The sequence below is a fragment of the Macaca mulatta genome, chromosome 11 (genome assembly GCF_049350105.2).
Source record: "Macaca mulatta isolate MMU2019108-1 chromosome 11, T2T-MMU8v2.0, whole genome shotgun sequence".
Classification (NCBI taxonomy): Eukaryota; Metazoa; Chordata; class Mammalia; order Primates; family Cercopithecidae; genus Macaca; species Macaca mulatta.
This window is the reverse complement of record NC_133416.1, coordinates 4,377,378-4,502,134: the sequence shown is the minus strand read 5'-3', so window position 1 is coordinate 4,502,134 and position 124,757 is coordinate 4,377,378. Positions and strand designations below refer to the sequence as shown.

The following is a 124,757-nucleotide window of genomic DNA, read 5'->3' as shown; positions in this document are numbered from 1 at the left end:
TCTGCAAGCCTGTCACCTGAAGTGCTGCCCCAAACCCTGGGCTGCTGCTGCCCTCGGCTCTGACCGCAGTGCCTGCTGCCCTCAGGGCCTTTGCAGATGCATGGGGTTCCACTCGGTCAACTAAATGTGCCTCTCAAGAGCAGAATTGCAATCCAGAGCAGAACGGCTATTGAAGCAGCAGTTATCACTAGAATCTCATTGTGCTTTGCATTTCTCAAACACATTTTATATTCATTTCGTTCTGAGTTGTCTCCTTTTCAGCAGAAGAAGCTATTGAGTCTCATAGTGACTTGCCCAAGGTCACATCGTTAGTAAGCAGCTGTGCTGGGAGGTGACTAGGTTCCTTGGCTCTAAAACTCCTGTCATGCGGCAGAGCTGTGCGGCAGCTGATGGCTGCCTTTGGAAATGGGGACAGCAGGGGCCTGGGTCTGGTGACCCGCATGCTATGGCTTTCTCTGCCCCGTTTGGTCCAGCTTCTCTCCAGCCTTAGGTGTCAGCTAATGGTTGGCACACTCCCTTTGGCACTTCTATTGTGAGAAATGACCTACTGCCAGCTTTAAAAAGGGCCCTGGGCCTCCCGGAGCACTGTCATTCTCTGAACATGACAGGCTGCCCCCCACCCCACCATGGAATTCACAGACAGCAGGAAATTCAAGCATGTTCTCTTTCTGTTTCTAGGGCTTAGTGACTGAGATAAGCCAACCAGCAACATAGCTCACCACCTACTCTGACAGAGGTTGTGTTGCAGAGCTGGGCTAAGAACGGTGGCTGGCCCTCGGGGTGAGATGGGTAGAGCTGGAGCTGGTAGGGCAATAGCAGAGGGACCTTATTTTCTTGAGATCTGGGCAAGAGCAGGCCCAGCCTAGCTAGACACTAACAATCACCGAGTTCCATTATGCCTGCTGTCTGCTATATTGCTGCTTCCTAGGTCAGTGCCTGGAGCCTCTTAAGTATCCAGTACTGGAATATGTTGTGTCTGAGCCTTTGCTGAATATGAACTAATTGCTTCCAATGGGACGGGGACATTGGAGGCTCCAGACCTGGAGCTCAGCACATCCACTGTGGTTAGACACGTGCTGAGGAGACAGATCACCTGTCTTCGGGAAGTCAGACTTAGGTTGGAAGTCACCAGACAACAAAATAAAGGTCTGGGTATAATATGCCACAGCCTAGGGTTCTAAGGAAATCTAGATGCCCCTAGGTAGGGCTGTGCTCAGAAACAAGGTATCCAGAGAGATGCTAGTCAGAACCCCAGGCAGGTAGCAGGGATCCTGAAAAATGTTTCTTCAGGAAGAGGGCTCCAAAAACAGGGCTGGGCCCCTCGATGTGGTAGGGAGGGGGATTTGCAAGAACAAGACAGAGTCCTCATACTATGTGAGACCAAGGAGATCAAGGCAGGGCACATGCCGGGTAATCAGAACTGCCACTAGGCCGGGGACAGACTCCAGGCCAGGTGAACACGGTGCAGAGACGGGCCAAGATGTCTGGCTTAATTTCATGCCACTACTGAGGTCTGGAGTGAGGTGGCGTCTGTAGGTGGGATTGCAGGTATGACGTCAAGGGGAGACGGAGGCTTCAGAGTTGGGTTCAGGGAGGGCCTGGCTAAGACCTCATTTCCGCCCATAGAGTTTACAGAGGCTTGTGTCTGTCTAGGGCAGATGGCCTCCATGGGGTGGTTTTTATGAAGTAAAAAAAATATTGGCATCTCCCAAGGAGCACAAATAGAAGAGGCCGGAGCCTGCAGGTCCTGGGTGGGGGGCAGGGGCTCATGGGCACATATCCGTGGGAGTCAAGCAAGTGCTGGGTCAGCTGCCAGTCTCTTCCCAGCCACCTTCACTCTGCTCTCTTCAGGCAGGTCCCCGCCCTTGGAGCTTGTGGTTTAGGAAGGGAGAGAAACTATGCCTCCATGGACTTCAGAACAAGCACAGAGTGGCCTCTGTACAGACAAGCCCAGATGCAGTCACAAAAGAGGACCACGTTTTGGGAGAAGCGAGTGGGAATGGAAGGGCAAAGTTCCCCAGAGCAGGAGAAGAGTGACAGGCGAGAAAGTCTCTAAAGGGTTTTGTACAATCTCAAAAACGAAAAAGAGGCAAAGAGTCAGGGGAAAAACAGGTTTCATCAGTGAAGTCATCTTCATAGCATCTCTGTTGTCGTCCGAGATCTCATCTGAAGCACTGACTTCCATTCAGAGGCTGTGGGAAGCAGAGATTGCTTATTTCCCACTGAATCGGAGGGAGATAAATGACAATTCCCACTGGAGCATTCCCCTGAGCCGGCAGGAGGAGGCTGCTGTGAAATTGATCCCTTATGCATTGCAGGCTTCCCTTCTGCAGCCCAGGGGCAGGGAGGGGTGACGGTGCGGCAGCCCAGGGGTTGCACCGCTCCAGAAAGCTAAAGATGGGGGTGGGTGCAGCATAGGCCCCTGGGATGACCCTCTTCTCCTCTGATGGCCAGAGAGGCCCAAAAGATTGCTGGGCCTTTGCTCAGTCTGGTCCTCCCCCAAGCCTCTTGCCCCAGCAGCCTCCCCAGGTCCTGGGGTGTCAGGGATGCCTGCAGACCCCAAATGCCTGGAGCACCCAGAAGGCCATCATTCTGACTGCTCCACTGGGCTCCTGACAGTGTGGGATTTTGCTGGTTGACCATGGATGGGATCCTGCACCAGGCTGAATGGGCTTCCTGCCCAAGGCTAGACCAGGTCAGTAGGCAGAATCCAGGGGACCCCAACTCTCACCACAATGGAAACCTACTCCTGAGCTCTCCTCAAAGGCCCCCCGAGGGAACCCCCACTCCAATGTCCTCCTTCAATCTCCTCTCTCCTCTAGCACACTTGCTTCTGTCCCCTCTTAAGTTTCTCTATTTTTCTTGCCCGATACATCTACACAAAAAGCATTAAATAATTTTCACTGTGTTTTTCTCTAAGCATAAAAAAGACAGTCTTAGCCTCTGGGCCCGAGGCTCGGAAGAATCAGTGCAGGGCAGGGGAGGGCACGTTAACTGGGACTTGAGACCTTGGCCCAGCTCACCTCAGCTACCAAATGGCTGGGGTAAGGCCTCTGTGTGTAACTCCCAAGGCTTCACGGAATTGACAAAGTCCATGGACATCAGAAGGTTATGGAAGTGCAGAGGCCATTGCCATTGGGTTCAGTTGTCATTATCCAGGGGCCCTGCCATCACCAGCACTCCCCACCCATGCAAAGCCAGGCCCGAGGTCTCCCCTGCACCTTCCCCATTCCTGGATCCCATCAACTCCACCCATCATCTCTAAATGGCCTCTCTTCCTTCCCCCACCTGGAATGTCTCTTTCCAGGGAGGTGACATAGATGAGACTCATGGTCTTGGAAGCTAAAGCATAACTCCAGACCAGACCAAACCAAAACACTCCACCACACCCTGCAAAGTACATTGTATTTCCAATCTTCATAGATTCCACTGTTACCTCCCCTGAACCAAGGCTGGACGTTTTCCTAACAGGTCTCCAGGCTATGCATAGCCGTCCATTCTGGTGCACTCTTGGTTAGCTCCTGTCCCCAGTCCCAGCTCCATGACCTTCTTCTCACCCTCTAAGGCAGGACCCCTCAGAGATCATGGGAGAGATGCTCTTAGGCCAGCCCTGACCTCTCTGCTGAGGAGCAAACGTGAACCCACATAGGTGCTGCTGCCCTTGAGTCTCTACACCATGGTGGCCTCTGGCTTTCCCCCAGCCCTCCCACTTCACAGCACAAGGAACCAGCCATCCCACGGTTTTGTTCTCATGTGTATTTATTGAGCGCCCACGGAGTCCGTGGTATATGCTCAGGGTTCAGAGCCACAGTCCAGTCAAAAGGAGACCAGAGCTAGTACAGAGAATGTTTCATAGCTGCTTAACATCTGGTAAGGGGTGGAGAAGGGGCGAACTAATCACAAAACAAATTCCTATTCAAAAGCAACAGAATCTCCTCTGAGAGTAATATATATTCTAGGCACACGCGCACGCACACACGCACACACCCTTCTGAGTGAACACCTAGGTCTACCCACTTGGTTGTATATGCATGCATATACAGGTATCTGTGGGTAAATATCAGCTCTGCTGCTCGCATTCACACGTGCACGCACACACACGCCACCGCACACAGATAGTCTGGCTTATGCTATCAAAGATGCTATGTCTCCAGGTTCTAGTAGAAGCAGTCTGTCCTAGACACCCGCAGCATGCAAAACTCGGAAGACCCGGAGAGTCACAGTTAAGGAGGAGACGGGGAGACGCGAATACGTTTCCACCCTCGGGGCCCAGCCACAGCACGCGAGGTCGCTCTTTGTTGGCAACACAAAGCCTTCGTGAAGGGCTCCCAGGGCAGAGCGGAGGGGCTGGAGGCCTTCTGTCCAGTGGCGGAGTCCGCGGGAGCCCTGGGGAGTTCACCAGTCTTCAAGGCAGAGTTGAAAACTCTGGTTTTCAGGTGTGTAGTCCTGCAAACGGTATTCTTTGGGACGGCACGGCAGATCGAGGCGAGAGTTCCTTTTCTCCTTGCTCTCTGCAGCTTCCCACGTGTGCTAACGCATTTTGTAGTCATTAGATACAGATGTTTCACACAGCTGTCCCTTAAAATCCAAGTCTACTGTGAAATCGAGGTCTCGCTGCAAGGCAAAGAGAGAGCGAAGGGTCAGGCAGCCGTCTGGGTACGAGGCCACAGCCCAACTCTCTGGCACCGCCTGCCCCTGGCACCACAGGGATGGGTAGCACCGGCGTCTTAAAGCTTTCTGGCTAAGAGGTTCCCCTGAACAGCCCACAGGAATTCATTCTGCTCCCTCCTTGTCTTCACAGGAAGTTCTTCCATTTCTCCCTAAATCCTTCCTGCTCTGATAAAAAAAAAATGTTCCGAGTTCATCCTGGAAGTAAACTGATTGGGGTGGTTGAGTGTTCTGTGAGGTGACCTTCCCAGCATTTTGCAGATACTTTTAGCGCACGTGCCCACACCTGGGGCTGCCCAGAAAGCGCCAGCCAGTCTCCCTCGCACTAGGCCAGCTGAAGAGATGCACGCCAAACATCCTCCAGCCACCAGGAGCTTAACTCCTGGCCCAGCTCATGCTAAATGAGGTAGGACCCATTTATTTGAAAGCCTCTCACAGAAAGAGCTGGAAGCTGTCTTCAAAGCCGAGACAGTCCGGAATTGGACCCAGGGAAAACCTCTATTTGCAGAGTTTGAGGGATCAAGCATGAGTCCCTCAATGAGGCCCAGTCACGTCCACATGTGGCTACCAACTGCCTCCCTCAGTAAGTTTCTGATTGTTCACGAGACACTTAAGAACCTGGGCAAGTGGGTCCTGAGTGAGCCAGCTCCGTGGGGCCCTTCTCCCCTATGTCCCTGGCCCCACTCTGTGACACAGGTGGCCTCGGCACTTACCACATTTTTGGCATTTGGCTTCATGGATATGGTCCCGTAGATCTCCTCCCCCCTCCGGACAGTGAGGTAATCTTCCAAGTAGAAGACGGTCTGCTTCCAGTGGGTGTAAGGAGCATCGGGGGCTGAGGGGTCCAAGAACAGGGGAGGTGGGAAGAAAGAGTCAAAGATGATGTCTCCAAAGGGATGAGGCTGGGACCCTGCATAGAAGTTACTGGGCTTCCCCCGGGACTCACTGAAACCACCCGCCCCAGCACTCTTGTTGGGTCAGGTGCATAGTCCTTATAGCCCGCCTCCAAGCCCCATCAGAACTCCCACTCAGCCCCAGTGGCCTCTCCTCCCATCACATCTCCATCCCCTCAGTGCTGATCTTAGCTGGGGATCAGAAGACAGACAACCTGATACTACAAGTTCATAGCAAGGGATGGATGACGAATGCCTTGTCACCCACTCAATGCATCGACATACATGTGTCTGAACATGCTGCTGTTTTTAATTAGTTCAACAGAATGAAGATGTTCAGACAGCGTGGGGAAGGGATTTGTAGAGTAGGCCCTCCTATCTCCCCTTAAATGTCATCGTTCATGCAAACCCCTCAGCTAAACCAGTTTCCCCAGATCCACTGATAATGGCAGGTACTTGGTCCTCAGTCTTACAAATAGCTTTCCCTGCTGGGCACACATAGTGGCCCATAGCTGTAATTCCAGCTACTTAGGAAGCTGAGGCAGGAGGACTGGTTGAGCCTGGGAGTTCAAGACCAGCCTGGGCAACATAATGAGAAAACTAGCCGAGCGTGGTAGCTCACATCTGTGGTCCCAGCTACTCAGGAGGCTGAGGCAGGAGGATCCATTGAGCCTGGGAGTTCAAGGTTGCAGTGAGCTATGACTGTACCACCGCACTCTAGCCTGGGTGACAGAGTGAGACCCTGTCTCAAAAAAAAAAAAAAAGCTTTCCCTGCCTGCTTCTCTATGCATGGGGAGCTAAACCTAGCACCTTGGCCCAGGGTTTCAAATGTATCTTCCTAACTGGATCAGAAAGAAATGAGGGATGGTTCTTGTCCCACAGCCCTAATGCTGGCCCACAGCTCATTCATCCTGCATGACCCAAAGCCATAGTGGTACTTGCACCTCCCCCATGTCTGCCATTAAGTCTCTTCCCTTCCCTCTCAACACACGACATATTCTCCCATTAAATGTGAGGGATCCTGCCTCACAGGCCATCATCCTCGCCAGCAGCTGTCTCTGAAATTCTTCCTCTCCCTCCTTTCCAGCCTCTCACTTCCTCATACTTTCTCTGGGAAGCCTTGCCTGACCCGCAAAACCTGGATTGAGAGCTCCCAAGGCACCCTGACCTTCTGTTATTGCAGTGTGTATCACACAAGATAAATGTCTTTCCCCCACCCCCATTTGTCTGCATCCTCCATGGACTGCAAGCTCCATGAGGGCAGGGACGGAGTCAGCCTTGCTTCCTCGTGCCTGCCTCTGTGCGTGGTAGATCTATGAGTATTGAATACACGAATGATGGTAGGAACCCAAAGAGCAAGTGTCTATGGTGTTTCAATGTACTCGTACGTGTCCGGTTACACTGGGGCCCTTTGGAATCTAGACTGTAGAAGAACCCATCTTATTACAGGAAGTTCCTCTTGGTTTGGGCTGTTGCGTTCCTCTACCAGAATTTCCCTTTTTTTTTTTTTTAGGACCAATGATAAAGATGAGAAGACTTGGGGATAAGATAAGGGTCTCCAAAATACTTCAAAAGCTGTCACATGGAAAGACTTACATGTGGCCTTATCACGGCTTTGGGGGCAGAACAAAGGCTAGTCACTAGGAATCATTAGAAGGCAGATTTTTAATTTACCAAGAAGAATTAGAGCTGTCCCACAATCGTATGAGCCACCTGAGGTCCATCCTGGCAGGTGTTCACACAGCACCGACTGGGGCTTTATCATGCACTGACTCAGACCTGGTGACCTCTAAGAGCTTTCAAAACCCCAAGGCCTATTTTAGCAGCACTGAAGAGTCTGTGTTTCTCTGCCTTTCACAATGAACTGGCTTGATCAAATGTCAGTGGTTTGGAGAGAGACTCAAGTAGCCCTCCATGTGTGCATTTGGGAAATCGATGCAAACTCAAGGTCATGGGGAGAAAGTGCAGCCTGCACATTTGGAAGGGGAAGGAGGATCATGAAGGTGCAGTCTGTCCCTTTCAGACCCTGCCTGGGTTCCTGAACACATCGAGCCTTTCTGGCCTCCAGGGCATACTGCTGTCTGCAGACAAAGTCCACCTGCTCCCGACAACCTTCTCTGCCAGCTACCTCTAAATAGTCAAAAGATAGTTTCTGGTTATGTGTGGAGACCGTCAGTGTATGACTGACAGCACTCTCGCCCCCACTTCCACCTACACCAGCTCAGACAGGTGTCTCTCTCCTGTTCCTAAAGAACTTCAGGCAAGGGAATTCAAGCAGCCTCCTTCTGTCACCTAATCCGACGCCTTATGAGACCCCCAGAGACTTCCTGGCCCAGATTTGCCAGCCACTGGGTCCGCCTCTGATGGTAGTCCCCAAAACATGCCGGCTTTGAGCTGGAGGAAGATGATTATTTTCCTTGATATCAACATCGAAGGGTTAAGAACATCCATAAACATCTCATTTCCATGATGGGTCCATTAGCCATGGAGTAATTGTCTAAACCAGTTTTCCCAATCCTGGTTCTCCATCAAAGTGTCCAGGAGAAACTTAGTAAAAGTCAGTATTTTGATTCTACTCCAAGAGATTTGAAGTCAGTAATTCTGGGGGGCGTGGAGGGGCAGGTGATGTAGACACACAGCCATGGCTGAATCCCAGTGCATCTCCTGACCTCCTTTGGGAAGGTAGAGTGGGAAAGACATTTAATTAGGTGACAATAGCCCAGTGTCCAGTCTCCGCTTTGCCACTGACTAGTGGTGTGACCTGGGGCTCCTTTTCTGCATCTGCAGAATATGGGTCATGATATTTATCTCCTGAGGCATTGTGAGGATGAGATGAGATGAGAAGGGGAAAGGATTATAGACTAAGGATGACCCAACCTCCTGCTGTGCCCAGGACAGTTCCAGTTCTCATCTGTTTTCCTGGCATAATGATTAACAGCTCTTCCCTTCACCTGCAAACGTGTCCTTAATGGAAAGAAGAGTTACACAGCCACCCTACCTAAAACATATTAGGCCCATGTTAGCGACATACCAAGCCATTGCATCAGGCAAGTCTTTGGTCATTACAGTGGTATATGATTTTATTAGTTCATCAACTATGGCTCTGGCCTGCAAAGGTATGCCGCCTCTCTCTAGTGGTGGAGAATGTACTGAAAAAGATCCAGAATGTCACCATGCACAAGGGTGGGCACTCAACAAAGGGTTGTGGGCAACATCTAGAGTTCTCCTTGTCAGGGAGGAAGGCTTTCCCTTCCTCCACCCCACGCCCACCTGTGACCATCCAGATTGTACAACCGGCTCTCAGCTTTCCCTGTTCTGAAGATGCCTCCGAGCTCTTAGCACTCCGGCCCCACATACCCCTTTTCTCCCCCCCCACAAGTCCCTTCCCCATCACAATCTCTCTGATTCTAGGCTTTAGGCAGCTTTCCTTTACATTTTGAAGTGAGCATGACCAGTACCGCCTGCGGCATTCCCAGTGCCGTGCATCCATTCACCATGCCACAGACTTCCACTTAGGATGCCTGCCACAGGCCAAGTATGGCTCTAGAATTGGGGAACAGCAAATGCGATGAACACCACGTTGTCCCCTCCTCCCCCGATCATACAGCCTCAGTGAGAAGACATTCAGGCAAATAGTGAGAAGTAGGGTGGGTGCTATGACCAAGGATGGGGCTTGGGGATACAGGGAGCTGAGGGTGCAAATGGCAGGGCCTGGCCTCTCACCAGAGTTTTCCTGGTGCTTTTGGGAAGGGAATGGAATCCTGCGTCCCACCTCACTGATCAATGGCTAAGTGCCTGGTCATCCTTTCTGGGATATAATTTTTCTAGCTGTAAGTTTGGAATTATATTCCTTAGAGAATTCACAAGCCTTTTGTAGAATGGAGGACTATGCACCAAGAAGCTTCTTTAATGTGGGAAAATGACTCAATGTCATGGGATGTCAATGGCAGAAAGGGGCTGCCTGAGCCCAAGGCCCAGAAAGTAACTTGCTCAAACTCCTCTCCAATGTCTGATCTGCCTACCTTGCTGATACCTGAAAAAACTAGGGCTTGCACCCAGGCCTGCGTCTGCTGGGGCTCCTGCCCTTCTACCGGCTACCTGACTTTCCTGGATTACACAGCAGCCCCAGAGGCCCCAGTTCCCACTTCTACTCCCACCCCACTGAGGATGTGTTGTGGTCGGGGGGCACTGTGCCCATGGGCTGCCACGGCCTGGAACCCTGGGTGTCTGTGCCTATTTGTGACAGATTCTGCCTGGAGCTGCAGAGATGTCGGAGTCATTAGAAGGGATCATTTTTCAGGTTGTGTGGTATGGAATGTGCTTCTAACTGGCCCGCAGAGCGTGCTACTGCTGGGCTGAGACAGAAAACTCAGTTGGGGGTTGATGTGGAGGGACCACACACAGCAGGCTACACTTTGCATCAAGTTCAAAAACAGCTGAGACCAAACAATACCTTGGTTAGGCACACACATCCATGTGATCAAACTTTTCATAAATAGCAAGGGAATAAGGGACACAAAATTCAGGATAATGCTCATCTCTACGGGAGGTGGGATGGGGTGGGGCATCCAGGAAGATGCAGAGGTGTAGCAGCATTTCAGTCATTGAGTCAGGGCATGGCTCGAATTAATAAGTGTAAGCAAATTAATGTGAATATGCATTAATTTATTTATACTTAATTATTATAATCATTACAGTTATTACCATGGTCTTTCTAGTTAATATTTATATTTTAGTGAAAAACTATTTATTTTTAATATTAACTGATGTATTTACCTTCTAATAGTAATACTAATACCTTTATTTTATTTATTAGTTTTTATTAATTTATTTTGTTAGTATTTATTAATTTACTCTAGTTACTATTTTATGTTCTAGTTAATAGTAATTAATTTATAATCTGGTTGCTGAGTTACATGGTGAGTTCATAGATATTCATTGTATTAATATATAAATTAGCAAAACGTGAACCATGAATGGTCCAATAATGACATATGGCATGAGCCAAGAATTAGATTAAGTCTGTGCATCTGAGATCCACAAAAACAGAAAGCGTTACTCAGTCGGTTGTCAGAGTCTACATGGTCTGAGTATACCCCGCTGCTAACCCACATTAACTGGGAAAGAAGTTGGCTACCTGCTAGAAACAGAGCCCCCATGCTGATATAGGAAGGTGGCTGAGAAAGCAACTCAACACATTATTCTCCCACCCCTATTGCTACCCATATAGGCATGTGCCAAGAAGAGGGATCTACATCAGCCAGAAAGCAAAGAGTCTTGGTGAGGCCTGAGGGTATACCTGAGTGAGGAGGTGGAATAGCCTTTCCGGAAGAAAGTCAACATTGGTCAAATTCTCAGCCCTCTGGTTCAGGACGGCCTTGCACAGAGGCAGTGGGGCCTCAAGCTGGAACATGCATCGCCATCACCTGGAGGTCTTGTTAAGACACAGACTGTCGGCCCCCACCCTCAGAGTTTCTGATTCAGGAGGTCCAGGGTGAGGCTTGAGAATCTGCAACCCTAACAATTTCCCAGGTGATACTGATGATGTTACCCGTCCAGCGACCACACTTTGAAAACCACTTCCCTAAGGCATGACAAACTGGAGACTGGAGGACCTCCAAATGTCTTCAGAACCTAAGCATGTGGAATTCTGTGCAAAAGGGAGGAGGCATAACACCATAACTGCAGAAAGACAGAGGAGCATGCTCACAGCTGGGTTTAGATCCGTGGTCTTTGAGCTACGTGGGACTGTGGTGGGAGTGTGACCAAAGACTAGGAAGGAAAGCCACTGGGTTAGAGCCTTCAGCACTCAGGGCAAATCCTCACCATCTTTCAGGCAGCCTAGAGCTGATGTCTTGATTCTGGATGTGAGCTTAATCCAGGCTCCTCCACATGGGACCATGAAGAATGTCATCCCTGACACTACAGAGCCAGGGAGCCATCTCTAGACAGTGTCCAGCAGCTGTTTGCTTGATTTTGGGGCTAGAAATATTAATAGATCATCTCAAGGAAAATAAAACTCTGGCTGAGAGCTGCAGGGATGGAGCCTGGGCTTTGGAAACTTAGAACTTTTTCCAGAGTATCCTTGCCCACTGACTTTCTCATCACCTACAGCAGGGCAGGCCCTGGGTTAGACATCATCCTGGTGATTGAATAGGCAGAGCCAGCTCCTGTGATTTCACCCCTAGCTTCCAATCACAGCCACTGTCCCCAAGAAGGCTTCTCCCCAGCTCCCTCACTACCCCCACTCTCACCATTGCTAGGCACAGTCCTCTCAATCCTTCAAGATCAAAGTGAAACCCGCCTTCCGCCTCCTGCCTGCTCCTGCCCACTGGGAAGACATGTACTGCCCCTGTGAGGAGGGCAGCAGCGGATAATGACCCAGATCAGGGCAGGAAAGCACCAGCACTGCCTGGCTGACAGAAACCAGAAAATCCAATCTCAGTAGTCAAGAGGCACTGGTTCTGGGAAAAGCCTTTCTGTGAAGAGATTAATCTGTCTCTTGCTTCTCTTTCCATAGGTAAAAGGGAATCATTGAGACCAGCCTGGGCAATGAGGCAAGACCCCATCTCTACAAAGAAAAAGAAAATTAAAAATTATCCAGGCATGGTGACATGTGCCTGTAGTCCCAGCTACTTGGGTGGCTAAGGCAGGAGGATCACTTGAGCCCAGGAGGTGAAGGCTGCAGTGAGCTATGATTGCACCACTGCACTCCAGCCTGGGAGACAGAGTGAGACCTCGTCTCTGAAAAAAAAATTTAAAAAAGCATCATTGTCATCATGGCTTCTGGAAGTAAAGAATCATGTCCTCGATTTCTGGTAGAACTCACCTCCCCACTCCCACTGCTAGACATGCAACTACTCACCTCCTCACCCCCTGATGACATGCTCCCAATTCCCAGGAAGACTCAATAGGAACACATTCTCAAGGGCAGGGTTCGTATCATCATACACGTCTTAGAGCCATTTGTTAAGAACTGTGCTTTAGAAGCCTAGAATGCAGAGATCACTGAGATCTGATCCCTACTCATGCAGGAGACTGACGGTTGCAAGAAAGAGTGAAAATGCTGAATAAACAGTGGCATAGGCCCTGTGTTGGAATCCTGTGTGGTTGTTTAAAAAAAGAAGCTAGGTATCTCTGTGAGGCTATGAGAATATCACCAAGATAACATTGTTAAATAAAGAAAAGGTAGCCGAGGGCAGTGCGGAGGGTAGGATCCAATCTAAGTTTTAAAAAATCGTGTAGTTTTGATACTGTACTACGCTTACATAAGACACCATCAATGGGGCAGCTGGGCAAAGGGTTCACACAACTCTGTGTACTATTTTTACAACTTCCTGTGAATCTATAATTATTTCAAAATAAAAAGCCAAAAAAAGAGGCGTCTATGGATATGCATGTGCTTGTGCACCCACTGAAATCTGGTGGAATGATACAAAAGAAATCATTAATAACAATATTTGCCTCTGAAGAGTGGGAGTGGGATGGGTTGGGAGTGAGAATGTTTTCTTTGACTTTTTATGCCCTTTTGTCCTGATTTCTTCTTGCTGTTGTGCATGTGTCTCACTTGAAACATCACCATGACAGGCACATGCACGGGATGTCAGGGAGCCCTGAGGACATCGAACCTTGACCCAAAGGGAAGGTGGGGATCAGGTAACCCCTGAGCTGAGACAGGAAACCAGGTGAAGAGATGGGGCAGGGGTGGTGTTACCACCTGAATTGTAACCCCCTTCCAAATTCATGTTGAAGTCCTAATCCCCAGTACCTGAGAATGTGACTGTATTTGGAAAAAGGGCTTTAAAAAAGGTGACTACTTTCATCCAGTCTGACTGGTGTTCTTAGAAGAGGCAATTAGGACACACATGGAGCCACCAAGTGTTCATGAGCCTAGAGGAAAGACTACGTGAGGACACAGCAAGAAGGTGGCCAACTACAAGGCAAGAGGAGATCCCTCACCAGAAATCCACCCTGCTGACACCTTGCCCTTGGACTTCCAGCCTCCAGAACTGCATGTGTGGTTAAGCCCCCAAACCTGGGTAATTTGTTATGGCTGCCCTCACAGACTGACCCAGGAGAAGAGGGGATGATGAGAGCCTCTGACAAAGGCCCCTCCCACCTCCAGGACACACCTGGATGGACAAGGACTGGTGTGTGCAGAAGCCATGGCCCAGAGAATGAAGAGGCCTCACTGAGTTGAGAAGTCAGCAAGGAGCTCAGTGAAGCTGGGCCATCTGTGGGGTAGATGGGACAGGGCTTGGCCAAGAGGGGTGGTGAGGAATGAGGCTGGAGAGTGGACCAGGGCCAGGCCATGGGATCCCCATTTGCCGGGCTTATCTACTGCAGGCAGCGAGGCACCTCGGAAGTGGGGCTGGGATTTGGGAGTGGGGTGATCTTGGGGGAACACCATCAGAGATTTAATGAAGGATGGGTTGGTGTGAAAGTAAGGGAGAAGGGAAGGAGACATAGAGGCCAGTGTGCAGGCTGCTGCAAGACAGGCTGTGTCCTGCACAGAGGCATGGCAGTGCAGACTAGGCTTATTCAACTCTATCCACACCCACCACACAGAATGTGCTCAGAAAATGCTACCTGAACAAATATGCATTTGAAGGGTCTCAGGACCCCTTCATGAGCCCTACCTCCTGCCTCTCCCTCATCCAACACACTCTCAACTTGGGCTGTAACAACCACGACATTATTTACCTTCCCCTCGGACAGCACAAGTGTAAGGATGCACAGTTCCTCCATGGTAGGAGAGGTTGATGGGTGTCACCCAGCTAACACCCAGCTCCTTCTCCCCAAGTCAAGGCCAGCTCTGGTCACCCCACAAAGACTTGAGGAAGCATGGGAGAGGGAGGAGGCTCTGGGAAGCAACAAACAGCTCACCTGTGGAAAACCCCATTTTCTTGTGGCACTTGGTAAATTCAATATTAAAATAGGTGACCAGGGCGTGGACGTAGTCGTTGCGCTGTATCTGCAGGCAGAATGCAGATGTGAACGAGAGCTCTTCCGTCTTCACTGTGTAAATGTCCACCTCCTGCAGCCCAGAGAAGAGAGAATGCCGGGAACTTATCGCCTCCACCAAGTCTGCGTCCTGGTCAGCAGCCTCGTTCTATGAGAGACTGTGGTCTGTCGGCTCTCTGAGGGATCTTGGGGTAATTTCTCAGGCTCCCCACCACCCTCCCAATCACCTCCTCCATCCTTTCTAGGGTAGAGTATGCTCAAGCAATGATGCAAATGGATTTGAATCAAAACCTGAGGGGAGCAGGATTCAGAAGGTAAATCTGCGGGGGTTTGGGGCGACAGGGGGATGATGGGGAAGGGAGAGAACAGGAGGATTAATTAGACAATGCATCCCTTCACCTGTCAGAGCAGCCTCGAGTGGTCCACCCAGGCACTGCTCCATCCATCATTCTTAAAATGTGGTCCCTGAAAGATCAGCACCAACAGTACCTGGGGGAAAATTCTGAGGGGGTCAGACCTGCTGGATCAAAATGGCAATCTGTGTTTTATCAGGCCCTCCAGTGATGTGGATGAACCAGACTACCCCTTCCCCAATTTTTTGATACTCAAGTTCCCAGCAATAGGAGGTCTCAAGGATGACGTTAGGAGTAAGGACCTGAGCCTACAAAGTCACAGACTGAGCTTAGGAAAGTTCTGCTGGCCATTTTTCACAAGGCTGGACTGTTTTCAAAAATAAATAAAAGGGGAAAATAAGAAGTGAGAATTTTCAGTTCTGACCGGGGAACGTGGAACATGAAGAACTAATAACTCTAAGAATTTCAACTGGAAAATGGCTGAAAATCAATCTCGCATGGGGAGCAGGTGGAATTGAAAGACGTCCGCATTGTGCTGTTCTTTTCTATAGAAGAATGCTGACCTGCTGCTTGCTGGCCCCGTGAGGCAGGGCAAACCTACCAGAGCCCAAGATGCATCCCGACAGATTCTAGGGAGGCGCAAGGAAGAACTTCCCATTAGTCAAGGTTGCGTGGCAAGGACCTCTGTCCTGAAAACTCTGTAAGAGCCAGAAGGCCATCTGTGTGCCTGGATGGTTCCACAGGGACCTCCTGAGGCCCAGAAGATGGAATTGTTAGCAGGAATTAGGAGAGAGGGACCAGAGGGTAGGAAAACAAGACCAACAAAGTGATTAAAAGGCTTTTGTCTCGATGTATTTCTAAGATAAATAAAGGAAAAACAGATGCAAAGTATCCTGGGGCCTTCAAAGAGAAGTCCTAACTCCACCAGGGTGGACAGAGAAAAAGTGGTTAAGGGAACCAATCAGATGAGAGTCCTGCTGGGATCTGGGGTGTGCAGCCATGACATCCTCTGTGGAAGCTGAAGCTCTCTGACTGTTGATTGGGAAGGAGGTGAGATTACAGGTTTAGGGGAATGTGGGAGGCCCTTGGTGAGGTCACATTCAAATGCCAATTACACTGTGTGTCTAGAGCCCAAAGATGGGGAACAAGAAGTAATTGAATGGTAAGCCCTTGGTCAAGCATGCAGAATTTGATGGGATTATAAAGCCCATCTTCTTAAGCTAAGCCTTTTATCCAAGGCAAGAACCTCCTCTCTAGTGGCCATCTAGAGCTTGCTGAGCACCCATCTAGAGCTTGCTGAGCACCCATCTAGAGCTTGCTGAACACTCATCTAGTGCTTGCTGAACACTCATCTAGTGCTTGCTGAACACCCTTCTAGTGCTTGCTGAACACCCGTCTAGTGCTTGCTGAACACTCATCTAGTGCTTGCTGAACACCCATCTAGTGCTTGCTGAACACCCTTCTAGTGCTTGCTGAACACCCATCTAGTGATTGCTGAACACCCGTCTAGTGATTGCTGAACACCCGTCTAGTGATTGCTGAACACTCATCTAGTGATTGCTGAACACCTATCTAGTGCTTGCTAAACACCCTTCTAGTGCTTGCTGAACACCTATCTAGTGCTTGCTGAACACCCGTCTAGTGATTGCTGAACACCCATCTAGTGATTGCTGAACACCCGTCTAGTGATTGCTGAACACCCTTCTAGTGCTTGCTGAGCACCTATCTAGTGCTTGCTGAACACCCGTCTAGTGCTTGCTGAGCACCTATCTAGTGCTTGCTGAACACCCGTCTAGTGCTTGCTGAACACCTATCTAGTGCTTGCTGAACACCTATCTAGTGCTTGCTGAACACCTTTAGGGATGGAGAATTCACTATCTGCCAGGCAGATCAGTCCATGTCCTGGCATCTCTAGTCATTAGATCCTTCTTCAAAACTAATGAAGAAAGTTCACACTCATCCCTCTGTAACTTCCACCCACAGAAGAAGCCAAATATCCGTTCCAACTCACACAGTTCCCTTAAACCTTTTCTTCTCCAATACGAGCTTTCTCTGGCTTTTTATTCATTCCTCATAAGTCATGACGTCTGACCCCTCATCACCCGGGCCTTTCTCCTCCAGGTGGGTCCTGCTACTTGCAAAACTGAGATTTACACTGACCACACCAGGTCCTCCATTTCCCTCCATTGGCACATACTTATAGCAGCCTGTATTCCCAAAGAGCACACTGCTGGCTCAGCCTGCATTTAGGTCTGCCAAGCCCCTTCCTCCACCACAGCCCTCAAGGGTAGGGGTCCTTCATTACATGTCATCTATTAGTGTGGGCCATTGCTCAAATCTAGGAAACTTTTATACTGAGTATCTGTCAGCCTTCATAATGCTCATTATCCTTCCCAGCCACATGGCCACATGGTGTCCACAGGTTTCCTCCAGCTCAAAAACTCTTAGGACAAGCCTTGGTTGCCTGTATTGTTGTTAATGGCATCACAGTGTCTTACCCTTACTGACTTTTCCATCACCTTCTCAGGGCCAATCAGCCAGGCTCCAGGCCCTTTCCAAGATCCCTGGTATCTTTCTTTCTTGGTTCCCTTGGTCACCAGTGTAGCACAGCCTTCCGCTCTCACTGCTGGCTCATCTCAGCAGCCTCACTACCTTCAAGCTTGCCCTGGCCGGTGCACTGGAGCCCTTCAGTGGCAGAAGCTACACCTCATTGGCTTGTATCCTCAGTGCACAGCAACACCTGATACACAGCAATATGTGTTGACTCATCAATCATCTTCTCAGAACAGGTCTTCCTGCTTGAAGACTTCCTTCTTTGCTCAGGCCCCTCCTTCATAACTAAGGTTCATCCAGACGGTGTCACTCTCTGGATCTACAACCTTCAATGACTCCTTATGGCTTACAATCTAGACGTGGTTACTTTCTCCTTCTATCACATGTGTGCGCGCACACACACACACACACACACACACACACACACACACCCCTCACCCCATCGGGCAGGAATTCCACCTCTAAAGGATCTTGCTGTCAGATGTCCATCAACCAAATGTCAGCTATCAACTCTTATAGCTGACAGCATTCAATAGATCTCTGAGACATTTGCATCTTAATAGAGGCCTCTGATGGAACAAAAGCCTTTAGGACCAAAAGTATTGAAGCCGCACATTATAATGGCAACAATAAAGGCAGGTGGTCTTTTGGAGCGGGGATCCAGGCCATCTGTGAGGAGGGGATCAGCTGTAGCTAGGCTTCAAAGACAAAAAGGTCCTCTGGGCTTAGGTCTCCCAACCCCCAACCAAAGTCTACATATCAGCTCCAGTTACCCTGACTCCCCAGAGCCCAGCCCCTCGACTAGGAGGCTTCCTCTTTTCTGCAGCAGAAACAGCAGCTCTGAGACCCAGGGAGACCCACTGACTTGGCCTCAGGTGACCCGCTTGAAACAGAGGGCTCTGCCAGCATAAATTACTCAGAAATACCCCTGGCCGCTGCGATCCCCACCACTAAATAATGTTACAAATGGATGTCTCAGAGCAGAAGTCTGGTCAAAATAGAGTCTTAATTATAATAAAGTGTCACACTCTGCAATGTTAATAGCGATGAAAATAGCAATTAAGTGTTTGAAGAAGGGCAAGTGTTTTCCCAACAGACTCGGCAAGACGTAGCTTAGCACATTAGCAGGAGAGAGCTGGTGGAAGGGCTCTCCTGGAAGCAGAAGCAAACACAGACAATCGTTCTCCTTCTCAGGAACACGGAGGAAGAAAGGGACCAGCGTGGGACAGGAAATCATTACAGGTCGCGAGTCCTGAGACAGAACCAGAGCCCCGGGAATTTTCATAAGGAGTGTACAGAACACGCACCCCTCCAGACACTCCTTGGCTGCTTTGTCCCTGGATACACTCAGGTCTAACCAAGTGAAAGGCCCTGCTAGTTCTTGCCTGGGGAGTGGAGAGCCAGGATGGTGGCTGACGTGTCCGGCAATGCAAACAGAAATGCAGTGGCCACCCCTGCCAGTGGGGGCTGGGTCGGGGCAGAGAGCAACCTGGGTCCAAGAACATTGAAGGAATTTTATCCCCAAGCTGAAGCCATTACATGCAGATGCCTACTGGTAAATGTCACTGCCACATGTCATTTCGGCAAATTCAGTTGCTCCAGTAGACTTCTATCTATTCTACATTTACAGAAGTGCCTTGCACTATGGGTGAACTTCTTGTTGGGGGCATACTTTCCTTGTTCTTGTTTAGGATGACAAAGAGGAAGAGGCTTCAGGGACAGAGGGACTGGTACGGAGAAACAAAAGGACACATTTGCTCACAATTAATCCTGCCTGGACCCAGAAAAAAGGCTGAATGAAATAGTGAGAACCCTGTGAATGGAGAGTCTGAGGCTTAGACTCAAAGCCAAACCTCTCAGGCAGGATGTTACTAAAGAGAGGGGGCATCTGATGGGGTCTGATGAGGTTCATTCTAGGTTTATTTGCCCTGTGAGGTCCTTACTGAAGGCCACAGTGACACTCCATCCCAACGGGTGCAGTTCTTCCTAGCAAGGCTTGTGTCCAGGACAAAGGACAGTTTCCATGTGGGCAAAGCAGCAGTTGTACCAGTCTTTCAGAAACCTCCCCACATCCTTAGAGGCCCCGAACTCCAATCCCTTTATCCTACTCTAAATATTCCAGCTCAGTACCCTGCCCCGACACTTTCAGCAAAAGAATGATGCGTGCAGGAGCATAGTAGGCCAGCATGTTAGCAAATGAGACTCAGGTGGGCTGATTTTTAAATTTAAAAACTAACCTGGGCTGGGCGTGGTGGCACATGCCTGTCATCCCAGCACTTGGGAAGCTGAGATGGGTGGATCACTTTAGCTCAGGAGTTTGAGACCAGCCTGGGCAACATGGCCAAACCCCATCACTACAAAAACAAAACAAAACAAAAAACAAAAACAAAGCAAAACAAAAAACCATGCCTGGTGGCACGTAGCTATATCTTCAGCTACTCAGGAGTTTAAGACAGGAAGATCACCTGAGCCTCAGTGAGGCTGCAGTGAGCCATTATCACACCACTGCGCTTCAACCTGGGTGACAGGGAGAGGCCCTGTCTCAAAAAAAAAAAAAAATAGCTTGAGCTACATGAAACTGTTCAGTTAGTCGAGACTGCAGCGAGCTGTGATTGTGCCACTGCACTCCGGTCTGGGTGACAGAATGAGATTCTGTCTCAAAAAAATTTTTTTGGCTTGAATTATATGAAATTGATGTCTCTCTTTATTTTAAAAAAACTGTCAAATATCAATAGTTTTATATATTGTTCAACATAATATATTAGCATATATAATGCAAATGCATACAAAAAGGACTGGCAGAGGCAACCCAGCCCGTGAGCAGTGGTTACCTCTGGAGGAGGATGGGGCTGGAGGGGCAGAGGGCACCTTTCACCTTTACTCTATCTAACTGGACATGTTTGAATTTTTAATAAAAAGCATGTACTAGGGATTGGTGTGGCAAAGATGCTGACCAGCTCTTCTTCATCTGCACTGAAGGAAGCCTTGGGAAAAGGTGTTTAGAGCAGGGATGTCTAGTCTTTTGGCTACCCTGGGTCACACTGGAAGAACTGTCTTGGGCCACACATAAAATACACTAATACTAACACTAACAATAGCTAATGAGCTAAAAAAAAAATCCCACAAAAAAGTCTCATAATATTTTAAGTTTACAAATTTGTGTTGGGTTGCATTCAAAGCCATCCTGGACCACATGTGGCCCGGAGGACACAGGTCGGACACACTTGGTTTAGAGCTTGTGCAAACAGGGACGCTCAGGAAGGGGCAGCTGGAAGCTCTATCTGGCAGGCCACCAGGGCAGAGGTGTGCTTGGAGGCGGGAGCATGATGATGACTACACAGCATATTGAGGTCCTGGATTTCTTTCCTAAGAGAGACGTCTGCCTCTGAATGGGCCAACTGCCCCAAACCTGAGCACGCTCTCCTCTTCCAGGTGTCCTCTCCTCCATGCCCCTCCCCTCCCTACACCCCCACCCTCCTGCACGCCACCGGGGCCCCTGTGCTGGGGCCCTCCCTCATCCGTGCCACCATGGAGCCACTCTCTCAGTGGCTGTGTCCAGGCGGACTGCCAGCTTTTGACTTGTGCTTATGGAGCACCACAGGCTCTGGCCAAGGCGGCCTTGCCTCACCAGGTGGGGGCTGTGCAGGAGCCGACATTGCCTGGACTCCAGGGTGGCACAGCGGGGCTCCCAGCACACCCAGGTCCACCCCGGATGAGTGTCCAGACCTTTATTAAACAGGCATTGGTCACCACTTGCTTTGGATCCACGATGTCCACTAGAGGCTCCTTCATGGCCACGTCCCGGATGCAGGTCATGTCAAAGCCATAGACATTCTCCCACCCTGTGGGAGCAGAGCAAGACGTGAAGGCAGGCGCAGGACCCCCAGAAGCTCACCCAACCCCCCTGAGTCCTAGAGCACAGCGTGCCTGAGGGCTGAGTGGCAGCTCGAGTTCCCTTGCATCAAAATTGAGGCAGAACTGCTCAGCGGGGGGCACTTTGCAATGTGCCAAATGCTCACCCCCATTTCCCATTTCGACCATGGGAAAACGTAAGTCCCACTTTGTTGTTAGGTAAACTAGAGCTCAGAGAGGCTGGGAAACTGCTCCAAGCTCCTACAGCTAGAGTGCAGCAGGGCAAAGACTAGAACCCAGGCTAGCTGACTCTTCCTTGTCCTGTCCCCTCCCCAAGCCTGCAGCGTCTCCTATGAACTCCCTTATCTGTCTTCTACGTTCTTATTCCTATGCTGGCTCCAGCTGTTCTCCACACCTAGAAGACCTAGAAGGCCCATCTCTCTCCCTTTTCCTGTCCCCGTCCACTGAACCTTTAAGGCAGCACAGAGAATCATGGGCTCTTACAGTGAAATCAACTACATTTGAAATTCCAGCACCACCACTTACTGGTCAGCCTTTGTACAAACGACCTAACCTCTTTGAACCTCAGTTTTCTCACCTGGGTGGGTCCAGGAGCATCTCTGCCTTCCTCATATGCCAAGATCCACCCCATGAGAAACTATCCCCAAGTGGAACACAAACCCTCTCAGCCGTGCTCCTTGTCCTCTTTGGGCTACTCATAAGATACTTTGTTGGGGAGGGAGAAAGATTTAGGAGTTGGTGAGAAATTAATTCAAGTCTGATGACCCAGGATCACCCTTAATATGGTAATAATTGCTCTTTTATTTATTTATTTATTTTGAGACTAGTCTGGCTCCATCGCCCAGGCTGGAGTGCAGTGGCCCAATCTGGGCTCACTGCAACCTCCACCTCCCGGGTTCAAATGATTCTCCTGCCTCAGCCTCCCAAGTAGCTGGGATTACTGGCACCCACCACCACGCCCGGCTAATTTTTATATTTTTAGTAGAGACCAGGTTTCACCACGTTGGCCAGGCTGGTCTTGAACTCCTGACCTCAGGTGATCTGCCCGCCTCGGCCTCCCAAAGTGCTGGGATTACAGGCATGAGTCACCGTGCCTGGCCAATAATTGCAATCATTGATTGATCATTCAGTCCAGGTTAGGTTTTTCATTTAATCTACCCGGCAACCACATGAGGCTATTGCTATGCTACAGATAAGAAAACTGTGGCTGGGAGAAGTTGGCATCTGGCTCACATATAATATCTGGCCCATGATCACACATCAGGGAAACAGAGGGGCAAGGGCTCAAGCCCAGCATATCCCCTAAATCCTTCACCTGCCATGGCCCATCCGTGACAGCAACCAGGAATGCAAGATTTCTCCCCCTATAGTGCAGAGAGGATGCCCTAGCAGACTCTTTAGTTTCTGGGCACCTGAATCTCATTCATCTGTTTTCTCAACGGGTTTCAAAATACCTTGAAGTAGAAATGCTTTTCCCTAAAATCTTACAGGATTAAATTGTATTTTAAAACATTCATCAAACAAACAGGACCTTAGGGAACGTATGTTCCTGTGTGTGTTTAGGAGAGTGGGTGCGTGCGGCAGGAGGTGTGGATGGTCAGTGACAGCTTGCTCCTTTGACTCTGATTCTTTTATACAGCACACAAAGAGCTTCTTTCTTGGGAAAAGAAGGCAGAGAAAGTAATCCCAGAGGATGAGTGCTTGTGAAATTCCGGTTTGAGGAAAAGATGCCCATCGAATCCCATTAAATCACCCGAGGCTGGTGCCAAACTCCCAATTAAAACCTACTTTGTGGGGAGGAGGCTGCTTAGTTGGCAACAGGGCAGGTTTCAGAGAAGACTTCCCTCTAGAATGTGGAAATAGCTATCCACCCTCTGTGTATGTGTATAGCTATCCACACACATAGTGTGTATGTGTATCCACACACACACTGAAACACATTGCCTTCTGTGTCTTTCTCAAGAGACTTGCAGCTATGCACCTGCTCTTTCCTCCCTGGACTCTGCCTGGAGTTTGAGTTCACTGCTAGTGCTAAGCAAAAGCCTGAGAGTCAATGTGTGTAATGGTTAAATGCCTAGGCTTTGGAGTTCAAATCTGAGCTCTGCCACTTCTTTGCTGTATAATCTTAGGCACAAATGTAACCTTTCTAAGCCTTGGTTTCTAAGGATTCTTTAAAGTGGAAATGATGATAATGATGGTGATCCCATAAGATTGTTATGAGGATTAAATGTGATAATATATGTAAAGTGCATAAGACAGTGCCTGGCACACAGAAAGCACTTGATACATAATAGTGGTTATCATTATGTGGTTTGAGCTCTGGCTTTGCTGCCATGCAAGCTGTGTGGCCATGTGCAAATCAATCCTTTTTTCTGGGCTTACTTATAAAATAAGGACTTGGGTTCGGTGGTTCTGTGTTCTAGAATCACCTGGAGCAGTTTTTAAAATGCAGACTCCAGGGCCCACGCCAGACCTACTAAATCAGAATTTCCAGATTTGAGAGCCAGGGAGCTGGAGTTTTACAAATCTATACAGACAATTCCAGCCAGTTTGGAATCCTGTGAGGTACATGATCTTTAGTGTCTTCAAGTCCCAAAATGTGATCTTAATGTCTCATAGCCTTTGTGAGACCTTCTCTAAACGCTCCTGACCGTACAACCTTTCCTGTACCCTCAACACCCATAGTACAGCATTTGGCACAGAATAGGCCCACAGATAATGCTCTTTGAATTGAGAGTCATTCCCAGACATTTAATGCCTGCACTGTTTTGCAATGCCTGGTGTCTTAGTTACCTTTATATGGGTTAATTTGGGTCTCATCTCCTCAGCTGGACTGCCCCACCTTCAATCATTCAGAACACAGATCACCCAAGGCATTAGATTTTTTTCCTCCTTTCTGCTATAGCCATTTATTTCCCAGTAGCCCTTTTTACCAGAAGTGGAGCAGAGATGGAGTAGGATATAAATCAATCACATTAATTATTTGTTGCAATTGTATACCGTATGCCAAGTAAGTGTATGTGGGGTAAGAGCCATTGGTCAGCCGGGCGCGGTGGCTCAAGCCTGTAATCCCAGCACTTTGGGAGGCCGAGACGGGCGGATCACGAGGTCAGGAGATCGAGACCATCCTGGTTAACACGGTGAAACCCCGTCTCTACTAAAAAATACAAAAAACTAGCCGGCCGAGGTGGCGGACGCCTGTAGTCCCAGCTACTCGGGAGGCGGAGGCAGGAGAATGGCATGAACCCGGGAGGCGGAGCTTGCAGTGAGCTGAGATCCGGCCACTGCACTCCAGCCTGGGTGACAGCGCGAGACTCCGTCTCAAAAAAAAAAAAAAAAAAAAAAAAAAAAAAAAAAAAAAAAAAAGAGCCATTGGTCATCAAGAAATATAATGATTATCTAGAAATTTAAAAAATTCTATCAGAGAGACCTGTGAAGCTTTTGTTATTGGATGAAAACAGACTCCTGAAAGGGACTATACTATGGCATAATGTGTATAATTAAAGCAACAACAAAGCCCAAATCTGCTATTGCTACAGACTGGATTGACTCACACCCTCATTCTAATAGCCTGGCAGAGGCCATGCTCTCTTCTGGGCATAGATGTGATTCACCTGTCTCTGCTGGTCCTTTGACTCACAATGTCCAGCATTAATGAAAAATTATAAGACACAGGAAAAAGGGAAAAATATGACCTATTATCGTAAGAAAAAAGTCACAGAACAAATTTAGAGATGCTCAGATGTTAGAATTATCCAACAAGATTTTAAAGTATCTATACTAAGTATGTTAAAGAATCTAGTGGAAAAGGTGGACAGTGTGTGTAAATGACTGGAGAATTTCATTAATGAGATGGAAACTTTTTCAAAAAGCCAATGGAGATGCTAGAAATCAAAATAACAATGTAAGAAAAGAAGACTTTTTAAAATGAACTTATTAGCAGAATGAATATATCAGGAAATAACCAATGAAGTTGAAAACAGGGCAATAAAAATGATCCAAACTTAAACACAAAGAGAAAAAAAAGAGTGAAAAAAATAGAGGATCCAAGCTTCATGGGATAATATCAAACAATATTTCATATAATGGGAGTTCCTGAAGAAACACAGAAGGATAAACAGGCAGAAAAAAAAATTGTAGAAATACCGGCTGAAATTTTTCTAAACTAACGAAACAATCAATCCACAGATGGAAGAATTCCATGTAACCCCAAGCAGGATAAATAAAAAGAAAAACACACCTAGACACATCAGAATCAAACTGCAGAAAATCAATAAAGAGAGAAATCTGAAAAACAGCCTGAGGAAAAAAAATTAAGTACCAGGGGAGAAATGTGATTTCTGATTGGAGAGAACTGTAGTTGCATCCTCCCTCACCACCCCAGCCCCAACCATCTGAGTTTCTCTGATGAGGCTAATGGGACTGCCTCACAATGAGGTCAGGGAAAAATAGAACAAGTGCCACCAGATGCTACTTACAGATTCTTCTCTGGGCAGAAGGGAAAGTGTTTACAATAGATTGACACATTTTAGGCTCTCAGGAACAAAGTGGAATCCTTGCATAAAATGGGCTGGAGCCAGAGGAAACTCTGGATGTCATGAGGGGAAGTGAAGCCCACAGACAGCGGCTGAGCCATCCAAGAGGGCTGCCCTTCAACCATCAAGCTGTAAGCACTGCCACCTCTGCATGAGCTCTTTCTTCCAGTCTTCTCATCAGCCAAGAAACTGGTGGCCATCTCTCTCATTCTCTACAGGGTGTAGATTCATGCACTGGGTGCAATTCATGTATTGTGCATGAAATTGAATAGAATATCCACCAAGTTGCCTTCCATTTTTGAAATTCTGTGTATCTCCTTTATAGTAGAAAATGTTCGTAAAATGATTGCTCCTCTCTAAGAGTTAAATACTACACCTTGCACATCCCTCTGCTGGTTCTCCTTCCTCCTTCCCTCCCTCCCTCCCTCCCTCCCCCCTCCCTCCCTCCCTCCCTTCCTTCCTTCCTTCCTTCCATCCTTCCTTACTTCCTCCCTCCCTCCCTCCCTTCTTTCCTTCCATCCTTCCTCCCTCCCTACTTCCTTCCCTCCCTCCCTCCTTCCATCCTTCCTTCCTCCCTCCCTCCTTCCCTCCCTCCCTCCTTCCATCCCTTCCTTCCTTCCTTCCATCCTTCCTTCCTTCCTTCCTTCCTTCATTCCTCCCTCCCTCGCTCCCTCTCTCCCTTCCTTCCTTCCTTCCTTCCTTCCTCCCTCCCTCCCTCCCTCCCTTCTTTCAACAATATTATGTATTGTGAGCCTAGTATACACCAGACATGCATCTCTCTCTCCATGTGGTCTCTATTCATTGGTGAGCAAATGGAGGGCGGGTTCTGCATTGTGCTCATTCTTACACTTCCATGTTGCTGTGTATGGTTGAGAAAGAAGAAGAAAGGAGGAGAGGGAAGGGAGGCGGGAAGGAAGGAAATAAAAGAAAAGGAAAGGAGAGGAAAGGAAAGAAAGCTCTCCCTCTAACAATTTACTTTCTGAAAGGGGCTGAATGTGTCTCACTCTCCTGCCTCATTTCAAAATGTTTCCTTCTTAGCTGGTTCTTGAGCCAATAGAAAATTGCTTACAATTGTTGCCTTAGCAACCAGCAACCTTTGTGCTTTACTTCTGATTTAGAACTCATAGTAACCAAAATCTCCATGTATTTGAAATGAATTTGTAAGTGGGTTTGCTTCCTTTACAAAAAAAAAAAAAAAAAGATTGTTTTTAAAAATGTAAATAGAAAACAGTATTTTAAATACATTTTAAGTGTCTGTTTCTTAGTGTTCTTTTGGGGTGGGGAGAAGGTTGGTATTTTTCAGAGACTCTAGAATAGGCACAAGAAAAGATGGTGCTAACTTTCAGATTTTTTTCCTTTTCCAGACGGTATGAACACCGCAATGAGAATCAAAGAAATAAATCACATGATCTCTAGTCTGGGGCCAGTGCCTTAGGAGCCCCTCCCGGCCCCAGGCTGGCTCATTGCAATGTGCAAACCTGCAGAGGTTCCCGACACAGATATCTTTGTTGTGGAAATCATGAGAAAGTTTGTTAAAGAGGTGTGCCTCAGGTTGGAGCTCAATAAATATTTAAGTGAACGTGAGAATGAAGAATGTACCTAGAACTTTTCCTCCTCAAAACACTGTTCAGTACAATTGCACAGCAAGAACTCCAAAATGCAGCTCCAGGGCAAAATATGTCCTATTTATACATGCATTTGATCAACACTCACTGTTGAGTTGTGTCTGCAATCTTCCATGAGAGTACATCTGTCCTAGATTCTGAGCCACCAGGGGCTTGGCAGTCAGGCTCACTTGCCAGAGCCCGTGGCAGAAAGGGGCTTAGATACACAGTCAGAGACTAGATCCCATCTAGTCCCATTATAGGACCAAGAACTGTCATGTCCTTTAATATACGTCATCTCACTTAATCCTCATGACAAGTCTGTGGGATTGAGAAGATTATCCCTTAACTGAGGCTCAAAGATATTAGATAATTTGCTCAAGGTTACCCAGTTAGGAAATGGCAAAGCCAAGATTTAAACTCAGGGCTGGCGGTGTGCAAAGCATTTAACCTGGGCCCCCCTACCTCTCACTGTCCTCATTTGGTATTTTGCCTCCTTCCCCCAGGAGGTCAAATAGTAGAAATCACACCAGATTGGCTGGAGGCAGACAGCAACCAGAGAGGGTTTCCAGGGCACAGAGCTTCAAACAGCCGTCCCACTTTTGTCTTCTTCTGAACCTGGCTCTGAACTTCGCACTTCGATTTTGTATTTCCAGAAAGGGATGAACCCAGACAAATACACACAACCATAGCAGGGTCCAGCTGAGTTTTCATCAGTGCCACTAACAACGATCAGATGGCAATTGTTTAAATCCACGGAGCCTCAATTTGTTGAACTGTGGATGGAGTCTTAGCCTCTTGGAGGCATTTATTCTTCTGTTGTATCTGTGAGCCCCTCCACAGTAATCTGCCAAATAGGAATGGACCGCCCTGTTGGGGCAGGAACCCCAGATGTGCCCAGTCTGATGGACAGGTTGGAGCTGCTGCCTCTTGCTTTAATTTGGAGTTTTGGGGGTTTGCCTGTTTGAGGGGCGCTTTTCTCCTTTGTTGTATTTGGTTCTGGTTGAGGAGACACAGCCATGTCCAACTTTACAAAAACATGTTTGGTTTAATCTCATTAAGGATCAGGCCTGTGTCACAGAGAAGTGTAACACTTTATGAGAAATAGGAAAACAGCCCTTTTCAGACCAGGTTTTTTGGCTTTATTGTTCTCGGAGAACCACACGCTCCTAGCTGATAAGGCATTAAGAATACACATTTAGGTATGAGCCCCTGCCTTGTGCACACATGCACATGCACACTCGCCTTTTGTCTGACTGTTCAAAGCAAAATCTCCACTCTTTCCCACCCCCTATGCTACCTATTCCTCAAAAGAACCTCACATGATATGTATTTGAATATGAAGGAGAATCAGTATTATTTTGATAAGTTGGAGTGGAATGAAGGCAGGATTCGAAACAATTGGCCTGGTAAGGGACCTGCCACTCCTGACCTCTGCAGTGGACTTCTGGGCTAACGGAATCTTCCCAGGTTTCAAGCCACTTGCCCTGCTGATCTCTGCAAAAACTCAGCTTCTGCTGCCTCAGTCCAATTTTTTTTTTTTTTTTTTTTTGGAGTCTCGCTCTGTCACCCAGGCTGGAGTGCAGTGGTGCGATCTCAGCTCACTGCAAGCTCCGCCTCCCGGGTTTACGCCATTCTCCTGCCTCAGCCTCCCGAGGAGCTGGGACTACAGGCGCCCGCCACCACACCCGGCTAGTTTTTTGTATTTTTTAGTAGAGACGGGGTTTCACTGGGTTAGCCAGGATGGTCTCGATTTCCTGACCTCGTGATCCGCCCGTCTTGGCCTCCCAAAGTGCTGGGATTATAGGCTTGAGCCACCGCGCCCGGCACTCAGTCCAATTTTTAATTCACATTGCATTCATGCTTTCACCCCAGGACATTTCTCTCATCCTAGCCATATGGCTTATTTTCTCTCGGTAAACCTCGCACCCTTGGGACTAGATAGAAACATTTGGAGAGCAGACTCCAGAAACGGTCCCAGGTAAGCTCCTCCTCAGGGACAGCAATGGTGTTCATGCCACTGCCTGCTCATCTTGGGCCCACTGGAGTGCCTCCCACCCCAACCGTGCGGTGGAAATCCACAGGAGAAGCAAGAGGGGACTTACAGTGGATTTTGAAGTCCTTGTACTGTCTGTCTTCAATCGCTACCACGTACAAAGCTGCCCGGTCTGGAAACATAAGCCCTCCAGGTTTCTGTTGATGAATTGTGGGGAAATGGGTCTCGTAATCTATTCACCTGACAAAGACATCACATTTTGAACCGCACATAGAGTCACCAGACAAGCACCCCCTTGCCAGCATCTCTCATGCAGTGGACTGCCACCTTGTCTGGGGCGAGGGCTGGGACAGCAATGCTCAATTTTTATTTTGGAGCAAGGAGAATTTAAGGGACCTAAGTGGAGTCAATGGGACAAGTGAGGTGGGGTGAAGGTAAACCCAGTGAGGAGCAGTGAGAGATGTTATGACTTTGGCCTTGAGAAATCCAGATGACTAGCACACCTGGTTCTGGCAGCCATGCAAGTCCTAAGTACTTCTTGACCAAAACGGACCTTTAACTTGGGAGAATGAATGTCTATTATTGCAAAAGAGGCCGAAGTGAGACCCACAGAAGTCCACTCTGATGGTTACACATGCTGGACCTAAGACGACCATTCTAGTCCCTGATACAGATCTGCTCTAAAGAGAGGGGCCTGGGGCAGTGACCTCCTAGCCTTAGTCTTCTCTGAAGTCCTTGTATGCCCCCTAGGCTGCAGGCCTTGGGTAGAGCAGCAGGACAGCCAGCCGACCAATGCAGGGACAGCATGCAGGACACTTACCAGCCACTTGTCCCTGGCAAAGATCACCGTGTTGAGCATGGACTCATAGAACAGACAGTAGCCCATCCACTCGCTGATGATGATGTCCACCTTCTCCACAGGCAGCTCCACCTCTTCCACTTTACCCTTAAATATGGTGATGACTGGAAAATAAGAACCCCAGGGCCATGCTTTGCAAGGACCCCACCCAGGAACCACAGGCACCTCACTTCAGGGCCAGAGCTCCAGATTTCAGCCCTATTCCGATTCTACTTTTAGGATGTGACATAGCTCACCCTTCACCAAGCTAGTTTATACCAACATAATTGAAAACTACCTGCACGTTTTCCCTGTAAAATAAATCAAGCCATTACTATGTGCCTGGCATAGCGCTAAGCCTGTTACATGCACAGTATTACATCATCCTTCCAACAGCCCTGTGAGGTAAGCACATTACAGTTGACCCTTAACAACTCGGGTTTGAACTGCACAGGTTCACTCATACACAGATTTTTTTTTTTTTTTAATTTACACCAAGTGTGCCTACCTCCCCTTCCACCTCTTCCACCTTGGTCACCTCTGTCACTCCTGAGACAGCAAGGCCAGCCCTTCCTCTCCCTCCTCCTCAGCCTATTCCATGTGAAGGCAATGAGGACAGAGACCTTCATGCTGATCCACCTCCACTCAATGAGTAGTAAATATATTTCCTCTTCCTTAGGATTTTCCTAACAATTTTCTTTTCTCTGGCTTACTTTATGATAAGAATACAGTCTATAATACATATACCAGATATATGTTAATTTTTTTTTTTTTTTTTTGAGACGGAGTTTCACTCTTGTTTCCCAGGCTGGAGTATAATGGCAAGATCTTGACTCACCGCAACCTCTGCCTCCCAGGTTCAAGCGATTCTCCTGCCTCAGCCTCCCAAGTAGCTGGGATTATAGGCATGTGCCACCATGCCCGGCTAATTTTGTATTTTTAGTAGAGATGGGGTTTCATCATGTTGGCCAGGGTGGTCTCAAACTCCTGACCTCAGGTGATCCACCTGCCTTGGCCTCCCAAAGTGCTGGGATTACAGGGATGAGCCACCACACCCAGCCAATATGTGTTAACTGACTATGTTATCAGCAAGACTGCTGGTCAACACTAGGCTGATAGTAGCTTAGTTTTGTGGGAGTCAAAAATTACGCTTGGATTTTCAACTGTGTGGGGGATTGGCACCCCTAACCCCTGTGGTGTTCAGGGTCAACTGTTACTTTTGTTTACAATTAAGGAAACTGAGGCTTAGAGAGGTTGAGTAGCAGTAGTGGAAACAGAGCCCAGATCTGATAAGACATGACTCTAAAACTCTTCTCAAGGCCCCCACCCTATGTTAGGTTACTGTGACCATTCAAACCCAAAGAAAGCATAGATGCCTCCTCTATTGCTTTTGCATCTGTTCACAGCCAGGCTCAGTACCAAATGGGTGCCCTTCTAGTGTTTGTGAGGGAGACAATTGATATTTTGATGAGAGCATGGGTTCTGCAGTCAGGGAAACCTAGGTTTAAGAGCCAGACCTTCTCACCATTAGCTGTATGACTTTAGACAAGTTACTTGACCTAACTAAACTCCAATTCCCAAGTGAAGAACCAGGAAAGGCAATATCTATTAGAGAGTGATTGTATTGATTAAATGAAATAACACATGTGGAGTGCCAGGCCCATAGCTGAAGCTCAGCAGAAGGTGGAGATCATCTGACATATTCCTGCTTGTTGATCCACAGATGGAGAGGGGAAGCAGATAGGGTCAGGGTCAAAGCCCTTGTCCCCGTGGCTTCTGCTTATGAATTATCTCCAAGAGCTTCAGTTTCCTCTGTGGGAGGAGACACTTTTAGTTGAGTTTTTGATCAACTGACATAAACATATACAAAATTTTGAGGTCCCTTTTTATATTTGTTGCTGTAAAGATCTGAGCAAGCTAGTTTCGAGACCATGGTGAAATTGGCGGGCCGATGTACTGGTCAGCTTGTTCTTCCTGAACTTTTCCTTTGACAGGTTACATATATTCATGCTCTGAAACTCTCATTCTGCAATATTCTCTGAAAAAAAACCTCATGCCATGCCCGAGCTTTGCTGGGAAAAATGAACAATGGCCTGTACTTAGGAGTAGAAATCAAAAGAACCACATCTGCCTAGAATCTGAGTTTCATGAAAATTAATTTGGACTGCAGGCTCCTGGATGGCAAAGGACACACCGTTTGCTGGCTTTACTTAGTGTCTTCACAGTGAATAATGCAGGTGATGGAGTGTCCATTAGCAGCTTCTGATGACAGTTTACTCTCCACTATGTGGTATTTAATCAAGCTTTAATCAGATACAGCCTGTTCTACAAGGAGTAAGGTACTTTGTACACGTGCATTGACCCTGATCACTCTACAGTGAGGCTCAGGCTTGTGTGGCCCTCCTGATGGTTACTACTCATCAGCCCCTACCATTAAAAAGTAGGAGCAGGAAGATCTATTCTCCAAAAGGTCTGGAGGGACTGGGAGGGGTAGGTGTCGAAGTTTCTCTGGGCCTCAGAGACCCCAGAGCAGGAGCTCACCTGAGAGCAGGGCCCAGGTTGCACTAAGAAAATTCAGAGGGGGGCAAAGTAAAGGATTTTTAAACATGCAAACATTGTGCCTAATTTACTTCCTATTTTGAAAGAGAACTGACAAATATATGCATGACTCACCTGCCGAATCCTTTGCACGCAAAGCCTGGCTTGTCTTAGTTTTGTAAACTTAAAAATTGTCTTTAATGGCCTCCCTTATTTTTTTTTTCTTTGTACATTTCTTGAAGGTTCCTCCCTAATGTCTGCCTGTGTCTGTGTGGCTATGGGTCAGGTCCTCCTCCTGCATTTATATCATGACCTCCCTGCAGCCCCGGAAGATGTTTTCTCCTGCCTCTGGGGCCTCATGACCTCCACCCTGAGTGTTTAGAACAAGGCTCCACCCTTGACAGGTTTTTAGGACAGGACTCCATTAGGAGCTGCAGGAAACAGACAGGCAGTAATCCATTATCTAGTCTAACAACAGGTACGTGTGAAATATTCCTCGGGTGTCCCCCAAAGACAGTTACTGCTGCTCCTGTTCTCTGTGTTAGCCCTCTTATCCATTAGTTGCTGTATCCTCATCAATATGGATTACAAGAGATTATTGATAGATGGACAGATGATATACATAGATGATATAGAAGACAGATGGATGATAGATAGATACAGTGGTCACAGAATAGCAAAAATCACAATCTCTGCTTGCAAAAAGGAAGAATCAGTTAACCCTATAAAATGCTCAACAGTCTGGACTTCTGTTCTCTTAGCATCACCCTTCTACATCTATTCAAGTGCAAACATTTCTCAGTGTCGACATGGCCCCACAGTTGCCTTGGTGAGGAGATGAGCCCTTTGTCAAAGGAAAAGGAGACATCTCCCTTCAATCCAGTGCTGGACTGGCTTTCAGACTCCAATTATTCACTTTCGCCGGTGCTTTTGTGCTCAACCTGCACAACTTTATCCTGGAATCCTAAAAGACAGCAACTTATGCTCTTGTTCCAGCTGACAGCTAATCTCGATCAACTATCTCCTCTCTTTTATTTTCCTCGTTAGGAAAATAAAAAAGAAGGGAGGTTGAATCTGAAATTCTTTGCAGTGTCAGAAAGCTGTGGTTCTTCAAATATGTACTGAACACTTGCTCTGTGTCAGGCATTCTGCAAGATTCAGTGGTGGAGACAGCTGGCATCAATAAAAAGATGGTGCCCGCGAGTTCCAGTGTGACTGTCATTTTCAACACTTCCTGGGTCCTTTTATTTTTATTTTTAAGAGGTCACATTGTTTCTGTGCAGCCAAATACAACTGTCCAGCTGAATCACCATGGATATTCTTCCTGTAGTCTGTAGTCACCACCAGCAACCACTTAAACTTCCAGATGCAATTTCCAAATCTACAAAATGCTACCTCTCATGTTGGGGCTTATGCCAGCTCACTAGGGGCTATTGGCCAACATAGGGCATTAGGCTGGCTCAAGGAACTGTGTGGGCACACACAGCAGCAGTCCTCCCTTCTCCTCCATGCAAAGGATGTTCAAGGGAGTCTAAGCTATTGATATTAAGATTCTGAGCAGCCATAGGCTGCAGAGCTCCATGCCCAATCTGGACCCCACGTCACTCAAACTGCCTCAGCTCAAGGTTGCATTGCTGTCACTGTCCGGATCCATGTTTTTATTCCATAAAGATGATGGAAAGTTCGTTCAACGAACTGTGACAGGACCCTGGCTGGTAAATTTTAGAATGATTAATCATAACTAAATGCACAACGGGGAGCAATCGACTCTAAATTGGGAAAATTTCCCCTGGAGCTTCAAGTTTGTAAATTAGACATCCAGGATTTTAAAAAATGGTTTTGAGTGGAATTTTTTTTTCTTTGTGGTGTGAGTGGTTCTTACAGAAATCTAGTTATTCTCATTAATGGTCATTTTTGTTTTTAAACAAATCAGGCCAGCTCAACCTCATTTGAGCCTCCAGCGCGTCCATCAGGGTCAGCTGGTGCCCGTAGGATCTGCAGTGAGTGATCATTTTTAGGGTCCTCACAGATCCTGTCCCACAGAAGGGGAGGAAAGAGGGTCATATGCGTGGGAACAGGGAACACATTATGAGCCTGTGAAGCCCCCTGAACCCTCCGCCAGCCCCACTGCAGCAAAGCCCCTTGCTCACCCTCCCCACTCCCTTGGTCCTAGCTCACACACCTATTTTGGTGACACCCACGCTGGCTGCCTTGCACCTGCGGAGGGCCCGGCTCACCTCCAGCGTATGCACTCCTTCTCTTCGTTGTCTATTTTAGCTTCCTATTTCCAGGATATAGTGGAGCACTTGACTCCTCACAAACAGTCAAAGTCATTACTGAATGAACGGATGGATGAATGAGCAATTAAAAAAAAAAAAAGGGCATCGGGTTAAGAGACAAAAGATATTCAAACTAGTCCTAATTGTGACAGTAAAAAATTACTAGCATTTGAATAGCAGCTTGCAGAGTGATTTTCCGTGTGTTACTTCAGTAATCCTCCTAGGAACTTGTGTGTTTGGTTTCGTTATTCTTTGAGCCTAAGGAGAGAACTGGAGTTTAGAGAAGTCAGGTTGAACCTAGGCCTGTTGCGCACGTTTGTGCCTCCCCGTGGTTCCTTTCCTCACCCGGCGAATGGGTGACCATCTGACCTCCCTACCGCCTGGGATTCTTATGGACACGGTGCAACTCCTTGGGATGTTGAGAGAAAAGAAGTCAGAGAAGGCAAAGGACTGACCTACCCTTCTCCTGCAGCTGGTCATGTTCGTTGGCAGGCTGAGGGGAGATCCAGCCATGGAGAGCAGCCACGGTGGGGCCAGATCCCATCAATCTCCCTTGATGTCAGCCCCTGCCTTGCCCCACTGCCCTCTCCTTCTCCGGGACCCAGGTGCATGGATAAGCCTCTCTCATGAGGTCAGAACCTGCCCATTCTGGAGCCCATGGTGATGGGAAAAAGGATGTCCGTATCTCTACTCTCAATGTCTGGTGGGATTGGGACTATGTCCCACAGCAAACTGACCCTGTTGCCAGAGTGGCGTAAGGGAGCCTTGGGTGTCATGGAGCCTCGGGTGTCATGGAGCCTTGGGTGTCATGGAGCCTCAATGTGGTCGCTTCCACAATATAGTACTCCTCTCCTTGCCCAAATCCCCCATTCACCCACGAACATGGGACTCGAGGATCTGCCTTGTGCCCACTGTGTCATCTGCCTGGCTTCATGTTCTAGCCTGCTCTGGCTCCCTCGAGGTCTCAGGGCTCAGTGTGCTTGGCTGGAGCTCCAAAGCCATGCTAGCTTTGCCAGAGCCATTCCCTAGCCAGAGACCCTGCCTGGTTTCTCTCCTCTCTTAGGCAGTGGCTGGAGTACTCAGTTAATCAGAACAATACCAGGACTCCTCCCACCCCAAATCATCGCCCACCACTTAGAACAACACCTGTGGTCCAGCCTGGCAGATACCCGACACCGTGGCCACAGGCAGATGATCATGTGGGCTTGGCCGAAGGGAAGCAGGGGTTATCAAGAATGCACTGGTACTAGGTGAAGTGGGTGACGTCCACGGGAATGTAAAGGGCAACCAAAGCTTCCCCAGGGCTCAGGTATCACTCTCTCCCTGCAGGAGAAGCTTCCATGGGACAGAAAGTATCTCCCACCTGAGGGAATGTGTACAGGTGGGTAAAACACTCTTCCTACTGCTCTCAGCATGGCCCTGTCTTCACCTTTAGGTCTCCAGAAGGGAAAACAAAACAGCTCTGGTTTGTAGCACCTGCCCATGTCCGTGGTGTAAATACTTCCACTACAGCCGATTTTAAGCTAACGCCACCAATGATGCCATTCAAGGCAGAGTTGAGAAGAGATGAGTGCATGCACTCGGCTCTTGGCAGGCAGCACGTGACAGTAGCATGCCCCTGCGACCACCCAACTGGAAAAAGCACATCCCCATTTTCTCAATTACTCCATACTGTTTTTTTCTAAGCACTTTCACAATTTGTGATTATGTCGTGATTTTGTTTGTTGGCTTGCCTTCACGTCTGTCTTCTCCCTGAGACTGTAAGCTTTATGAGAGCAAAGATTTTGTCTGTGCTAGTCACATCACAAACACAGGACCCAGTACGTGGCTCAATAATACTCAAAGGGATGAATACATGAAACTCACTTTGAAGATTAGTAATGGGTTGTTTCTTGAGCAGTTAGGGAAGGAAGTAGCAGTTGCCAGCCGTCACTAGTACAGGCTCATTAAAAATAATTATGTATGATTGGTCTCATTTCTTTTTTTGACATGGTTATTAGTCAAGTTAATAAACGGAATAATCGTAACAACCACTAACATTTATCTGTTACTTAGTGCCTACCGGATGCTGTTGTGCTTTATACAGTGGTGTGCTGGTGATACTTAACAACTGGCTCTCCAGGAGGCAGAAGCCTGGTTTGTCGCCTTTGCTGACTTCTGTGGTATAAATACTTCCACCATGGCCAATGACTGCATCCATTCTGCAGATTTACTGAAACTTTCACAATCAGCTCTCAGGATCCCGTCAGGGGCTGGCTCCAGAGTGCCACAGTTTTACAAACAGCAACTAGGTAATCCCTACAGTGGCCCTGGGAGGTATGAACCACTATTCCCATCTCAGAGATGAGGAAACTAAGGCACATAAACTAAGTCATCCAAGAGCACAGTCTACTTCCGGCAGAGCTGGGTGTGAGTCAGAAAGTTTGACTCCAGAGCCCGTGCTTGCAGGATGTCACGTGGGACTTCACCAAGGACGTTAACAAGGCCCCACCACCATGGCATCCTAAGAGAGAAGATGACAAAGTACTGTGTGGATTCATGAGTTGGCCGCATGACTCTATTCCAAAGAGCTGGTTAAGAGCCTAGTGTAGAGCAGCCTACAGGAGCTTCCACCCTCACCACAGGACACCCATCACAAAGCCAACAGCAATGACTCCCGGGAGAGTGATCATCTGTAGGGCGTCTTAGTCATTTGTGATAGAAGACCAACTCTAACAACATGGTGTTGAATACGAATAAAAACATGTGACTCTCAGTGTGGATTGATTCAAAACATCCACCAACCAGATATAGGTTAGGAGGTATCACTTGGCAGCAGTATGTGGATAGACAACAGATTGTAGTTGATCTCCAGCTAGGAACAGTGTGACATGGTGTTTTCCACAACTGCTGGCAGGCAGAAACTGGAGCTGCATTGCCACAAGTGCAGCATCTGGGCCCCTCCCATGGACTGGCTGTGTTTATTTCTTAGCACAACCCTCTGCTGGTGAAAGAGATGCTAAAACATGGCCAGAGGAGAATGCTCCAACCACAGCCCTCCTGAGCAAGAGGGGAAGGAACTGGGGATGTGTAGCAGTTGTGGAAATCCCACCAGGAGAATCATCCCAGGACTGGGTGGCTGCAAAGCACAGAGGATTACTGTCAGAGCACCGAACTTATTGTCACCTATATAAGGCTGGGAGTGTGTGGCCAAGAATCATCAAGGTGTAGGGCATTACACCTGAAATGACCTGTAGCTGACATTTGAGCACCTACTGTATATGAGGCCCTATATCAGGCACTTGACCTCCACAATCCCTAAGGCCCTCATAACCCTACAAGCTGTGCACTGATCTATCTCCTCTAAAGGGGCAAAAAGAGGCTCAGAAAGGGGAAGTGATTTGATAAAGTCCTCTCTACCATTAAGTTGCGGAGGCCCAGCTGTCCCTTGCCACTGCCTCGTGTCAGGCTACCTTAAAGTCTCTTCTAGCTAGGACACTGATGCTTTAGGTCATGCAAAAGTAGGAGAAGGACAAGGAAAAGGGCACGCTTTTTTCCTTGAATTTTCTAGGAAGTAAACGGGTTATACATTTTTTGTTTCTAGAGTTATACCGATGCAATCAACCTCTGAGCTCCTATGTCAACCTTCGCAATGGATCTACCTTTTTCGGCATCTCGGCAGCCCACTGGTTTCCTCATCAGATGGAGAGGAAATAATAGTCGTTAGTGCTGAAGTCAAAGAGGAGTCACTGAAGCGTGCGTGTGGGCCACACGTGTGGAAGAAGCCATGTGAAGGCTGCGTGCCTGCTGCAGGTGGCTTCCTGTGGGTGTGTGTCTACATGTGAATAACTTCATCACGGGAGCCGTACGGAGGTGGAGAGGGAGAGAGGCTGATTGCTTCTGGGAAGCAGGTATTCTATGCCCCGTGTTGTTATTTATGTCTCTACACCTACGCTCCTGAGACCCACATGGCTGGCTGTTGCAGCATTTCAAAAGCATTTCCATGGAAGCATCCGTGCAGCCAAGCTGTCCTCCTCTGAGTACACACCCGCTGCTGCGAGCGGGTGCAGCAGCCAGGGCTCTGGGTGGCCTCGCTGGCTCCACCCACCTGTTGCAAACCCTGGGAGGAAGAAGTAAAGACCACTTGGCTCTCTGGAGGCCCCTGGACCTGGAGTTCCCTCCTCCCTGGAACAGGTGTGTTAAGGGAGGAATGGGCACGAGGGCAGCTATTCCCTTGGGGACAATGGTTTGCCCTCTTCAAGCCTTTGCCTCGGTAGCATAGAATCAAGTCTGAGCCATCAAAACCCAGAGGACGAACGATTCCATGCTAAAGCCATGAGGTGGGGCTGAGCAAACCCAGGAAATGGTGGGGGTGTGGATGCCACCACGGGTCAGCATGGACCATGGCAGTCCGGCTCCCCAAGCAGAGGAGGGTGCCCAGGTGGGACGCTGCCCAGCAAGGGTGTCAGATCCCAGCACGGGGTGACAGACATCTGCCTGGGGCAGGAGGTGGTGACAATGGGAGATTGGTTACATTCAGGGGTATGTAAACATATTATAAATGAGTAGTAAGCCAACATATTACCAATAATGAGAGTCTGGTTTTTCTGCCAGAGAAAGGAGTTAGAAATGTGGAAAGGGAGGATATGAGAGGAAACTCCATGGTACTGGTTAACACTGGGGTGAGTTAATCATGCGAGTTCCTACTTGATTGACAATACGTATAAATAGATACAGTAATCCAGACCATCCTGGCTCACACAGTGAAACCCCGTCTCTACTAAAAATACAAAAAATTAGCTGGGCATGGTGGCGGGCGCCTGTAGTGCCAGCTACTCGGGAGGCTGAGGCAGGAGAATGGCGTAAGCCCAGGAGGCGGAGCTTGCAGTGAGCCGAGATCGTGCCACTGCACTCCAGGCTGGGTGACAGAGCGAGACTCCGTCTATAAAAAAAAAAAAAGAAAAAAAATAGATACAGTAATAAAGATTGTGTAAATGTGTCCACTCACACAGAGACACACACTCCCCAGCTTTCACCAGTGAAACAGCCTGAGAGCATCAACATTCTAAAATCAATGAGCATCTAGCCCCCACCTTAGTTTCTAAATGCTGTGGTCCACTAATTGGAATCAGGCAGAAATGACTGATTCTAGAACAGAGGCGTGGAGGCACAAGACAAGCCTGGAATGTCTTGTGCTGGAAAGTAAGGAGGCTTGGGAAAAGGGAAAGAGGCATTTCAAAGGGACACAGAAGCCAGCTGGAAGGGCATCAGTGACGAAATCAGGGACAATTTGAGTATCGAAGCCAGTAGTGATAACAGCTGTAACCTATTAAATAAAATAGGAATCTATAGTGAAATGAATGGACAGATCAGTAGATGGATGAACGCTAGCTGGCTGGTTGGATGGATGGACAGAAAGATAGCTAGATTAGATAGATCAGATAGGATGGATAGATAGATAGATAGATAGATAGATAGATAGATAGATAGATAGATAGATTAGATAGACAAGATACAGAGAGAGAGAGAGAGAGAGCTGGATTAGTTAGGTAGGTAAGTAGATAGGTAGGTAGATAGATAGATAGATAGATAGATAGATAGATAGATAGATAGGCAGACAGACAGATAGATAGATAAGGTAGGTAGGCAGGCAGACAGACCAACAGACAGATGGATGGGCTGACGGACAGATGGATAGATAGATAGACAGACAGATAGATAGATAGATAGATAGATAGATAGATAGATAGATAGATAGATAGATTAGATAGACAAGATAGAGAGAGAGAGATGGATTAGTTAGGTAGGTAAGTAGGTAAGTAGATAGATAGATAGATAGATAGATAGATAGATAGATAGATAGATAGATAGATAGATAGACAGATAGATAGATAAGGTAGGTAGGCAGGCAGACAGACCAACAGACAGATGGATGGACTGACGGAGAGATGGACGGATAGATAGATAGATAGATAGATAGATAGATAGATAGATAGATAGATAGATTAGATAGACAAGATAGAGAGAGAGAGAGATGGATTAGTTAGGTAAGTAGGTAGGTAGATAGATAGATAGATAGATAGATAGATAGATAGGCAGACAGACAGATAGATAGATAGGTAAGGTAGGTAGGCAGGCAGACAGACCAACAGACAGATGGATGGACACTGACGGACAGATGGACGGACGGATAGATAGATAGATAGATAGATAGATAGATAGATAGATAGATAGATGATAGATAGATAGATAGATAGATAGATAGATAGATGTTAGTTTGATGAGGAATGAAATATTTACATGGTGTCAAAGTACCTCCCCCAGAAAATCTTACTAATTACAAAGGGAAAAGAGCAGCTTTCCCATGCTGCCGCTGGCAGCAGACACTGCCTTCCCCCAGTGGTCTAAGTGATGCTATCTGTAACGAGACAAGCCGAAATTGCATGCAATGAGAACACAGCATCCTGTCTGTGATATTTCTACCCAAGATGCAGAACCTGAATTCAATCGTGAGGAAGCATCGCACAATCTCAAACTGGGGAACATCCTAAAAACACTGGCCTGTAGATCTTCCAGTGTGTCAAGACCATGAAAGTCAAGGAAAGTCTGAGTCGGCCAGCGTGAAGGGAACCAGTCACGACAACCAAATGCAACGTGTCATTCTGAATGAAATCCTCGTGCTACAGATGATGTCGCTGAGACAATTGACAAAACATGAAAAGGATCTGGGCATCAGGTAATGATGACGTGTTAATTTCCTGACGTTGATGGTTGCATGTGGCTGGTAGAAAATGTCCTCGATGGTTTGAAATGCACATTAATGTATTCAGGGATGACGGAGCATCACATCAACCACTCACTCTCAAAGGATTCCATAAAAAACCCAGCTGTATGTGCGCTTTTTCTGTACGTTGAGTATTTCAAAAGTTAAAATGAAGAAGGGAAAAGGGAGGAGAAGGGGAGGAGAAGGAAGGGGAGGAAAGGGAGAGCCCTATGGTGTGAGGCAGAGCAGGATGATGAGGGGGCTGTGTGGTTCCTTTCCCGGCAAGCAGGTCGGAGATGCCTTAGCTGGAGTTAGCCACCTCCCCTGCCGGCCCGCCCCACACTCTGCTATGAATGGCTGCAGGACAGTAGCCCCTGCAAGCCTGGGGAGGAGGGACACCAGGGAGGCTGTGTTTCCAGAGCCCCAGACACTTACTGGGGGTGGGCTGGCACTGAGAAGATGAAGAGTCAGAGGCTGGGTCAGAGGTTAGGAATTATGGCGCAGATGAAACCTGTGCAGAGGGAGGGGAATGGTCGAGGTGTTGTTTGGAAGCCCCTCAGGGTTCAGGGATGAGACTCAGGACCACTGAGAGGACATCTGATCCTGCTGTGCCCGCACACAGCCTCCCCTCCCAACACACTTTCAGGCTCAGCAGCACTCCTGGTACTTCTGCATCCACACAAACACACCTTAGCAAAGGGCACCGGAACAAAGCCCAGGCTCAGTCAGCCACCTCTCCTAGCCTCAGTTTCCACACCCGTTAGTGGGGAAAACCATTTGCCCTATTTCACAGGCTGGGGAGAAGGATGCCAGGCTGTGTCACCCTCACAGAGAAAGAATCGACCAGTTTTCTTTATCCATCTTTAGTAAGCAGATAGGGAGCCCAGGTCAAGCACTTCTCTGAGGAGGGTGCAGAATAGACTCAGCTCTGCTTGGTGAGCCAAGAGAGGCTGGACACCAAGCCAGAAGTTCAAGGGGTCTGAGCAGCATTCCCCTACTTGGGCCTCAGGATCGCAGCTCCACTTGTGGCCACTACAGATGCTGCCCACCCATTGCCCCAGCCTTTGTCACAACCACCACTGCCCTTCCCTGCTTCCTTCCTGGCCCAGGTTAGATCCCACGGTCCATCACTGTTGTCAACTTCTGGCTCCCCCTCCCTCCGCTGCATGCTCCCAGCAAAGCCCTGATCCAGGCAACCTTCCTCTCCAACCGCACCCAAGCTCCTGAGAGTGGTAAGACAAAGATCACACAACAGGGAGGATGGGACACACTGCGCCTCTATGGTCATGCATCTCTACAGGCATCAGACGGCGTCGCAGCAGTCCTCACTCCCCCAGCCTGTCTGCTGCCCTCCCTCCTTCCCTCCCATTCCAGGACTCACTTCCCTTCACCTTCTGTCTTTTTGACATGCAACTGCCTCATTCTTCACTGTGCAAATGAAAGCAGCAAAACTGAGGCTTCCCGCCACCGGCACCTCCATCTGGACCCACACTCCCCACTTTCCCCCACTTCTACGGCTAAACTATCCCTACCGTAAGGCAAAGCCTGCCACTCCACCTCTGCAAGGCAAAGAACGCCCCACCACCTGTGCAAGGCAAAGACCACCCATCCACCTAGGCAGGGCAAAGACCACCCCTCCACCTGTGCTCTGGAACCCACCCCTGACACACACACCTTTGCTGCTGAATTTACTTATTCCTGCATCTGCAATTTTTCTGTCCCTCTACTACACCAGTGAATCACATACACATTTTCATATCTCCTATTCTTAAAAAACAAACAAACAAACAAAAAAACTTCTTCCCTTGATGCCACCTTCCTTTACAGCTACTATTCCATTTTTCTATTCCCATCGTTTCTGGTCCTTGCCTCACAGTCTCTCCTGAACCTACTCTGAATAGATTTCTCTGCCAGCCCCACATTGAGCCTGTGCTTGTTAAGAACACTGGTAACCTCCATGTGGCCAAAGTCAATGGTGGTCACTTCTCTGTTCTTACCAGAGCTGATCCCTCCACATTCCCTATAGTTGAGCTTGCCGCCTCCCTGGGCTTCATGGTCCTCCTCTCTCCTGAATGCCCTTCAACCTCACCAACTGCATCTTCTCTGCTTCTTTGCTGCCCTTCTCCCCTGCTTGACCTCTGAATGTTGCATTGCAGTGCCCTAGAGCCCCATCTTTGGTCCATTTCTTTCTTCTAGCTACACACCATCCCTAAGTGACCACATCCTGTGGCTTCAAATACTACCTATAGGTTGATGACGCCCAAGTGGAGGTCTCCTGGTCTGGCTCTTCCTGAAATTCTAGACTCACATATCCAAATCTGACTCAACGCATCTACCTGGATGTCCGATGGGCATCTCAGACCTAACGCATGCAAAAAGGAGCTCTTGATTTCCTTCTCACTCCTGCCACCCCTATGAGTACTTTGCCTCCATCCACCCACCATCCACCCAGTTGCCCAAGTCAAAAACAATCCTTGCTTCTCTCTTTTTTCTCATCCCCACACTCAATCCATCTTCAGGTCCTGTGCCTCCATCTCCCAGCATATTCCACAGGGGTCACTTCTCTTCATCTCCACTGCCGCCCCAGTCCCTGCTGCAGCCCCTCTCACTGGAGCACTGCAATAGCTTCTTCCCTTCTGTCTGCTCACACTCTTCCTGCTTGCAACGTATTCCAATCCACCCTCCATAGAGAAGCCACCTCCCTTGCTTGAAATCCTCCAACAGACTGCAGCACCTGGAGCATAAAATCTAACCTTGTTTTCCTGGTTACAAATCCTATGTGATCTGGTCCCCTCCTCCCTCTCTGATCCCTGTGTTTCCATGCTCTGGTCACGTGGCATGATCTTCTTTGTGTTTCTGGGGCATGCCAAGCTCAGTCCATGCCGGAGGCCTTTGTACTGGCTGTAACTTCTGTCAGAGATTCTCTTCCCCTCACCTTTGTCAGCCTGGCTCCTGCCTGTCATTCAGATCTGAGCTTCACTGTGACCTGCTCAGAGAGCAGCTAACCTAACGCAACCATGGGGTCTCTCTCCATTCTGTCAGCTGACTTTGTGATCTGCAAAGCACTTATCACCACCTGATATTTTTCTTTGAGTGTCTGCTTCTTTATTTTTTATCTGTAACCCCTGCCCCTAAATGGAATGTGGATTCCATGAGGTCAGGAACTTTACCTGTCTGGTTCCCTGCTCTGTCCCCACAACCTGGTTCATGGTGGTTTGCAGAGAAGTTTGTTGAGTCAGTAAGGCTCCTGCCTTTGCAAAGAGTCTGCAGCAAGTGGGTCAAGCACCAGACAGGACAGGTGGCAGGGCTGAAGCCACACGGACACAGGTTTGTAGTGGTGTGTGCAGGCAGGTACCACCTGGGCCTGGGGACTCAGGTCAGACCCAGAGGGGTGACAGGGCAGCAGGCACCCTCTAGGAGGGCAGAGGAATTCTGGCAGATCAGCAGGGAGCATGGCAAGGGCTGCATCCATAGGGCAGAGGGTCACACAGCACAGACAGGGGAGGCTGAGCTGACTCCTCAGTGCCTGGGATTTGACAAAGCCCACCTGCCGGACCTCCCTGCCCAGGCTCCCTCAGGAGGGACACTGAAATCAGATTCCTTCTCAACCTCGCCTCTTTTTCCCCTGCCCCAGACCCCTCAAGGGAACGTCCTTCCCTCCCAGCTCCAGCCTTCCCACCTTTCGGAACTCTGCAGTGAGCTCTGTCTTTTGGAGCTGACCCTTTGCAAGTCCTCTGCTGCAGGCGGCCTCTGTCCCACTGCTCCTGCCAGCCCTGTCTGGCTCCAGCTGTCTCTCTGTATTGCAACTTTCTGTCTACCAGTTCCTCTCCCGGCCTCACTGCAGCCCCAGCGCAGTAGGACAGGATGCCCACACAGAGCTGGTACCCTGTCTGCCTTTCCGATGCTCTCCCCAGCACTGAGTACAGTGCCGGGGACTGCTTCTAATCCTGCTGTCAGATGCAAGCTCCAAGGACGTCTCCTGATCAGGGACCCTTGCGGGTCTGTTTCCAAGATGGGCTCCAGAGAGGAGGGGCTGGGAAATGTCGCTGTCCATGGGAAAGGTGGGAGGGGAGGAAGGGAAGGGACACCCCTCTGTATAATCAGACTCCAGCTGAAGAAGGGCCTACTCCCAAAAGCAGCCTCATTCCCAAAAAAGCCCGGCAGTAACAGGGCTTGTGGGCAGTGGAGGACCACATCCTGGGGTCTGCCAGGATGCCCCTGGGCAGATGGCAGGGAAAGATTGGGCTGGGGCTCATGGAGAGGGAAGAGGAGGAAGAGGAGGAGGAGGAGGAGGAGGAATGTGGCCATTTTGCAGAACGCAATAGGTTGCCCACAGCTGGGGACAAGCAAAGAGTATGGCAACTCAGGATTTAGCCACAAGCAGGACTTGCCAAAAACTGTGAGGAGACGGCTACGATCCTTAACTTGCCTGGTGGGGGTGGGAACATCAGCACCCATGGCCACAATCCTGCTGGCAGGGGCCTCAGCTGGGTGCACCACCTCCCCAAGTCCAAGTGCTCTGTGCTCCTCCCGCTGTGCCATCCCAACAAGCAAGTGTGAGCCTCCCGTCCCCTCCACCCAGGAGAAAATACTCAGAGGTAGGTCTTACTGTTGTCCAGGTGGTTGGCCTTAATGATCTTCTCTGAGTAGTCAGAAATACTGGAGCATTCGATCTGGAAAGGGCACAGGACAAAGGAGCAAGGCGTCAAAAAAAAAAAAAAAAAAATCACAGCAACACCGATGCAATGGATAGAGACACTGAGTCCCAGACAGGGGTGGTGACTTGCCCACGGCTGCATCACAACTTTGCGGCAGATTGAAAACCGAAATGCAGCCCTCCCACCTCCAGGCCAGCGACTTTCCATGAAATTGGGCTGCCTTTGCGAAAAGCCTGAGATCCAGCCGCCCCCTGTGATGGAGGGATTGATCTCTGTGCTGGAGACACAGAAGGGGCTGGCAGACCTCATGCTCCTGGCCAGCAGAGAATGGCAGGAGGCAGCACGTCCTCACTCTGTGGGGGACCTAGGTAGGCAGATCCAAGCCAGAGTGGCGACCCTCCCTCGACATGATCCTCCCCACCACAGCCCAGCCCTTCCAGGGTAAACGAGCCGCGTGCCAGGACGGGACCATCTGGAAAAAGCCAGGTCAGGACCTCACGGCTGGTTTAAGATCTTTCTCTTCCCCTCCCACCCCCCACATTAGCTCTCGCCGCTTCATCTTTGAAAGAAATTATTCCTTTTAATCCAGACGTCTTTCCAGGCTCTCCAGACCTCCTAAGCAAAGGGCCAAGGTACTTGAGAGATGAGTGGACCTTCCCTGAGAGCAGGCCCTCGTGGGAATGGTTGGAAGCCAAGCTCCAGCCCAGCGTTAGCATCTCAGGCACACTGCCAGGGGTTCTGGACACGGAGGGGCAGCTGCCGAGAGCCGTCCTCACCTCCGGAGCTGGCCCTCTTACGGAGGCTGGCCTGTGCTGAGGTCCTGGGCTCTACTCACCTCCACACCTGGGGGCCCCTCAGACTACCCCCGGGCCTCGGGCAGGGACCATTCCCTTGAGAAGTACTCGCAAAGGGGCACTGAGGGAGTTTCTGACGCCTCTGGCCACGCCTTGAGGAAGGGTGAGGGCACCTACGGGGTCAGAAGGGGTCACTTGGTTAGAGCTGCATCCAAGGAGCCGACTCCGGCCAAGCTGCAGGACCCAGGAGAACCAGCCCTTTCCCGGGCTGCCAGGTCCCGGGCCTTCAGGCCGCACTGTCTGTGGGGGTGGGATTCCCTCCTCTTCTTCTCCCCCTCTGGCCATGTCATCATCTGATTTGCAAGAGGTGACCGCATTGAGTGATGAGGAGCATGAGACCTGGAGCCGGCAGCCCGGATTTATGCCTGGCCTCTGCCCTTCCTAACTTCGCCTCAGTGTCCTCCCAAGAGAAGCCGAAGCCCCCGACGCATACGAGTGTGTGAGGGTGAACGCAGCCGAAGCTTGCTCAACCCTCAGAGTGCGGGGCGGAGTCCTTCCCGCCTTGTTTTCCTTTCTTCCATCTTCTCCTCTTCCATTTCTTCCCTCTTCTGTCTTTACCACCTCTCTTCACTTTCCTGATTTTTTTTTTTTTTTTTTTTGAGACAAAGTCTCACTTTGCTGCCCAGGCTGGAGTGCAATGATGCGATCTGGACTCACTGTAACCTCCGCCTCCTGGGTTCAAGCAATTCTCCAGTCTCAGTCTCCCAAGTAGCTGGGATTACAGGCGCCTGCCACCACGCCCGGCTAATTTTTGTATTTTTAGTAGAGACAGGGTTTCGCCATGTTGGCCAGGCTGGTCTTGAACTCCTGACCTCAGGTGATCTGCCCGCCTCTGCTGATTCTTTTCTTTTGTGCTTTCTACTTTGTCTTCTTTCTGCTTTTCCAGGCCCCTCTCCCATTTCTCTAGCTTTTCTCTGCACCTTTCTCTCTCTCTCTCTCTCTCTCCTCTCCATTGCTCTTGTCACATCTGTCTCTTTCTCTGTGCCCGTCTCCACTCTGCGACGATGGTCTTCCTCCCTCCCTCTCTCTCTGTCTCTCTCTCCCGCCATCTCATCTCCCCACTGGAGGACAGCAGTGGGTGGAAGGGGGTCTGGAACAGGAGAAACTGCGAAATGAGCCATCCGGAAAGGAGCCCAGCTAAATGTGGTGGAGCCATTTATAAAAGAGCTGTTAGAGAAAAGGGCGGGAGGCAGACAGATCGCGCCAAGTCACCGCAGCTGGAAGGCGCCAAGTGGGAGCCTCCTTCTGACAGCTCCTTGGCTGGAGCCCCCGGATGACTCAGGCGCCAGGGACACCATGCTCAGCCCTGTCCCCCACCAAGGCCGGCGCTGAGACGGGGCCTCCGTGCTGGGAAAGAAAGCACGTGGGGGTCACCAGAGGCCTCAAGTCCAGCTCTGATGCCCTGTGACCTCACTAAGACCCTTCCCCGAGGTCTCCATCCTGGAGAACCAGCAATTATACCAGTGTTGATGACATGACCTGCGGCATCTGGGTGGGCCCCTGCCCTCAGCAAGCACCTTGGCTGAGAACATCACAGCTTTTCCTGGTCAAAGTTGCACCGGAGGCAGCTTGAGGGAGGCCCAAGCTTCCAGAAGACCCTGGGCAGTCGTGGCCCAAGGGTTTTCCAAGTCAGGCTTGGAGGAGGAATGCTGCCCTGCTGGGCGACTTAGGAGCAGGCCCCTGGAGGCAGCAGGTGGCCGGGGGGATCTAGCCAACCTGGGAGTCAGTGGGTGGGGGAGTCCCCAGGGCTGGCTATGGGATGTCTCAACCAAATGCATGGGAGCAAAGACCCACTGAATGCTGCTCAGGTCGCTGCGGCCTCTGCAAATGGGCCAGCTCACATGCAGGCTGGGAATCTCATTGTGGTTTGCCTTTCATTTTGACCAAGATGAATGCTTGTGCTCCAGCCCTGGGCCCACTGCATTTTTCAAATGTCAGCCAGCATCTCGCAGCTCTTCTTTTTTAGTTTCTTTCCAACTCTGGACCCTCCCAGGCCCTCTGTCATCAGGCTGTGCAAAGCTGCCTTGGGAGGGCTGGGGGATAGGTAGGACGCTTCCCAGAGGGTCAGCCTCCACATCTAGCCTGGAAATGCTGCCACAGCCAAAGCAACAGAATTTAAGTTGACCGACCGATTTGCCTTTTAAAGAAAACAAGAAGGAGATTTTCCCATTATCTTAAGGGCCCCATCTCAACTATAATAATAAACGCCCAGCATTTGCCATATGCTGGGCACTGTTTTAAGCAGTTCACATGTGTATTAAACTCGTTTAATCCTCACAAGCACCCTATGGGCAAGGGACTGCTATTATGCTCATTTTATAGATGGAGAAAAAGTGAGGTACAGGGAAGTGAATAGTCCAAGGTCACACGTCTAGTGAATGGAAATGCAGAGATTCAAACCAGAGCTCCCCCACGTAACCACCTGCACTGCCTCTGAAGCTGACCTTGGGGTTAAGCACTGAAAGGTCATGATGACATTGGAATGGCCTCAGGAAAGCCACAATTCCTCCGCAAATGTCAGTGGTCACAAGGATCCAGGAGCCATGTGCAGGGGACAGGCAGCCTGCCCTCCTTCCTGAGAGTCACACCTGATTTCTTCTATTCCTCGAAGGTGTGACCCAGCAAAAGAGATGGACCAAATTTTGTACTTCTAGGAGGGCAGGTGGAGGCAGACAGCAAGGGGCTGGCTCTGTGGAAGCCAGTGTGTGGGAGGAAGTGGCGTGCTCACCCCAAACACCTTCTTGGCCCCTGCCTTGGCAGCGAACATGGAAAGGATCCCAGTACCACTCCCCACGTCCAGTACCACTTTGTCCTTGAACACGTGCTTGTTGTGGTACATGGAGTTCCGGTAAGTGAGCGTCCGCACCTCATCCTTCAGCATTTCCTGTGGTGGAAGGAAAAGAAACATCAGTGAACTCAAGATACCTGGGAGTACACCATGGCTATGGGCCGCTGGACCACCCCTGGTGACCCTTCAGGAGACCCAATAATATTATCAGGCAGAGCCACAGAGGACAACAGTGGGGCAGCTGGGCCAAGTGCTACCAGCATCATTCCAAACTTCCCCTGCCTTAAAACTCTACTCAGAAAGATAGCTATGCACCATTAGAAGAGAAACTCATGTCCAGACCTGGGAAAGCCCCAATTTACTAAAGGACCAAAGGAAAGATCAGTACAACACACCATAAGAGATTTAAGTTAAACCCAAAGCAGAACTTTCTGTCATGGTGAGAGAATTGTCATTGAACAAGTCATTCGAAGAGGTTTTTGTGAGTGTATATTTTGTTTTGTTTGCTTTTTTTTTTTAAGACTAGAAAATGTGTTTCTCTGTCCAGCATAAGGGATTTTTAGTGAGAGAGAAACAAGGTTACTTGTTACAATGGACTCTGACCCAAGGAGAAGATGCTAATTCTGTGTATGGTAGTGAGGTAGGGATCTTTGGCCATTCAACGTATCAGCAAACGCTTTTAACTAATTTATCATCAAAAGTATTGGGGTGATTTTTTTTTTAGAAATCAACACTATTAAAGTATAATTTGCACACAACAAAAAGCCCAGGTTTTAAGCTTCTGGATCAGTAAAAGGGCTTTGACAAATGTACACCTGTGTAAGCACCACCATAACCAAAGTCTAGAACATTTCTATAACCCCAGAAAGTCCTTCGTGCCCTTTTGTAGTCAAATTTCAGCTTCTCCCAAGATGACAAATGATCTGATTTCTGTCACCAAAGCTTCCTTCTGCCTATTTTAGAACTTTATATAAATTGTGCAACAAAAAGTTTTCGAGATTCATGTATGCTATTACACAGATCCGAGGTTTGTTCTTTTGTTATTGTTGTTGTATGGTATTCCATTGTATGACCATATCACAATGTATTTTTCCATTCACTTGTTTGTGGGATATCAGTATTGCTTCCAGTTGTTTGCTATTTATTCATAATAGCAAAGGATATGTTTTCATTTCCCTTGAGTAGACACCTAGAAGTAAGTTTGCTGGGTCTTAGGGTAGGTACACATTTAACTTCGTAAGAAATTGCCAGAGAGTTTTCCAAACTAGTTGTACCATTTTACACTCCAACCAACAATGTGAGAGAGTTCAAGGGGCTTCACAGCCAGGCAACTTAGTGTTATCCATCTTTTAATTTAGCCATTCTAGTGGATGCAAACTGATGTCTCATTGCAATTTTAATTGCATTTCCCTGATGATTACTGAAGTAGATAATTTTTTTCATGTGCTTATTGGCTATTCATATATATCATCTTTTGTAAAGTGCTTATTCAAGTCCTCTGTTCATTTTTGTCTTGAGCTGTTTGTCTTGTTCTTACTGAATTGCAGGAGTTTATACATTCTGGAAGCCAGTCCTTCATCAGACATACTGCATATATATTGTGAATGTCTTCTCCCAATCTGAGATTTGCCTTTTCATTTTCTTTTTTTTCTTTTTTTTTAAAGCAGTTTTAAAGTTAGATAAAGACCAGTTTTTCCATTTTTTCATTTATGATTGGTGCTTTCTGTGCCGTGTCTGATCTTTGTCTACCCAAGTCACAAAGGCACTCTCCTTTGTTTCTTACCAGAGGCTTTATGGCTGTGGCTTTTACACATCAAATTAATTTTTGTGTATACTGTAAGTTAGGGGTGTGAGCTCATTTTTTCTTGCAAATAAATGGTCCAAGCACCATTTCCTCCATTGATTACCTTGTCACCTTTACCAAAAATCAATTGACTCCACATGTGCGGCCTCTCTGATCTATTCCGCTGATATACAAAGTCAACACTGACTTGACTGCTGCACCTTCTTATTAACTTTGAAATAAAATAGTGAGAGTCTGCCAGTGTAGTTCTTTAACAAGATTATTTTTTGTTTTTGTAGGCCTTTTGCATTTCCGTATAAATTTTAGAATCAACTTATTAATTCATACAGAATAGCCTCCTGGCATCTATCAGAATTGCATTAAATCTATAGATCAATTTGGGGAGATCTGACATCTTAGCAATTTTGAGTTTTATAATCCAAGAACATATTGCAGCTCTCCATTTATGTAGATCTTTCATTTATCTCTGGAATGTTGTATAGATTTTGGTATAAAGGTCTTACATTTCCATTAAATTGTTTTATTTGGTTTTTCAAAAAAATTGTATCTTTTTATTTATTTTGAGACCGGGTTATGAGACTGACTGATTTTTATATTTTGGGGGTAGAGATGTTGTTTTACCATGTTGCTCAGGCCAGTCTTGAACTCCTGGGCTCAAGCAATCTGCCCACCTTGGCCTCCCAAAGTGCTGGGATTACAGGTGTGAGCCACCATGCCTGGCCCCATTCAACGACTTTATTTTGTGATGCTGTATATGGTCTTTAAAATTTTTTGTTTTGCAATGGGTTGGTGTATACATGACCTTGTATTTTGCAGCCTTGCTCCCTTCACATATTAATTCCAGTAGGGTTTTTTTTTTTGTTTTTTGTTTTAGATTTCTTTATTTTTCTATGTAAGAAATCTTGTCACTTGTGAATAAAGACAATTTCACTTCTTTTTTCCTATCTGTATGCCTTTTATTTTTTGGTTCTTTCCTCTTGTTTTATTGCCCTGGCAAAGACTGCCAGTAAAATGTTGAATAGAATTACAGAGGACAGACATCCTTCCTTTGTTCCAATAATATATCCATTAAGTATAATTTAGACTTTCTATAAATGTCTTTTATCAGACTGAAGAAGTTCCCTTCTATTTTTAACTTGGTGAGAGATTTTACCATGAATTGGTATTTAATTTTGTCACATGCTTTTTCATTTATTTAGATGGTATATGACTTTTCTCCTTTATTTTGTTAATGAGGTGAACTTCACAGATCGGTTTTTAATGTTAAATGAATAGTTTGTCATGATGTATTACCCTTTTAAAATATTACTGGGTTATTTTTTGCTAATATTTTGTTGCATATTCATAATTATGAGAAACATAGATCTGTAACTTTGTCTTACCTTTTCTTTCATAATCAAAGTTATACTGGGCTCATCACATAAGTTAGGAAGTGTTCTCTGCTCATATATTTTCTGCAAAAGTTTGTTAAGTTTATTTCTTCTTTAAATGTTTACTATAATTCACCAGTAAAACCATATATGCCTGGAGTTCTCTTATAGGAAGTTTTATATGAATTCAATTTCCCTAATTAGTAAAGGGCTATTTTAGTTTTCAATGCATTTTATGTTGGTTTTGACAAGGTATTTTTTCAAGGCATGTATCCATTTTATGTAAAATGTCAAATTTATCAGCATGACATTGTCATAATATTCTCCCATTGCCTGTTGAGTATCTGCATGATCGTCATGAGGTCCTTGCTTCCATTTATGGTATTACAATTTGTGTTTTCTCTTTTTTTCTTGATTAGTCTAGCTAGATATTATCAATTTAATTAGCCTTTTCAAAAGGCAACTTTTGGCTTTGTTGATTTTCTCCACTGTTTGGTTACTATTTCATTGACTTCTGCTTTCAAGTTAATTATTTCCTTTCTTCAACTTACTTGAGTTTGACTTATTCTTTCTCTAGCTTCATAAGGTAGAACCTTTGATCATTGACTTTATGCCTTTTTTTTTCCAACATAAGCATTTGAAGCTATAATTTTCCCTCTAAATATTGCTTGAATTTCCGCCCCCAAATTTTAATATGTTGTATTTTCACTATCATTTCGTTTGGGATAGTTTCTCTTTCCTTCTGTGACCTCTTCTCTAACCCATGGGCTATTTAGCAGAGTGCTGCCTACTTTCCAGTTATTTGGAGATTTTCTGGATAGTTGATTGTTTTCAGTTTCTAATTCAAATCATTGTGATCAAAAAACATACTCTGCATGATTTAATCTTTGTTTTGTGACCCAGCAGAGGACCTATCTAGTGAATGTTCCCACGTGCACTTGAAAAGAACATGTCTTCTGTAGTTTGGGGATGAAATGTTCTAAAAATGTCAATTAGCTCATGTTGTTTGATTGCATTATTCAAATTTTCTACATTCTTACTGGTTTTTTTTTTGTGTGTGTGCATTTGTGTGATCACTTACCAAGAGGGAAGTGTTAAAAATATTCAACTATGAGTGGGGATTTGCCTTTTTCTTCCTTTTTGTTCTGTAGGTTTGGCTTCATGGTTTCTAGAGTTTCTGTGTACCACCTTGGGAGGCCTTGTAACGTGTCACCTTGGCCAGGTGTTGCTACATTTCCCAAATTCGCTTTCTCTTATGTTTCCAGTTAGGGCGTCACAGAGGAGATTCAGGTGAGACACGGACGGTGAAAAGGAGGCAAGAACCATTCTGAAGCCCAGCCATCGCTTCCTGTGCTGCCCCGGGGCTGATGTCTTTGATCTTATTAGAAGTTGAATAAGGTGAGGGTTTGGCTGGATTGAGTTCAATTCTGGCTTTACATACTTTGAAGGTGAGCCGAAGCCTTTCCCTTTAGGAGATCTCGGACCAAAGACGACAAGACAGATGGTATATCCAGAACCAGGCATGGGGCATGGCACATAACAGGTGCTCAGTAAGCCAGAAAACCATACAGCACGGTGGTTAAACACACGGACTCTAGAGCATTCAAGTCCCAGATTCCCGCATTCAGATCACACCTCCACTGTTTGTGAGCTCTCTGACCCAGACCCGCTTTCAGCTGTCTGTGCCTCAGTTCCCTCATCTGGAAACTGGTAATAACATCACCTGCTTCCTAGGGGTTGTTATGATGATTACACAAATGTAGTAAGTTTCCCAAAAATGCGAGTTCTGGCTCTTTGTGATAACTACAACCCTTTTCTTCATCCATGCAAGGAAATAGCTGAAGTGAGCAGGGAATGGAGGCAAAATAACGACAAAGGCTGCAGAGATGTTTCAATCACAACCACGATTACAAGTCTGAACTGCCTTTAGTGGATGGAACTGGATTGGCTGAGTGCCTGTTCGTCCAAACTGCACCATTTTGTAAGCTCCCAGCTATTTTGCACACCTTGGTCAAAGTGAAACATTTCACGGGGGTTCGGGCCACGAGAGACGTCCTGCCTAACCACTTGACTGCAAGGCAGACAAAGGCCCAACTAAAGAAACATCCCTATCGTATCTTGCTGGACAAAGGTCCAAGGAACATTACGACGACATTCTGCCAGAACAAGGGCCAGGACCTCCTCATCACGGGAACACTTTAATATCCTGCCGGGCAGAGAGCCAAACTGCCCAGACCCCTCCCGCCCATACCTGTAAGTACCCCCAGCCTGTAAGTAGCGGGGAGCTCTGACATTAGGCCGGTTCCCCACTTCTGTAGATTTTAGGCTGTACATAAAGCCTGTATTTGCTGTCGAACTGCACTCTTTCTGTGGGTGTGTCTTTCTTTAACCCTTGCCTTCCCTTCAAAACCTAACAGAGCCTATGTTTGCTAATGGGAAGGCCCCCCAGTGGCCACCCTTTAGTTGATTGCCTTTGTCGCTTTTTTGGCCGATTCTCCTTTCCTGAAGGTCCCAGACCCCAGGAGTTAGGTTGGAAGGTACAAGTTCTGGGAGAACAGAAGTTGTGACTTAGCAAGGCTTCCCCTACCTGACTTGCCAAAAGAAGAGATCCTCTCTCCCCTTCCTGGGAGAATAATCCAAAGAACTCCCAAGACACTTCAGACAGGAACATGCCACCCTGTTGCAGACAGTTCCCAGCCTCTAGCTGTGGATTCATGTGTGTCCCAGCTTTCCTACCTATTGAATACATGATGGCCCCTTGACGAATTGTTGGGAAATGAGGCCCGGAAGAGTCTGTTTCAACAGAACCTGCAGCAAGAGCATCAAAGGAAGGGAGCCGGCCGGGAGTGAGACTGGCACCCAGAGCTCAGGGTGCTGCAGGGACAGCCGCATTGGCACCTTCTTCTCGTGGCTGAGGCACCAAGCCCAGCGCCGACTGTTAGAGAGGCTGAGATTTCAGAACTGGGATCTAGGGGGTCATGGAGCCTACCACCTCCTCTCTAGGTGGTGACCTCAGGAAGCACACATCTTCCACTTCAGCTCCTTTTCAAGATTCCATTCTTCTCAGAGAGGCCTAAATTGGAAGGCCAGGGTCTTCCTCTCGCTGGCCCCTGCCCTCTGGAGGCTGGGAACATGTTGGAGCCATGAATGGAGCCATGGGATGAGAACAGAAATGTCCAGAGTCACCCCCTGCTGTCTCTCCAGCCCCAACAGTCCCCTGTACTCAGCACTTCTTGTTTGTATTTACAGACTAATCAAACCCAATCCATCCGCACCGTGTTTCCTCAACACTCACTGATGGCTATTAATCAGCAGGCCAGTGGTGCTGCTCCCCACTGTGTTAGCGTCTTGTTAATGATGGGGAGAAGACTGCCAAATGACCAGCATGGCTCCAGATGGACAGAGAAATATGGGTCTTGCCCAGACCAAGGAGGCAAGGGCATCACCACCATCCGTCTGGCATGGAACAGAGATCCCTGGTGCTTGATAACAAGAACTGGGCGGACTTCTCTCTGCAAAGAACAGTGTTGAAAGTTCTTCCACGTAGGCCGGGCGCGGTGGCTCAAGCCTGTAATCCCAGCACTTTGGGAGGCCGAGGCGGGCGGATCACAAGGTCAGGAGATCGAGACCACAGTGAAACCCTGTCTCTACTAAAAATGCAAAAAATTAGCCGGGCGCGGTGGCGGGCGCCTGTAGTCCTAGCTACTCAGGAGGCTGAGGCAGGAGAATGGCGTGAACCCAGGAGGCGGAGCTTGCAGTGAGCCGAGATCGCGCCACTGCACTCCAGCCTGGGCAACAGCGTGAGACTCCGTCTCAAAAAAAAAAAAAAAAAAAAAAAAAAAAAAAAAAAAAAGTTCTTCCACGTGCCCCCTACCTCCCTTCGTGCAGATGATCTGGAAAACTGAAAACAGGGTAAAAGGAGACCTCGGTGGGGAGGGAAGGTTACCTAGCTGTTCCTGCATTAAAGGACCTATGAGATGGTCTATAGCAGCGGCAGGAGGGATTTAAGCTAGATGTCCAGAAGTATTTCCCGATGAGAAGGCTGCTAGGCACTCTCCCAGGACAGGAATGTGATCTATGACTCATAGATCTTCTACTCTAAGTCTCCAGCTCAACTTGCTCTATGTTTATATACATGCATGCACAAGCTTGACTTTTCCATCAGTACACACCATTAAGGGAACCTGGTCTAGTATTTATTTGGTGAAACTTGGTGTCCCCTCCCCTGGGTGCTGGGTCATGCTGCTGACCGGGCATCGCCTGAATTAGCTGGATTAGCACACATGTCAACAAGCCTTTGCTATCCAGACAACGTGCCAAGCTGTAGGTAACAGGCTGGGGACGCCAAGTCCCAAAGGAATTATCGGGATCAGTAATAGCTTAGTGGAGCACACTCTAAATGCCAAAGGTGTGGCTCAGCAGGAACCTAGCAACTCAAAGGGAGGTGTCCAAGAAGCCGATCGCGGAGGCTCCGAGTGAGGAGGGAGCTTGCAGACCCGGCTTGAGGTGCACTTCATAGTTGTTTGGTTTCTAATGGAGGAGTTTTGGGCAGGCCCAAGAGGAGGCATTTTGGGGTCCCTGGAACTGCTCTCTTGTCCCCAGAATCTGTCCTGAAATGGGTACCCAGAGCCACAGGTTTGTTAGAACTTGTCACATGGAGAACATGTAGGGACAAGGTCTTGAGGAAGGGGCGTTCGCAGAGTCTCTTTTGCCCCCCAGAGCCTCTCACAGGCCAAGGACAGGGCTCCGGGGATCCCTACCCCAGTGGAAAGCACGTTCAAGGAAGGTATAAGAGTTCACCCATCGGCCCTGAGATGGCATTTTATCTCCCAAGAGCTGCAGGCTCCGCTGCCCAGGCCCTCCTAGGCCAGGACCTTCTGGACTGAACACAGGCCCCAGTCCTCCTCCCCTGCAGGCCCAGGCTTAAGGGTTTTACATAGTGAGCAGTTCTCAGGGACCCAAACCTTGAGCCTCCCTGGATTAAATGAGGCTGAGTCCCTGAGTCTAGAAGTCACTGAGGGGCCTCCTTCCACCCTCTACCTCCATGTGGGGCTGCGGAAAAACCAGCAGGAACAAACACGGCAATTTAATTTTTATGGTTTCCAGATGGAAAGAAAGGAAATTTGTTTTAAGGGCTGTGTGGCATGATGGTTAGGAACAATAGGTGAAGGTTTGATTGCTAGCTCAACCATCTACTAGCCTGTGGCCTTTCACAAAAAAAAAAAAAAGAAAAAGAAAAAGAAAAGAAAGAAAAACAACAACAGGGATGAATGAGGGTTGATTTGATTCTTTAGGGCCTAAATCATCTGGAGAATGGGGACAAGCAATAACACCAACCTCACAGGGTTGACCTGAAGAATAAACGAACCAATAATATAAAATGCTTGGAATAACACCAGCGTGTAGTAAGCGCTACGACGAAACAAACAAACAAAAGAGCTGGCTATTATTACTCAACACCCTTCCGGCAATGGCAGGGTCATCATTTCCACATAGGAAGAGATTACAGCAGTGCGTACGTGGAAGGAAGATCTTCAAGACTTGTTTTGAAAACAGATTTGCATAGCAGGCAAACTTTTGTTCCTTTTTCAATTTTTTTTTTACACTGTAAGAGGATCAGGGACATATTTTCTTCATAGAGTTTACATGAAATGATATGTATAATGTGCTTAGAACTGTGCCTGGCACTTAGCAAGCACTCAGTAAATGCTACTTGTTTATTTGGGGTGGCTGGAGAGAGTGCTGGAGATTATAATGAAAGATATACAGTAGGGGCACCATTAAGCCCCCACTATAGACAGGATGCCTCTTCTTAGGAGGCTCTGTTCTGTTCCATAGGCAACATTAGTCTTCCCTGCTATGGTGTAAGACTGGCATTTAGACATAAGAATTTCCAGACAATCAATCAGGGTGTCAGACCTGGGCCAAGATCCCAAGAAAGCTTCCTGCAGCTCTTCCTCCAGAGGTGCTCATTGGTCTAAAGAATGCACATCGTGACCTCTGAAAGGTCCTTGCTGCCTCAGGACTCTGACTGCAAGCATTTGAGCTCCTGGTCCAAAGACCAGCGCTATCCAGCCCACACTGGATGAGCTGGGTTTATGGCTGGGGAGAGACACGGGAGCTGGAATGTAAAACAAACGGACCGTAAGCACCTCATGTGCTGTCTCTGGCCGTGGAGCATACAGACACACACTTTCGCCTGCTCCCCTGCTCCAGGCCTGGCCCGGCCTCCCCAGGATTGGAGAAAGGGTCAGAGGACTCAGGGACACTGGGAGCACTCACTTTACCATGGTAAGGAGTTGAACGCACTATGCTGCCTCTGAAAACAATGTAACAGCAGAGTCAAACTCGCCCCATTAACCACCCACTCGGGACACTTTACCTCGTGGATCCCAAAGTGGGCGTAGGAATCGAAGTAATAATCTCTCGAGGTCATCTCCTCCGGGTTCAGCAGCTTGGACATCTTGCCCCGTCCCGGGCAACTGGGTTGAGTGGACACATGATGGACGCATTGCACTGGCTTAGCAGGGATGACGGGCTGAGGGGGCTGGGAGGGGGGGCTGTTCACCTGAGGGGAAGAGAAGGGGGTCTGGTGTTAGGAAAGACAATGAGGTCCTGCCCTTGGGGCTCGTGATCCTCTTTCCTTCCCCCTCCCTGAGCCCGGCCTCAAGCAACCTCAGCAGCCCTTCCTGAAAGACAGGCAGGTGAGCCCTTCCAGCTCCCGGCTGCCGGGCTCATGGCTGTGATCTGCCCAGAGCTGGCAGGCCACTGAGGAGCCACGCAGATCCAGATTTCACCCACTTTCAGCTCTTATGAGCTACTTGACCTGAGCAAATGCAGGCCTCAGTTTCCGTATCTGTGAAATGGGGAAAACAGTACCTTCCTTTGGAGGCAAATAGGAAACATTCAGTAAAGGGAAATGCACAGCACAGCATGGTGCCTGAGAGTGTAGATCCCGGAGCTGAATCCCAGCTCTGCCATTTCCTAGCTATACAACTTTGGCCAAACTTATGCATTGCTCAGTGCCTCAGTTTCCTTGTCTCTAAAATGGGAATAAAATAGTCCCTGCCTCCTAGAGTTGTCCTGAGGATTAGACAAGTTTGTATTTCAAAGTGCTTAGGAAAGGGCCAGGTATATAGTAAGAGTTTGTTAGAGGAAACGAAATCCCACCTGCGTCCTCAGGAATGTGAACCCATGGGCTTCTCTTCACTCAGCAGGCAGCATCAAGCTACAAGAGGATATGGCTCCCAAAATGCAGATGACTTAGGCTCTGGTGTCTCCTACCTGTTGTCTTGCCCCCTAGTTTCTGATTCACAGTTCTACCCTGAATTCAGCACTGTAGACACCCACACTGATGGCCTCCACATGACCAATTCTTGCTATTTGTGGGTGCCCCAATCCTGAGGCCCAGCCCAGCTCTATACCCACTGCTGCTGCCCATCACTGTCGGTTCCCTGGTCCTCCACAGGCTAGGAGGAGCAGGGAGAAGGAGATGGGGATCCACAGAGCTTCTGGAGCCCAGAGACAGCAATTGGAGCCCAGAAGCTCAAACGCTGCAACAGAAGCAGTTAGGCCAGGAGACCTCCTCTGCCTGGAGTGCAGAAGACCCAGATGTGCAAGGCACAGTGAAGGCCTCAAAGCTGGGTAGAATTAGAAAAATCAGAAAAGGAGTATTATCTAGTAGTCAGTCCTCTAGGACTGAGAATCTGGGCTCCTGGGTCCTATCCTGGCTCTAGGAACATTGAAAATAGGTACTAGGAGGCAGATAGCAAAGTGGCTGAAAGTACAAACCTGGAGCCACTGCCTGACTCTGAAACCCAGCACTTGTTGGCTGTGTGACCTTGGGCAATCAGTTGTCATCACTGTGCCTCAGCTTTTCCTCCTCTAGAGAACGCAAATCATAATAAAACCTACCTGGAAAATGTGTCCACACGTTTGGAGGAGTTAATATATGGAAAGACGTTAGAACAGGCTGGCACGTAGTAACTGCTTATTATTATTACATAAATCATGTCCTTATTCTACATCTCGATTTTCTTGTCCGTGAGCTGGGTCAGCTCAGACTTACTGTCTCCTTTCTAGCAAGGGAAACAGGGGGATCCTAGGACACAGCGAGATCAAAAAAGTCAAGTGATTTCATCCCCTCCGTGAAATAATTCAGCACAGCCCCCAGACTGTCCTGTGTCCAGGGCTGCAGGGGGGTGAGCTGGGGGCAGTGGGATGGTCCCATTTTCCCAGTGTATCTAGGCTACCGCCCTTGAGAAATAAACACACTTCCCAGTTTAGCAACATCAGATTTCAGGTCGGTGAGATCCCGGGCGGGCTGGCAGAGGCGAGTGGGGCTGCCTCATTAGAATGCAGCAGGTGTGCCCACCCTCAGCTTGGGATGTTGGTCACGGTCTCTGAGAGGCTATAAATAGACTGTGTCAATTGCACACTCCTGTGCAGGCTGCAGAATCACCTCTAAAGCCGACGAAGGCTCTGTGTGTGAAGCTGACCCCAATATTGACTCCATTTAAATATGTTAAGGAGAGGATAAAGTCCTAGCTGGTCTGGGCATTGTGCACGGTCAAGGTCACAGGGGCCTCCCGCACCCCTTAGCTGTCACTCCACTCTGGTTCCAAGGCTCCCTTTTCCATGTGCTTCCTGAGACTCCACAGGCTAAGACTCCCAGGAGGCTGGGAATGGGTGGGAAGCAGCCGTGGCCTGTGATCCCTGAACATTCAGCTACATGGGGTGATGCTTTTAATTCCACAACTGCCTACTGAGAGTCTGTAACAGCAAGGCACCGTGCAGGTCCTGTGGAAGAAACAGACGTATGGGAACTGCCCTCCCAGGACCCTGTTTTCTAGATTCTAAGACCCTTATTGTCTCTGATAGATGCTGGAATAAGGTTTGTTCTACCAGGGAAGTTCAAGCAAATTGTTCTGGAGGTTCACAGGAAAGAGAATTCACTTTAATGCAGAGAGTCAGGAAGCCCTCGGATGGCAGGAGGTGGGGTGAGGTGGGAGCTTTTTGAACAGATTTTGGCAGGTGGAGGAAGGGACGGCTTGAGCAACAGAGGCGGGAGAGCAGTGAGTTTGTTTGGGAGCAGCTTGGCTGAGATAGTGAGAGAGTCAGTTGAAAGGAAATTATGGCCAGGCTAAGAGGTTGTAATTAAATACAAAAGACAACGGGGAGCTATTGCCAGTTTGTAAGCAGGGAACCAGCGACTTCTGTGTTTGGGCTCTTCTTTAGGAAGATAAATGTGGTAGCAGCACACAGGAGGGGCCAAAGAAAATAAGGGAACGGAGGAGAAACAAGGTATGAACGTTGGAGGCTATTTTCAAAGTCCGGTCAAGAAATAACGAGAGCCTGAACTACTGGGGTGTCCGAGGGGCTGCCTGACAGAGAAAGTGCAGAAATAGACTTTACAGGCTTTGGCAACTGACAAAATGTAGGGGAAGAGAGAGGAGCTGGAATCAAAGATGACTTCAACATTTCAAGCCTGGGTGACTAGGGAAATGGTGGTGACATTAACAAAAATAAGCCAGTCAGCAGGCAGAGCAGGTTGGGGTGGGGGGAAATAATGAATTTCAATTTGGATATGCAGAGTTTGAAATGTCGTTGAGTCATATAAGAAAAGATGTCTAGCAAGAAGACATTAATGCAGTTCCAGACAATAAATATCATAAACAAAATTAAAAGGCAAATGATAAACCGAGAAGTACATTTTAACATATATGGCAGACAAAGGTTAATACCCTTCATACGTAGAGAGCTCTTACAAGCCAATACAAAAATAGATGAACACCCACAATGTAATATTGGGGAAAGGATTTGAGAGTCTGTTCACATGAGGCAAGTACATGTGAAATACAAATGGCAAGTTAATGTGCAGGAACAATGTTTCACCTCCCTCGAAATCAGGTAAATTCAAATTAAAATAAAAAACTTACAGCTTTTAAATACCAGATAAGCTCTTCTCCCACCAAAACTACCAAAGCTCTGCATATGTAAGAGCTGCAGTGAAACTGATTCTTTCGCACGTTTCTAGCGGGAATGAAAATAGGTCAAGACTTTTAGAAAGGCCGTGTGGTAAAATGTACTTAAAGCGTTAAAGAGCACAAACCCATTCACCCAGCAATTAAAGTTTCGTGGACTTTATCATAAGGAGACAATCATGGATGATCATGATGATGTACCTGTTAAGAATTTCATGACAGTGCTGTCCTCAGTGACAAAAGATAGGAGTCAACTTAAATGTTCCACAACGTGAAACACTAAACTGTGGTGTAGCCACATGACGGAATACTATGCAGCCATTAAAGGTATTATGGGAAGAGTGTTTGATAACACAAAAATATGATCGTGACAAATTGCTCCGCCACTTCCAGGCTGCCCTTCCTCCGAGGATGTGTGGCCCGAGCGTCACACTCCAGTGTCCAAGCAAGGGCTCTGGAACAAAGTCAACCTCCATCCAGCCTGGCTGGGGCCCTCTGAACTTCAGCCACCGGGGAGGACACTGCTCGAGAAGCTGTGCAGATCACCTCACTGCTGGGGCTGAAGAAGGCTCGGTGCGTGAAGCTGACCCCAGTATTGACTCCATTTAAATATATTAAGGAGAGCAAAAAGTCCTAGCTGGCTTGGGCATTGTGCATGGTCAAGGTCCCAGGGGTCTCCAGGACCCGTAAGCTGTCATTCAACTCTGATTCCAAGGTTCCCTTTTCCATGGGGCTCCCTCAGACTTTCCCCAACAGCCAACTTATGAAGCGTCTGCCGCGTGCCACGCAGGAGGCAAAAGGATGCATGGATTTGGGGGCATTCATTTCAACAGCCACAGGTCATGGGGACAAATAAATGACTGGCCCAGACGCTGGTCCACAGCCTGGCACTCTGCCCATTGACTGACAGGCGTGCCATCTCCCTGAAGGCTGGGAGTGGGTGGGAAGCAGGCGTGGCCTGTGATCCCTGAACATTCAGCTACATGGGGTGATGCTTTTAAATTCTACAACTACCTACTGACTTCTACAACAGCGGGGCACTGTGCCAGCCCTGTGAAAGAAACAAGAGACATATGGGCATTCTATGGATCCCATGCAGGCAAATTGGAACCCTTATAGGAATCTAGATGCATCTCCGAGAGATACAGATGATTGTTCAGCTGCAACTGAAGGCTCTTGAGACTTGAGGAGCACAGGGGATGGATCTTGGGAGATGGCAGTGGTCTCCTCCATAAAGTCAGAAGGCTCAACTCCTACCTAAGCCACACTGGGCAAGCAGAGTCTCTGAGCAAAGGTAACTTGCAAACTCCAATCTTGTACACATAGGCTGAGAAGTCAGCAAAAGGATTTGGAATTACACTCAGATGGGCAGCTGGACTCTCAACGTCAGCACCTTGGTCTGCCCATGGCTGCGGCTATCTCAGCTCCAATTTGCTCCCTGTGCCCAAGTCCCTCCCCACTGGACATTCCAGTGCCCCCAGTCACCTCCAGGGTGACTGTGCCCACATCACCCTGGAGGTCTGGCCCTGCCTGCTCTGCCCTGGAGTCGGTTCTGGTACCTGTTTCTGCACCATTGCCTCCAACCTTGTCCTGCCGGGTTCTTGGGCCCCAGGACAGAGAAAGTGCCCTGCCTTGCTGTTTCCCCACCTCCACCCAAGGGCCCAGGCCCAGGGCCCTGCTACTTGCTGGAGGTCTCCTGATGTCTGCCTCCCTGAGATGCTGAGAATCACCCTCCACTGTCAATACTTGTGATTTGCCTTCCACTCTCCACGCCAGCAGCTGATCAGGACTCCCCCAACACAGTGTTCTACCTCCGGACTGGCCTTACCCAGGGCAGCTTCAGCAGCTTTTCTCCCTAATAAATAAAGTGCGATCGTCTTAATCTACCCACTCTACTAGGGTGAACAGGCCCTGGCCCCACTAAATGCAGAGATGGAAGGTTGTGGAAGCAGCAGAGCTGGAGACAGGAGGAACCTGGCTTCCTGACGAAGGGGCATGTGAGCTTGCGAGCTGGTCCTTAAAGGGCGGGTCGGATTTCCACAAGCAGGGGTGGGGATTCGGGGGAGCATGTGTGACCTAACCCACATCCCTTGAAAATGCAGGTAGATGGCAGATGGTGATGATGGTGATGAGACCTAACATTGACTAAGGGCCCACTGCACCCCAGGCACTGCTCCAAGCACTTCACAGATAGACACCATCTCATGACATCCTCGTAGTAACTGACATTTACAGATAAGGAAACTAAAGCTCACAACGTCCAGTCATTTGCCAGGGCCCAGAGATAGCAAGCAGCACAGCCAAGATGTCAACCAGTATCTGTTTTATGCCAAAACCTGTGCTCTTGAAACTGATGCCATGGTTAGCTCAGTTCAGCCCAACCAAGCTTAACTGAGCTACTGCCAGGAGCCAGGCCCTGTGCTCAGAAAAGGGTAACACAGCTGGCCCAGGCAGAAAACCCAGTCTTGAGGGCAGAAAGACAGTCAACAGGCAACAACTAGACAGAGGAGAGCGCTTCTGTGGAGGTAGGCACAGGCAGGCACCTCTGCAAGGTGACAGAGTTTAAAGAGAGCAGATAATAGGTGTCAGGGTGCAGATGGAGAGACTGAGGCCCACAGAAGGAAAGGAATTTGTTTAGGCTTACCTAGGGGAATCTAGGTCCAGAGGTGGATCTGGAACTGGAACCTCCAAGAGAATAGGAAAGAGGTGGTGGAGGAGAGGAGAAAGAAGCTTTAAGGGAGGAGAGTGAAGGTGCTGGACATCTAAAGCAAGGAGGCAGCCTGCAGAGGGCAGAGGGAAGCCAGCGCTCTCCGCACCAGGCAGCCAAAGCGAACCTAAGCCCTTTGGGCTATAAATGGCTCCTGCTGGCACCAGCCCAAGCTTTAAAATGATTTTCCTGAGAACAAGCGGCTCCACTAGAGGAGCCAGATCCTGCTCTGTTCTCCAAATGTCAAGAGAGCTTTTTCTAACCTGAGTCGTCTGTCCTCAGCAGCCACCTGCCTGGCCTGGAGGGCTCATGGAGGGAAAAAAGAGGATCACAGTGGGAGGGGACACAGTAGGGGTGGCTGGAGGAGGCTTCCAGCCTGGGCCTCACCCCACTCTTTTGCCCACCGCCTTCACCTTCTTCCCTCCTTGCCCATCTTCGCGCCAGCCCCTCGGCCCAGTGTCGCCCTTAGGTACTCACCACACCTCTCTTCAACCTGTGTTTACTCACCAGGCTGTGATCTAAGCTGTGGCTCCTGTTGAGGATAATCACACAAAGGGTTAGCTCTTCTAGCACCATCTGCCTGCCTTTAGATAGGGGCCAGAGGTTTGCAGAAAAAAAGAACATTCTTATGTGAAATGTCGGGCAGCAGCAAGACAAGCAAGGGCTCTGCTGGGCATTGGGACCTCTCCTATCGCCTAAGAAAGCAAAAGTACAGCTTTATTGTCTGCCTTTGGCCAGGATGGCCCTACGTCCCCCCTCTCTCTACTCTCCTGCACCCCTGTGTCTTACAGTCGGGGCTGGAAGATGAAGTCAGCCCCCTCAGAGGGGTGTGCTGTGCTAGGGTAGCTAGCTCTAGCTTGCTGCTTCTTACCCTGGGGGCTGGAAGCCCAGAGTCTGGGGGCAAAGGGGAGGAGTGCCAGGGTGGTCCAGGCTTCCCTGGACCACCCTGGAAGAAGAAGAATTGTCTCGGGCCACCCAAAAATACACTAATAATTGCTGATGAACTGAAAAATAAAAATCAAAACAAAATCTCATACTATTTTAGGAAAGTTTGTGGGTTTGTGTTGGGCCACGTTCAAAGCCACCCTGGGCTGTGTGCAGGCCGCGGGTTGGACAGACTTGGTCTAGGTGTTGCCAGTCCTGTGAGATGGTGTTGCCTTCTGCACGTGGACTTCCGGGCTCCCCGGCTGGCTCCGGTTTATTCTTCAGTAGTCTGCCTCACGCCCTTCACAAGACTTGGTTTCTTAGGCACAGACACTCTTCAGATCTGCCTTTTCCAGGCCTGGATGTTGGGGGCAAGCCACTGATGCCTGTCACAGAGGGTCGGCTGTCCCCTATTTGGAACGCCCTGTTTTATAGTATCTCTGACTCTAACTCTGGGATCTTGGCAGAGCTCATCCTCACACAGGGTTTTCTTACCTTAAAGTCAAGCCCCCTCAAGGCTGTGTTTCCTGGAAACCCTTTCTCTTAGCTCCTGCTGCCCACTGCTCTCAGTCTCCACCCTCCCACTCTGGGAGGCCTCCCAGGACCCTCAGCTGAGCCAGGGCTTACAGAGGGGTCTAGGGCAGTGGTTCTTGAAGTGTGGTCTCCAGACCACCAGCATCACCAGGGGGCTTGTAAGAAACGCAAATTCCCAGACCTTGCAGGACAGAAACCCATGAATCAGAAATTTTGGGATGGGACCCAGCAGGTGATTCTGATGCACCATAAAGCTTGAAAACCACTGGTCTAGAGTAGCACTTTCCCACACCGTATACCACAGAATTGGTACTCCTAGCAAAGGGTTCCATGGCAAATAGGTTTGGGCAGATAAGCTAAAGAGAGAGCTCTTTTTCTTTTTAGACGGAGTCTCACTCTGTTGCCCAGGCTGGAGTGCAGTGGTGTGATCTCGGCTCACTGCAAGCTCCACCTCCTGAGTTGACGCCATCCTCTTGCCTCAGCCTCCCAAGTAGCTAGGACTACAGGTTCCCACCACCACGTCCAGCTAATTTTTTTGTATTTTTTAGTAGAGATGGAGTTTCACCATATTGGTCAGGCTGGTTTCAAACTCCTGACCTCAGGTGATCCACCTGCCTCGGCCTCCCAAAGCGCTGGGATTACATAAAGAGAGTTCTTAATTGCAATACTTTTAAGCCTTTACAATGCTAAAACAAATGATTTTATTATAGTATACATATTAAATATATTATATAAATATTATATAGCATACATCTTCTAAAAGGAATTAGGACATCTCCTACTATCACATTTATGGCTGTGACACACTTTTTTTCTGAGATCTATAAACATCTCTAGAAATTAACGTTCTGAGAGAAACAAGCTGGGCTCCGATTTCAAACAGTATTTCTGTTTTATATCCATGTCGGCCATTGCTGGTGGATCTCCAGTCCACCGCAGACCGATGAAATCAGGGTGGGGCTGAGACCCAATGCTGTGCATGTTAACAAGCTCTCCAGCTGGTGCCTAGGAACCCTGTCCTGACAGTGCTGAGGACAGCTTCAGGCCTTCTCTCTTCCTCTCTGAAGCCCGGAGCTCTGTCGTAGCTCTCAGATGGTGCTGCTTCAGAGCCAACCGAGATTCCCAGAGCCAGGCCAAGGACATCTGGAAGACAGGCACCCAAGGCCACAGAGAGCACTTTAGCTCTAACAGTAGAGGGACTGGGATTGGGTGTGGGTACTGCCACCTTCAGGCTTTGTGACCTTGGGCCAGTCACTGGTAGGGACTTGCAGTCCTGACCAGGGTCACTGAGAGGCTCCGCGTGAAGGCCGCCTTCAGCAGCTGCACACTGTGCACGGGCGCCTCCTGCCAGCCCTGGCTGTCTCTCTGTGGTACAACAGCAATGTCTGCTTCAAATCAAAATGGCATTGCACCCACACAGCACTCCCTCTGTCTCCTGGATCTGTAAGTGCTGAGAGGGAATCTATCGGATTTGTTGGGCCTGACCTATTTTTTAAATAAACTAGGGCTGTTTTCCACTATTAGTCACTTGCCTCCCAAGCCTCCACATACTAAATTCACTTCTTGTATCCTCAGATATTTTGGCTGCAAGAGATGTCAGGTTAATTGGATGCTTGGTTCTTCCTCTTTAATGGGCTTAAAAGCAGACTTCCCTGTGCAGTCCCCTCCTCTTCCTCCCTCTTCCCTCCCCAAGACAAGGGAGCCTCCGCCCCTCCTTTGACTTGAAGAGAGTTACGGAGCCCTGGCTTCCCTCTCCACTCTCTTTTCCAGGCAGATGTGCAGAAAGACACAGCCAGTGTCCTCTCTTACCCTCACCTTGCCTGCAGTTAGACTACACTTTTAGTCCCAGATTTGGGTCAAATCATCCCTGTGGGACCTGTGCTACGTTCATGACTCTCTTCACCCCAGGCAGGAGTCCTCAGAGGAGTTTTTCCTGTACCTGCTTCATAGGCACACAGCCAGAGACAGCACCGGTGGGTTCTGGACTTACTTCTCTCCTTCCCTGTTCATGTCACTGTGCAAAGGCCATTGAGCCTTCCCTATCCTCAGTTTCCTCTTCTACAAATGGCAAAGATTTTCTGACCCGCCTCTTTTGTGGGGCTTTGGTGATGACTGGAAGATGCTGAGTGTGTAAATATTCAGAGGAAATTCTAGCGTGTGGTACAGGAGTACGAGGCTTCCCGCTCTCGCCGGTCTGATTCTATGCCAGGGTGCTATCTTTAGATGCTCTTTGGGCCCTTTCCTGGCATAGGACACGGTGGCTTTGGCTGCCCGTAGAGCCCTGTTCTGTTGGCTGCTTGGCCCTGGCCCCTGTCCTTACACATTGTGCACTCTCAAGCCTTTGGTTCTGCCCTTTCTCTTCTGAGCTTTCTGGGCATTATGTGATTGTTATCTTTAGGAAGGTAGCCATCATGGAAAATCAGTCATTTTCTCCAGCCCCTGATGCTTGGGTCTCTCCTGCTCCTATTTTGACCTCCTGTGGCATCTGCTTCTCTGAAACTATGGGCTATGTTCCCATTTATTTTGTTGGCAAATTGTCTCCTGAAGATTACCTCACAATTGTAGGTGTTACTTCTACAACAAGAAGTAAATTCCTTAAGCCTAGTAACCAGATTTTATATGTCTGCGCTTCTCGCTTAATACTTAGTATAAAGCTAGATAATAAAGATGTGATAATGGCACCCTTACACTTCAACTGGGTCAATGTTGCCCTTCGTACATTTATTATGGAAGTCGAGTGATGGAGGCCCTTTCCCACCATATGAGCAGAGAACATTCACTTCCCTTGAGAGGGCAGAGAGGTGGCAGGAAGAAAGACAAAATTGGGAAGAATAATCTTCAGAATCCCAATAATACTCAATACTCTTTGGAGGGTTCAATGGTACTCTAAATGTCTTTACCAAGAAGTGCCTTTTCTCCTGGGAGATAAGGAGACTTCTAGGAGAAGAAAATATCTTGCAAACATAGAATGCAATTATTAAGCACCCACAATCCCACACACTACCAGTGGCTTCAAATACAGATCTAGGTGTATTTGTTAGACATTTTCCAACCATCTCTTTGCACCAGTGTAGTACAAGTGCTCTCTGCAGGTAATGATGCCATGGTTCAGAGAAGCTGACTGACCGATCCAGCCCATATAGCACAACTGGTGAGGAGCCAGGAGCTGACTCCTCATAGAGTCTCAGGCCTCATGATCTGGCCATTGAGCTGATGGTGGAGAAAAATGAACTATAAAATCGTGTTATAAGACAGAAAGAAAATCACAAGTTGCTAGCCAACATCATAGCCATGGCAACTTAATCTAGATTCTCACCTGGTTTCCGCAGACTCTTTCTAGACAACTTTCACCTAATTCTAGCAAACCCATCTACTCCAAATAAATATATTTCCACTCATATTTTTAGAAGAAGTGACTGACTACTTTAACCAGAAATTCCAATGTACATACTCGCTGAAAATATTGGCATTCCAGCTAGAGAGGGAATAACGTCAGCCACTGGGTAATATGCAGGTCTGCTCCAAAGGTGGCCTCATATTAACCAATACAGATTCCAAGAAACTGGATTTTTTAAAGCACTCCCAAGCAATCCAACAATGAGTTAAAAAGTCAGATAAAAGATAAGAAATAATAGGTTTTGAGATACTGAACATCAGGCAATAGAAAACCATGATCCCTGAGAGATAGCAAATAAATGAGGTAAACCCTAAGATTACCCCAGCTTACTGCTTAGAAGGATTATCCGGGCTACCATACAGAGAATAGGAACCCAGGCAGAACCAGTAATCTCTCTCAGTTGAAGGTGGGAATCTGCGAACAGCAAGACAGATAAAGTTTGCAATGCAGAGTTTTGTAGATTAAAATATTATACAGAGAAGAGCCTTCAGAGATCTGTAAAGAGTTCCCTGCAAGTCTTCAGCTGAGACTGATCAAACCATGGATGTGAAAAAACTACCAGAGCCTGGGAAAAGAACTACTGAAAAGACAGAGGGACTTCTCTGTGGGGCTCACAGAACCAGAAATAGTTCTTGTCCTCCCCAGCCAGAGTAAAAACTTCATAATTCGTGAATACTCAGAAGAGGTATTTTGTTGTTGTTCTCCTCAATAGTGGAAAATTAGCTCCAAAGATAGCTCTAATCCCACCAAAGCTTAAAAGTAAGATCTAAAAGGATTGAACTGTCTAAATTAACTGCATCTCAAAACAAAGCTTAGAAGCATAAAATATCTAAAAATATCCATTACCAAATGAGGTAAAATTTAAAATGTCTGGCATCTAGTCAAAAATCACTAGGCTTGCAAAGAAGCAAGAAAATACTACCTATAAAGAAGAAAAAAAATCAATCATACAAAACTGAACCCAGAAATGATACAAATGATGAAATTAGTATATAAAGACATTAAAGTACTTATTATAACTGTATTTTATGTATCCAGGAAACTGGAGGAAAGATTGAGCATGTTAAGTAGAGATATGGAAGATATTTAAGTGACCCAAATTGAACTTCTAGAGATAAAAACTATATGAAACAAAAAGGAAACACACTGAATGAGGTTAATAGCAGATTAGATATTACAGAAGAAAATATTAGTGAACTTGACAGAAGGCAATAAAGATCATCCAAAAAACACACAGAGAAAAAGTACTGAACAAAAGTTAAACAGAGTATCATTGAGCTGAGGGACAACTTCAAATAGCCTAATATGCATGTAATTGTAGTATCTGAGGGAAGAGGAGACACAAAAATATTTAAAGAAATATGGCTTTAGAGTTTCATCTTCCAAATTGATGAAAATAATAAACCCACAGATCTGAAAACCCCAACAAACCCTGAACACAAGAAGAAGCATGAGGTAAGGGAGGAGACCACCCCTCATATTGTCTTATGCCCAATTTCTGCCTCCAAAGAAAGAAGAAGTAAAAACTAAAAGTTAGAAATGAAATCCACAGGCAGTCAGCCCAGCGCCACACCCTGGGCCTGGTAGTTAAAGATCAACCCCAGACCTAATTGGTTCTGTTGTCTATAGATTACAGACATTGTATAGAAATGCACTGTGAAAATCCCTATCTTGTTTTGTTCCGATCTAATTACCGGTGCATGCAGCCCCCAGTCACGTACCCCCTGCTTGCTCAATCAACACGACCCTCTCACATGCACCCCCTTAGAGTTGTGAGCCCTTAAAAGGGACAGGAATTGCTCACTAAGGGAGCTCGGCTCTTGAGACAGAAGTCTTGCTGATGCCCCCAGCCAAATAAACCCCTTCCTTCTTTAACTTGGTGTCTGAGGAGTTTTGTCTGCCACTCGTCCTGCTACGGAGGGAGTAAAAATACTATACCAAGGTACATAATCAAATTGCTCTAAAGCACTGATAAATGGAAAATCTTAAAAGTGGCAGGGGTAGAGGGGGATGGGGAAGATATTTTACAAAGGAACTTAGATAAGAATGACAGTCAGCTTCCCATAAGAAACAACACAAGCTAGAAGACAAGGTAGCAACATCTTCAAAGGATCGAAAAGATAAAAGAATAAACTGTCAACTTAGAATTCTATAACCAGTGAAAATATCTTTCAGAAGTGAAGGCAAAGTAAAGTATTTTAGAGACATACAAAAACTGAAAGATTTTATCATTCACAGGCACATACTACAGAAGGAAAACAACACCACGTGGAAATCTGGGTATGCACTAAGAATGAAGTGCTCTGGAAATGGTAACTATATGTGTAAATATAGAAAGTTTTTTTTTATTATTTAAATCCTTTTAGAAGATCATTAACTATTTAAATTTTTTAAAATCTTGTAAGAATTATAAATATGTAGGAATAAAATCAATGACAGCAATAGCACAAAAGCCAAAAGGGGAGGAATGGGGATATAACATTGAAGGTTTCTATACAGTAGTCTCCCTTTATCTATGGCTTTGCTTTCCATGGTTTCAGTTACCAGATATCAATCATGGTCTGAAAATATTAAATGGAAAATTCCAGAAATCAACAATTCATAAGTTTTAAATTACACACTATTTATTCTCAGTAGTAAGATGAAATCTTGCATCATCTCACTTTCCACCTACTGAGGAAATGAATCATCCCTTTGTCCAGCATATTCATGCTGTATATACTACCCGCCCATTAGTCACTTAATAGCTTAGCTGTCTTGGTTATCAGATAAAAAAAAAATAGTACCTATCTGGTTCAGTGCTATCTCTGATTTCAGGGATCCACTAGAGGTCTTAGATTGTATCCCCTGCAGCTAAGAGGGATTACTATATAAAAGGTGCTGTAATATTACTTGAAGGTAGATGATGATGGTAAGTTCAATACACATACCATAAGCCCTAACATGGCCACTTTGTAAAAGTGCAAAAGGTTATAGATTGCCCCCAAAATGCAGAAAAAGAAGATAGATATAACAAAGAACAGATAAGTAATAGAGAAACAAAGAGCAAGACGGTAGGTTTGAACCCAACTGCATCAATAATTACATTAAATGTAAATGGTCTATACGCTTCAATTAAAAGGCAGGGGTTAGAGGTTATCACTTTAGATTTTACAAACAGCCATATGCCACTCTATTTAAAACTTACTTTAACATAATAAAAGCTTAAAAGTAAAAAGATGACAAAAGATATATACCATGTTAATTCTGATGAAAGGAAAGCTAGAATAGCTATATTAATATCAAACAATGTATATTTCAGAACAAATAATATTACTAGGAAAAAGATCATTTCATAATAATAAAGGAGTCAATCAAGAGGATATAACAATTCCAATTGTTATGTTTCACATTATGTTTATTCATCTAATGAAAGAGCTGCAAAATATATGAAACAAAAACAGAACGAATAATTAGGAAAATGCAAATCCAAACTTCAGTGAGATACCACTTCACACCCAGAAGGTGGTTAATATATATTTTTTAAAAGAAAGACAATAACAAGTGTTTGTAAGACAGTGGAGAAATTGGAACTCTTGTGTACTGTTGGTGAGAATGTAAAATGGCACAGCTGCTGTGGAAAACAGTATAATCGTTCCTCAAAAAATTAAGGATAGTATTACCATGTGATCCCATAATTCCATTTCTAGATATATACTCAAAATAATTGAAAGCACATTCTTAAAGAGATGTTTGTACACCCACGTTCACAGTAGCATTTTTCACAATAGCTAAAACGTGAAAGCAAACCAAGTGTCCATTGATAGGTGAAAAGATAAAACATGGTATATACACACACTTTAATATTATTCTTTCTTAAAAAGGAAGAAAAACCTGACATATGCTACAAATGAATGAGCCTTGAGGACATATGCTAAGTGAAATAAGCCAGACATGAAAAGACAAAGACTGTAATACTTTACCTATAAAAGGTAGCATAGTCAGTATCATACAGATAGAAAGCAGAACAGTAGTTGCCAGGGACTGGGAGGAAGAGGGAATGGAGATTGGTTGTGTTTAATGGATAGAATTTCAGTTTTGCAAGATGAAAAGAGTTCTGGAGATGGGTGGTGGTGATGGTTGCACTGCAATGTGAATGCACTTAACACCACTGAATGGTGTATCTAAAAATGGTTAAGATGGAAAATTTATGTTATGTGTATTTTATCAAAATAAAACAATTGGAGAAAAAATCTGATAGAATCACAAGGAGAAATAGACAAATTCATTTATTTTGGTGGTTTTAAACCACTGAAATCAGCAATCCTTAGACTTAAGGCCTACGAAATCTAGACACAGCATTTCCCTTTCCATTCTTTCTATCACTTCCCAAACTCTCAGATCAAAGACTTTTAAGCATTTACTTGTCATATAAACACTTTTAATGATGGTTTTGCAAGACTGGGTGTTCAATAGGCAGGCACACCCAGCACAGTTTTAACAAGCAATTTATCCCCTGGTGTGCAGGTCTCTCCCCCGTTTCCTTATAGACTGAATACATGGGGTCACAATTTTCCCGGATGTCACCTATTGATTGTTGAGTAGGGGCTTTAGGTGTTTTTTTGTTTGTTTTGTTTTGTTTTAGGGTTGTCTTGCTGCATTTTGTTGCAGCCCACAATGCATTGCAATCCTAGTTAGCTCAGGGGCTCTTCAAGGATTTGATTTATGACCTAAGTAGCTGGGCAGGCTGGTAAGAACAGACAAAACAAGCTATTTTGTAGGCTAGTAAACTCGTCTTAGACTAAACTTCTTTGGTTCCAGTGAGGGCAAATAAGGGGCGGGGAAGAGGGGGAAGGTTGGGAGGCTGACAAGCAAGCATAGGCTATCGAAGCAGGTGCCTAGTATATCCTGTTTCTTCTGTAGTTTGTTGACCTAAGCCAATTTAAGGCACTTTGTCTTGGAAACGGACCACTGTATACATTATTTCCTTTAATTCCCTCTTCTTTTTCTTTTTACTCCTATTGTTTCCATTTCCACATTTATTTTTGTATTATTTGGTTTTTAAATTTATTAGGTACTCCTTTAGGAACTCCTATTGAGTTAATATAAATGTTGGGATTAAAAGAATTTGTTAGATTTTTCCAACTTTGGTGGCCATGTGGATTCTTGGGGATTTTATGGAATACCAAGGTGAATGGAACGGCCAATTCAACTAAGGCACAAGTTCTAGTCCAATTGGACAGTAACAGGTTACAGACATTTCTCTTCTCACAGCACCACCAGACATTAACCCAGGGTATGTGAAGAGCCAAGTAGTTGCCTTTGTTTGACTCATCAGTAACGTTTAGGATGTGTGTACAAGTTGGGAGTTTTCTCATTGGCTTATTGAACTTTGCCCCTGCCTAGAGAGGCAGGAGGAGCAGTTTGTATTCCCTGTGGAGAACGAGGGGATTGCTCTAGAATTTGACCTGCGAAGGCGGGAAAGAGCAATGATAGACATTTGTAAGTCTTATTTCCCATGCATTTCTGTTTTAGTATGGAGCCAACATGCAATGCATTCCTTTGGGATTGGCATTCCATTTTAGGGGAAACAGAACTACCCCGTGCCTGAGGCCGCCCAGCAGACCATGCGTAACAACTGCTCTTATTAAAAGCTAGTATTGAAAATTTGACCCATTTAACCCAAGCATTTACACCCCCATATTCAGTCTTAACTTAAAATTTGCCTTAAGTTAGTTATTTTAATTATTTTTACTCTCTTAGGGTTACTGTCTGGTGGGTTAAAGGGACTAGTGGGATGGGGAGTTATAGTAATCCTGGGTGGGCTTGCGGGGGAGTTAGTGACTTGCCTAAAAGCTAACTGTCCTACAGGATCCCTTCCTGAGAAAGGGATTTATTTCTAATCCATACCTCCCAGGTTCCTGGTTTAGAGTAGCTAGGTTGTTTATGGTAATTAATATAGGATTGCATTCTAAATTTTTACAGTTAGGTGGCGTAGAGCCCTTATACAAATGTATTTTATTTTTTAAGGGTTAGTTTTTGGAAGAGTGACTCACCCAGCCTTGAAATTGGGTGGTTTACCAGACTTCATTTCAGCTAGCACAGGGCTTTTCCCAATAGCGACCTGTGTTAGGTCGCTAACACAGGTTGTGACAGCTGTGTTATAGGTATTTGTTTGCTTGTGACAGCTGCCTTTGGTTTTCTAAGTTTTCACAATGTAAGACTTGGCGGCATTAAACTTTATGGTTTTGGGGGGTGGAGGTTCTAATTATGCTATTAGTTTGATTGGATATTTCTTTTTCTATCAGGCTCCATTTAATAATTGTGAACTCCCTTACCCCTAGTAGTAGAATGAACTCTAACCACATCCACCCCCAGTGATGGAGCCTGCTTATAGCTTCCTTTTAGGTTTTCCTTTGAGTCAGCTTTAAGGGTTTCTTAGGTGATGTGTACACTTCCCACTTACCCTTTTCCCTTTCTTTCGTTTTGTTTGTTTGTTTGTTTTTTCCAGTTTTTTGACCTGAGTGTAATGTATTTACCCTTGTTTAGCTATTTGCACGGTGTCCTGGTGGTTAGGAGCACTTGATGGGGACCTTCCCAGTTTGGGTGGAGCTTGTCTTTTTTTCCCCTGAAACCGAGTCTCACTCTGTAGCCCAGGCTGGAGTGCAGAGGTGCAATCTCTGCTCACTGCAAGCTCCGCCTCCCAGGTTCCAGCAATTCTCTGCCTCAGCCTCCCGAGTTGCTGGGATGACAGGCGCCCACCACCACGCCCGGCTAATTTTTGTATTTTCAGTAGAAACAGGGTTTCACCATCTTGGCCAGGCTGGTCTCGAGCTCCTGACCTTGTGATCCACCCGCCTCCGCCTCCCGAAGAGCTGGGATTACAGACATGAGCCACCGCACCGGCTGGAGCTTGTTTTTTTTTTTTTTTAAGTTGTAATTAGCACTGAGCTGCCAGGCTGGAAGTGGTGAACCCTGAACTTAAGAGGCAGCGTTTGAGTTATAAGTTGTTTTAACTTAAGGAATGACAGGGTGGAGGATGTGGCCAGTATATCATTTTTTTAAATTGGTTTTTGGGTTTTATAGTAGGAAAGTTAGTAGTCCTACATAACTACGGGAGTCCATATAACAACTTGTAAGGGGACAATTTCAAGTTTTTGGGGAGGGCTGTCTTAATCCCAAGGAGTGTTATTGGGAGACATTTGGTCTAAGGCATTTTAGTTTCTAAGATTAGTTTAGTAAAATACGCTTTTTGAGAGTTTGATTTATTCTTTTAACTTTTTCAGAGGAAGGGGGATGCCAAGGGGTGTGGTAATCCCATTTAATGTGTAAACTTTCCATAATTTCCCTTAGTACCCTGGAGGTAAAGTCGCTCCCATTGTTTGAATTAATATTTTCTACCAGGCCAAATTTAGGTATAATTTGTTTTAAGACTATTTTGACCACATTCAGGGCGGTGGCAGTTGGGAGGGGGAAGACTACCCAGCTGAAGAGGTTGCCCACCATTACCAGTAGATACTTTAGTCTCCCTATTTTGAGCATTTTTGTAAAATTAACTTGAACGATTTGAAATGGCCTTAACTCAGGGGGTCTTTCTCCGGTAGTTTGTTTTCTAACCACCTTTATTTTTTGGCAGGTTACACAATTTTCACACACTCGTTTAGCAAGGGTATAAATTCCTCTACCCCCATAATACTTGTTTTTGTTTTTTTGAGACGGAGTTTCGCTTTTGTTGCCCAGGCTGGAGTGCAATGGTACGATCTCAGCTGACTGCAGCCTCCACCTCCCGGGTTCAAGTGATTCTCCTGCCTCAGCCTCCTGAGTAGCTGGGATTACAGTTACCCGCCACCGGGCCTGGCTACTTTTTTCTATTTTTGGTAGAGACGGGGTTTCACCATGTTGGCCAGGCTGGTCTTGAACTCCTGACCTCAAGTGATCCGCCTGCCTCGGCCTCCCAAAGTGCTGGGATTACAAGCATGAGTCACCATGCCTGGCCCAGCCATAATTCTTGAGTATTGCCTCACACGTGTCCTGGCGACCCCAGTGACTTCCCTTATGCAGTGTGGATGTTAGTTCTCTTAATATGGGTTTGCTTACTAGTTCTGTCCCATCAGGGAGCACCCACATCCCATCCTCAGTTTGAGTGGCCCCTATTTTGCCCAGCTTTTCCTTTTCCTCTTTAGAAAATTGGGGTTTTAACACCACTTTAGGGATATGTGGGATTAGGCTAAACAGTTTAACTTCTTCCTCCAGGGAGGCTTGCTTAGCAACTTTATCTGCAAGCCTGTTCCAGTGTTTCCTTTTTGATGGCCGTTTACATGAACTATGGCTATCTTTGCTGGGAGCAGGAGGCTTTCTAGAACTTGTTTGACCAGTTTCCCGTATACCAATCTTTTCCCCCTGCTATTTATTAGGCCTTGCTTTGTCCAGATTTTTCCAAAGGTGTGTACTACTCCACAGGCATATTTGGGATTAATACATATAGTGTCATTGTGGCCTTATAGGAGCTTCAGGGCCTGGCTAAGAGCATATAGTTTACAGATTTGGGCTGACCAGTTACTAATTTACCTTTTTTACATAAGGATTGTTTGTTTTCACTGATGACAGCATAGCCATTGTGTTTTTCACCATCTATTACTTGGGATGACCCGTTTACAAACAGCCTTATTCTGTTATGCAGTCAAGTTTTTTAAGGTTTAGTTTAACTTTCGTTTGATATTTTATGATATTTAAACAGTTACAGTTTGATGCCTTTTTATTCTCCTCTCCTTTTTATAAGAAACTGGCTGGAGTTAGGTTAGGCACCTTCCCAGGGCCCACTGGGAAACGTGGGGAGGCAAGGGACTGACCAACTGGGCTCCCAGGGTGCCTTTGGCTGAGTCCTGCTACGTCTGGCTTTGGGCCAAGAGCTGCTGGTTTGAAGAGCTGTCAGCCTGTGGCTCCTTCCCTGATGGGCAGTCTCATCAGCAAAGGCATCCCTGGCTTCGCTCTCCCTTCCCCATTCTTTGCTTCAAAGGCACCGTTGGTTTTCCTGGCAGGCCAAGAGATGCACTGTTTATGTTTTACGTCGCCCCTTCTGGTGACCTAGCAACTGCAAAGGGTCTCCGGTTTGTCCCCACTCTGGGAGGGGACTCAGTGGCTTTTCCTCCTCCTCAGCTGCAAGGATCCTCCCCTGGCCCAGCCTGGCCCACCTCAAAGCGTCTTGGCAGACTTTTCCCCAGCATGGGCTCTCTCTCATGGGCTTTCAGAGATTGCAAAGTGGCATCCTCTTTTGCCTGTATTGGCTTTTTAAGTTTTTTGAACTGTTGACCCGCATTTAAAAATTATATCTTACATTAAAAATTAGATTTTTTGTCAAATTTTGTTGACAATTTGGCAACACAGGGCTGCACGGAGAGAGCAGCCGAGCAGCCATGGCCCCTGTGACAGGGTGTGCCCTCTTCAGTTGGTCAGTCCCCAGCCAGCCCTGCAGCCCTCTTTCTCACCATTTGCTGGCCCTGTAGTCCTTGGAGTTTACAACCCTAATTTGGATCTTCCTTATGCAGCCCGCAAGCCTGTCTGCAGCCTTACTGACAGCTGCGCCTGGTGGACTCACAGCTTCTCAGTAAAACAACAAAACCTTGGAATGGTCATCTCATCCATTTCCACATCCTGAGTCCTTTCTACCCGCTCCTGACAAACAGCCGTAGGCAACCCACTACTCCTCAAGCAGCCTGATCCTAAATTCTCCTCCACATCCCTTTCTCACTTGCATCCCCCAGTTCCCGGGCCCTGTCCCTCCTCAGTGGCCGCACTGCACCCTTTCCCGGCACCTCCTTGTTGCTTGAGCCTCTAGAACCTTCCCCCAGCCCCGCCAACCTCTTCGCATCCTCTCACTTCCTCTTGTACTCTTTCTTCCTTTTGCATTATTTTTCTCCCCATTCTCACCTTCAGTGCCTCTCTTTGATCTGTCTTTTCCAGTCTCTATCTTGCTCATTTTCTTTTTCTATCTCTCTCTGTCATTCCCTGTTTCCTTTTTCCCTTAATGCTTAGTTTTTTCCTCTTTCTCTGGCCACGGGCTGAGCTCTGCTGGGCCCTGGCTCCTCTCTGTCCCTCTGCAAAGATGAATAGTTCTGCCAAAATGACAAAGATTTAGCAGTAACTTTTATTAACAGCTTTTTAACAGCCAGCTTCCACATACAGCTGTGTGGCCGGCTCTCCCCTGTCTTCAGGGTCTGCAGCTAAACTCTTTTTTTCTCTTCTTATAAAAACCTTTTGAGCTTCTTTTAGTAATTTTTAATTTTTTTAACTTTATTTGTTCATTTTTTTTGGAGTTCCTCAGTAACATCAGGCCAGCTTTTAGTCACAAGGCCTTTAAAAGGCCTTGCCCTACTGGGTTTTCTGGATTTAATCCTGAATATTTTCTTATTTGATCCCCGAGCCTTTGCAGAAACACAGAGGGAGTCTCCTCTTTTTCTTGTTGGAGTTTGAAAGTTTTTGAGACATTCTGTGTTTTAGGAGAGGACTCTTTAATCCCTTTATTTATTATGAGCTTTCTAGGGTCCTGCATTTGGGCCCAGTCTCTGAGGTTATTGTTATCCCATCTGGGATTTGCATTTGGGAATTTCTGCTCAGCTGGCAGGACTCCTTGCCTGGGAGGACGCCATTTTTCCCAAATGGTTATGGCTGCCCTTTTCATTATTCCCCTCTCTTCCCCAGCAAACAAAATATTCATAATTGACATTACCTTAGCGCAGGTATAAAAATTGGGTCCTAAAAATTGATTTCGCTGCTTTGTTAAACTGAGGGGATTATCCAAGAGTGGCCTTTTATTTATTTATTTATTTTTTAATTCCTAACCCTAGTACTTGTTAAAGGCACACTCACAAATTTAACTTTTCCCTGTCCCATAGAGACTTCTCTAAGAGGGCACACATTAGATGCCTGCTGTTTAGAAGGAATAGGGAAATTCTTAATGTCCTTCTTGCATTGTTCTAATTCTTGCATCAAGTTTAGATAAGGATTTAAGGGAGCATTGGGTTTAGCTTCTTCATGTCCCCTAGATTCCTCTTCCTCTGACCTTCCTGTTGCCCCCGATCCCCCTGTCCTCTACTTTGTGAGATGTGTGGCGAGGGGGCAAGCGTGTTAGGGAATCCCAGGGCTTTTCACAGGACAAGGGCTTTTTACTATGCTTTTTTTTCTCTCTTTAAGGGGGAAACATGAGGGTTAGTTCACTAATCCAACAAAGAGCATAACCCGTCTCCTCCTGTGAGGATGCGATTTTCTTATTCACATAGAAAATTAAAGCTGGGCACACACAACCCTGATCTGAGCCGAACTTAGGCCAAAAGACTGAAGGCTGACAAATAGGCTCTTTGGGCCAGATAAAACAGCCATACTTTATTTTTTTGCTTTTCCTTGTCCCTGGTTTGAGGATTATCCCTTTAAATCTGCAACATTCTCCCCAGCAGACTATCTGGGAGAATGTTAGAAGGCGTTTTTTAGTTCCCTCTTTCCCTTGTTCCCTAGGCCTAGAATTTCAATTTCTCATTTTCAGCTGGTTTCTGTGTTTGAGCTTTTCCCTGTGTACTCAGCCTCCCTAACTGGAGGTTTCTTGCACAGCCCTGTGTACTCAACCCCCCTTACTGGAGGTTTCTTGCACCCCCAAGACCTCCAATGATGCCCAACTGCCAAGGCAGTACTTATAGTTCAATTTTCCTACCTTAGCTCATGCATGAGGTTGCCTGGTTGCCGCGGTGCCTGCTTTTCTTCCTGTGTCACTTTCGCTGTCTCCTGAATAACAGTGTTGGGTTTGTCTATGGCTTCTGCAGGGAACCAGGACACCTGGACAGAGTGGGCCACGTAAATCAAGTGGGACGTGTCTCCCCTCTTGGCCAGAGACTCACTCCATGCGGGCACAGAGATCCCTGTACAGGCCACCAGGTTGTGAGAAACAAACTCACCCATCCAAACCCAAAGAATGGACTCAGAGACCCGGAGAACAGCGAAAGTGAGACTTTTAATGACGATTTTACAAGATCAAGTGTCTGATGAGCAGGCACACCCAAAACAGTTTCAACAAGCAATTGATTCCCTAGTGCACAGGTCCTCATAAGCTGAGTACTATGGGGTTACAATCTTCCCGGATGATGCCTATCGATTGTTGGGTAGGGGTGTTAGGTGTTTTTTTGTTTTGTTTTGTTTTGTTTTGTTGTTGTTGTTTAGGTTGTCTTGCTGCATTTTGTTGCAGCCCACAATGCATTGCAATCCTAGTTAGCTCAGGGGCTCTTAAAGGATTTGACTTATGATCTAAGTAGCTGGGCAGGCTGATAAGAACAGACAGAAGTGAGCTGTTTTGCAGACTGGTAAATTTTTATTTTGGACGAAATTTTTTTGGTTTAGGTGAGGGCAACTGAGGGGCGAGGGGGAAGGTGGGGAGGGGTAGGCTAACAAACAAGCATCGGCTATTGAAGCGGGGGCCCTAGTATATCCTCTTTCTTCTGTGGTTTGCTGACCTAGGCCACATCAAGGCCTTTTGTCTTGGAAATGGACCACGGTATACATTATTTCCTTTAACCTCACTCAAGTCTTTATTCAAATGTCACCTTTTAGGAACGCCCTCTCCAGACTACCCTCTCTGCCAACGCCGCCCCCTCTATCACATTCTATTTTCTTACTTGCTTTAGTTTGCTTCAGAACTCTCTTCAGCATCTGACACCATTTCATATATTTGCTTATTGTCTGTTTCCCCCATAAAATGAAAGCTCTGTAAATGCTGGTAGCATCAGGCTCCTCAGTACTATAATCCCAGTTTCTAGAACTGTCTCTTACACCGAGTGAATGTTCATTACATATTTGTTGAATGCAGTGCATGAGTAAATGAACAAATGAATGAATGGGTGAATGAACCCCTTAACAAATCACTGAGAGGGGACAGGCCAAGAAAACAGCAGAGAAGCACAGTGACAGAGCAGCCGACGTCAATCCTGGAGACCCGGTCTGCCACATGCCAGGCAGCTCCACACCAGAGAGGCCTAGGGCCCATGGTAAAGGGAGGTGTTTCCTCAACTGCCCAAGCATGGCCCTGGCCCCATTCAATGCTGCGCTGAGATGCTCCCCCACGCGAACGGCCCACCCTGACTTGCTTTATCTCAGAAGGAGGTTGGGCACTCCAGAGTCCAAGAAAGCTGGGTCAGCTGTTGGCGGATACTTTATCCACGAGGCCAAAATATAAGCTGGACTCCCAGAGACCTTACAGGTAAAGTTCAGTTCATCAGGGAGAGACCAGTGAATGGCAGAGCCAGGACAAACAGGTGCACAGACCTGAGAAGCCAACCACCGGGAGAGTCCGGGCTTCTGGCTGGCCGCAGTCACCAGAAGATGGGAAATAGGAACCGCCACAGCCAAGGGCAATGCATGGGTGCCGAGGCAGCCTGTTTCCCAGAGCCAGCTAGAGAATGGGGCCCGTCCTGCTAGTTCAACCACACCAGGCTCAGAGTGCAGAGACCGTGAATGCCCCTGCGGGAAAGCATGTGCTTCTACTCATAGGGCACGTGGGTGGGTTCTGTGCAGTGTGGTGGCTGTCAAGCCCGCATGTCCACAATCACCTGGACAACAGATTGCCGCCGCGCCCCCCCCCCAAGAGGTTCTGATTCAGCAGGTCTGGGATGGGGAGACAGTTTGCATTTCTAACAAGTTCCCAGGTGACGCTGATGCTACTGGCCCAGGGACCACACCAGTGAGCAGGTGGAGGGTGGACCTAACTTTGCCAACCAGGCCTGCTTTTCTGAATTCATGCAAAACATGTGAGCAGATAACAACCCTAATGAGCAGTCGCCACCACAATCGAAACAGCAGCCACTATGTGTTGACCAGACCCTGTGCTGAGTGCCCTCTGGAATAGGACTGCTTTTGTTTGAAACCTTGTTATCCTGGGAAATTTACTGAACCCGTCTGTGTCTTGGTTTCCGCATTATAAATTGCAGATATTAGTATATCCTTAGGGGATTTTTTTTTAGGACTTAAATGGGAGAATTCATGTAGAAAGCTCTGAAAAATGCCTGGCACATACCAAGTGCTTGATGAATGGCATCCATAATTTTTGACAACATAGCTTAGAGGAAGCAAACCGGCAGTCGCCTGGGATTGGTAAGAGAGGAGCTCCGGGATGAGCCCTAGGTGTAGGAGGCAAGAGGGGAGAAGTTACTGGAACTCAGAGGCCATGAGGGAGTATGGGGGCTGCTACACGAAAGTTTCAGGTCAGGGAAAGAGCAGGTCGACAGTGACCCCCCCCCCATAGGGAGGGGCTGAGGGAATCAATGCCCCTCCCTTCCCCACCCTCCCACTGGTGCTCCTGTTGTAGCTGCCCACAGGCAGAACCCAGCCGGAAGGGACAGCTTTGCAAGGAAAGCTCTCCAGAGTGCAGGGTGCAGACAGGTGCAGAGTGAACAGAAGGGCAAATGTGGGATGCCAGCATGCTCAGAAAAAAGTCTCCACGTGTTATTTATTTACACTCCACTTGGAGGCAGAGTGACCCTGACCCGCTTATACTGGACATCTTCAGTGGAAGTACGGATGGATTTGGAGAGGCTCTGCAGGCCTGGGTGAGCAACCCCTCTCTAAACCACATCTTGGAGCCTGAATGCCAGCCACACCCCAACAGCAGTCTGGTGCTGGCAACCCCCACAAGGTGAGCCAGAGGGTCCTGGTGCCAGCCCAGCCAGGGCTCTGACACTGAGCCAACTGGATACCAACCTCAGAGGAACCAGTACTGCTCAGTGTTCTGTGGTGAACAAAAGAGCACCTTAGGGGTAACAGAAAAAGGAAAGGCAGGAAGAATTCAGAAAGACCAGAAAATCTGCACAGCGGCCTGACACATGGAACAGTCAGGGCTCACAGGCTGACTTTGGCCCTGCGGCCAACTCTCGGACCCTGACAAAGTCCCCTCCTTGGAGCTTCCCTCTCCAAAGGACAGTCACAATCACTCCTGCCCCTGCCCCCTGCCTCTGCCCAGATCTGCCTGATCCTTCAGTATCCGGGGGCTCAAGAAGGATTCCAAGATGTGCTAAGTCACTGTAGGCTCCTAGGAGGAAGTCACTAGAGCGTACCTGGTATAATTTTTATTACTCATTATCTAAACTCGAACAGGATAAAGTACCACAAAATAACATACTGTAGGGAATGGATCTGCTGAGGCAATGAACTGAACTAAAATGGTTGTTATTAAACATTTTTCCATGACTGGTAACTTCTGATGCTCTCTATCCCCACATTCTGGCTCCCATCTCCAGAACTCTTGAAAGAGGCTGAGGACGGGAAAAGTGACATGAAAGAGCCACATAGCTGGCTTTCCAGAAAGATCCAGATACAATGAAGTAGAGAAGATTTGGCAGGGAACTCACCACGGACAGAGAAGACTGCACTCTCCCTTCACTCACTTTAGGGAGCGCACACATTCCCTAAAAACTACAATCGGAAGAGTAGAAGTAACAGAAGGAAGCCCAGAAAGGAACACATTCCAAGATGTGCTAGAATCTTGGGCCCCAGCCCCTGTCTTTGGGTAAGATGTCATTACGCAAGCTCGAAGGATCTAAGGGACTTACTGGAGGCCACACAGTCAGCTACTCAAACTAGACATAAAATCCCTGTTCAAGCCAAAATATAAGGGAAACTGAAATAGGAGTTATCTGTTCAGCAGGTACCTCCTATATTTGGTTTAGGTGTCCGGGCTCTGCAAAGAGGCTTCCAGAATCCCCAAGACCAAGCCCTCTTTGTCCTGAGGAAAAGAGGAACAGAGAACTTTCTGAGAGGACTGGGTGACGCTGGGGGATTGAACAATGTGGTGCGTTAAGAAACTAGCAAGATACCGCCTTACAGATTCCGCCGCTTCTCCAGCTTCACTCTCTCTCTCTCTCTCTCTCTCTCTCTCTCTGTCCTTCTTCCTTTCCAAGGAGAGTGCTGCATGGTAGACACAGAGCCACTGAGACACTCAAACCCTTTGATCCCTGGTGTTGCAGTTCTCTCGGGGACAAAAATAGTCTCAAAAAGGACCTGCCACATGATGAGCGAGTTACAGAGCCTGGACAACAGCTTCGGTCTCCTGAATCCCACAAACCTTGTTCTAAAGTGGATTCATTCACAAGCAACTCACTGAGGGTAAATGAGATGAAGAACGGTGACCCCTGAGGGTAACTCACAAAGCCAAGCAGCTGCGGAACGACCACCCTGCATTACTCCCTGGAGCAGGCAATTGCTACCCATAGTTCATTTGCTTATTCATTTATTCATTCCACCAACATCCACTAAGTCGTCCTGTTGCCCAGGCATTGTGCTGCAGTGCAGGGAAGAGACAGGCACGGAGCAAGAGCTGGGAAGAAGTTAATGAGTGCTGATCTAGGGCAACGGGGATAGAGAGAAGGAGATGGACGTAAACAGTGTTAAGAAAGTAGAATTAGCAGGATTTTGTCATAAATCATCTGAGATTGGGGCAAGGGAGGTGAGAGTAAGGGAGTCCTCTGGTCTGATTCCTGACTTCTGGCTGGGGTGAAGGGGAGAATGGCAGTGCCCTTCGTGAGACAGGCAGACAAGGAGAGAAGCAGATGAGCAAATCGGAAGGAAAGGTGAGGAACTCAGTTTGGGTCATGCTGAATTTAAAGTGCCTGCAAAACACAAAGGAAGAGAAATCCAGCCAGAAGTGCAGAGCTGGATGTCCCAAGATGCAGAAGAGGATGAGATCACCCAGGGACAGTAGGCTGGAGGCAACATCCCTGGGTGAGAAAGAAGAATCCACATGAAAACTTGAGAGAGAACAGTCAGGGAGGTGGGAGAGGCAGGAGAAAGCAGAGCTTAGAAGCCCGAAGAGCAGTGGGTATCAAGTCAAATACAACAAGCAACAGTGTCTATTGTAGCTGGCTGACTGGCCAGGTGAGATGAGACCAAGGAGAGTCCACTGCAGTGGATCGCAAGGGGGTCTCCAAGGCCACTGTCAAGAGCCACATCAAAGGAGAGTGACTGCAGGGATGGCCATGGCATCACTTCCCACTGCCCCCGCCCCCCACACTCCCAAGGCCCCAGTGTGAAGCTCAGCTGCTGGCACCAGCCATGGTACCCAAAGGAACACAGCATCCTGGCTCAGGCCTATGTCCTGGGAGATAAGCCAGGCCCCAGCACTTCAGCAATAGTGGCCCAGCACTACACACTTAGGAAGCCAAAGAAGGATGGCTTTAATTGATTTGAAACTCAAATCTTCCCTCCTCCTTTTTTCCCCCTTTAGCCCTTTTCATATTCAGAACAGGCTAGATCCTTGACACCTATGTAAGGTTGCCCAGTCAAGCAGGCACCAATGGAACAGCTGCCTGCGACTGGATTCTCTCCAACACCCAGGCTCACACAGCCCAGAGCCGAGAAGCTGGGGCTGCCACTTGGATAGTGAGCCCCTCACAGTTTCTCCTGCTTGGAAAATGAAGAGCTCTTGCTCTTAGATGCATAGAAACCCAGGCTTGGGCAGGGAAGAGAAAAAGAAGACTGAGCCAGCAGGTGAGAAACAAAAATGAAGGCAGAGGTTTCTGGAGCAAGGTTTCTTCCCCAGACAAGCAATTGCCAGCAGGCTGCCTGCAGTGAGTCATGTCCTTTGTCCAAGTCACAGACCCAGAAAGTTCAGCTTTGTCCAAGTCCTTTGTCCAAGTCACAGCCCGTTACGTTCTTTGTCCAAGTCTTCCTGCTGTTCCCCAAACCTCCACCTTCTATGCTATTTGCTGCCTAACGGGAAACCATCTCTCCATTTTCAACAGCACAGACTCGGCACCCATGGGCATGTCTGGAAGGGGCAGCCATGTGGAGCTGGCATCCAGCTCCATCAACGGCACGATAAGGGAAGACAGGCATGGAGCTGCCTGGAGGCCCCTGAGAGAGCAGGGTTATAACAAGCAAAGTGTAAGGTTATAAGAGCAAAGTGTAAGACCTGCACACAACCTCCTACCTCTTAAAGTCCTCATGCCCATTGTCTCCGTGTATTTATGGGGGCAAGCCTACAGACTGAGATAGAGGGGGATCATTTCATCCACTTTTCAACTCTCTGCAGCAGGGTCAGGATCCCGGGTTCTGGCTCTTGATTCTTGACTTTTTCTATGGTACTTGGTATCAGCCGAGGGCCCGAGGAACGGGAGCGAATGTGTCAGGAAAGTTGAGGCAGCTGCTCGTTGGGGCTCAGGATAGGTCCCTGCTGCCTTGACTGGATTACGTGGAGTGCGTTCCCGAGGTGGGGGTGGACCTGAAGAGCTCTGAAAACTCTGATTTCTGCCGCTGAGGCAAAGCTGTAAGAAGAAAGTGGGGTGGGGTACAGGCTTGCAGCCCTTCAGTGAAGCCTCCAAGGAAAGCCACCAGAGCTGACCTTGCGGACGCTGCAGTACTGGCAGTCCAAGCCATTGGTTTGGTTTTCTTTACATCGTGGAGTAGGGAGCAACTTATTTTTATCTATTTTTAAAATTCAATTTATTTTTTTCATTGACAAATCGTAACTGTACATATTCATAGTGAATATAGTAATATTTCAGTACATAGGATGTATAGTGATCAGGTCAGGGGAATTAGTACATCCATCATCTCAAACAGTTGTCGTTGCTTTGTGCTGGGAACATTCAGTATCTTCCATCTAGTTATTTGAAACTATATAGTATATTGTTGCTCACTGTAGTCATCCTACAGTGCTATATATAGAACCCTAAACCTTATTATAAATAGAAGAGTGCATGGCTGTGTTGGACCCACAGTACACATGAGACAAGGCCCCTGGACCACGCTGGGAGCAGGGGTCATGTCCACTCTGCAGAGCCGCCCCACCCCCGAGCAGGACCCCGGGTCCCTGAGTGCTCACAATTAGGAGCCTTGGCCTCAGGACGGTTCAGATCTCTGGTCTGAGAACATCCCCCACTGCATCTTCTGCTCAGAGCAGCCAGTGATGGTGGATCAGGGAAAATATATTGGCTGCTCCAAACCCAAAAACACTCCTGCCTCAAGCAAGGTTTTTCAGGCTCTCTGCTGCCACTGCCTAAGCATAAGGCATTCTTGATTGTCTCAGGCAAAGCCCTCCCTCCCCTAGCCCTTTCGGAGACTTATGTCGTGCCGGTTACACTTGTCTATGCGAAAATCTCCTCTTACTCAGTTTGCATTGATTATAAACCTCTGCAACTCTGACTTTGCCTGACTTTGCTCTTCAGCAGTGAACATCTAACTGGGACAGCTTAACTGCGGACTTGCTTTCGGTCAGGTGGACAGTGGCTTTGACCTCAGAGGTATACTCTTCTAATGGGATCCTCTGTGACTGACAGAGCCTCAATCGGTGAATCAGGAAGGGAACCAACAAATATTCATTTAATTGCTAGCATCCATAGAACATTTTTTTCATACAGGAAAGGTACATGTGGCCAATGATAGTTCACTGAACAAACAGTTTTAAGTCACTAGCAGGCACCAGCTATCGTGGTAGATGCTGGGGTTCAGTGGTGAAGAGCACAAACAGTGTCTACTCTCACAAAGTTGATGGTTGACTTCTAGATGAGGAAATAGGGAAGTAAAGCACAGGGTGATACGTGCTGAGATAGCAGGCATTGGTGCTATAGGATAACATAGGAGGAGACTTGGATCTGCAGGTGGTGGCAGGAAAGCCTTCTTGGAAGAAATGACATCCACACTGAGACCTGAAGACAGAGTAGGAGCAATGAATTGAGGAGGGGAGGCAGGCAGCTGAGTGTGGCTGGAGCAGAGGGAAGGGCTTGTAAGAAATGAGGATGGAAGAGGGCTCAGGGGCATGATTACACAGGGGCTCCTGAGCCTGGGTGAGGAGTGGGTCATGATCCTAAGAATAATGGAAAAGCCACTGATGGGGTTTAAGGAAGGGAGAAGCATTATCGGGTTTCTATTCTAGAATGCGCACTCACGCTGCTGTGAGAGGGGAACCAAGCAAGTAAAGGGAGGGTGCACAGAGAACATCCAGAAGATCACTGCAGAGATCCAGCTCAGGGGTGAAGAGACACGAACAGGGACGGCCACAGTGGGCCTGGAATGTGGAGGACAGATTCAGCACAAAGAGGAGAAACATTTCAGATGTAGAATCTCCAGGTCTTGTTGTGGAGAAAGGAGACAGCAGAGTCCAGGCTTGTGATTTTGGTGACTTATTACTAAGAAAAGTGAGAACGGCAGGAGCTGGGAAGAGGGCAGGACTCCGGAGGCAACCCAGTGAACCTGAGGTGCCTATGACATCTCAGTGAAGACGTCCTGCAGGCAGGCGGATACGCCACGCCAATCTCAGAAGAGAGATGTGGGCTGCAGTCTGAGGATGGAAACTGGTCATGATGCTGAGAGAGCGGATGGGGTCACCTGGAGACAGCACGCAGAGAAGGCGACCACAACCCTGCCCGGAACAAGCCCACAGCACCACAAGTCACAGAATCAACGAAGCACATCAGCTGCAAAGTCAAGGCTGCGTAACGTCTCTGACCCTAAAACTCGGATCTGTCTTTACAAGACTCTCCCTCAACTATTCCCACGCCCGGCCTCACCTTAACATGTTTCTCACAGGAAACACACTCTCCCGCATTGACATGTCAGACCCTGCGTGTAGCTCAGAAGCTCCAGGCCAGTAATTAAATTTGTACCTCATGTCTCACATATTATGAACTACAAATCACACAGGACATGTGTGTTTGTGGATGAGCGTGTTCTCCTGCATGACGGACCTACTGACTCAGAAGCGTGTACACATCCTCACATAGAAACATCGCGACACCCTGCAGTCTGTCTGGAATAGGTCATTTGTATCTACTTTCAGCAAACATCAGAGTTGACTATTCCCATTTTGAACCATAAATTTTCTCCTAAAAGTGAAACAACAACTGGGCAGAAAAAAAAATCTTAAAAGTTGTAACAGTAGGAAAAGAAGAAGACATCTGCCAGCTTTATGTCGTATCCCATTATCAAATTTAATCCTCATGGCCAGCCTATGAAATGGGTTTTACAATCCCACAGGGATGAAAGTGAGATCCAAAATCAGATCTGACTACCAAACTCCCCCCTACACCATTCTGGGTCAACAACTTTAATTTGGGAAAAAAGGGGAAAGAATACAAAAATTAGCAGGGCGTGGTGGCACACGCCTATAATCCCAGCCACTCAGCAGGCTGAGGCGGGCGAATCGCATGAACCCAGGAGGCGGAGGTTGCAGTGATCCGAGATCGCGCCGCTGCACTCCAGCCTGGGCCACAGGGCAAGACTCTATCTCAAAAAAAAAAAAAAAAAAAAAAAAAGGCCGGGCGCGGTGGCTCACGCCTATAATCCCAGCACTTTGGGAGGCCGAGGCAGGCGGATCACGAGGTCAGGAGATCGAGACCATCCTGGCTAACACGGTGAAACCCCGTCTCTACCAAAAATACAAAAAATTAGCCGGGCGAGGTGCCAGCGCCTGTAGTCCCAGCTACTCCGGAGGCTGAGGCGGGAGAAGGGCGTGAACCCGGGAGGCGGAGCTTGCTGCACCACGGCTCTCCAGCCTGGGGGACAGAGCGAGACTCCATCTCAAAAAAAAAAAAGGAGAAGAAAAAGAATTCTTACAAAAGGAATAGCATGTGCTATATACAGGTTTATTTTCCTGACTCATTCAATAAGAGTAGTCATCAATTTTCTACTATGTACCTGTGGGCAAAAACTGAACTAATGCATGTTAATAGAGAACATGCCTTAATTAGGGCCCTATCTACACTTCTGATGGGCTATAATCGTTTGTGGAATTCTTTGACTGAGCCTCCCCAGAGAATTACTGTCATAACTGCTTGTCAGAGAGAGATGAAATCCTTGAATTTAATGTGACTATGGGAATTAGAGTCTTTCATTTTCTGGGAGACCCAGGCTTGAAAGGCCACCACTTTACTTTAGCTAACAAGAGATGGTCTTTCACAATAGAGTGACAAATGGGGCCCTAATTGAGGAATTTGTTAACAGCCTTCCCTTTATAGTGGCATTAGCCCCATTTGGCCTTAGCTGTGCCACTCACACAGCTTATATTCTGTGGGATTTAGTGCCAAGAAGACAGGAAATTTAACTCAATAATTAAACCTCCAATTTGTCATGTCAGCCTGGGCATCTCTCTCTCCTATCTCGTATCCATGCCTCAGTTTCCCTCAGTAGGAACGCAGGGGAAAGTCACCAATCAGTCCGGTAATCAACATGTAGGAACTGAGCAAGGCTTGAGGGGGTGTCAAGCCCAAGAGAAGCCTGAGTTAGCATTGTCTACCCCCAGGGAGCCTCCCGTAGAGCATGACCACTTCTCTTCCATACCCCAATTCCCTCACACCTGTAGGAACTCCATCAGGCTTCATTTTCATCTGATAGGTGTGGACAAACACCTGAGTTCTACATCCCAAAGCTGAGAGTGAGCCTGGAGAGTGGCAGGCAGCCTGTGGGTCACAAAGGCTCCCTGTTCCTCCTATAACTGGGGCCCTTCACATGGCACAGTGGACCTCTGGGCAGGGAAGCTAAAGAGCCCTGCCTTCAGCTGCTTTCTTGACTCTACCTGGCTGACCCGAGAATGAATTCCCTGAATCAAAGGTGCCTTCCCTCAACTGCTCTGCTCTCACCCCTCCCAGTGTCGATTCCACAATGTCACCAAAAAGGCCCTGTACTTATCTGTTCTCCTTTCATACACTGTTGGGTAAGCCCAGATTACTGATAAAGCTAATCTTTCTCGAGTATTTACCATGTGCCAGACATGTGCTTTATGTGAAATAACTCACTTAGTCCCTGCGATAACCCTATGGGATAATGCACCATTACCCATACGTAGCATAGGGGATGAGTCCCACACACAGGTAACTGCAGTAAGTGGTACAAGCTGGGAAGCAGCAGAGTTGAGCTTGGACCCAACTAGTAACCCCACGCTAACCCCAGAGCCTACACAATTAACCCCCACACAAAACTGCTGCAGGCTGAGAAGTCGGTGGCCTACACGGCTTATTCATTGTCCTTCGTACCCTCCAGAATAGCCCTTCAAATACGTTGCTGATCAGTGCCCAAGTCTACCACTAAAGTAATTCCTCTGACAACTACAAAGCAAAACCGCTGGGAGGATGAGGGGATCTAACCCAGGGAGCCTATTACAGAGCCACAAGCTTCAGTCAGTTACATGCTCGTTTCCACACCTGGAAGTGTATCTTCCAAATCTCCAGGTGGGTCGGAGCTGGTGTGGAGCAAAGGTTAGGACAAGCTTGGGGTTGGGAGTGTGGACAAAAGAGAGGAAGGAGGCCATGTCAACAGCAGAGAGCATTCCAGCTCTGCTACTTACTGGCTCCATAATGTTCATCAGGATAATTAAACTCTGAAAATTTCCGTTTCCTTAATTGCAAAACAGAATTAATAAGAGCTGCTTTGTAATATTGTTGAGTAAATGAAAGAAGGCAATGTTTACAAAGTTTACACGGCACCCAACGCTAATATGTATGTTAAAATGGTAACTCTTGCTATGGTGATTGCTACTGCCCAAGGAAAAAGCCATGATAAAGACCCTGGGAAGCCAGTGGGTACAGTGTGCAGCTCAATGAGAAGCAGGAAAGGGATAAGGGAGAGAGATCACTTTCTCGGACTTTGCAACTCTTCTGAGGCCATTCATCAGCCATTTGCTATATGGCAGGCACTGTGCTGGGTAACGTCATGGGTTGAATTGTGTCATCCAAAAAGATGCATTGAAGTCCTAAACCCCCAGTACCTGTGACTGTGACCTCATTTAAAATAGGGTCTTTGCAGATGTTATCAAGATGAAGTCATATTGGATTAGAGTGGCCCCTAATCCAACAAGACTGTTGTCCTTATAAGAAGATGTATAGACACACGCAGGAAAGAATGCCCTGTGAAGATGAAGGCAGAGACCAGATGATGTGTCTACAGCCAAGGAAGGCTGAGCATCGTTGGCCACCACGGGAAGCCAGAAGAAAGGCAAGGAACAGATTCTCCATGAAGACTTCGAGAGGAACCAACGCTGCCGGTATCTGGATTTCAGACTTCTGCCTTCCAGAACTGTGGAAGAAGACATTTCTCTTGGGTTAAAGCCACCCAGTTTGTGGTATTTTATTACAGCAGCCCTGGGAGGGTAACACAGGTGATGAAACTACAAAGATAAATTTTAAGAAACAAAGTTCCTGTCCCGGAGCCTTCAGTAGTCATTTTATCCCAGTAAAGTAGCTGGATGAGAGTCCAGACCTAAGACTGATGGCCTAGGGTCAAGCTTCCAAAGAGCTATACTTTGTTAGACAAGTACATTGTCTACTGGGTCCAGCTAGGAACCCAGGCCTAGGGATAGTTTAGATGCACAGGGAGAGTGAGGTGACGGCTGTTCCTGCCACAATGATGTCAGACCCCTGTCACCCACACGGCATAGTATTGGAGACTGTGAAAGTGAGGATGGCAAGATGGCGGTGGAAGCAAGAAAAGAAGTCCTGGAAAAAGGAAGGTGGGGCTGGTGTCTCTTCCTAGGTTTCTTCCAAATTCACCATTCCACATTCTTCCTCCTGTTATTTTCTCCACCCTTTCTCTTCACATTTTAAGTTTCTACTCTGGTTCTTCTTATGCCTTCACAGCCTAGCGGATGAGAAAAAGCATTTTGGCGATTAGAAAACCAGATTTTGAGCTCCAGCCTCATCATTTACCAGCTGTGGGATTTTGAGCCAATAACAGTAACTCTCTGTGCTTCGGTTTATTAATCCAACAATGGGGATATATGTAATTCACAGCATTACACACAATGCAATGTATTAAGCGAGCATTTTAAGTTCTACAAGAAGGAGAGAGCTCTCACTATGCACGATTCCTAGACCTTATGGAGAGAAACACTGGTCTTAGACAGTACAGATCAGGATATACCAGAAAGTTGGCACAAAAAATAAAAACAATAGATGAGATGCTACGTTAAAAGGAGGTATAAAGAGCACAGACCCAGGAGTCCACAGGGTCTCGACCCCAACACGGAAGAGCTCTGTGATATTGGACAAGTAGTTCCTATCTCCTGATTAAATGATTTGAGTTTCCGCCCAGCTTTAAGATTCTATGACTTTATGAAAACATGCACATCAAGCTGTTTGCTCAATATAAAATTACACTTTAAAAAGAGATCTTTACTTATGGGCCACTCATTACAAATATGGGAAAAACTGTGATGCTTGAGGGAATTCTTATAACAAGTGAAGTAAGAAAAGACATTTGATGTGTGAAATATCCAGTGGCTATTTTGGCTGGATAATACTGGAGAGGCAAATCTCAAACACTCCTCTCTTAGCTATTCCTATTAGAAGTCTAATATCAGAATATCAGAAAAAGGGGTTGGAATCAATTGGAACAAAAACTAGTAAAAAGGGTGGGACAACCCCAAATGGAAAGGTAACCAGCCAGTTTTCATCTCTTTTCAGAATAACATAAACGAAGGTGACTCAGATTGCAATTGAAGAGTTTGAGCTCAGACTTCAGGGAGAACTTCCCACTACTGAGACACTCGAGGAGTTTGGGGAAATTCCCTTCTCTGAAGCTTTTGAACAAGAGACCGAGTGGCCAACAATGCATCTTGGGTTTGGTTCTCAGAGACAGAGGCATGGACAGAATGACCTTTCAGAGGTCCCTTCTAGGCTGTGCTCACTCTATCTTGTGACTAAGCCAGTTCACAACAGCACCACCTGCTTGCTTCTCACACACAGAGGCTGCTTTCAATTACCTTGGCTGTTCACATATTTTCAGGCTGCCCATTTTCCCCCTGCTGGCAGAGTAGACTCCAAGGTGTAAGGACTGTTTTTACAGATTTTTGCATGTTCCACACTGGTATGTGATAATCACTTCACGTCGCAGTTAGCAAAGAGGAAATGAAACCCACTCCTGAATTGGAGGCAGGAGTGCTGTGTTTCACCGTCTTTGACAGCCAAAAGCCAATTTAGGACTCTCCGAAAAGCCAAATTTGCCAGGCAAAAAAAAAAAAAGTGGGTATCTTCTTAATTCTCCTGAGCTCACTTAAGGACTGAAATCGGTGTTTGCAGAGGGAGGAAAAAGTGACATGGACTGGGGCTTTATGGATCATTTCAGCTACAGAAATGAGAAAGTGGGAGAATACTTTCAGTTTGCACTTTTTTTGGCAAGACTCCTAAAAGCTAACAGGATAATAATCATAAACGCTTATTGAGAACTCACCATGTAGAAGGCAATGTTCTAATTCCTTTGCATGAATTAACCCTTTTCATCATCACAGCAATCTTAAAAGGCCCAGAGACGATAAGCAACTTCCTCAGTGTAGCAACACATCTACTAGGTCCAGAGCTGGATTGAAAACGAGGAAGTCTGTCTCCATAGTCTACTAGTTAGTGTACACACTCTGCAGAAACAGACATAGATGAAGACCATCCTCAAAGAACTGGGCCTGATTCTTCCTCTTCCTCAATTCCCCGACCCCTGTAATAATGGGACCACGTTCTTCAGCTGAAAGCAACTTCCTGAGGAGAAAGATCTATTAGCCAAAACCACCAAGATACACCATGCCAGAAGTCAGCTCAGTTATCCCCATAACTCACTGCAACCCCTAATCTCACTGTCACATTGTAGGATTTTTTCCAACCTGTAATTATTCCCTCTCCCTGGGCCAGCAAGTCAACAGAACATTAAAAAAACAAAAAACAAAACAAAACAAAACAAAGAAAAACAGTCTCCAAAGTGACTCTTTGCTAAAACTGTTTCCTGCCTCCTGGGGGCTCTCCTTTGAGGTGATAAAACCCTAATCAGGGAGTCATCACCATAAATAATGCATCATGCATCAGACTTTCACCAAGAATCAGTAAAGCAAGCAGTAGCTCAGGAGGGTCCATTATCCCCCATGGTTCATAGTTAGGAATTGTGATTAATCCATTTATCTGCTATTCAGATGACTACTCCATAGTAAGAGTCAATCATTACTGAATATTGAATAGGTACATGAATAACCAAAATGTACCCGTGATTTGACTGGCTTCAGCACCTTGATTCCCGGAATATTTACCCATTTTGAGTTTCAAAAGTCCACAGCAACACAAGTACAGCAGACGGGTGGGGTGGTGGGAGATAGGAATCCCAATTTCCAGAAAGCCATGAGTGACTAAAGCCCAGAAGCCTCAAGAGTTTGTTTACAATCACAAACATCAATTCAGTCAACATTTATTAACATTTATTACTTATTGTGTGTGAGGCCCAGTACTAAGAACAGGATATTCAAAAAAAAAAAGTGCATTATCTAATAGACATATAAATAGACACACAAAAAGCCAATTATCTTGCAATAGGAAAAGTGAGAGACAGGCGTTAGGAACACATAAGAAAGAGTAATCACCCTCCCTGGGGAGAGAGGATAAATGGCAGATCTGGGAAGCCTGCCCAGAGGAGGTAACATTTGAGCTGGGTCTTGCAGGTTGAAAAAGATTGTTTTCCAGAGAGAAGGGGGAAAGAGTGGCACAGGCAGAGGGAAAAGCATGCACAAAAGCATTCAGGTATGCAGTCAGAGGTCTTTTCCGAGATTTGCATGATGCAGGTATTAATGGGCTATGCGCACCATGCTAAGGAAGCTGGGCTTTATTCAGTGTCCTGTAGGCAATAGGACAACTTCCTAAGCTTTTAAAGAGCTGCCTGATCATGAGCAGATTTGTGCTTCCAAAAGCTGATCCAGTACGGTAGGATTATGAGGCTGGATTTGAGAAGAAGACCCGCAGTTCAGAGGCAAGTGCCTTAGTGAGGGCAGAGGTGAGATGACCTGTCTTGGGCACTGACAATGGGCTGAAGAGGAGAGTGGGACTGGAGGCTTTGCAAATATTCCAGAAGGCCACAGAGGAGGTTTCTGATGACACCCAAGGAACAGGGGAGAAGGAGAAGAGGCTGGCAGGAGAATGGTGATTCCCTTAGCTGAGGAAGAGAAGCATAGCTGAGTGATCAGGAGAAAGCATACATGCAATTAACACTACTGCGTGTTTGTCATGTGCCGGGGGCTCTCCTGGCATTTCCTTACACCCATACCTGCCCTATTCCATGAGGAGAATCAGCTCAAGTTAACAGAGAAGGGAACTGAGGTCAGAGTGGTTGAAGAGTGCCTCCGGGGCCACCCATTGCCAATAGTGCCCAGCAAGCATGTGAAGTTGATGCTCTCATGCCCTAGCTGGCTACTTCACTTTGTGGAGGGAGGCTCTGGTCACAGTGTAAGTAGTTTTATTCTTCACTTGCTCCCTTCCTGCCCAATGGTTGGAGTATCTCTCTGTATCTTTACCTTGTGAACGAATACCTCCTCCCATCCTGGCCCACCCCCATCACTGCATCTCTCCCTTCCAAAGTATTCCTCTCCGCCCACTCCTCATCTACTCCCATTCACACATGGCATCTTGTTAGAAATAGCAAGGGTAGGGCAAACAGCAATGAATCAGAAGTGGGGGCAATCTGTGTTTCAGGGCTGACTTAACCCACCAGATGACTTTCAGCTACTGCTTGACCTCAGCCTCGGTGTCCTCAACTATAAAATGGGGATAAGAAATGAATACTAATCTTTGCTTGTCTCGCAGGTTTGTTGTGAGGATGGAATGAGATAAACAACAAAAAGGAAAAGGTGGCTACAGGATTATCCATCATAGTTGTCCATGAGAGTGGACATCTGAGCCCCCCCAGAGCAGGGACCAGGTGGTCCTCATGGGTACCTAGCTTTCCTGGTACAGAGCCGGCGCTTGATAAAGAGATGTGCAATTCAGAACTAGGACCACTACCACGCTCCGCACCACCCACTGACACACATGGAGGCGTGCTCCTGCCGCTCTCATCCACCATAAATGCAGGCAAGCCCACAACACCCCACTTTTGGAAGTGCTGCTCTAGTCCTGGCTTATTCCAAAAACAGCCAGTTCCTGGAGGGAAACCAAGTGATTGTCACGCTGCCTGGATGCCTCCGCTAGGCACGTTTGACCAAGTCTGGGTTCTACCCCTTCTGCAGGGAAGTTGCTAAGAACTGATCCGCCAACCTGGCTCACACCCCTCCAAGGAGCCCCAGCTGGGTGCGTCCCTCCCCGCACTGCCTTGGTGGCCCGCACGCGACGTGGTTTTTTGTTTGTTTGTTTTGTTGTTGTTCGCAGGAGCCCGGCCGCCCCTACTGCTGTTTTCATTGATGCCTTGAGCAGAGCTGGCATGTGCAACTGCTGAGAAGGGGGAGCGCGGAGCGGCGGGGGAAGCAAGTAAAAATAGCCTGGCGCGCGGCGCTCTGCCTGCTCCGGACGCCTTTAACCCTCGCCGAGGTTGGAAGAACGCAGCAGCCGGCGCTGCACACTGCGGAACCTGGCAGGGGTCTGCACCCAGACCCCAAGTGGCAGCGGGGGTACGGGGCAAAGGGGCCAGCCAAAACTTTTTTTTTTTAGAAAAATGAGCCGGGCGTGGGGTGAGGTGGAAATGCAGGGAGGAAGCGCCTTCTCGCTTCCAGGGCTCCAGCCACCTGGCAGAGACCGCTACGTGCCCGCTCGCTCCACATTTCACAGAAGCGCGGCCTTGAAACCCTGGGCTATTTTTAGAAACCCTTTCGGCGGGTGGGCGATCAGAGCGCGGAGGGTGAGGGGACTGGTAAGGATGGCTTTCTTCTGGGAGGCTAGCCGCCTCGCACTGCACATCATTCCGAATGTCTGCTCTCAGGTGGGGGCTGGGGAAGAGGAAGTGGTGAGGGGACGGCAGGCATGCAGGCTTTGCCCTAACTCAAGGAGACAGCACTCGCTACTGAATGCCCCACTGCTTTCAAGTCCCGGAGCGTGTTTGTTTTGAAACCGACAATTGCCAGATGCATGCTGCTTCTAGCCTCTCAGAGGATGGGGATTGATAAAGCGTTGCTGCCTACGCGGTGGGGCAGGGGTTTTAGCAGCAGAGTTAAGACCTCAAGGGAAGAAGACCAGGAAGGGTCTCTCTACCTTTTTGCATTCCGGCAAGACAGAGGGACAATCCCCGCGCCACACCCCCGTCCCCGCCCCCCGCTGCATATGGGTAACCATATGTGAAATGTGCGGCAGCCCCACCAGACACCCAGCTATTAATAGAGCCCGGGAGTTTGCTCTCTGTGTCTTTTTCCTGCCACTGAGTAAGGGATGATCTTCACACACATGCCCCACTCCGCCCCCACCTCGGCGCACCGTTTCTCCAGGAAGGTAAGGGGCCTGCCCACGCTGATCCCCTTCGTGACTACAGGTGCCCAGAGCCTACGGAATAGTCCGGTTGTTGTAATGACAGCGGGGTCAGGGCGAGGCGAGGGATCACAGCCTCGAGTCTTGGGACACAACGCCCAGCAGGGCTCTCTGCGGCTCAGGGCCAGCTGGAGAGTAGAGAAAAAGGCCGCCGAAGGCGGGGGCCAAGAACGCAATTTGCGGAGCTACAGCGACCTCCTCAAAAGCCCTTGCGGGACGGGCGGCTGCAGACCCGTTTCTCACTGCAGCCGGCGGCGCGCAGCCCCCACAGTCCGCGCAGGCTCGGCTGCGGCAGGGGCGGACGCTGTCCCTGGTGCTGAAGGTGGCCGCGGCCCGTGTGCCCTGCCGGGTTAAGCGCCCCAGAGGCGGCTCTGACATCTGACGATTGCAGACTTCTCTCTGGCCCAGATCTGGGCCGGAGGGTCTGTAGGAGGTGCTCAAGCCCTCCCGCCGGCTCGGCCCCCGCGGCCGGGAGCTCTCCGCGCTGCTGCGGGGACGGAGAGCTCGGGGACCGACTCGAGCTTGAAGGGTAAAGCTGAGGCAGCGGCAGGAGATGGTCAAGACACTGCAGGGAGCAGACCTGGCCCCAGGATTACCCACCCCAGCTCTGCACAAAGCCGGGACCCGGGAGCCCTCACGGAGCCCAAAGGAGAGGGCAGGGGAGCGCGGCTGCCCAGGGTTTGGGACTTGGGGGCAGGAGAAGGGAGCAGCGGGCGGCAGGAGAGGGTGATGGGGTGAGAGTGACTGTTTTGCATTTTCAAGAGGGAGGGGACCTGAGACATGAACTTCCCCCCCACCCCCCACCAACACACACACACACACACACGCGCGCGCACACACACACACACACACACACACACACACACACACACGGAGGCCGGCAGAAGCAAGCGGGATGAAGCTGGGGAAAGTTTGGCACTCGGTGCTGAGCGGCGGCGGCGGCGGCGCGGTGGTCCGGGTGGGCGGCGGGGTCTCCGAGAGCCCCTGCTCGCTCGCCTCCTTACCTCGGTGTTCTCGGCCGCGTTCTCCGCCATTTTCCTCCTTAGGAGCAGGCAGCGGGAGGAGTGTTTCATGCCCATAAGAGCCAGCAAGGATTTGGTGATACAGAGATAGTAGAGAAAGAGAGAGAGCTGGTGTAGCTTTAAAAGAGAGAGCGAGAGAATGGGAGAAAAAATTCCAACCCAGCCCCTCTGCTGGAGCGTCAGCCGGCACAGTCAGCCACAGTGGAGTCTGTTCTGCAGTCTCCACTTTGTTTTATTTTCCTCCTTTCTCATCTGCTCCGGATTCCTTCACACAGTTTCAAGTTCTTCTCGTGCCCCCGACCCCCCTCCCCGCCCCTCTCCACCCGCGCTGCGGGCTAAGCGCGAGGGAAGCCGCCCTGAAGGCTCCGCGGCGGCGGCGGCGGTCGCGGATCCTCTCCAGGCTGCTCGCAAAGTCCGGCCGGCCAGAGGCAGCCGCCAACTCCTCTCAACTTCTGCCGATCCGCTGGGCGAAGCAACACGCTTCCTGCGCGTCTCTCCTAGGGGCTGAGCCGGGTGAGTGGGGGCGGGGTAGGAGGTTCGGTGGAGCAGGCGGCGGCTGGGCGCAGACCGAGGGCCCCCAGCGCCCCCGGGCCCGCCCCCTCCCCTAGTCTCCGAGGGTCTTGGCCGCCTCCACTCCCTGGCGCTGCGCACAACTTGAGCGGAGACCAGGCCCGCGCTGGGGGCCCAGAGAAAGCAAGCGCCGGGCAAGGCTCTTGCAGGTTCTCAGACCCGGTGCGCGTGCTCCCACCTAGGGCGAGCTCCGGGCGAGACCGGGCCACAGTTAACTCGCACCCTCCCCACCCCGTCCCACCCCAGCTCTCCCGCTCCTCTGCCAGTTCCTGGATCCTTCCTTGGCGAATTATGGTTTGGGGAATGAAAGGGTGGGTGTCTGGATGGGGGAGGGTCCTTAACTCCTTCAACTCTAGGGGTAAGTGTGGTGTCATTCTTTATCCTTCTCTCCCATTCTCTGTACCCAAAGCCCTTGGGACTCCAAGCCCCTTTCAGGTTGAGAGGCAGGGGCAAAGGTGGCGGCCAGGGTGGCTTGGGAAAGAGGGTGGGAGAAAGTCAAATGCGAGACTGCAGTGCCCGCCGCCCCCCCAACTCCAGTCTTCCCTGGCAGCCCCCTGCCCACGCATTTCTCTTCTCCCTCCTCACCCTTCCCCCACCATCGCCAGATTTTGAAGTCCCTTTTATGGGAGAGAGGGAGGATGTCACGCACCCATCAGGATTCTCTTGATCCTTTTTTAAGGGAGTTTAGGCGGCAGCAGGGGGTGTGAATTTTTATACAATGCATTCCTGTCTTCACTTTGAGAGCTGCTTTTTCTCTGTCTTACTGGCCATCTGTCGGGCAGTGGGAGATAGAACAAAAGCGGGGGACCCCACTCTGCCTCTCCCTTTGCAGCAGGACACTCAGGCTGACTCCTTAAAGCAGCTGCACTTTTAAGCTTTCAGCCTACAAGTCAGGAACTGAGACCTAAAAGATGCTGCCTGAGCACCCGGCTGTCTTCACGTCATCTCTGTACTTGTTTGGGGAGGTCCCTCCCAAATGCCCTATTTGCTTTTATCATCACCTTTGATAACTGGGAAGTGTGAGCCTGACTGTCCTCAACTAACCCGAGTCCATTGAAGAAAAGGGCTAGAATCTTTCTCAGTACGAAATATGCCTCCATCATCTGGTCCTCGGGGAAAGAGAGGATACATTGCACTAAGTAGAGGTGAGAAGTGAGGGATAGAGGAGAGGATGAAGAATGAGAAGGATGAAAATGTAGCAAGCGGCTTGAGTTAATGAGACTGTGTGTGTGTGCATGTGTGTGTGTGAGAACTTGAATAAAAATACGGCCTTAACCTCCTTAACCTTTTCCCTTCTCAGAACACAGACCTGGGTTAGAGCTGGGGGTGAGTGCGCAGAGTCCTTGACAACACCCAGTCGTTCTTCCCGTTCACATCCTGCCAACGTGCAGAGAGTGGTAGGGAAATAAATGATGTGAATCTGGAGGATGACTTTTACCCTATTGAATTCCTTTTTCTCTAGGCATCTTCTCAGAGACAAAAGATTCTGAGAGACACCTAATCCCCTACCAAAAGTGTCTCGGTGTTTGTGCAATCAAAGGAAATCAGAAAAGAAGGGATTCTCACCGCTCTGTGGTCCAATCCTCTCATTTTACAAATAAGGACCCCAAGATTGGACAGAGGAGGACATTTGTCCATGGTCCATCAGCAAGCCGAGGACCCAGCTCCCCAGCCTCCTGACTTTCAGTCCGACACTCTGCCCCCACCCGGCACTGCTTCTGCTTGTGCATCCCTTCTGTGACTAACCAGGGAGGAGGGGAGCTGAAACAAGCTCCCACCGGAATAGGCTGCTGCCTGTGCGTGATTATGTTGCTATGAGAACCTCAGTGGGTGTGTTTCCTCCTTTCGCTGTTGAAATCTTTTGCTTTGCTTGGCTTCTCCCCAAGCACAGACACGTCTCCCTTTGGAATGGGGAGTGGAGAGGCTGAGATGAAGAGCTATATTCTCATGGCAAGAGTTTTCTATCCCAACCCATCCAACCCAGAGCCAGCCTGGGGCTGGGAGTGAGGAGCCTATGCCACTAGGGTGGTTCCATAAAGGCTGGAGTCCAGGAAGGAACTGTTTTGAAAGTGGATACTCTAGCCCCCTGGCGAGCTGTCTTAGAACAAAGAGAGTTCCTGCTATGTAATCACCTAAGATCAAAGTCACAAGCAAGCTAATTATCACTTTAAGAGACTAAGTTTGGGGTGATTTGTTATACACCAAGAGATGACCTGAACATTCACTTCTTATGATGGTGAAAAGTGCCTAGCACAGAGTAGGTACTTTGTAGAACCCTTTTCTCAGCATCCCCACCATTCATGTGAATTCAGTCTTTCTCCATCTCTTCTGCAAAAATACATTAGCATAGTCTTTTACCAGGTTCATTAGTTTGGTCATGCCACAAACAATTTACTAGGCATCTCTTAAATGCCTAGCTCATTAATAGGCACTAGACTTAACAAGAGGCAACAAAACATATTGAATTGACCATTGATGAGCTCTTAATTTAGTCATGTTGGATGCTTTTAAGGGTACACATCTTCTGTAGAACTCTTAAGGAGATTTTCATGGGAGGCAAGAAAACACGTGGGATGATAAGGGGTTCAGAGAGTTCACTAGGGTATGAGTTAAATGGGTAGTTTGAAACAATAGACCCTACCAGGTAAAGAGGTTCTGAAGACGCATTTTATTTACGTAATTTTTCTTATACGAGATCTTCAACGCAACAAAAATAAAGTGCATAGAACAATGCCTATCTCACGGCAAGTGCACAAATATTATGTCAACATTGGCTAGGCCCTGTCCTAGGCACATGAGTTAAATTTTATATAACACTTACTAAATTTTATAGAACACTGACTATATGCCAGAGACTATTCTTGACCTACATGTGTTCTCATGTAGCTGGTTCAACAGCTCTTTGAGGTAGATACTATTATCCCCATATAACAGATGAGAAAACAAAAACACAATAAATTGCCCGAGTGGTAGAGGTAAGATTCAAATCTAGGATACTTGATTCCATAGCATAAACCCCAAGAAGTTGACCAGGTTCAGGGAGCAAGACAGTGGTTCTCAACCTTGGCTATACAGTGGAATCATCTGGAGAGCTTTAAAAATACCAGTGCTTTGGTTCTACCCCCAGAGAGTACGATTTAGTGAGGTTTGGGCATCAGGATTCTTTAAGTCTCTAATTCTAAGGGACAGTGATGATTGGAGGACAACTGGACAAGAATATCTGTTGACAAAAAGACCTACAGAGGAAGAAGATCTCTAAGTTACAGAAGATCCAAAACAAGAACCCCACACTGTAAAGAGGTCTATCTCTAACTCAGAGGTTCTTCAGAGGCCTGGACTGGAGGAAAGCTGTGTTGGTGGTTGAGATGAGACTCTTGGGGAGGGTTATAATTAGAAAGGTTATCCAGCTTTGTGAGATGCTGCAGAAGTGAGTTTCCTATTACTGGAAAGGCTCAGATTAATTGTGGGCATAGATGATGTAGAGGCCCCACAAACACCGGAACCAGAAGGTTGAGCAAGCCCTCTGAGTTTCCACCTGCCTTGTGTTGGGACTCTGCTTTTCTGTCTCTTGCCAACTCTGAGCCCTTGCTGGAACCCCAGAAGGTGAAGATTGTACCATACTTCATCTCTAGGGGCCAACGAACCCTTCCTTTTGCTGTTGCCCAAAATTAAAGGCCCCTAGAATCAGGAAGCAGCATTCCTAACCTGCGGACCATGCTGCCTGGAAAATCTCAGGCTCTAGCTTGTTCCAATGGTGGTTGCTGCTAAAAGGGGAGATGTATTATGTGGTTTTCTCCTCCTCCTCCCAGGGGACCTCACACATGGCCAGGGTTCACATATGGCCATGGCACACTGCAGTGAATCCATGGCTCCTCAAGAATCAGGCCACAGCCGTGATCCATCACCATCTCATGGCAGCTAACCCAGCAGTGTTCTTAGTGTCTTCCACACCAGATGGGAGCCACACCAAGGCTGCAGCAGCCAGCTACCTGGCTGAACCTCCAGGCAGCCCCATATCTGGGCCGTTCTCCTATACAAAAGCCTCTGTGGTCCTATTCCTCCCTAACCCAAGGCCCAATATTCCAAAGAACAACTTGCTGAGTGCCACCAGTACCTGCAAAGCAATTTGAGGTGGGATTTTTTTTTTGTGCCAGAACCAGAATGTTATTTCTTCCTTGCTCTGATAATGTCTGATTAAATCAATTCACTGTGGTTTTGTGCTGAATATGATACTATTTGCTTTAACAATATCTGGGAGGCATTTTCTTAGTATAATACTTCTGCATTTATAGCTCAATCCTTGCTGTTTTATTCTAAAAAGTTGAACACTCTTCTTACCTACCTTTCTCTAAGGATGAGAAAGACCCAAAAGATTCTGTTGTGCTGCCACAACAGAATTAGCTTTTTCTACTGAGTGGAGGTTGTACACTCCACCCCTTTCCTCCTTTTTAAATCTTTCACGAAGGCTTACCTTTTTATGGGAAATCTCTCCAGAATCCCTGAAAGCCACTGGAAGCCATTCAATCTATCCAGTGCAATAACTTAATACATATTTTTTTTCTATTAACCTTATGTGACTGTGGGCCAAGCATGTGCTAAGTATTCTGTACTAAAAGGTGAAGAGACTTATCTCTGCATTGGTGACCCTTATCTTCTGGGAAGAGTTGGTTAAATGACTAACTGTGATATACTAAGCGTTATAATAGATTTAGGTACTACAGGGGGTCTTATGCATTGGTTCTCATAGGTTAAATATAGCTATAATCAATGGCTCATAGTCAGGTAGGTCCTGCAAGCAGTATCTATTGATATGGACAGGGAGACCCTGGAGGCTACAGGGCCTCAACCAGAAGCCTGGTAGATTCCAAGTGTGGCTGGAGACACATTCTTTTTTATCAAGATACCAAAGTTCTTGTATGTCTTGGAAACTTTCACAGATGAGAAGTTTTATAGCCTTGACTCTCCAAATACTCTGTTTACCAATATCACTTGTGGCATAACACATTGTGATCTGCCTTAGGATAGGGCTGATCTCTGGTGCGTCAGGGCAACCCGACCTGAAAATGCACAATGAGTGGAGGTGGTAAAACAAAGCTGTGATTGAGTCCACCTTTTCCTTTCTGGACCATGTAACCATTCTGATCCTTTTCTTCTCAGGGGATTTTATTTTAATTTAAACTTTGTTAGATTTTTCTTTCATTTAAAACTTCACCCTCTTAAGGTAATATTAACATTTTACTGTGTACTCTTCTCTATTTTTTGCTCATGCAAATATATATAAGACCTAAGTTATATATATATATAAAAGTGTGTGCTGTTGGTGTATGCTGTATATAAATGGAATCATGTTATATACATTACTCAGAAACTTGCTTTCTTCATTAAACACTGTATAATGGGCCTCTTTCCAGGTTACTACATGTAGATCCAAGTTATTTTTAAAAGCGTATAACATCTCACTGTATGGATAAACCATACTTTTCAAACAATTCACCTATTGATGAATTTTCAAATTCTAAGCAATATTTTAATAAATGATTTTAAAATATATCCTTATGAACAGAAGCTTTTATTTTCATATAATGGTTTCCCCCGAAGTGATATTACTTTAATATCCATTGCCAGTTCCTCACCAAATTGTAATTTCTAAGACTGTAGCTGCAACAATCGGAAGGGGCAAATCTAATTTTCCTTCCCTTTCCTACCCTACATCAAGTGCAAAAATACCTGCTGCATTCAAAGCCCTGGATTACACACTTGAGAAGGAAGATCCATGAAATAAAAGACGTAATCCTGTTTTAAATGTGTTTCTACAGCAAGAGCCTTCCAATGCCTGGGGAAAGGCTAGTGAGAGATGCTGAGACCTGGGGCATTCTTTCCTAGAGGTCTTTACAGAGAACAAATCGCTTCCAATTGCAGGACAACAGAGCATGGATTTAATGCATGAATTTAATGTCAATACATGAATGACGAAGAAGTACTGTGATCTGAAAAACTTAAGATTTTCTTTTTTTTTTTTTTTTTTGAGACGGAGTCTCGCTCTGTCATCCGGGCTGGAGTGCAATGGCCGGATCTCAGCTCACTGCAAGCTCCGCCTCCCGGGTTCACGCCATTCTCCTGCCTCAGCCTCCCGAGTAGCTGGGACTACATGCGCCCGCCACCTCGCCTGGCTAGTGTTTTGTATTTTTTAGTAGAGACGGGGTTTCACCGTGTTAGCCAGGATGGTCTCGATCTCCTGACCTCGTGATCTGCCCGTCTCGGCCTCCCAAAGTGCTGGGATTACAGGCTTGAGCCACCGCACCTGGCCCAAGATTTTCTTAATTGGCATCAGTTACCTGTCTCCTGGGTAGAACTACCACAAAGGATACTCAGGCCTGAGATGCACCCTCTGTTTCCTTTCCTTCCAGAGGCTGTGCCTGCAGGAGAGCCTGGATTGATAGCAGCCTGCCTCCCCTGCCATACCAGTGCCTAGTAGAAGTCCACTCCCTCAAAAACCACACTCCCCACTCCCCAGAAGGCCTTGTTTGACTCTCTTTCAGACCAACATTTTCTGTATTCAGACTTGCCTGTAACAAATGACCTACCCATTGCCCTCAACCCAAGGAAGCCTTGCCATTTAAAACCTCCCAATGGAGCCTATCAAAGGGTGCTTCAAAGTGTGAGGGAGGCTGAGGGAGGAAGTAAGTGAGATGAAGGAGGCATTTAACAGAGCCTAGCAGAAAGAACTTTGTGGTCTTACAGAACAGTAAGTTAACCTCTCCATCTGTGTACAAACAGCTTAACGGTGATCACTGCCTGGCTAAGGGGTTGTGAGGATAAAATGAGCCAATGCAGATGAAGCATCTGGCACAGTTCCTGGGACATAGTGTTGTTAACACAGGTGAGTTTCCTTTTCTTCAGCTCTTCCTAAAAGACCGTATCTAACCGTAGGAGACAGAGACACAGAGTAATAAGGAGAAAGAGCGTGGCGGCAGGGGTCAGCGTGCCTGTGCACTACTAGTCCCAGCTCTGTCTTTCAGCAGCCGGGTGGCCTTAGGAAAGTCACTGAACCTTTCCGGGCCTGTTGCCTCCTCTTTAAGGGATTTGCCTGAGAAAAACCCTACATCCTCCTTCTGTTTGCCGTTTCATTCATGGTGTGGATTATGATGCTAACCACCTCCAAATGATAGCGAAGACTGGTCAGAGGCGTCTCAAACCAAAATTCAACTCTGATGGCCAAAACAAAGGCTGAAGAGCAGAACGCCCTGTCCCTCCCACTGTAAAACTGATGGGAAGGGAAGTTAGCCTGCCATCAGGTCAGGGGTTTACAAAGGAGGCCTGTAAGTAACGTTAATTACTGTGTTCACTCCAGCACTGGGCTCTAGTTTGGCTTTTCCACAGGTCAAAAGAGGTGCCATTTTTTAAGAGCCCCATTGGACTCCAGCAGCCTCAAAAGTAGTAACCAAGCAGCCATTATAGGTAGGCATCGCTTGATTTCCTCATCACTTGTCAGGAGGCAGAGCTTGATGGGGACATCAATGAATTTCTCAGCATTACAAGCTACTGGGCTGTAAGTCAGCATAACCCCATATCTCTCAACGATCCATGTCAATACATGAATCGCACCCATCAGCAGATTATCGGAAAAAAATTGCTCTTTGACTCATTGTATGTATTATGTATTTTACATACAAATAAAATTTCTACCTGCCGATTCTTGACTACAAAATATATTCAAATTAACGTGCTGCTCAGACATACACAGTGATGGCGACAGACCATAGTCCCTAAAGCAGGGGGCCAGGTTGCTGGGGAAGCCAGCCAGAGTCCTCATCTTACCAGGCACAATCTATTCTGTGGCTAACTCACCTACGGAGAAACAAAAATCCATGTTTATCCCAGCGTAGCTCTCAACCTCAAGTCTAAATAAAGTGGGGTTAAGGACCATTCAAGTTATTCCACAGGAAAAAAACAAAACAAAACCGTAATGGTTAAGTGACATTTTAAAATCACACAGCAGGAGAAGAGTGGTTTCCGTTTCTTGGATCTTCCAGGTATCCATTTATTTCCCACACAGCTGTCATTTACAAAGGGAAGAGCTTCCTTCTCCAGGGACGGAAACTCTGCAGGCAAGTCTGAGAGCTGTCTCCTGGGCTGTGGTTCTTTCCACGTAGGGCCTCACAGAAGGGAGAGGGAGCCTGGTGTCATCAGGAGAGTGACCACTGGCCATCTACCCACGGCGGACCAGCTGCTGTGCTAAGTGTGCTCCCCATGGAGCACACCCACCGATCCCCACACCAGCCCCAGGCGTTAGTTACATGGTTACCCCCACTTTGCAGATCAGGGAAGGATGGCTCAGAAAGGTTACTGAACTTGTCCAGGTCACACAGCAAGGTGCAGGTCGGAACCCTGCTTCAAAACCTTGTCTCCTTGACACCATCAATGGCACAGACCTCAGAGCCACGCAGACCTGGCCTTAAATCCAGACTCTGACATTTAACTAACTCTATGATCTTGGACACGTTGCTCAACCTCTCTGAGCTCCAAAATTCCCATTTGCCAAGAGAGATGGGCCTGGTAAAACCTACTATTCTGGGCTGCTGTAAAGTTCCTAACCTAAAACCAGGCTCATTGTGGACCTCAATAAATGGGAGTGATGACATGTGGCGTGTGGCTGGATGTGACAGGCTCACCCCAGCAAAACTGCATGTGTTGTTCAACTCTCAGGCACACATTCAAGTGTAAAAAGGACACCCCAGCCCCAGAGGCCAGAGTCTCTGTCAACCTGACAATGGCTGTCGTCAGGGCAACTCCACTTAAGTGACACCTGTCAGCCTGTGTTCTCGCTGTAGCTCTTTCTGTCACATCCACTTAGTAACTTCTCTAAGTGGTGTCACTCCAGCTTGCATACCATATTTGCAGGTGTTGAAGACATAGCTTTTTATTTTTTAACTTCTAGAACACTGAGCTTACATGTAGACCAGATATGCTATGCAACGACATCAGGACTTAGTTAATGCATCCTGAGCAAATGTGGGCTTAATCACAGGAAGGAAGGAAAGATCCAGCACCTTGGCAAGTGGCTGGTGGAGGAAGGAGGAGGAGAATGGTATTAGAATGACTTTGCATATGTGCCCCAACTCTTTTCCAACCTACAAAGATGGTCTTGTCTTTTCTTCCTTTCGCCTTCTCTTTAAAAACCTATCTATAGTCGACTAGAGCAGAGTACGAGTCTGAGGCGGAGGGAGTCATGGCAGGACAAGCGTTTAGAAAGTTTCTTCCACTCTTTGACCGAGTATTGGTTGAAAGGAGTGCTGCTGAAACTGTAACCAAAGGAGGCATTATGCTTCCAGAAAAATCTCAAGGAAAAGTATTGCAAGCAACAGTAGTCGCTGTTGGATCGGGTTCTAAAGGAAAGGGTGGAGAGATTCAACCGGTTAGCGTGAAAGTTGGAGATAAAGTTCTTCTGCCAGAGTATGGAGGCACCAAAGTAGTTCTAGATGACAAGGATTATTTCCTATTTAGAGATGGTGACATTCTTGGAAAGTACCTAGACTGAAATAAATCACTATTGAAATGGCATCAACATGAAGCTGCCCATTCCACTGAAGTTCTGAAATCTTTCATCATGTAAATAATTTCCATAGTTCTCTTTTATAATAAACTAATGACATCCAGTGTCTCCAAAATTATTTCCTTGTGCTGATATAAACATTTCCAAATAAAAATATGTAAATGAGTAAAAAAAAAAAAAAACCTATCTATAGTCATCTCCTGCAGCATAGTCCATGCTACACTGGGATTAATTTAAACTGAACATCTGTACCTTTTCCTCCTGGCCCGTAAAACAAGCCCTGGAAGGTTCAAGTCAGAGTTTGTGACTGGAGGGCTCTGAGCAAATCTTGCCCTTTTCCTTCAGCCTCATTTCATCTCAAGTTAGCTAAGGCAAAGATTGGGCCTCTCCCTTCCTTCCCCTGATTGGATAACAGAGTCCCTGAAGCCATTCTCATCACTATCCTTTTGCAGACAGAGTTTGGCACAGACTTTCTAGTCCTGTAAAATCATAGCCTAAATTTGGTTGCATTTGAAGGGAAGAGCTTGGGCCCGTGAGCTTCTGGGCCACTTTTGTCCATCAGCATCTCAGGCGAGCTTCCAAGGGTCTAAGAGGAGCTCGAGTATCACCAGGCCATGACAGCTAGTGTCACACCATGTACCAATTGTCCAAAGTTCCTCTTCTGGGCCCCTCTTGAGACACAGAAGCCTTTACCACCCTTCTCTCCCTGTAAAGCTCCCTGCTACCAAGGATTTCCAGGAGACTCTGCAGGACCACATCATAGGTTCACGTCTTCTTCACCTCTGGCTGCCCTCAGTCAATATTCCATAACCTCGAGGTTGCTTTCAGAAGCCCTGCTGTTGCCTGCATTGACAGTGTCCCTCATGAGGTGGCTGAGGGCTATGCCAGGGCTGCTGCGTCCCAGCACTCCCAGAGCTGGATGTTGTGCGGAATCAGATGAGCCCCAACCTCCACTCCTTGTGTTCAGAGTTCCAAGCCTTCTGGAGAAGCGCCCTTTCAGTTTCTGGCCCTAACTCTTCCATTCCTCTGTAAGGGCACAAAAGCCAGTGTCAGGGTGGAGTGCGGCTGACATCCCCTCCCCTCTGTTGTCTAGGTCTTTTGCCCCATCTTCCACTCACAGGATAATAAGACACACTTCTCCCCGCTTGAGTCATAGACAAAAGTGCCCATAACGGTCAATCCATGTAAGTGAAGCCTTGGGAGAGGAGAGAGGGCACCTGTTACAGAGAAAGCACTGGGCTGGCTGCTCTTGGATAGTATGTGGGGTGGGCAGCCCTGCCTCTCCCTCTCGGTTTCCCTGGGAAGAGGATTTCCCAGCCACGTGCCTGGGTCATGGTCTGTCTTCTGTATTTGGCCAGGCAGGTAGTAGCATTTATCAAACATCTACAAAAGAGCGGACCCACCTTCACATCAGTCTCACATGCATCCTCCCATGTGAGCTCTCTGTCCCGGCCCCCGCTCTAGACCACCACCACCCCTTGTGGGTATCAACTCTCGGAGGAACAGCCCTTCCCATTTATTAACTATCAACACTTAGCTTTCCCAAAGGGATTTCTGTTTCCAAAGGAGATTCTGGAAGAAAGCCTCCTAAGCTCAAGTTACTAGAGAATGAATCTCTAATGGTGGAAGGTCAAGCACCAGTTACAGGCTGGTGTGAGCATGATTTTTGGGGGCGGAAGTTCACCCTGCACTCTTTAAAATCATGTTACACTGGTGTTTAATTCTGCCTGCCAGTAAGTTATGCCCTGGACTATAGGCATCGGAGAAAGCATGAAGCTATAGGAAAGTGGGGGTGGGAAAGCACTGAACTAAAGTCAAGAGAATCAAATTCTAGTCCCAGCTCTGCCACAAGTTACTGGAGACCTCAGGGAAAGTGGGTGTCAAGAAAAAGACCCCTGAGAAATGGGGGTGGGGAGTGGTTAAGGTATGCTTCTGCCCTTAAAGTCCCTCACATTCCTGGTTTTCATTTCTTCCTCTATAATGTGAGAAGTTTGGACAAGTGGAATTTGTCACTTTCAACTCTTCCATTCTAAGAGTGTGAACCCTGTGACTGGTATTCAGAGTACAGATACTGGACCCAGTTCTCGGAACAAGCAAGAGGGAAGGAGGAAGAAGCTTTGGGAAAGCGTCTGCTCTGGGGCTCAGGCATTGGGCCCCGAAAATAACCGACCCTACCTATCTTCCAGGCTGTTTTTCTTTAAACACCAATTTTTAAGCTTTAGTATAAACACTGCCTTTTCCCCATGAGGAGCTCAAATGCCCATGGTCTTTGGGCAGAAACCATCTGTTTTAAAATATGGCATTCAAGCCAGACTTGCAGAGAAGGTCTTTCTAAATAAACATTTAAAAGAAATATGCCCATCAGGGTTTGTCCGTTATCCACATCCACGGAAGATGCTTGCTGATGAAACGCATCTGTGGGCTGCTACTTCTGGGTATCATTTTGCAAGGCGACCCCAAACAACAGCCTGTTCCTCTCCCACCCTCCCCTTCACACCTCTTAACCTTCTCTACTTCTACCACAGTTTCCTCTCGTTCTGCTCAGCTGGTTTTAAACAGGTATATAGTGCCTGAGGCATGAAAAAAAATCTGAGAGTAGAAACTGACACTAACATTTAACAAATAAAAATTCTCTACCGCAGGTTCTAGAACCAAGAGGCCTTCTTATTCCTAGGCAAAGATGGCGTGAGGCCAAGTGCATTCGGTGCCCTTTATGGGGTGGGGAAGATTTTCAGGCTGGCCCTTTCCATGAGTCATAGTGGGTCTGCAGAGGAGTGACTTAACCGTTCTTGGTCCACAGCAAGAAATGCAGGAAAGCCTTCCCAAGAGATGCTACAGTAGCCACTTCTTTAGGGGAGTACTTTTTTTCCTTAAAAAACTGAGACGATGGCTATCTGAGGAAACTGGTTCAAACTCCATCCTCTCCAGAGCCAAGAGACAGGACATAACAGCTTCAAGGACTTCTAGGTTGTACAGCTTATGATGACAATAAAAGGACTAAAAAAACATTAGCCAAGTCCATGGGGCTTTTTTGAACACAATTAGGCACAGTGTCCAGTCTCCTTCCTATCTGGAGAGCCAAGGGGGTAATGACAGAAGAGCCAAGGGACAGATGCCCACCCAGGTAAAGGAAGATCGAGGGGGCTCTGCTCCAGAGAGGGCCAGGCCTGAGTGAGACCTGGGGAGCCATGGGGAGGCATGAACCTGTGCTGGGAACATTAGCCCCACTTGGTTTTCTCAAACCCAATTAGGCAGAGGACAGAAATTTGAGGGGGAAGAATTACTTTAATAACCTACAAATTTTTAAGGAGCCTCCAAACTATCCTCTGTGCAGAAGCCTGCGAGGGAATCCAGGCCATTTCCCAGTCAGAGCCTGCTGGACCCTGACTCTGACTCTGGTCACCTGTGAGGCCGCCCCATGGCCTCCTCTCTCACGCACCTGCCCAGGAGGCTTACCCAGGTGCTTACAGCAGCAGGCACAGCCTCCGACAGCAACTTTTATTTTCTTCCTAATGCTTCCCTGTAACTTTTATTTTTAAAATTTGAAAACTGTGGAATCATTGACCAAGTGACTGATTTCAAGTAGATGCTGACCTTGGCATCTGATGGTGATCTCAGGCCCCAGGAGGGCAGCTTGCACTTGCCCCTCTCTATTGCTTCAGATTCCCCAAGGATTGATAAGCTGGAGAAAGACTCTAATATTTTCCATTAATAACAGGTGCCCACATGAGCTAACACCCATTGGTGGCTCCTGACTTCAACTTTTTAACCCTTCTGAAATAGTAGGAAAATTCAGATTCTAGGGAATGGAATAGGCCCTTGTCAGTGCAAGAAGAAAGTGAATCTTCTTCCTCTGCTGCCTTAGAAGCACCTAAAGAAACTCAGGAATATACGGTCTCCTTTCCTGTCGTCTGAGGGAAAGCCAAGGTACAAGGTTCTCTTCTGCAATTCACCCTTTTACCATCAAGGAAGCAGTCACAACCAGAAATGAACCACAGCTTCCTTCAGAAGGTGGAGGGGCCCAAGCCAAGCCAAGGTTCTGTAGAACAAATCCCTGCATGGCCTGGCAGGGTGGACCACAGAGTATCATCTACAACTTCTTGATTAGATAGACAGATAAATAGATAGATAGATAGATAGATAGATAGATAGATAGATAGATAGATAGATAGATGATAGATAGATAGATAGATAGATAGATAATAGGTGGATCAATAGATACAAATATATGATAGATAGGATGAAGACTCCATTTGTTTCCATTGAAGAGTTCAGTCTACTCCTTTTCATTAATTATGTGACTACTTCCTCTCAATTCACCCAAGCCCTGTCCTGTCCTCAAAGTCCAATTAAGTTTCCAAACCTTTCCTGGAGCCTCCCAACCCATAGGATATCTTCTTTTTCTTCTTTGCACTCTTAGAGCATTATAGATGGTGCCACCCATTCTGACACCTCATCTTATAGAGTACCATCCTCCCCTAGCCAGAAATTACATCCAACTATCCAACTACTGTGATTATACAGAATGCAACCTGAGAGAAAGGAAGGAAAACACCCTCCGAAAGGTAGGAGAATATTTATTCCATTATTCATGCAACACTCAACCACCAAACCAGAGCTTATTAACCTTGAGCTGGATATAAAGTTAAGCTTGCTCATAAAACAGTTCTCTTCTTCCTCCAAGTCAAGCTTCACTCTCAGTGGTTACAGCCCATTCGGGCACAGGAGCAGTGGGAACTTCATGTAATGAGAAATGACTGCCAGTGGTTTGGAAGGAAAAAGTGCCAACAGTTCGAAAAGGTTGAGGGATATTCAAGGAAGGGCGGGTTTGGCCCAAACCATCAAAAAGAGATAAAATTGTGTTCTGTGAATTCTTTTTTAGGAGGCGGAGGAGGGTATCTTTTTTAAAATCTCTATCAGAAGTGTTCAAATAAAACGTTTCAGAACTCAACGTCAATAAGACTACACGATGCAAGAAAATCCAGGTGCTTGGGGCACCTCACGTCCAAGCCAAGATAAAGAAAACTCAAGCCACCTCCCCCTTCCTTGCTATACAGGTGCTTGGCTATTTCAGGTTATACCTCTTGGTTTCTCACTGTAGGCTCCAAAGGAAGGGCCATGCCTTCTGTTTCACTTCCCCCTCAATGCCCAGTCCAGTACGGAGCACTTAGAAGGTGCCTACACACTCATTAAGTGAATAAATGAGTGAATGAACATGTCTCAGTTCTGATTCCTTCCTCTAATATTTTAGTCCCACTGGCTTTTATTACTTTGGAGAATGACCAGGAAACAGATTTCTAAAAATAATTTTTGAACTAGGTAGCCTTGTTACTAGACCACAGTTTTAAGAGCGTCCATTGGTCTGCAGCCCCCCCCAGTCCTCATCACCCCAACCTTATGCTTCTCCTCATTCCCATCACAACAATGAAGAAAATTAGGTCTCACCTGTAGTCAATCACACTCCAGGCTGACCCTACAAAAAGAAGTTCCCTAACAAAACAGTGCAAGATACTGATTCTCTCTAAAATGCTTCCCAATTTCTCCATGACCTGGACCTTGTGGGCCCAGTTCTTGAGGGGCTCTCCTCTCTCCAGCACCCACTAAGTGGACAGACTCGGAGCTCAGTGCCTACTTAGCTCACAGTCTTGCTGCACGCATAGATGCTGACATCCAAACACACAAATGTAGCTGCAGACACTTTGACAGGTAGACCAGGAGAAAGAATACAAGAGGCTGCTGTTGAAGTTCCCAGGGAAGGCCTCCTTCCACTGACTTTTCTGATTTAGCCCAACCTGAAGAGAACTCTGTCTGAGAAAGCTTTTTGTGCAACGACTCATCCAGTTCGCCTTGTCTCATGACCTTTCTGCAGAGCAAGGAGCAAAACTCCCACTTCAAGAAAGAGAGATGGGAGAGGCAGAGGGAACACATGCACGCTAATGAGCCAGGGATGAGGCTCTTGTTGAGAGGCCTAGAGCACCTGTGGGCCTTCAGGACAGATGCAGACCAGCTCGCAGGCACTTCCCTGGTTCACTGTTTATGTACCTGCCAATAACAAAACCTAATTCAAGCAGAAAATCAGATTCCTTGAAAGAAATGGTCTGTCTGAGACCAGCAGACGCAGGCTCCCAGTACCCAGCAAGCCCACATGTCTGGCATCCTACCTAGATGAGAGCTCATCCTGTTTTAAAGACCTCTGGGGAAAGGTTACAAACTCTCAGATTTCCAAAAACATCTTGACTCCTAGCAAGAAGTGTTGATGTGTGTCTGGCCTAAACCACTCCCACTTAGAGCTGAAGTGCCCTTTCAGATTGCTTGGTCCCCAGTAGGGCTAGAAAGTGTCTGGCTCTCTGCTCTGGAAACTCAGTGTTCAAAGGGAAAATGAAGTCATTTTTATTATCAGTCTTAGAACCTGTAACTCAAATGAGATCGTCCCTCTATAAAGGTGTCCAGATCCTAAAGACTGCTGAGCTTCCAACCCAACCTATTTCTTAGCAAATTATAAGAAATGCAACTTTGAAAGCTCTGACATGGAAAAGGTGTCTGAGGCATAGAATTCCTGACTCCTCAGCCCCTTCGTTCTCCACATACATCATACACCCACAGGATGTAGAAGAGAATGAGCATAACAAACAAGAGTGTTCTGAGACACCAGGTGGCCCTCCCCTTCCCTCCCCGAGAATCAGCAGCCAAGGGCCCCCATCCCTACCCTCCCCCTCCACACCCCACGGTACTGGAAGGGAGGCCCTGCTCAAGCCCTTTCAGGACAAGGAATGGGAAGCTATCTGCAGAGAGAGGCCTTGCAATCTGCCTCCACTTCTGTGAGAGACCAAAAGTGGCGAATACCCCAGTGATGTCTAACAACTCAGGAGGCAGAAGCATTCTCTAGACATGAGGACACTGCGGGCAGAGGGCTGGTGAGCCAGCCTGACCCGGATCTCCCAAGGCAGAAGAAATCCCCAGAGCTCCCTCCAACTAAAAACAGGCGGGCTCCCTTGCCAACTGCTGGAAAGTGATGTTCTGAGACTCTCTGACCTGCCTGAAAACTGATTTAAAAACAAAATCTAAAACCAGTTTGGTGGTAAAAGTCGGTCCTTATCTGACAGTCCCTGGGGCAAATGTCCACAATTATCCCAGCCAGCCAGAATAAGAGATCGTGCATTTCCTGTGGGACTTTGCTCTGCCCTTCCCCTCCCACACTTCCCTGCCCACAGTGTGCTCCCCTCCTTTCACAACCGCCACCATTCCAGGACCTCCCAGCTAACCCAGGATGCTCCACAGCCACTGGGTTTGGTTTGCACTAGGCTGCATGAGGACCCAGCCTCCTGTTAGACTTCCCTTCTTTCAGCGGCCAGGCAGGCAGCCACAAGATATATGATGAGAGTCACCTGTCTGCTAATTCTACAGGTCACCACGCTGCTAGGAGCCTGCCCTCAGGGAGCCTCACAGTGTGAGGGGGGGCTGGATGACAGCCACTGTGCCTGAGAAGAGCAGAACAATAACCAAGAAACAACAAGAGCAAGAGCGTTTGAATGCCATCTGGATTTGAATTCCACGTTTGTTTGTCCATCCAGCAAATGTTAACTGACAGCCTACTATGTCAGGTCCTATGCTAGGTACTGGGGATATGAAGATAAGTAAGACATGATTCCTACCCTTGAGGAGATTCCTTGCAAGGGGAAGAGCACTAGAGAGGGAAAGTAATCGCAAGATGAGAAAGTGAGGGCCTTATGGGGACGTGCAGACTGCTTTGGAAAAGTTAGGAGCAGCAGCTCATCTTGCTGTGCTTAGGAGAAACTTCGAGCAGGTCATTCCCGAAGGGAACCTTCAATGACCGCGAGGAGTTAGTCAAGCAAAGAGGAGGAAGGCCAGGGGAGAGCATGGGGGCTGCGCAGTGTCAGCTGGTGGATATGAGGCATGGCTTCTCTGGGGAGGACGAGTCCCTCAGGATGGCTGGAGCAGAGAGCATCGGGTGAAAAGCCAACAGCAAGAGACGGGGGTGAGGGGCTGGGAGCAGAAACCATGGGTCCTGCCTGCCAGGTGGCTGCAACAGAGCAAAAGGCAAATGCAAGAACAAAGGTGCAAAAGTGTGCATTTTATCTTCTCTACACTCGTGAAGCAGGCAGGGCACCCCCATTATATACAAAGGAACACGGAAGCTTACAGAGGCTAAGTAACTTACTCAAAGTCACACAACAAAAACGCTGCCAGGATCTGAACCTGGGCCTATCTGAGCCCCTCTCTCCAAGTGCAAGCCCCTCACCGTATGATGTGAAGGGACTTGGATGCCCCACTAAGGAGTCTGGACTTTATCCTGAAGGCAGCGGGGTTACCTTGAAGAATCTCAAGCAGGAGGAGGGCAGGGCATGAGCCATTGTGCATTTGTAGAAGCTCATTCAGGCAGCTGTGTGGAGAATGGACTGGAGGAATCCACAAACCCAGAAGAAGAAGAGTTGGGTGGCCATTGTGTTAACCCCAGCAAGTGATGGCAGGGTCTGGAGTGGATAGGAGCAGGAGGGATGAAGAGAAGGGTGACCTCCACAGAGAGTGGGCCGATGGGATGATGACACAAGGATCAGGTGTCAGCCTGAAGGAGAAGGAACCACCCAGGATGAGAGGAAGAAACAGGGAAAGTGCCCAGCTAAACTGAGGCAGGGCTGGGGCTCATGTGATGATTGATTTGGCCAACTGGGTGGTTGGAGACAATGTTTACCAAGATAGGGAATAAGGGAACAGAATGAAGGAGAGGATTTGGGGGTGAGAGATGGAACTTTGTTGTGGGGGGGCCACAAGGAGATGCCCAGGTGACAGGTGGCTGTGCAGACCTGGTCCTTAAGAAACACACCTGGACTTTAGATCCCAGTGGGGAGTTGTCAGCAACACAGGGGTTGTTGGAGAATCAGCTCACCCAAGGAGAAAGTATTGACTGGGAATTGCAGAGAGCACAGGACTCTGGAAAACCCCGATCTTTAAGTGAGGTGGGCAGAGGTAGAGGCTCTCAGGAAGAAGGCTGAAGAAGACCAGCTAGAGAGGCAGAGGAGAACCAGAGGCAGCACCATTGGGGAAGTCGAGACAGGAGATCCTTCGGGGTGGAGCGATCAGCGGCATCCCATGGAGAAGCCTGGAGGTCCATGAGGCCTCAGAAGCCGTGTCCATTGGGCTTTATGATCCGAAGGTCAGCAGGGATTTCAGCCCAAGGGGTTGCATGGAATGTTCTTGGGGGGAGGGAGGCTGTGAAAGTCAGATTGTGAGGGCTGAGAAGTGAGGGAGGGGAACACAAAGACAGTGCATGCAGGTGATGCTTTCAAGAACTTTCTACTGTATATAGACGTGCTGATGAGGCTACAGTTTCATAGGGACAAAGGGCTGAGAGGAGGTCTTGTTATAATTCCATTGAAAGAGCCTGGAGCATGTTTGAATGTCAGTGGGGAAGAGCTGGAGGCGGGGTGGGAGAGGGGTGGTGAGGGAGCTATAAAAATATGAGAACTGGTTGGTTCAGGCACCACTGGTAGAATTCGCCTCGTATTGGATCCTGGTCCTTCCCAGCGCTTCCCCAAGACCTGGCTTCTGGAACACAACCCCTGCCTGCCAGACATTTTAGTTTGGTCCTGGCTCCACAGCCTCCCTAGTTCCCTGGTTGGTGAAGAGAAGACATGGAGCTTTGGACCTCCCATTTATTTCCCTCTCTCCACCACAGTCAAGCAGCTAAATGTCCCAGGCTCATCCACGCACCCCACATACGGGGACCGAGATGCTCTGACCCTCCTGTCCCCTTGAGCCAGCCTAATAATTACAGCCATCAAAGCTCACTGGGTCAGGCCCTGTGCTAGAAAATACAGAGTCACTTGGACTTCCCAAAGAACTTCGAGGTGGGCATTATCCTAGCCTTGCAGTTGAGGGAAAGGAGGCTCAGAGAAGTTAAGTAACTTGTCCCAATGTCACACAGTTTGCAAGCAGCAGAGCCGGGATTCAAAGTGAGGCCTTTCTCACACCAAAGCCAGGGACCTTTACCCACTCCTGTCCTGCCTTCAGTGAAGGGCTGCTGACAAATTCGTGTTTCATTTATTCATCCATCCATTCATTCATTTATCAAACAGTTAAGCATTTACCATGCTCACAACACTACTTGGAAATTTAGAAATGTAAAGTTTAGCATAACAAGGGAAAGGCTGAGGCCAGCCGGAATGTCAAGCAAACAGAGACCCTGGGGAAGCCATTTTCACAGGGTCATCTGTGGATCACCTCCTGTAGCCAGAAGGAACACCACACACCTGCTGTCCCATCACCTTTTCTTGTTCTCAGCTACAGAACCGCCTGACATTGGCTGCAACCTGGTGGGGAGATCTGACTCAAGAAACACTACGATGGCCATTGATGTCTCACCCACGCACTCTGTAGAAGCCTTCAGAATCTTTCCAAAGCAGAGAGCATCGTGACTTCTGTTACTGGGACAAAGGTTCAGACAGGCCAAGTCTTGGGAGACCCGCTTTTCCCTCATTCAACATTCCCCTACCTTCACCCCTCTACCTTACCATCAGTGTAAGCAGAGAAAGCCCCTCCACAGGGCAAAGAAGGCCATCCTTGGCAAGCCCACCATCCCAGCTGCAGCTGATTCCACCAGGGACGGGCGCCTGCCTCCAGCACGGTTGTGTCTTGGCGGCCCAGCATGGAAGTGCGTACTTACAAGGGCCATGGTGACCAATCGGTATCATTAAATTCTCTCAGTAAGTGTGAATGTGAGAGAAAAGGCAGCTGCTAGTGTGACTAGAGGCTGAAAGTCACACAGAGCAGAGCCATGAACAAGCGGAAGTCGGGGTGAGCAGACGCCCCCACGCTGGTGGAGGGAACCCAGGGGTTGGGGGGCTCAGGGCCAAGTCGGGTGACTGAGGAGGCATCGTGCTGGGAAGATGGGGAGACGACCAGATCCCCGGAGCCCTGAAGACCCAGAGTCCTGGTCCAGGCTCTGAAAACAAATCTGCCCTTGGTGTTTATGGAAACCTGAGGATTGGTGGCCTCCTAATTTCCAGAAATATCCTTAGCATAAATCCCCATTGCTGACAGTAGCTTGGGAGGGCCTCTGTGGCCCTGAGGGAGTCTGACTGATACTTAGGCTCTAAGCACCTGGGGTCTGCAGAGAGAGTAGGGGAGAGCTGGGAGCAGAGCGAGCCACCACACTCCCACTCTTGACTGTTTTCATTCCACTCTGCCCTTCTCATTCCTGCCACAGTGACAGACTGCACCCACCCAGAAGGAAGCCCTGGGTCAAGGATTTGGGTCTCAGCCCAACCTCTTAAAGCGAAACCATTGAGACAGGCACCTCGGTCACTACCACTTGCTGCTCCATGAAGAGCCCACCGCTCCTTCTGCTCCTCTGAGCCCTGTGTCGCTTGGTTCCAGGCCCCTAGAGTTTAAGACACGGTCACCATCTCTTCATTTTCAGCCCCCAGGTTCTGCCCAGGGTGGCCTGATGGAAAGCTCCCCTCTCAGAGTGGGAGTCGTCTCATTCAGCCTGTCTTTTGCAGGAGCAGGTTTGAATTGTCATCTTTAAAAACTCCAAAATACTTATTTTACAAAGCAGGCCCTGTGTCCCTGAGCTTGCAGCCAGTGGGGACGTTAGATGACGTTGTCTGAGTGTGGAAGTGGAGATGCAGGGCTGAAGAGATCATCTGAATTCACCAGGCCGGTGTGGAATTGAAAGCGGGCCCCGGTTCTGTCCCTCCATCCCTGAGGCCCCTCCCATCCGCCCCGGACACCCTGACCAAACAGGCAGTGCTGTGTGCCAGCCTCACTCCTGCATATTCTGGAGACATACTGTTCCAGGAAGGAGGTTACCCCACACCTGCCCCATGCCCCCCAGCCAGCAAACTCAAGTGGGCAAAACCACAGCAGCAACGGCTTCACAGTCAGGCCCTGGAGGGACGGAGCTCACAGACCTCCCACTTACTGAGAAAAACATGGTAGACAGCCTGGGGGAGGGCGGCAGGTTCCAACAGAGCTCCCACCACATCCCCTGCCCAGCCCCCACCATCCAACCCTTTCCTCCACCTGGACTCAGCACCGTCCTGAGTCCCTGTGTAAGAGAACGTTGAGTCCTATGGAAAAATAGCAACAATGAGAACAATTGGTGCAGTTGCCATGAGGCCATGGATGCCCAGAGGACTGGAGGCTTTGACACCCACTGACTCGGCCCCTCTCAGGGCATCCTGAGGACTATGGGGATGTTTGCCTCTCCACACACACAGAGGATCCCATTCCCTGGCTGCCACTCCACATGGATTACCTTCCTACACCAGAGGTTTCAATATTTCTTTAAAAGATTGGCAATTTGGAAATCGTTTTTTGTACATGTATTTCTTATAATCCACTCCTCTGCTTTCTTATAATTGAGCATTTTGAAAATAATTTAACCTTTTCATCATCACTTGGGGTCCTGATGACGAACACCGTTATTGTGTTGAGGTGTCATTTCCCCCAGAGTGCAGGGACCACGTCTCAGTCCTCTGCATGCTCCTGGGCTCCTTGGCCAGCACGTGGCGATACTGTGTGTGCGTCTGTGGCTTTACTCTGGCAGA

The 124,757-nt window shown here is 47.8% G+C and overlaps 2 protein-coding genes across 2 annotated transcripts; one reads left to right on the top strand and one right to left on the bottom strand.

The window, feature by feature from the left end:
- Positions 1-3,741: 3,741 nt before the first annotated feature.
- On the bottom strand, positions 3,742-102,539 carry PRMT8 (protein arginine methyltransferase 8). Its single transcript, XM_015150845.3, has 10 exons — positions 102,048-102,539; positions 59,693-59,878; positions 50,077-50,232; positions 46,446-46,509; positions 30,260-30,402; positions 29,549-29,636; positions 21,158-21,273; positions 14,448-14,598; positions 5,382-5,503; positions 3,742-4,614 (listed from the first exon to the last, which is right to left on the bottom strand). Exons 1-10 carry the CDS (start codon positions 102,120-102,122, stop codon positions 4,531-4,533), a joined length of 1,185 nt encoding a protein of 394 aa, XP_015006331.1. The 5' UTR covers positions 102,123-102,539; the 3' UTR covers positions 3,742-4,530.
- Positions 102,540-111,831: 9,292 nt separating this feature from the next.
- On the top strand, positions 111,832-112,370 carry LOC721815 (10 kDa heat shock protein, mitochondrial). Its single transcript, XM_028829169.2, has one exon. It carries the CDS (start codon positions 111,865-111,867, stop codon positions 112,171-112,173), a length of 309 nt encoding a protein of 102 aa, XP_028685002.1. The 5' UTR covers positions 111,832-111,864; the 3' UTR covers positions 112,174-112,370.
- The last annotated feature ends 12,387 nt before the right edge of the window (positions 112,371-124,757 follow it).

Bases quoted from the DNA above. Each gene is read 5' to 3' on its own strand.
- PRMT8 (XM_015150845.3), bottom strand. From the start codon at position 102,122: ATGGGCATGAAACACTCCTCCCGCTGCCTGCTCCTAAGGAGGAAAATG. The intron at 29,637-30,259 runs GTAAGTGTCCTG...ATTCATCAACAG, and splicing joins TTGCCAGGGACAAGTGGCTG to AAACCTGGAGGGCTTATGTT. The intron at 21,274-29,548 runs GTAAGTCCCCTC...CTGCTCCCACAG, and splicing joins CAAGGACTTCAAAATCCACT to GGTGGGAGAATGTCTATGGC.
- LOC721815 (XM_028829169.2), top strand. From the start codon at position 111,865: ATGGCAGGACAAGCGTTTAGAAAGTTTCTTCCACTCTTTGACCGAGTA.